The sequence below is a fragment of the Urocitellus parryii genome, chromosome 8 (genome assembly GCF_045843805.1).
Source record: "Urocitellus parryii isolate mUroPar1 chromosome 8, mUroPar1.hap1, whole genome shotgun sequence".
Lineage (NCBI taxonomy): Eukaryota > Metazoa > Chordata > Mammalia > Rodentia > Sciuridae > Urocitellus > Urocitellus parryii.
The window spans coordinates 31648568-31792746 of NC_135538.1; the positions used below are offsets into that span (position 1 = coordinate 31648568).

Below are 144179 nucleotides of genomic sequence, written 5' to 3' on the forward strand. Positions count from 1 at the left end.
TTAAATTAATCTAGCTCAGGTTTTCCAGAAGACAAAAGCCTGAATACCCACTGGTATACAGGCACAGGTGCACTGGGAAATTTTCTCCAGGAAAATTACACATATACAGACTTTTATAGAAACTCAGCAAAAGCTATTTCAGGTGCTAAAAAAAGATAGGAGCTTAACAGCTTGATCCTCAGGAAGAGTGACAAAGGAAAAGTGTCGTCATCATCTGTATTTGCCTATCTTTTCCTATCTCTGTGTCCACATGCCTGCCCCAGAGCATGCTTCAGAAACCTTTCTCCTTAGTGAATTGGTAGCAGTCTAAACACATTTCTGAATAGGCCTCAATAAAACAATATTATGGCTATCTTAAAGAAAGAAGAATTGGAACTGTTTTATGTGTAATTATGAATCCTAAAAATGTATTAGCTCTTTTATTTAATTTGAAAATAATGATAATAGTAACCACATCCTCATAATACACTGCTATTATTTGGATATGAGATGTTTCCCAAAAGCATCTGTTAATGTGAGACTATTAATAGGTGAAATGAATAGATTATGAAAGTCATGATCTAATCAGTTGGTCCTATTTTGAATGGACTAACTGGATGGTAACTATAGGCAGGGGGAGTATGGCTGGAGGAGGTGGGTCACTGTGAATGTGCCCTGGAAAGGTGCATCTTCCCAGCAGGCCCTTTCTTCTCCCTTTCTCTGTCTCTGGACCCCACCATGAGCTTAATTGCTTTTTTCCACTGGGGCCTTTGGTCATGATACACTGACTCATCCTGAGACCAGAACAATGGACTTGGCCATCTAAGGGCTGAGACCTCCAAAACCATGAAACCCACTTTCCTCCTCTAAGTTGTTCATGTCAGGTATTTTGGTCACAGCAATGAAAAAGGTAAGTAAAATATACACTAGGGGAAATCATTCCTTATTTTCTTCTCAAATTTTCATATGATCTTGATAAATCCCCTTGAGAACTAAAAATTTTGGTGACAGTGTTAAGTTTTTCTTCTTTTTTTTTTTAGTTCTCTGTTGCAGCACTCCAACACCCAACAGCTGAATTAAGCTCAAAACAATGAACACTTTCTGAGTAATTGACTTGATTCATTTGTCACGTGGAGATCTGACTTTAGTCCACCAAATGACAGTCTTGTGGCATATTTAAAACATCTGTATGCTCTAGGAACCAGAAATAACCTTCCCTTCCATCCTCTGCACAAGTAAATATTTCCTAGTAGTATTTCTAAGAACAATATTGCTTAATTGAAAACAACTATTTCTTTGTATTCCTTTTAATATAAAAAATGTCCATGCTTTGATCAGTGTTCTTCTGGTGCAACAATAAATCTCTAAGAGAACAAGAAATAGGTTTCATTAGGTCGCATTCTTATTATTTGGAAAGTATCATTCTTCTCCACTCCAATATTTATAACAACAAACAGATTTTTTTTTCTGAAGAACAACCAAATAAACATACTCTTTATTGTGGTGTTTAAACTAACATGAAACATCATTTTGGCTAGTATGCAGGGAAGAATGAAATTCTTAAAACCCTTCATTTTATTTTCCTTGTTGAAGTTTTTTTAATGTAACTTTATATAGATACCTTGTTTTTAAAGTGGAGTATTATGAAGAACAAAGTTCAAATTGTCTAATTTTAAAATTTTAGTAAGGTGATGGAAGAAATGCTAAATGTCCAGACAACTGGGTGCCTTTCAAAGATCTGAAAGGGTTTAGTTTCAATATGAACTGTTGTATCTAAATAAAATTTAGGGAAGAATAGAGTTGCTTTAGATTAGGTAGAAGGGAGAAGAAGGAGGAGAGGGGGAATGGGGAAAGGAATGATAGTAGAACAAATCAGGCATTCTTATGAATACACGATCTGTGTGATTCTACACCCTGTACAACCAGAAGAATGAGAAATTATACTCCCTTATGTATGATGTGTCAAATTACATTCTACTGTCATGTATAACTTTTAAGAACAAATTTAAAAAATAAGAAAAAAAAGAAATTGCAACAAATAGGGGTGAAAAGTAGAGAGGAGATATTGAACTTGAGCCAAAGCAAATCCTGTGTTGAAAAATGAAACATTTGGTGAATTTGAACAGTTAAATTTTTTCAACGATTATGAGCCAAATGACAGCTATAGATATTAATAAGAGTAGATATAAATGAGGGACAGAGCAGAATATACTCGCTTCCCCAATTTGGAGCCTGGGCCTCATACTTGAGTGAAAGTTTTGCAAGTAAAGCAGAGTATTGTAGGAGAGGACTTTATCATGATAATCCAGGAGAAACTCATGCCAAAATTTCACCTTTCCTTTACTCATTCTATACATATTTATTTGGCTGTTCCTGTGTCACAGGACATAGCAGTGAACTAATTAAACAAAAATACTTGCCCTTATAAGATGTATATCTTGATGTTCTATATATAATTTTTTAAAACTTTAGTATATTCAATAGTACTAAGTACTATCCTGAGGGAAAAAAGCAGGGAGGGAGACTAGGAAATGTGAGAGAATACTGAACTTTTAGTCAGGTAAACAGGGAAAGGGTTGTGTAAATGAAAAGCCCTGAGGCAGAAGGATCTGAGGTTTATTTCATGCCCTACATCTCTGTTTCTTATAATATGGTGGAGCAAAAACTTGTGAACGCTTCCTTGAGAAAAATCTTTGAATATTGGATGCAGTATAATAAATGGCACCCTGTACTGGATTTCTATAATTGTATAACAAATTTCTGCAAAATTAATATAACAATAAACACTCACATTCTCTCAAAATACTGGTGGATCAGGAATTCGGAAGCAGCATAGCTAGGATCGACTTCCAAGGTGGCTTCCTCATGATCAGACAGTTGGTGCTAGCTATTGGTGGAAGCCTCAATTTATCTCCACATGTCTTCTCCACAGCCTGCTTGAATGTGCATAAAGCATGAGGCTGGCTTTTCTTAAAGCAAGAGATCCATGAGGGATACCAAGATAGAAGCATTAAGATGACCTAACTCTAGAAGGCAAACTCCGCCATTTCCACACTATCCAAATAGTCAGGTGGGTCAGCCATCATTCAGTGTAGAAGGAACTACTGAGGTTTAAACCCAGAAAGATAGGAATTTGGAATAAAGACATAACAATATAATGGGATGCTTGAAAGTGCTGAATTCATAGTAAAGGAGAACTAGAAAAATGTGCACAAGAAAGGAGAATGGTAAGAAGTGCCATCCATCTATATTTCCCTGAGTTCTGGTGGGAGAAATATCCCCTAAGATTTTGTAGCTGTAGTCAGACCCTCATTTGGCTTCAGGTTTAGATATATACTTTCTGTAGGATCCAAGAACCCCCACTAAAAAATTCACAAAATGGGGTCCTGAGTATGGGATACCTGGAAAAATCACTGATAAGTCGTCTTTGAAAGAAGAGATCTTCAAGTCATGGCTTTCATGATTCCTATGTAGTATATACTTAGCAAACATGAGAATACCTGACAAAATCACAGAGCACACAAGGAAACAAGTCAAACGGAACAATAAGCACCAGAACTAAACACTCAAAATTCTGAATTAAAGAATTATTAAACAGAGCAGGGCATGGTGGCACACACCAGTAATCCCAGCAGCTTGGGAGGCTGAGGGAGGAGGATCATGAGTTCAAAGTCAATCTCAGCAAAAGTGAGGCACTAAGCCACCCATTGAGACCCTGTCTCTAAATAAAATACAAAATAGGGTTGGGGATGTGGCTTAATCGACAAGTGCCCCTGAGTTCAATCCCCAGTACCCTCCCCACCAAAAAAGAATTATTAAACGGAGATGAAAAAGAAGACAACTGATTTCACAGAAACTCAAAGAATCATTAGGGACATTTTAAAAAACTGTATGTTAAGAAGTGGAAAATCCAAAGGAAACATGGACAAATTTCTGGACACATGTTACCTGTCAAAAATGAACCAAGAGGCTATAAAGAAATCTAAATAGGCCAAATAACAATCAATGAGATTGACTTAATAATAAAATGCCTCCTTGGCTTCATTTCTGAATTTTGTGAAACTATTTTAAAGAAGAATTATTAATGTTCAAACTGTTCTAGGAAACTGCAACTGAGGTAATCTTTCCAAATTCATTTGTGAAGTCGGCATTATCTTGACACCAAAACTGGCAAGGACACAACAGAAGAAGAAAACTGTAGACCCAAATCCCTGATGAACATAGATGCAAAAGTGCTTAACAAAAAACTTATTAATTCATTTTTCATTTGAGCCGAGAGGATATGATGCATATCAGAAATATCATATTATATGATCAAGTTGATTTCATTGCAGGGATGGAAGAATGATTAATACATGTAAATCAATAAATCAGCACATAAATAGAATCAAGGACAAAAATAAGATGATTATCTCAAGAGAAGCAGAAAAAACTTTTGACAAAATTCAGCATAACTTCATGATAAAATACTTGAATAAGTTAGAAATAAAAGTATAAAATATCAACCTAATGAAAGCTACCTATGACAAACACAGAGCAAACACCACACAGAATGGGGGAAAACTGAAGGTATTTCCCCTAAGATCAGGAACAAGACAAAAGTGTTGACTCTCAGAATTTTTATTCAATATAGTAGTAGAAATTTTATCCAGAGCAGTTAGGCAAGACAAAGAAAGAAAAGGCACACAAATAGGAAAAGGGGAAATCCAATTATTCCCGTTTGCAGATGACATGATTCTACACTAAAAAATTCTAAAGAAAAATTCTAAAAACAATTGATAAATTTATAAAAGTAGCAGAATACAAAATGAATATACAACTCAGTAGCTTTTCTATACATCGATAATGTGATTACTGTCAAAGTCAACAAATTAATCTCATTTGCAATAGCTACCATACACACACACACACACACACACACACACACACTCACACACATGCACACACATACAATCAAAAGCAAAAAATAAATAAGCAAGAACTTGGAGTCAACCTATCTAAAGGATGTGAAAGACGTCTACAATGAACATTATAAAACACTGAAGGAAAGAAATTGAAGAAGACACTAAATTTTCCATATTTGTGTATTAGGAGACAATATTGTTAAATGGCCATACTACCCAACGCAATTTACAGATTCAATGCCGTTCCCATCTAAATACTAATGGCTTTCTTTGCAGAATTAGAAAAAAATATCCCTATCCAGTTCATATGGAGACAATAAAGACCCTGAAAAGCCAAGGAAATCCTGAGCAAAAAGAAAAATGCTGGGGGCATCACGATACCTGATTTTGAACCATATTATAGTCATAGTAACAAAAATCACAATATTGGCATGGAAACAGATATCTAGACCAATGGGATAGAATAAAGGACCCAGAAATAAATTCCCATGTCAGCTAATTCTCATCATAGATGCCCAAAACATCCATTTGGAGAAAGGACAGACTCTACAACAAATGGTGCTCAGAAAACAGAATACCCATACATAGAAGACTAAGACCCCTATCTCACACTCCACACATATCTTAATGTAGATCCTGAAACTCTGAAAATACTAAGAGAAAGACACGGGAAAAAATGCTGAAGGTATTGGTACAGGCAGTGATTTCCGGAAAAGGATTCTACAAGCACAAGAAACAAAAATAAGAATTGACAAATGGAAAATCATTAAATTAAATTTAAAAAGCTTCAGAACAACAAAGGAAACAAAACAACAGAATGCAGAGACAAGCTGCAGGATGGGAGAGAATCTTTGCCAGCTATTCATCTGACAGAGATTAACATCCAGAATACATGACAAATTCAAGAAAACTTAAGAACAAATAATTCAATCAAAAATAGACAAATGACCAAATGACGGAACAGACACCTTTCAAAAGAAGAGATAAAAATGGCCATCAAAGATACTAAAAATCATTGTCATAAATCATCAGGGATTTATTAAAACCACAATGGGATTTCATCTCACCCCAGTTAGAATGGCTATTATTTTTCAAAATAACAAATGCTGATGTGGAGGTAGAGAAAAAGGAAGTCTTACACACTGTTGGTTGGAATGTAAAGTACCACAGCCACTACAGGAAGAAGTGGAAGCCCCTCAAAAAAATTAGAAATAGGAACTACCATGTGATGCAGCTATACAACTCCTGAGTATAGATCTGAAGGAAATGAAATCAGTATATAAAAGATACACCTGCTTATCCACATTTATTGTGGGACTATTCACAAGAGCCAAGATATGAAATCAGTTTAGGTGCCTATCAACAGAGGAGTGTGCAAAAGGAAAACATGGGCTCCATTCAGCCATACATAAAAATAAAATGCTGTCATTTTCAGGAAATTGGACAGAACTGTAGGATATTGTGTTAAGCAAAATAAGTTAGATACAGAAAGACAGCTATGGTGTGTATATATGATTTTCATTTGTGGAAACTTTAAAAACTATTTTAAGTTTCAAATGAACTTTTTTATTTTAAAATAAATACTATTTATTTTTAATAAATTAATAAGTACTATTAGGGACGGGGAAAGGGACAAGGATAAGAGAGAGAGATGGGACACTAGAAGAAGGGTGGTTGGGTAGACATGATCAATGAATGATATATGCATGGGTGGCAATACCACTGTGAATCCCATTTATTTGTACAATTAATATGTGTTAATAATTATAATTTTAAAGGAATTTAAAATAAGGATACAAGGTAACATTTGTAAAATAGTAAAAGAAATGAAGATAAAATAAACACATAAACAAATATCAGGAAGATATAAAAAGAAAAATAATATTAAGAACCCAAAACTAAAGATCAATAATGTCATCAAAACCACAGTCTCATTGGGATGTCATATGTGATATGTAAGAGTGATGAAATAAACAAATACCTTCCTTAGGAAGCTGGGAAAGACAACAGCTCATCATTTCAGTAAGTGTAGAAAAAACATTTGACAAAACCAGCACCCACATATGATAAAAGTATCTCAATAAATTAGAAATAGAAAGAGTCTTCTTTGATTTGATAGAGAGCATCTATAAAAGGAAAATCTGTAGCTAACATCATACTTAAGAGTAAAAGACTAAATGTTTCTTCCCTAAGATCAAGAGCAAAACAAGGATACCCAGTTTCATTATTTCTCTACAACACTGTAAGGGAGGTTCTAGGAAAAAATAAAAGGCATACAGATTAGAAAGGAAAAAGTACAGTCATGTTTATTCACAGATGACAGGATCCTGTATTTAGAAATCTCCAAGGATCAGGCAGGGGAAGGAGCTCAGTTAGTATTTGCCTAGCATGTACAGGTCCCTGGGTACAATCCCTAGCACTGCCGCCAAACAACAACTAACCCCAAGGGTCTACAAACAAAATCCTTAAAACTAATAAACAAATTTGAAAAACTTGCTCACAAAATCAATAAATAAAAGTCACTTTTATTTCTAGTATGCTTGAAAAAAATCTGATAAACAAATTAAAAAAAATACTTCGGTTCATAATAGCATTAGAAATAATTAAATAGGAGAAGAATTAACAAAAGTTCATAGTAAATATACTGGAAAAAACATTGCTTATAGAATATATAATTAAACTAGAGAGACAGCTCATGTTCATGGATTGGAAGACTATTAAGATTGCAGTTCTCTTCAAATTGCAGAAATTGAAAAACTGACCCGAAGATATATATAGAAATACTAAGAAGAGAATAGTTATAACAATTTGAAAAATAAGAAAAATCCTGAGTTCATTTCCCAATATATGTGTGTGTGTGTGTGTGTGTGTGTGTGTGTGTCAGAGAGAGAGAGAGAGAGAGAGAAACAAAAGAAAAAAGTTGAGAAATTTGGAAATCCTGAATTCAAAAAGTAATATAAAACTACAGTAATCAAGACAGTATAGTATTGTAATGAGAATAGGCTTATAGATGAATGGAAGAAAATTTAAATTTCTAAAATAGGCCCTTACATTAATGATCAATTGATTTAAATCAAAAGTACCAAGGAAATACCTTGGAGAAAAAAAAGATAGTCCTTGCAAAAACATAATTCTTGGACAAATGATGTCTCCATGGAAAGAAAGAGGAATTTAGATCCTAAAGTCATACCACAAACAAGTTCAGATTTGTCATAGAACTATAAATGTAAGTGCTTAAAATCTTAATCTTTGCTCTGCATTTCCTTCATTTTCTATGTACTTGGCATGTATACCTACCCTTAAACCTTCCCAGATGTGTAAAGTATTGCAAACACTGTCAGTTACTCCGTCAGTTCTAGCATTTGGGAGGATGTTCTGCAGTTTTTTGCTGTGCCAATATGGATTGGCTTCTTTCTCTTACTGAGCTCTCATCTTTGGACCTCCCTCCATCAAATTCTTGGGGCCTCTACCTTCATCTTTCTCCTGTATGAACCCAGGAATTATGACTCTATAACTACCCTGTTTATTGCTCCAGCATATTCCTGAGAATGGATGCACAGGATATAAGTTCTTGAGATTTTGTAGGTCTGAAAATTATTTTACCTCCATCCTTAATTGGTAATTTAGCTGGGTATAATTTTTAGGCTGGAAATAATTTTCTTTAAGAAATGTAATGACTTATTCCAAATGACTTCAGACTTCCTGGGAGCTATTACAAAGTTCAAATCAATCTGAATCTCACTTTTTAATGTAACTATTTCTCTACTCTGGCAAATTTTCACATTATTTTCAACCATGTGCAGTGATTTTATGATAATACTACCTAGTGTAGTTTTATTTTAATCTTGGGCCCCGTGGACTCTATTCTATAGTTTTGGGTTACATTCTTAGTCATTTGATTCCTTAGAAAGTCATTTGATATTTGATAGTTATTTGATAACTCTTCCCTCTTTTCAGTCAAATTACTTCTCTTTCTCTTTCTAGAACTTCTTTTATTTAGTCAGGCACTACTTGACTGCTTTGGTATTATTAAAAATAGTCATTTTGCATTTTATTTGCATGTCTGATTTTTGTTTTATTTTCTTGTATTTTTTTCCATTAATGTCTTCCTAGGCTTCTTTTGAGTTTTGCACTAATAATATTCCATTTTTAAAAAAAATCTCCTGGACTCCCTTATTATTAGACCATTTTTCTTAAATATTCCTGCTCCCACATCACAGGTACTTTATTCTTTCTGAGCTCTCTGAGCACATTAATTATAGAATTTTGTTGTATTTTGTTTTTCCAGATAGTTTCTAGTTCTTCAAGTTGTGGGGGTTTTTTGTTTGGTTATTGTTTTGGATAATTTGTTTTCCTTTGTTTGTTGTTGTTGTTGTAGTCTCTGACTTTCATTTTAGAATAGAGAAGGATTTCCTCAAACACATTGTGATCTTTTGCAGTTCACTCATATGGAAAGCTAGGGAGTGACATGGGAAACTCTTCAGCATAGTGAGACTTGTTCACTGTGGTCTTCATGCTGGAGAGATCTGACTTAGTGCTTTTATTGAAGAGCCCCCAACACCATTATATTAGGGTGAATAGAATCTCCTGTGAATAATCTTCTACCTCCTGTCTGGAGGGTTTCATTCAGCTCTCAGCATTGTAGAAGCTAAGAAGAAGGAACTGTTTTTGTGCCATTACCATTCCATTTTGATTATGATAGTTCTGAAATATAATTTAAGGTCTAGTATTGTAATGCCTCCTGCATCACTCTTCTTGCTAAGTATTGCCTTCACCATTATGGGCCTCTTATTTTTCCAGAGGAATTTCATGACTTCTTTTTTTATTCCTATGAAGAACGTCATTGCAATTTTAATAGGAATTGCATTAAATCTGTACACTGCTTTTTTGGCCATTTTGACAATATTAATCCTGCCTATCCTAGAACATGGGTGATCTTTCCATCTTCTAATTTTTTTAAATTTCTTTTTTTAAAAAAAATTATCTTCTTTAATTTTTTTCTTTTCTGTAGTTTTCATTGCAGAGGTCTTTCACTTGTTTTGTTAAATTGATTCTCTTTTTTTTTTTTTTTGAGGCTATTGTGAATGGAATAGTTTATTTGACCATTATCCCACTCCTCAGTTTATACTCAAAGGACTTACAACATACTACAGTGATGCAGCAATTTCAGTGTTTATAGCAGCTTAATTCACAATAGTTAAGCCATGGAACCAACCTAAATGCCCTACAACAGATAAATGCATGAAGAAAATATGGTATATATACATATTGGAATATTATTACTTGGCCATTAAGAAGAATGAAATTATGGTATTTGCTTGTAAATGGATGAAACTGGAGAATATCATGCTAAATGAAATAAGACTATCCCAAAAATCCAAAGGCAGAATGTTCTCTCTGTTGTGGGGTGATAACCCACTACAAGGGAGGGGAAGGTTAGAAGTTCATTGAACTAGACAATGAAGAGAAGGGAACAGGGACTGTAACAGGAAAGACAGTAGAATGAATCAGACATATCTTTCCTATCCTCATATATAAGTACATACCAATATAACTCCATACCATGTACAACCACAATAACAAGAGACTAACTGGAACAAATTATACTTATTCTATGTATGTATAATCTTTCAAAATATACCCTACTGTCATGTTAAAAGTAATTTTAAAATGCTAAAAAATAATAAAAAAGAGAAGGAACTGTAATTTGACAGCTCTTCACTCTTCTCCCCTCTTCCATTATAGGACTCCTGCCCTTGGTCTTGCCTGGTCCCTTTTCTCCCAATTAGAGTTGCTGTGTTACTTTTCTGCAGAATAACCTCTCAGTTTAGGGTGGGAGTAGAAGAGGTTATTCGGAGCAGCTGAGTGGATTGAGGGGGATTTGGTTACCTAACTGCCTTCTACGTTTTCAAACACTTCCTATGTTCAATGTCCTCTCCACCACATCACCTTCTCTTGCAGGGGTGCCTGGGATCCCTAGTAGTGCTGCATCATTTGGCAATTCTGTGATTTAAATCATCTTTCTCCTGGACTTTCTGGATTTCCAGGTTGGTATTTGTTTGTTTGTTTCAAGTTTGGCAAGCTAGTTGCCATTGGTCCATTTGCATTATAGTTCCCTAAAGTTTGCTGCTCTTTCTGGCCTTCTCTTCTCTTTGTGGATTTAAGGTTCTGGAAATAGGGGTTCGTGGGGTTTGGGAGGGAGGTGAGGCAAATCAAATCTAAAGGTGGCTCAACCAACTACCTTTATTCAGAAGTATATGATAGTAGTTCTTATTTCTTTCTATGTGTCAAAAAGTTTTTATTATTTAAATTAATTCATTGGCAAATTTATGGACCTACATTCAAGGAAAGGCCAGAGGTAGTTTGTTCGTATGGGGAGTTACATATCTCAAGAGTGACACTGTATTGTCAACATCACCACATGGAACCACTTCCTGTACCCCAGAGAAATTACATTTTCTCCTCATCTCAGAGGAAATTATTATCCTTTTCCTGGAAAATGTAAATAAAAATACTTCTTTGTTTTTTTCTCTTGCTCTGCATTTTCACATTTGGTTACTCTTTTTTTTAAATTTACATATTGAATAATGATTTGCCAAATTTATCAATTTTAGAGCAATAAAAATAACAATTTTCACATTTTAAATTCCCGGAATGAATGACTAGTTCCAAATGATTCCTTAGTCCCACAGACTTGTGTGTTAACTTCCTTACAGATGAATAGCTATCTCAGAACTCTCTCAGGAACTAGATCTTTCCATTTGGTCAGAGGTCAACATGGTGCAGCCCTTAGCAGGCGAGTGCTTTGCGGGTGATGTCAAAACCCTTAGGGGGAATCTGCGACTCTGAGGGGCTTTATTCATCCAAGTCAAATTCAAGGGTCCCATGCAATCACCACTGAGGAAAGAAGGGACTAAAATGTCTGGTTCTATTTTTAGCAGGCTCCTTGGTCCTCAGGAGTGACCGCTTATAATGCCACTTGGAGGCTCATGTGGCAGTTTTGGAGAAATATTCACACTTAGTGCTGAAACTCCTGGTTTGGTTGGTGTGCTGGAAAATCAGGTTAAACCCAGCTCATGCAGGGGGACTGGGTGGGACGCCTTGGCCAGGTCACACTTTCCCTTTGCCTTTGATGTTATTTGCCCTGGAACTCTTCACCTCTGTATTTATGGCTAATGAGCAGACATTTCTCCTGTTCCAGGAGTCAGTCGAGGTGAAAGGACTCTTCAAATGCTTTTCATCTTTGGGTTTGCAAAGGTTTCCTTTTGCTTCCCTGCCTCTCGCTTATAGTTGTCTCTCTGTCCACTCTACTTCTTCACTGTCGAATATCAGAAGAAATCCTGCCTCTTGTTACTGGCCTATGCATGAATGGAAACAAGAGGCATCTTCTAGAATGTGAATTAGATGGACACAAAGGAATAATTTCAACTCATTGAAATAGAATATACTTGTTATATAAGAACAGAAATCATGTGGGGGGTAAGCAGAAAACTAGGTCCCTTTGATAATTTTGCATGTTTATTTCCCTTGGAGAAGTAAATTATTTCTAGGAGTGAAGAAGAGTTTTGCCTTTACACCATTTATTTTATTTATTGCACCCTTATATGGGTACTTTTTAGTGCCTGGCTCTAAGGACCTTGCAAATTATGATTTCACTTAATCCTAATAGTTTCATGAAACATTTATTAATTTTATCCATATTTTATAAATGATAAAAAAAATGAGGCACAGAGAAGTTAACCAACTTCTCCAAGGTTGTAGAACTGGCAAGTTGCAGGGATAAGATTCTAGGAAGACCAATATTACAAAGTTGATGTTCTTTCCTAAAAAAAAAAAAAAAAAAAAAAAAAAAAGATATTGAAGCCGTATCTTGTTATCTTTCAGCTTATAGAAACTAATTAGGGAAGGAACAGACAGGGAAATGAAGAAGGAATGAGAGAAAGAGGGAATAGGAGAAGGAGAGAGGGACTGAAGTGGGAGGGGGGAGAAACAGAGAGAGAGAAAGAAGAAGAAGGAGGAGGAGGAGGAAAAGGAGGGGGAAAAGGAGGAAAGATCATAGATGACAATAGTCAGTCACTTTTCATCACCATCATCACTAGCTGAGTTTATTTCAACAGCATACATTTAAATTCTATTCCATTTGAAAGTGCTTCTGAGGTTAGCTGCTACAGAGGAAAGTGTGCCTGTGCTTGAAAGCAGTGAAACGACTCATTAAAATCTGAATCAGCTTCAAATCAAACATTTTAATTTGTGGAGTGGACTATGATCATAAGAGAATAAAGAGCTCATTTCATCGTATTTTAAGAGATATTTGCAAACTTCTTCATAACTTACCAAGGAAAACTACGCATGTTAGACAAAAGGCCCCAGTTTCTGCTATGTTCCTAAAGTCACCTTCTGTTCTAACATGCAGACTCAGAGACTAAGTGGGTTAAATAGATATCATCTTTAATCTTTGCAAAATGGATTAAAGACATTAGTGGGATGCTCTATGTGCACATGTGTTTCCTAGGCAAATACAGCTATCCTGGAATGTGTGGTTTTGAATTACATTATAAAACATGGAGATGTGTCTTCAACTTCGTGTATGGGAGTTGGTCCATGGTTTCCAGAGTGCGGTCAACCTGTGCAAGAAATCATGCTGAGAAGTGAAGCTGGAACAGTGAGGCTCAAAGAATGACTGCAGATGTACCTCCAGTTAAGTAAATGCAAGAGAGGAGGCTGAGAATACACACATAATGGCTGGCAATTCAAAGTGTCCCAGACATACTCAACCATTTATTTGATTGACTGAATTTGCTTTCTAATAAATTAATTTGAGAAGTTTAAGCATCTGTGCTTTGGGTACCACATAACAAAATACACTGGCACTTCAGGCCATGGTGAAGCCTGACTTCCAGCCCTGTTCAGAAGGACACATCTCCCCTTGTTTCTTAAGTACTCGAATGCATGATTTCTTTACGCTGGTTTAAACTTTTTGTCTTGGATCCATGAAGGTGACTTGATTCAGTTCTTTCTTATATAAATACTCTTCCCCCAATTTTTGCTTTGTTTTAGTTACCATGTACCAATAATTCTTACCACATGGAGAAAACACGTCAACACTTTATTTATTTGAAAGAATGAGGCCTTCATTTTGTATTTTCTTTTGATGGAACTCAAAATGAGAAAATGGGTAATATTTCAAAAATGATTTCATATTAAAGAAAAATGTGTTCCATATCCAGTCCAAAAGGGGAAGAAAACCCTGATAGCTTTGTGACCACCTATATTTTGCCTCTTCCTCTAATGCTTAACCGAGTCTCTTACAATTCAGGATCCACCAGGGGAGAAAAACTACTTTTGCTCAGCACTAGAAACCCACAGGTACAAGGCAGGTTCTCAAAAGTATTTCTGAAAAGATGAATAAAGTAACATCCTGGAATGCAATCTAAAGGAAAAATTCATGAATTTCAAACAAACAAAAAAATATAAAAGGATTAATCCCATGAATTAAGAAAGTGTTCTTGTAAAGAGCTGTGAAAGCATCAGATTTTTAAGAAAGATTTTACGTTAGTATATACTTACTTCTTTATGTTTGCTTGTTCAGAAGTTTTCTAGTTCTATGAAAATCAGCTGCTCAGAAATATGGAGACTTGTAAATGCTATTAACTATTCGAAAAAGGGTGTATTGTGTGTGTGTTTTTAAAAAGACCACCTTCTTAATTATAGAATGAATATTGTGACTATATTCTTATGTATTTCTTATATATAATATTACTTAAATATTTGAGTAGTGTTCTTAAATTTCCTTTCCTCAAAAATCATGACTCCTTAGCCTTTCTAATTTTAAGATTCATATTTTCCCCAACCTGTATCCTCTAGATGAAAATCTTTTCTTGGAATCAAAACCATAGAGAAGACTCCCAACAAATCTGAGATCTCTTTTTCATATGTGATGAATATGTATTAATAATAATTACATTAGTATATAAGACATATATTTAATTTTTATTTCAATCTTCAACTTTCCTTTTCAGGTTGGCTATTTAGATAACTCCTCTCCTACTATCATCTTTGTAACATCTTGTTTTCCTGCTCCTCTGCGTCTGTTAGTTTTGCAGAGGTATCTTGCCTTACCTACTTAGGGCAAGTTCTATTTTCTGTTGAAGCCCCTCCTCTCCCTGTGCACAGCTCTGTGATGAAATGCCACAAACTAGCCAATAGTGTAGGTTTTCAGAGTGTTCAATCTGTTGCTTTATCTAGTTCTCTCTTTTCCTGTCAGCCACCAAAGAAACATACAGAACTATTTCCATTATTTGTTTCAGGTAATTTCTTCATATTAAAGGGGTCATTTTCTCCATTAAGTAGAATTGACAGTAAATATGCATTAAGAATGATCATCATATGGTTAATGAGTTTATCACATGTCATTTACTCTTCTTCATCGTGAATTAAAGAATTCATGCTAATGTTCTTTGTTCTAAGTTCCTTATTATTTCCTTAGGAACTGGATTGATCCAGGAATTTCAGCAAGATGGAATTAAGACCTCACTTTTTCTTGAAATACTTTTTAGGTGTAAAATAGTTATACATAATAGTGAGATTCATTTAGACATGATCATATATGCATGGAATTTAATTTGCTTCATTGCAGCAAGTTCTCACTTTTAAAGAGGAAGCAGGAATGGAGCCAGAGATGGTCTGTTTGCCTGGTCATTTGCTTCCTCTTTGTGAGGGGCAGATCAAAGCAATTCTCCTAGGTCAGGCCTTTGCCCCTTTCCTTGAATATTTAGTCTCCAAAATATTCTTTACATGGGTAAACCTACTTCATAAGACATTTTTAAAATCAAAACATTAGTTCTACTACTCAAAAAAGCTTTTTATCCTATTGGTGGTATAGAAATAATGTTTGGATTTCTCTGGTTTGTGTTCCAAATGATGATATTTTTTGACAGCTTTAAGTTTGACTTTTCTGACTTAATAGTCCTACAATATTCATATTAATAATAGACATTATTTTATCAGTTTTCAAAGAGCACAAGTTCTTCTTTTTATTAGGATTTGAAAATGTTTCATATCCACTGGCAGGTTAATGCTGTCAGACTAACCCATAAGTTTAAAAAAACGTGAACGTAGCAATTTCTCCATAACTTTTTGCTGCTGTGAATTCTAAGCACTGATTATATACTTGAAATAAAAAAGCTGGCTTACTTATTTTTTGAAGTTTTTCCTTATAAGTTATCCTCTCTTATACTGCACAAAGTTTAAATGTTCAACATGTCTAGTTTTCTTTTTCCTAACATCTGAAAATAGGAGGAAAAAAATTGGATTCAATAATTACCATTTCCCTGAAACATGAATAACTGAACCACTTACTACTTTAATGTGTGTGTGTGTGTGTGTGTGTGTGTTTTGGGAGTGTGGATAGAAGAGGTGGGGAAAAGAGAAATGACTAGCTTTTTTAAATTTAGCTCAACCTCATTTCCCCTTGGACATCATACATCCCCTCATGGCCTCTGTTATGTTAAAATTTTACATGCTCCGTGGCCATTAAACCAATTTCAGTGTATAGTAACTTATTTCAGTGTATAGAAAATTCAGTAACCATATAAAGTCTTAGAGACTTGTGTCAGAAAAAACTTCAAACATCTGTAGCAAATTGTCTCTCTGTTCTTTATTTGTATTCAACCAGAATCCACCCATAGAATTATTCAGTAAAATATATAGAAACTTTCTAAAACATGTAGTCATTTACAATATTGATAAGTATTTAATGTTATTACAAATTTCTTCACAATTGAAGGGTGATCCTCTAGTGTTTGCTCTTACAGAACTTAAAAAACAATTTTCTTCTCCAGTTTCCCTCAAATGAAAGAAGAACACTGACCTTAGGAAGTTGCTGTGTAACACACTCACAGCACACAGCATTATTATTATTATTATGGTTTTATACCTAATGCTGACAATTCTTTTCACATCTCCCTCTTAAAACTTATTCTTTACTCTTTTAGTATTTCAAGTTCACTGTTGGATTGGTGTTTATCAAGTATGAAGTTTTATAAATGGGTTAGGAAGAGAAAGAGCAGAGAGAGAAAGGGCCTTGTGAATACAGCAATTTTCTCCCAAGCCTAGGAATCTTAGCCCTGGCCTTGTAGGTCATGCCACTGTGTTATCCTCATCATTGATGGGTTTATCCTAAGGCCGATCTTGTCTGGAGTTTGGGTAGACCCTGTCTGGGCAAACACTGCTTTCAGTGAATGAAAACAATTATCTGGTCCATTATCATAGTGATATTCAATCTGGTGATTTGGTTTAAAATTTAAAGTGTTTAGTTATCTAAGTAATGGGAAAAATTCTTTTTAAAAACCAAATTGTATGTATGTGGAGCTAATTATCTAATTTGGATCTATAAGTGTGGAAATTTCCAAAGAATTGAGAATAGAGTTTAGATTTAGAAATGAGAAAAAAAAATAAAGTCTTGTAGCAGAGGAAATAAGCATGCACATTTTAGAAATCTTCAAAGCCATAACACCCATTCCTTATATTTGTCACTTTCCATATGAAAATAATCACTTAGAATGTCAATTGTTTCCGTCTTTCCTTTGAGGGAAATTCTACTTGTTGTCTATTATTCCTAATAATGATTGTAATGACTTCAATTAAGTTTTGGATTATTAAATTTTTAATTTTCTAATCATTACATTCCTTCATTATAGTACAAATTTCTTCAAGTTTTCCAAAACCACATGTGAGTTTTGGAGTCCATCAAATTGTACTGAATCCCCTTGCCATTCTCAATGTGGACTTACATATGTATTCAGCTTTGAATTGGTGCTAGTTGCTCATTTGGTTAGGCCTAGATATTTCTTTGAATTCATGGCCATGGGAAGGATGAATGTGCCAAAGTATGTAAGTGCCAACCCTACTGAATAATGAAAAGGGTGATTGCCAGGGGCTCCCAGGCTTGGGGAGAAAAGCACTATTTTCATGATGCCCTTTGCTTCTCCTAACATGTCTACTCAAAATTTGATAAAATACTGATGGTAGACTTGGGCCACATGAAAGGATTTCCTTTAAGGGAGGCATTGGGAACTGTTGGTAATTGTGTCAGGCAACCAACCTTCCCTCCTACATTCTTTTAACAACAACAACAAAAAAATTGCACCCTGGAAAAATCCACTTCTCTATGATTCGCTTCCTTATCAAGAAGATAAGAATATAGAAGTTTCTAAGATTTTCTGCAAGGCTGACAAATTCTTTTAACTCAGCACAGTTCATCACCCCTTTTTGCCCTCCTGTAGTCACTGACAGCTTTAATTTCTTGGTCCCTGAGAAGTGAGCTTTGCCAAAATTTGAGGAAATGAATGTTTTTCTTATACTAAAGATCACTCTGATAATCAGCACAATTCCAAGGCATCCTGCTCTCCTCAAGTTCCAGACAACTTTTTAAGGATGGCTTTACAGTAACACAATCTTAGTATTAATCCATGTCTTCCCTATCATATTATTGTATACATCATGCTTCCCTGTAAAGGGAATTCTGGTAAATGTCACTAATGATAGAATGAGGCTTGCTTTTTTTTTCCAGGCTTTTTTAGTTATTTCAGAACATGATAATACTAAAGTGTAGGTTTTGTGCAAAGTGGTTTGCTTGCTGTGATTTTCTAAAGGAATAGTCTAATTTTCTGTGCCAACTGGCACTAGATTTCAAAGTAACCTCAAGAACTCAGCTAAGCATGTTGCAGTTTCCTGATAATAAAAGCAAATGCACTATATGCTCACCTTCTTCATTCACACCACTGTTATCAACAATAACAACCATTATTAAAGTGAGGGGATTATAACATCCCCTAACAATAGATCACAGCATCTCATTCATGTGAAAAGTATCAGCTCTGCTGAAAGAATGCTTCATGGTGTTCACCTGGTGGCTTTAAAATTTGTTAGTTGTTATCAGAAATGAGGTAAAACAAGAGAAAGTATGTAGAAGAGAGAAGGGGGGAGGACCAAAGTTCTGTTTTTGCTTTTTCTGCTACTGACTCATAGTAAGAACTTGGGTCAGTCACATATTCACACAAATGGCTTAGTTTATAGACTAAAGTGAGAAAATGCTTCAGCTTCTCCATTTCAGTGTTAGAGAATTGCTAAGATCACTTATATAAATATTTTTCTTTGAGCTCCCTAGAAGACAGGAACTTTATAAATATTTAGTATTATTGTTGTACCTTAGGCACATGTAGACAGGAAAATTATGATACTTCCAAGAAGAAATAAACTATTTCAGACCATCCGGGTTTATACTAAGAGACTACATTGGCTCCTTCCCATCTGTCTGCTAGGTTTTCTTTTTTCTTCACCCCTCCCTGCCCCTTGCAGTTGACTAATGTAGAAATATAAATAAACCTTAGCAACAGAGCATTTGGAGATGAGGAAGCTCAGCTTGGGTACAGTCACACTGGCTGATCGCAAGCTGTGTATCAGAATGGATGTGGAATAAAAATAAATATTACATTTCAAATCTCTGATTGAAGAGTGTGAGAAAATGATTCATTTTAAGCATGAGTAATTGGGTTGAATGTCCTGAACTTAAATTCCCACTGAATCTCTAGTTTTGTTTGCTTTGTTTGTTTTATCTATTCATTTGTCCCAAGGATATGAGGGGAGAAAAGAAGCTAGAATGTTTAGAGTCACTCTGTTTACTTCAAGTGGAGTCTTACAAAATTAATTCACTAGTTTCTTTGTAAATTCTTGCTCAACAGGCTGTTCCTCCAACGCTTTAATGGAACTAGGTTCTGTCTGGAATGATGTTCTGGGAATGCATACAAGGGTTATTTTTGGAGAGTGGAATTCCAGGTGATTTTTTTTTTAGTTTACTTTCTTATTCATACTTTTTTGCATTTCCTATGTTCCTTTAAATTTTAGCAAGTTTCATTTTTATAAAAAACAATAGTTTTTCAAAATTAATTTGGAAACCCCTTAATATTGATTTCATTCTCTGACTAAACTCTACCACTGAGCTACATGTCCAATCCTTTTTACTTTATTTTGAGACAGGATCTTGCTAAATTGCCCAGGTTGTAATCCTGCTTTCTCCTTCCAAGTGTCTGGGCTTGCAGGCATGCACCATAGACCTGATTTCTTCTCTCTCTGCTTTCCCCTGTTTCTCTTTAATTGACAGTGCTGGGATCTACTCAATGCCTCAAAAGTACTAAGAACATGCTCTACCACTGAGCCATATTACAAGTTCCCTTCCTGCTTCTCAGGCAAATTTAAGACAAGCAGTAATACTGTAATTGTTTTCTAAATGGGGCAACTGAATCCCACATGCAACTAGGGTGTAGAGTTGGTTTTGATCCAGGGAGCTCAGCCTACAAAACAGACAAAATTTTCAATTTTATCTTAAGTTACTGGGTTAAGCCAAATCAATAAAGAGTGGGTCTTTAGAGCATGAATTATGGTAACAATATTTATTGATATAATCTCAAGATGAATACTCTAGTCTTATATCTCGAATACTCAAAGCTAGAAGCAATGTCAGTTACAACAAAAGACAATCCACACTCAGTGATCTTACTTGATAAAATAATTAAAACTATTTACACCTTTCTCTTTGGGTTAGTCATGGGCAGTCCGATCTATTTTGGCCTCAATACCAATGCAGAACAATTAATCATATCTGGGGCCTATGCTATCCCTCCATGATCCAATTTTGTTGAGACTTCCAGAAGGATCAGCACATGCATCTATTCACTCCTCCTACAAATATTTATTGCGTACTTCTTGTGTGCCTGTCTGTATTCTGGGGTTAAAACAAGGAACCAGATGTGGTCCCCGACCAGGAGGCTACTGGAGGAAAACAAGCATATAGACAAGAAGTACAGTAAGTGTCTGCACGCCATATGTCTCTGGGACAGAACATTCCTGACACCATCACACAACTGTGGAGTGTGGAAGAGGATGGAGGGGAGAAAATAAAAACATGGCAGAGCAGAAATCTGAAAAGGCACTGAGATGTGAAACAGTGTGGCTCTCCACTAAAATCCTAAAGGTGATTTTCATATGTCCAGAGGCCAATGGTTGAGGAGAATAATAGAAGGGAAAGCCAGAAAAGTAAATGGAAATCAAATTCTAGAAAGCCTGATATCATTTTGTTTTTATAAGGAGACAGAAAATATCCTGGTGGATGTGAATTTGAGGTTTACATAAGGAACCCCAAGAAGCAGATAAGAGTCATTTATTGGTTCCAGGCTCCTGCATGCTAGGAATAAGGAAAGCCCACAAAATAGGTGGTTTGCCAAGATCACCTTGTAGTATCATAAATGCCCTGAAATTCCTGCCTAGTATAGTGAATGGCTGCTCAATATGAATGTGCCTCCTCTGGAACCTCAACCCACACCTCTTGACCTCAGTGTCCCCCATTTTATTTCTTTCTCTCCACGTCCTTCCTTTGTGTCAAGGCTGAAGCCAGTGGCAGCAGTGGAGTTCCCAGTGTCTATGGAAACCAAGTTCCAGGGCTGCCACCCTTGGGTTGCTGGCAGATGTTGCTGCCCCTATTCCCAGTGGGTCCTGTTGGAGCAACAGCACCAACAGCTCCCCTTATCCTAAAGTTTCCGGATCACTCTTCTCTGGTATTGGTACTGTCAATGGATAAACCTGTGGACCTTGATCCCTTCTCTCCTTGGGACAAATCCTTTTCTAGACAAATTCCTGAAGCCCCAGGTGAGCAGATTCATGTAAAGGTTGCCTTTTAGACATGGTCACATGTGCTTAAATTCTTAGATTAACGGTTTAGATGCCTGCTGATACTTTTGGAAAAATTATGGGGAAAGAAATTGGAAGATAAATCAGGAGTCAGAAAAAACAGGCAGGAATATGATAACTTGAGGACAGAGAATAAGAAGTATAGTGGCTTGTGCGGAGCCTCAAAATCTGAAGTAAATAGTAGGTAGTTGTAGTATTCCTCTTATCCATGTTTTTATTTTGGTGTCCTCTCACTTGTTTTTTATATTTTGTTGTAAGCTACCTTATGACTATTTTTTTGAAAGATGGCAGAGTATACATAAATGAATAAAGAAGATCATTTATATCTGCCATATGGAGTATTCAGCATTCTGAAGACATGAGTGTTGTGTTCAAAGGTGGAAGCAAAAAACAGAGCAACATTTCGATAAACATGCCTAGGGCCAGAATTTGAAATATCAGAAAAAGAGGATTTCAAATGAAAATCAACCATGACCTACTCTGTGCATGACAAAGTAGATAAAATTTGTGCTATCACAACCAAACTGAACCAAATCAAAGCAAAACAAATCCAGCCAGAAGGCAAACATTCTGATGACTTGATGTGAAGAACAAAGATTTGGGACCCCAAGGGCTAAAGCCTGAAAGAAATGCACTAGGGGAGGTGCACAGCTTCATCCACGAGGACTTGGGCACTTCGGAATACAATGGTTCTGGAAAAATCCACCTCAAGGATAGAGGAAGGGGGCTTTCTCTCAACTTTCTCTCCACCACACTCCAGGGCAACCTCTTTGCTTATTCAACTCCTTCTTCCTCTGTTAAATGTGCTTTTCAATCCCAATTTCCCATTCTTTCCCCAGGAATCCCTACCTCCAACCCCCTTCACCAAGTGCCCAGGCTCTTCCCCAAGGAGGACTCTCTCCTCCCTCTTTTTCCCTCTGCTCCTGGCCCCTGGTCTCAGCTTTTGCCTCTTCCTCTCTTGTTTCAGGAAACCCCTCGCTTTCCTTACAACCCCACGGGGACCGGGTCCCGGGTAGGGGGCGGCAGGTGGATCCAGGGAAAGGCCAGACAGCACCAGGGTGGGTAGATAGGACTGGAGGGGACCCGGCGCGCGGGGCCCGCCACCCGGGGCGGGGAGAGCAGGTCCTGCCCTCCCGGGCGGGCTCGCACAGCCGGCCCCAGGGGCGGTCCCAGTCCTCCCGCTCGCTGCTGCTCCTCGTGCCTGCTCCTGCTGCCCAGTGGCTGGACCCCAGGTGCCCGCGGGCAGGAAGCGCCGGAGGATGCGCTGCTGGCCGCTGTTCTTGCTGTGGGGGCTGCTCCCCTGGACAGGCGCGGGGGACTCGGGCCGTTCCTACCCGCACCGCACAGTCCTCGACTCGGAGGGCAAGTACTGGCTGGGCTGGGGCCAGCAGGGCAGCCGGCTTGCCTTCCGCCTCGAGGTGCGCACCGCCGGCTATGTGGGCTTCGGCTTCTCGCCCACCGGGACCATGGCCGCGGCAGACATCGTCGTGGGCGGTGTGACCCACGGGCGACCCTACCTCCAGGTAAGAGAGTTCCCTCCCGCTCCCGCCCCGCCAGGGTGGTCCAGTCCCTATCCCGAGGAGAGCGCGGGTGCAGGCTACCCTGGGGCCACCGGGTCTCGCCTCGGGCGAGCTTGGAAACCCTGGGTCCCCGAAGCCCCGCGCACTCTCACCTTCGCAGTCAGGTTCTGCACCAGCGGAGCTGATGGTGCTCGCGCCTCCAGGGTTCGGAGTTTTTGCCCCGGGAAGCTGAGCACTGTGAGCTCAGGCAGTTTTCCTGCTCTGAACACTTTCCTGCCCCAGCGCCCACTTAATAAATCTCCCACGTACACACCTGCCACGCAGCATCCCCATTTATTCCGGATGGGAAAGGAGCGGGACCCCCAGTCCTAAGGGACGGCTCTGGGCGGGGATCCGGGGAGAAAGCTTGGTATTTTGCGGTCTTGCTGTCTAGGGTGGGGAATCTCAGAAGGTCCCTATTGCTGGCTATGTTGGAGCCTCCAGGCGCGGGGCTGTTGTTAGCTACTTCATCTGGAGAGATTAGTAAAAGAAAGGTCCTTAAGAATCGCTTAAGGAAGTTTGTTATTCCAAGTGTTGTTTAGGAAACTGCAGACACCTTCATTATCTAAGATCCTCAGACAAAGTCCCCTATTAAGTGGTACACAATTTCGTTTATTCTAAGAAGTAGCAAACTGAATTGATTTGCTTTGCTGTAGATTTGCTTGGGGTGTGAGGGGGGGCGTGCAGAAGCGACACTGCCTATTCGTAGGAGTCACTAAGCACAGGGGAAAGACAGATCAGAACGATTAGAATGACTGACTGGTTAGGTTTCCTGGACATCATTGTTTGATCCTGACCACCTTTGGATTGTGGTGAATGTACACTCTTTGTTACACAAAGGATCTCAAAACACTACCCTTTGCAGAAAGTCCATATGAAAATTTCAATTGTTCTGACACTGTCTTAAGGCTTTGATAGTATGAAAACCAATATTCCTGATGGATTTCTGAATATATTTCTCAGTAAATTTATCCCAACTTCTAAGTTCAATTTCCACTATGTGCTGAGGTGCCATCACATTTGAACCCCTGATCTTGACTTTGGCTAAAAATAAAGTGACAGCAATAAAAGCCCAAAACCATCCTATTATCTATTTTTTTTCATAAATTCACTGTTTCCTCCCCAAGGAGCTATTCTATGACGACTCCAATAAAAGAAAGTTTTATGACGACTGCACTCTGCTAAAGTCACTAATGTATAAATTTTCTTCTTATGCAGTATCTCAGGCATTAAATTTGTGAACCAAGGATTTGATCCCCAAACATGGTCCTCATGGGCTGAAAGACTCACTCTTCTGTGATATAGACAATACTTAAATACCCATTTTAGCCTATTGTAGGGTGAGGAGTATAAGGCCCAGCAACTACCCTTTTATGTTCCTAGAAGAGGGCATGAGAAATCTTACTTTGGTAATATTATACAAAAAGGCATAGTTTAAAAGTTAACTTGCTATTATTTTTGTCAAAGAGTAGCATTTCTAGAAAGTCTACCCAATTTGATATCAAACAATTAAGAGTAAGATCCTGACTCAGCTTGCCTTAATGGAACCACCACAAACAGACTTTACAAACTGAAGAATATTTTCACATTGATGATGGTTCTTTATAAAGATTGCATAAGACTTAATTAAGTGCTTTTTAGATTGATGTTGAGACATGAAACTTTTTTTAAAATAAATTGTGAATATATATAAATTGTGATTATATACCACCGTGATATAATCAAGAGCTGGGCACTTTCTCAATATACTTAATGAGCAAAGAAAAAAATGAATTTTCTTCTTTATTTTTTATTCCACATGATATAAAATCCTTATTTTCATATAGAAACGATTTTTCTCACTTGACCAACATCCTTTACCTTTCCATTTCCTTAAATATTCTAGTGATTTTAAAAATATTAAATTATGCTAATCAGGTAATTAAAGGGTTTGCTTAAAATATTTAAAAACTCTGGTTACATGAAAAATACTAAATAATGTAAAATACAAGAAATATATCAATTCTAGCAGGATCATCCAGGCTATGTGATTCCATTTCAATGCTTGAAATTGAGTTTTCTCCTTAGATACTATTTGAGATTCTTCGCACAATATGTGATAAGATCATCTTTAGCAACTATACCAAAAATAAATAGGATTCTTAAGTAAACCTATGTGATTTCATTCGATGACTTTGGATTTTGTATAATTTTTCTCCTAGTGAAAACAGACTTTTTGTGGAACAATGAAAAAGCCTTAGTTCCTGGGGCATCAATGTAAGTGCAGCAGCCACAGAAGGACAATGGCATCAAACTATATGATGTGACCCAAGTTGACATCCCAGTCATGCCATTTGTGCCTTTTCCACATATATTTTCTTTCATCCATTTTTACATAATTTTAAACTTCAATTTCAGATCTTTTAAATTGTTATTTTTCTTTTTCTAATGAGATGCACTAAACTTGAAAACTGTATTTAAGAGTAAATTCTAATTGATCCGGTAGGGAATGGTTGACTAAATAGCCTAAATGCTTATAGAGGTCAGCAGAGAAATGGGTGGCATGGAATTGAGTGGATCAGGCAGACTGCAACAGATAGTAGACAGCTTTGAGGGAAAGTTTTTGCAAGTGAGTTACTGTTATAGGGAATGCAAACTCAATATTGCCAGATCATTTGTTTTATTTTTGAAAAAAGACAGAAATTCATATTGTGTGTGTTTGTGTGTGTTTGTGTGTGTGTGTGTGAGAGAGAGAGAGAGAGAGAGAGAGAGAGAGAGAGAGAGAGAGACAGAGAGAGAGACAGAGAGAGAGAGAGAAGAGGGGAGGGAAGGGAGGATAGGAGAGGAAAAGAGAGGGCATACAAGATAGAGAGAATGTAAAAATACTCTGATTACTAAATACTGACAATAATTCCAGTTTGTACAAAGTGTGAACACACACATACAATTTCAGTTGTAATATATCCCATAGACAATCTATTTGGGGGCCAAGATGAAAAAAGTTAAGATTAACTTAAGTTAAGATTAACCAGTCTGTATTGACTCCAAAAGCAGTGGTTGAAAGTACCTGAAGGCTGCTCACCTGAATGTCTGACTGGCAGTTGATGTTTGCTATTGGTGGGTGCTCACCCAGATTTGGGTGGGATTGTGACCTCTCTATGTGGCTCTTTAACATCCTCAAAAGCACAGTGGCTGGTCCCGGGAGTGAACATTCCAAAAAAATCCCTGGCAGAAGCTGAATAGCAATTGATGACTTAGCCCTTGAGTCATACTTGTGTGTCTTCTGCTTTTGCCACAGGCTCACCAATTCAAGGAGCACAGACACCACCTTAACATCATGGGAATGGAATATGTTAGTGTGGCTGTCCTTGGAAAATACCTCCTATCACACCCATCCTTACCACTTGCCAGAGTCTCCTTCACACCGCCAATTTCTAGTGCTTGTGTACATGTATCCATTCTCTTTCTATTCTGCTTAAATGGAGAGGCAATGTTTACTTATTCACTGGTTCCCCCTCCCCCCCCACATATAAACCCCCCCACTCTCAAGAGTTAGTGAATATATGTATAACTAATTAGAACAAATAAAAATATATATTAAATAAAAGAGTTGGTGAACAGTTGGTAATTTTTCCACTGCCCTATTCCCTACTCCCTTGGCCTCCTCCCCTCATGCGGCCCTCCCTCCAGTAAGAGTTCTGAACTTTGGCAGCCCCATAGTTTTCAGTGGTGGCCAATCACTAGTTAAGGGTCAGGTCCAATGAGACTACCTGTAGAGGGCAGTGTGACATTTGCCTGTAAGCTTAAGGAGTTAACAAGTTTATTTTAAAAAAAGTTTTTGTAGTACTGGGGATTGAACTCAGGGCCTAGCTGTAGCCCCGTCCAGGCTTATGGAGGTAAAAAGTCAGATTTTGAATTTCCTTGCATCAAGGCAGCAAACTTGGCCTAGAAGCCTGAAACTAGAAGCCTGGCATAATTATGAAAATTTGCCCTGCCCATTTTATAACCTCTCTGACCCTGCCTGAGGATAGTACCTCTAAGGGTGGGTGACTAGGTGACATCAAAAGGCAGAGAAGAGAGAGAGAAAGAGAAAGATTCGGGTGTGAAGCCTGTCTTGGTGTAATCTACCCAATCCATTGTTCTGGAGCAGCATGGAAACTTCCCCTCTAGGATGCTTCGAAGGTCCACCTGGACAGGGGCCTGGATGCGGGAAGCAGTCTGTCTTTTTTGCCTTGTTTTTCCAGAACCTCACTCTTTTGTCACAGTGAATCAGCTCCACTCATTTTCCTGATGGATCCGTGTCCTTTCCTTGTTCTTTGCCCCTTTTTGACAGAGCAACTCCACCCCCACCCGAACCATTAAGCAACTGTGAGTACCCATTTGAGGCAAGTAATCTGGGCTATGAATGCCCAGCCTGTGTGAGGGAGAGAAGAGAGCAGCATTGTGGGATGTGCCTGTTGAATTTGCACAAAAATGGATTCACCCTTCCTATGGGGGTATAAAGCACTCATGAATGGAGGCTGAAACATATGTCATCATTTGTTATAGCCTTGCTTGTTGGCTGTCTCAAAACCGGAACCCTTTCTCTGCAGAGAAGTGTCTTCAGCAGCAGAGTAATTGCTGCCGGGGCTACTCTCGGAGGAAGTGCTGGGAACTGATTTGAAATCACAGAAAACAGTGAGCATTCTTTGTGGTTAACGATGTGCTTCTTTTAAGCACACCCCAGCCAACGGCAACAAAGAAATGTTTGCAAAGCAAATTGAAAGCTGTAAGGGAAAGATGAAGAAAGTGTGCAACCCTGACACAGCTCAGCTGCAGCTTTGTTAAGAGATATTTATAAGTCTTGGGATGATGCCCCCCAATTTCCAGATGAAGAAGGGACCTTTCCAGGCTTCATGCTTGGTGCATTAGTAATGGGGACACATGCTTCAGTGTTCAAATGCACGCTGATGCTGATGCTCTTCAGCTGTATGCTCCCCCCTGGCAGAGCAGAGGATTTCGTAATTAGCCTGAGGAAACAAGTGAACCTAACAGCCAAGGCAACAATGCACCTGAATTGACAAATGGAGTTGAAAGTTTCAGACCGCAGACAGCATATTTCTGGGGTCTTGGAAGGAGAAGCAAGAGTCCACTTCAAAGAAACTGAACCATAGTTTAGTGATTCATCGTCTGTAATGGGGCCCTATTAAAATAAAGTTGCTGGCAAAAGGGATGAATTCATTACACATCATGGTATTTCTGGAAATGTTTGATCCACATGTAATAAGAAAAAAAAAACAGTGTACATGAATGCCTCACAATACTTTTTATTGTAAGTTAAAACAAATACCTAATAAAGAATTTTTCAGCAAAAAAAAAAAAATTCCTTGGAAAGCTTCTTCCAAATCTATACCTTTTAAACTTCTTCAGTTCTAGAATAAACTAAACAACAAAATTTTCATATAAAGAGAACATATGGTATATAAGCAAATATTTCTGCAAAAAATGGATAATAAATGGATAATTTTTATTAACTGTAGAATCAGGATCATGCATCTGAGTGCTATACAAATAATGTACAGACCAAATATAATTTAATATATTTGGTAAATTTTTATTCATCATTCTTATTCATCAAATGTAGCCAAAATCACAATCTTTGTACCATTCTTGCTTTTATAGGTTAAGTGTAATGTTTTGTGATTTCCTTGCTGCCTCTTAAAAGCTCCAAATTTGGCAGCTTCCCCTCAAACCTTCTACCCAATTTTACAGGTGAGGAAACTAAGCCTTAGATAACTCTCAAAGCCTCGTTGGAGGCCACACACTGCAGTCTGGATTTATTTCCTCTGAACCCTGGCTTGATGCACTTTTTTCTATAAGAAGCTTCCATAGAAACATATTCTAACTTCTAAATAATGAAAAAAAAAAAAACCATGTGTTTCTGAGTATTTCTCTTACTACCTTTTTCCCACTGTAAATGTCATAGAAATACACTTATAGGATATGATTTTTATGCTGTTTCATTCACTGAGTTCTTCATTTACATCTCATATTGTAGTAAGTCCTTAAAGGGTGCTATCTTGTATAACTCTCGAAATACTTCTTTGAGGTCACTATCTTGTTTCTCTCCTTTTGAAGGTGTACAGACCCTCAGCTCCAGGTCACACAGCATGGAAATCACTTGTGGTTTTCACATGGCTGTGTTTGTGTAGCACCTACCGACAGATAATGGAATGTTCATTCATTTATTCAGCCAGTATTTATTGAATGTTCATTGACAGTTCTAGATGCCAGGGACATAGCATTGAGTGAGATGAAATCAGGAGTATACTTTGGAATGCAGGTACTTTGGTACTGGTAGCTGTAAGCAAATAAATAAACAAGAACCCAGGGATTATTAAGTGCTGTGCAAAGAATTACACTAGAGTGTTGCCAAGGAGCGACTCTGTGGCTATTTCAGATTAGTGTGCTAATAATCAAAATACAAAGAAAAACACATGTCCTACATAGTGAAGGTTGTCTTTGAAAGTTAACCATGGGCTTACAATTCAAAATATTACATACAATGACGAAGATAATCTGGCATGGGCATCAAAGGACCCAGAAGACCTTCAATATGGGAAACTGTCTACCTGAAGAAAATATAACTAATGGGTTTTCAAATGTGTCCAAATTTCATGAGCTCTTTTCTACTTGTGTGCATTGTTACAATGATATTTAGTAAGCTCAACCAGAGTGTTTCAAGCTCCAAAGCTGGTGATTTTGTAGAAGTTTAGTTTTTATTTTTTTAAATATTCCTTTTTAGTTGTAGATGGACACAATACCTTTATTTTTATTGATTTACTTTTATGGGGTGCTGAGGAGTGAACCCAGTGCCTCACATGTGCTAGTCAAGTACTCTACCTCTGAGCCATAACCCCAGCTCCCTAGAAGCTTATTTTTTAATACTAGGTATAAAGGTTTTTTCTCTATATCCTTTCTCATCTTTAATAATAATGGAGAGCTGAAGGTCTTTGAGGCAGCATCAACACAACAACACGTTTGGAGGAAGATTTCCATCTTTCATGCAATTTTTGAAAGAAAATTTTGAAATCTCTAGTTCTTAGTTCTTCCTACCTCTACAACCCCCAAACCAATGAAAGTGCAATCTCACTTAATTGGAAAAAATCATTGATATATTTCAAGTTTCTCAGGTGATTCGAATGCAGAGACAGGTTTGGTAATTGCTGACTTTATGTGGTCAGACTCTTTGATAGGGATCCTGTAACTCAACCTGCAGAAGCTTGAAAGATTACAGACCTAGGATGTGGGATACAAAGCAAGATTCTGTAAAGAATCATTCATACTGACCAGTTGATGTTTGGAGTTAGGGCTACCATATGCTTGCAGATTTAACATCAGTTTTTTAAAATAAGGTGGTTTTTTTTTTTTTTGGCATGGAACCCTTCTGAGATCAGTTTAATGAAAATGAAAGTATTTTCATTTAAGTATTTTCTCAAATTTACATGCTGAGACAAGAGCAGCAATTTTTAATCTGAGAGTAGAAGTATATTTCAAAATGTACTGAATTAGGAATCTCTCCTCCGCATAACCCTCTGCCATTCCTATCCACCTTTTGCCAGTTGGCACCAGCTGCTGTATTTCTAAGCAAATGAGTGGGTACCCACACATAGTCTGAATTTATCAGTTATGCATGATCAGAGGGTAGCAAAGTAACATAATTTCATTTCATTAATAAATGAGAGTACCAGGTAGTTCTTTTATTTAGTTCAGAAGTGTTCAGATCTAAGACCTTTGATTAGAATTAACAATAACAAAATGGACTCCCTTAGTATTTGGAAAAAATATCATATGTCATTCATTACATAAATATTCTTTCCTTTTCCTTCCCATTCTCCAAGATTGCTAATAAGCAGTGAAATGCCCTCAAGCTATAGTGGCAGCAGAAAGAAGAAGAGAAGCAATAGGAGTGGTGGATAATTAGTATCTTATTAGGGCCTGAATGGAACATTTGCAATCTGATGACTATGTCCTTGCTGCCAAACCTTCCTGAGGTACCAAGAACAATTCCCTGTGTTTGGCGGATGCACAAGAAATACCTGCTGAATAATTGCTAAGCGGTTAAGACCAGGAAATCTTCTAGACTGGGTATGAATCCCAGCACTGCTTGCAGTTTATTCCTTGTGTGCCCCTTGGCAAACTCCTTAAACCTCTCCTAGGAGTTTCCTGTTGTGCAGAAGGGAGCTCATCATCATGGGTTTTGTGAGGATTGAATGAAGGAGTCACGTAAAAGCTCTTCCAGAGTATGTGACATGTCAAAAGCACTCCATAAATAGGGGGTATTATCATTGGTAATTGAAGACAAAAAAATTGCCCCTTTTCAACTTGAGAAAAAAGTGTACATTAACTGTATAGGGGTGGGGGGATAGATAGCATCTGAGACAATTCCAGATTAAGCTTTAAGTAATTGATTTGTGAATGACTTGGCAGTCATTAATGAATAGAGGCCAGCATGGTTTCAATAGACATAGCTTAGAGCAAAACTGCATTTCCTTTTGCATTTGATTTGCTGCATCTGTAGACTGAGGTATGAAATATTGCATTGGAGTGATAGTAAGGGATTTTTCATAGTTTTGCATGATAATCTTGTTAATGATGGCTTAATGAAATTGTATTTATAAAAATATAACACCCAAAACCCAAATCTATTAGTAGACTGGCTACATTAGGTTACAAAATGAAGTTAAAATCCAGTGCTATACCAACATAACAAATGGAAAATAAAAGTTAAAAAATTCATCGTGAGTTGGGCTCACTTGTAATCCTAGCAACCCTGGTGGTGGGGTTGAGACAGGAGGATCACAAATTCTAGGCCACCAGCCTCAGCATTTTAGTGAGAACCTAAGCAGCTTGACAAGACCCTTTGAAAGAGAGAGAGAGAGAGAGAGAGAGAGAGAAAGGAGGAAGGAAGGAAGGAAGGAAGGAAGGAAGGAAGGAAGGAAGGAAGGAAGGAAGGAAGGAAGGAAGGAAGGAAGGAGGAAGGAAAGAAAGAAGGAAAGAAAGAGAAAAGAAGGGAGGAAGGGAGGGAGGGAGGGCACGTAGCTCAGACAGGTAAAGCACCACCCGGGATCAATCCGCAGTACAAAAAAAATTCATTGTGAACATAAGTGAAGTTCAATAAGTTGCTTCAAGTAAAATTAGCCATATATGTACAAAATGTGTGACACTGTATTAAATCAGAATTCGTATGAAAAAGATCTAAATATCAGTTCATTTTAAGTTCTCTATAATGTTGCTACTAAACACATGTTATATTACCTTATAATCTCTACTGTTCACATTAATGAATGTAGTGTTGACATAGCACCCTGTCCTAGGCTGATCAGAGGTTCCCTTCTAGGAACAGCATTATTAAAGGGCATGTGAGTAAGTGGGAGCATTCCAAGGAGAACTACAAGGAGGTTGAAACTGCTGGAAATCTGAGCATTAGGATGAGACTTAGCTGGCAGTGTTTTGCGTGGAGAAACAATAATTAGAAAAGAAATGATGATTGTCTTTGAAGTAAACAGTCTTCTTCAAAAAATAATGAATCGATACTATGTATTATTTTCCAGAAAGGGGGGGGTGCAATTAGTAGAACATAATTAATGTTGGAAGATTTTAACTTAGTATAAGAAATTCATTCCTGACAACCAGAGGTATTGAAATTGAATGGGTTGCCTGGTGAGGCTAGGAGCTTTATCACTCTAAGTGTAAATACTTTGTGATCGAAAAACTATTTTTGAGAGAAATCTTCCTTGGTCAAAGCCAGAGTTAGGCATTTTTCGGGTTCACTTGAGTGTGATGCTGGAAATAACTTCACTCCACATTCATACTTTTAGGTTATTCAAAAAGTGGACAGAAGGGAAGATAATTAGCCATCACAAAACTGTCTCTACTGCTTTTTAAACTTATCTCAAGAAATACAACTAGTCTTTGTGTGCAATGGACTGTTCCAACGACACAAGAGTATTTAGTCTCCTTCCCTGTTGTAAACTTTAGTATATTTAAATCACTTACAATCGCTATGTATTCATCTTGAAATCTGAAGAATAATAAAGAAGAAAAGAATATTTTACCAACTACATATGCTTGAAAGCAAGAATGTGGAGGGCCTCAAGAGCAAAGGCAAATGTAAACTTGGTGAGTTTCTAAACCCGTCTTATGCCTCCCATGGGTGCATTACTTTGCCTTCTCTAGGAACACAGTCTCACCTCCTGACCTGCCCACCCCAGTATTTAGGTAGACTTCTCAAACTTCATGTGATTTACTTTCAACATGGTTTGTTCCCAGCCTTCCCTATCTCAGTAAATGGCACTTCCCTATCTCAGTAAATGGCACTTCTTGTTAGCTCCAGTCAAAAAATGAGGGATTGGTTTTCTTCTCTTTCCTTAACCCTTTATCTAAAAACTCATCTTCATGAACAGATAAAAAAGATATGGTACAATACACAATGGAATATTACTCAGCCATTAAGAAGAATGAAATTATGATATTTTCCAGTAAATAAATGGAACTGGAGATTATAATGCTAATTGAAATAGGACAATCCCAAACAACCAAAGGCCAAATGTTCTCTCTGATATGCAGATGCTGATTCACAATGGAGAACAGGTGGGGAGGGAAGAGGAATGGAAGTTCACTGAGATGGGACAGGTGGAAGTGGGAGGAAAAGAGGGAGATGGGAATAGGAAAGACAGAAGAATTAATCCTACATATAACATTCCTATGTTCCGCAGTCCGGCTGCAGCAAAATAGCTGGGGGGTGACGAATAACTTGTGTACGTTGATACAGCAGGAATAGGAGCCGTTTATTGTAGTGCAACAGAGCTATTTATACATTTTGCACAGCTTATCTTAATTAGCATTAACTAGATACATCAGTCAACCAATAAGGAATCTCCATACTTAATGGCTCCCTTTTGTTACTTTTCAAACCACTCCCTCTGACATTTTGCCAGGCACCATCCAGACTTGTTTACGAACTCTAACATTCCCCTGGCAAAATACCAGGTGTTATTTTGACTTGTTTACAGACCTTAACACCTATGTTCATATGTGAGCACACAACCAGTGTAACTCCACATCATGTTCAACCACAAAAATAGGAAGCTATACTCCATGTATGTATGACATGTCAAAATACATTCTATGTCATGTATAACTAAAAAGAACAAATAAGAAATTAAAAACAAAATAAAAACCCATCTTCAGGTTCTATTGACTTTCCCTCCTACACAAATCTAAGATATGCCCACTTCTCTCCAGTTTTACCACTACTTCTCAAACTCAAGACTTTGAGACCACCACAGCACTCCCAAGGTATCTCAAGGCCACCATTTGTATTCCTCCTCTTCATTCCTCACAGATAGCCACAGTAGTACACCACACACACACACACACACACACACACACAGAGAGAGATATGGAGGGAATGAGCAAGGCAGGCAGGCAGGCAGGCAGAAGAATTGAGCTTTATTCCTTGCATAAAATGGTTATAGACAGTTAGGAGAAGTTTAAATTTAGATGATGGAATAGGGCAAAGAAAAAGAATATTCTTTGAATGGTGAAAACTGAATTTGTTTTTTTTTCTGCTGAATTATATTATTAGAGACAAACAATGAACCTTTTGATTTTATTATATATCTCTGCTAATTCTATAATTTAGTGAAAAGTTTTAAATTAATCAACATAAAAACTAAAATGAGATGTTTGGCTGTGGCAGAAAATCCAGGATGTGTGTTTCAGAAGGTGGCCTTTGACAAACACCCAGAGTGCTCAAATGGGCATCTTTCTTTTGGGAACATAGGCTGTGGGTTCATATTTTAGCATTTTGATAGGCATTTGAAAGATCCGTGATTAGACCTGGAGAGTTTCTGTTTTATCTGAAGTGGGTTCTAAAGTGCAATCCTCTTCTATTTTGACATTCCATATAGATTTCTAAGATTAACAAAGAAATGACTTTTTAAAGTTATTGAAACCTGAGGACTGTGTTTATAAAGGTTGTTTATACAGCCTCATGATATTTTTCTGCTCAAAGATTCTCTTTACCATGAAAATATTTATTATTATACTATCAATATTATTAAACCACCCTAACACTTATTATAGAAATAGATAGTACAAACAAATGTTTGAATTAACAAGGCTTTTGAGATTTAGAAACAGAAGAAAAACTGCAGGCACCTGTTGAAGAAAATGATGACAGATGGTAACATTTTTCTCAAGGATTGTCCCACAGCTGTGCTTACATTCAGTTCTTCAAGCTGAACCAAAGTCTATTCATATGTTTTATTACACCCATAAGAGTTTTCAATTCATCCTGTTTAACACAGTGCCAGTCAAAGCTCTATTCTGTAGCAAAGATTTTATTTAAGAGAGACAAGAAAAAAAAAGACTGACAATGAGAACCAATTTAACATCTGTGTAATCATGTTTTTGAACAAGAGGTCACAGCAATCTTGCTGATTATCAAAGCTGGCTTTTTTGGTATGTTATCTTAGTTTGAAAGTGACAGTAATTCTTGCTATGATGTTAAATGATAAATTTCAACTTCCTGCCAACTTCTGCTGTTGGTGACTTATTTTACAGTTGCCACACAGCATTTTGAAACCTCGATTATATATTTCATAATCTTTTCAAAGCATTAAAGATTCCAATGAAAGAAGGATTTTGTGAGAGCATGTTTCAGGAGAAATGTTTTTGTGACACAGCAGAAGATTAACTCTATTATATTAGGGTTTAGATACTCAAATTTTCAAGGGCTCCAGGTAGTGTTTTATCTAGAGAAATACATGATCAATATTTATTCCACAATGAAAGCAAAAAATAATACCCCAAGGACAATCCATATTGAAGCTGAGCTAAGTACTTCAGCTAAATGTGATTGAGATGCACATAAAGCAATTCATATGGGGTAACTATTTCACATTTCACTTTTCAAGGTGTTGAAGTGGTTTAAGTACAAACTAACATGATCTCTGCATACCAGCCTTTACATTTACATTATTAAAAATCAACATATTTGTCAAAGGCAGTGGCACATGCCTGAAATCCCAGTGGCTCAGGATGCTGAGGCAAGAGGAGGATGGCAAATTCAAAGTCAGCCTCTGCAACTTAGTGAGGTTCTAAGGAAATTATTGAGACCCTGTCTCAAAAATAAAAAAAAAATAAAAAAGACTGGGGATGTGGCTCAGTGTTCAGACACCCTTGGGCTAAATTCCCAGTTTAAAAAAAAGCCAAAAAACTGCATATTTTTATTCCTAAACTCTTTTGCACAGAATCATGATTCTTGGAATCCTTACCAATCTCTTATCTTCATGAAGTTCATTTTCTTAATGATTTTTTGGGGGAGGTACCAGTGATTAAACTCAGGGGCACTCAACCACTGAGCCACATCTCCAGCCCTATTTTGTATTTTATTTAGAGACAGGGTCTCACTGAGTTGCTTAGTACCTTGCTTTTGCTGAAACTGGCTTTGAACTCACAATCCTCCTGCCTCAGCCTCCAGAGCCACTGGAATTACAGGCATGTGCCACCACACCTGGCTTCTTAATGATTCTTGTGGGAACTTCTATTTATATATATATGTAACTTCTAATATATATATATATATATGTATATATATATAATATATATTTACAATATATAATCTGTATATATTTATATGATATATTTAATATATGGGATATAATTACATTTTTATAGTGATCGTGACATTAGACCATTACAATGAATGTGCACTGTGATCCACATTCCTACTTTTATTTGAAAATTCCTAGAATATTCGGTAGGAAGATGGCTGAGGCATGGAGTTCACATTGGATACTTATGGATATCCATTTACAGAGTGAAATGGGGTGGAGGTGATTTTAAAGGAGGAGATCAGATATACTAAAATGTACTGGAAAAGCTCTATATATTATTGTTTGTAAATATCCACTTGTAGGTGGCTTTATCTGTATTTGAACACTTATTTGGTCAATGTTGTACTATGTCCATTTCATTCTTCAGTTTTATTTTGTTTTGTTTTGTTTTTCTAGAGGACAATAATAACACAATAACTAGTCCAATGATTATTCCAATTGAATAACATTATCCCTTTGTCAAACTGTCAGGAAACTCCTCAACTCATCCAACTTATTTTTACCCAATCTGCATCTCAACATCTCATTTCAAGACAGAGCATGTTTTGGGTGGTTTGCTGTCATTTTTCCTTCCTTTTCTTCCTCCCAGGAAAAATAGTTGAATGGTATGAATTTTGGAGCCCAGAATTGTTTCTTGGCCTTTTTTCCCTTTTACTTAAGTAACTTGCTTTAATATTTGCCAATATATCATTTTGCTGTATAATTTTGGCATCATTAAAGTCGTGTTTGATTGATATCCATGTATTTTATTAGTACAAAAGAAGACAAAAGGTACCTCTGAGGAATATTTGTGTCTCATCAAGTTGAACTGTTCCTCCACCTTAAAGACATGAATGTCACATGACAGTTCTTGCATTCTTTTATTTTCAAAATAATCTCTTTATTAAGGAAAGGTAGATGCTCCTTTTTAAAGTACACAAATATTCAAAGAGCATCTTCAATATGCGTGTCAGTCTGGGGATATAAATTAGAACACATTCTTAAACATGGTTTCTCTCAGTTTTTTAATTATTTAAATAGATAGGCAATGCTCTCCATGTATAAAAGGGTTTCAGAATTGTTGCATGCATAAATCCTTTTTTCTAAATACTAATGTCAGTCTCCTAAGATTCATGTCCACATAGGGGCTCAAAGGTCATACAGCATTTCCGGATCTCAGTGCCAGATGTGTGTCCATGGCAAATCATGTGGCCCCAAACTCATTCTAGCATCTGGCTAAACACATTTCACACCAGGTCTTAACCATATGTAAATATATTTGAGAGCAAGTATGGAAATAATCTATCATATTGCTTTTGGGGGGTTCCATTTTACAGTGTGAACAACTGTTCTAATGGTGCATGTTTATAACTGGATTAATGAGATTTAGCTGTTTCTAGTCAGTTGCCACGTGGTTGAGAAGATAATCCAATGTTTACAATATATCACATGCGTACTACATGAAGATGTAAGTAAAGGAATAAGGATTCAGAAAAGAAATGATTACTTCCCATGGGAAGGATCAAGGAATACTTCACAGAGGAAATGGAATCCTTAGCCTTAAAGGAAAGGGATTCAATAGATGGAGTTCGTGGAGAGGTGCCTTGGTTGCATTAAAAGAGAAGGGCTGGGTTGTGGCTCAGAGGTAGAGCACGCTTACCTAGCACACATGAGGCACTGGGTTTGATCCTCAGCACCACGTAAAAATAAATAAATTAAATAAAAGCATTTTTCCATTACAGCTAAAAAAATTTAAAAATAGTAGGAGAGACAGAGAGGAAGAATGTGAACAAAAGCAAAAAGCTAGAAAATGGTCTAGCATTTGATGGGAATCATAAATGGAAAATAGGTATTATATGACAAAATCAAACAGTAGATAACCTGAAAGTCCAGGTGAGACTGAATTTTAGGGAACTGGGAAACTAGACTTTAGGATGTTATATTATATACTAGTGACAAAATTGCAGTGATGCATTGAGAATGATTTTACAAGGAAGATCTTGACGGAAGTATATAAATGGTAGAGTCTGAACTGAGATGGAAATTGAAATAAGGTAGAAGTACAAAGTGGGTTATTATTTCAAAGGAATTCTTCAGAGGAGCCTTTCTGTGGAGGTAGCAGTAATAGCAAAGAAGTTAAAGAAAACTGCAGTTTTGAATTTGGATAGTTGAGAGGATGGCAGTAAAATTTAAAAAAAAAATCTGGAAAACAAATCTTACAGGTAAAGGAGTAAGTACAATTTTGGACTTATTACATTTGAAACAACAGTAAGATTTACAAGTGAAACAAACTTTTGGACATGTGATACTGAGTTAAAAGTGATGATTTAAAACTTGGATTAGATGAGGTTACCAAAGGTAGAATATGAATACAGAAAATGACAATGGCAAGCCAAAATTTTGGGGGGAGGGGATTGGGAGGAGAAAATGGAACCGAGAACAGATGAACTGTCAGAGACAGACAATCAACAGTGGGGTTTTCTTTCTAAGTAGAAAGCAGGATACCTTGTTCCCAGGGCTTCTCCCTAAGTTTAGGAAGAATTTAGTGTTTCATTATTTAGTATGATGTTATCTATAGGCCTTTTATAGGTACTCTTTATAAGGTAGAGTAACAAACCTATTGCTACATTACTGAGAGATTTGTGCCACATGTCAATGAAATGTTTTTTTCTGCATTTATGGAGATTATCATATGATATTTCTTTTTTAGACTTTTGAAATGATGAATTTGTGTGATTGATTTTCTAATGTTTAAATAACTCTGCACTCATGATATATTACCCCTTTTTAATGTTGTTGGATTCTGTCTGCTAAGAGATACCTCTATTCCTGTGTTTAAGAAAATATGCATCTAGGTCCAATGAGAGATATCAATCTATAATTTCTTTTTTGTAACATCTTTGGCTTTGGTGTTAGGGTAATGCTGGAGTAAAAATAATGACTTGGGAAGTATTCCCTCTTGTTTTCTGGAAAAGTTTGTGAGGGATTGGTATTGTCTGTTGCTCAAATATTTGGTAAAATTCCAGGTGAATGATCTTGGCCTACAATTTCCTTGTAGTAAGGTCTTTACCTATTAGTAAGTTGTAGGGCTATTCACAGTATCTGTGTTTTATGAAAGAGTTTACTGGCTTGTGACTTTCAAGGCGTTTATTTCCCATCTGGATTATCCTTTTTTTTTTTTTTGGCACCAAGTTATAGATATCATTGACCTTTGAATTTCTTAAAATCTGTTGTGATGTTTCTCATTCATTTCATTTTGATTTGTTTTCTTTTTATTTCGTATGTTTTATTTATTTTCTTTTCCTGATTTCTTTTAGATTGAGTAGGTTTTATGATTAAAGATATCTCTAGGATAGAAAGAAGCCAGGGCAGAAGCTCTCATGTATCATAGCTAAAATTCTCTCACTAAGGTGAGATGTGAGATGTAAGCTCAGGGTGCACAAATGTTGGTATCTTGTATGGAGAAGGTTTAGACTATTCGTTTTGGGAAGTCTCTTGATAAAACAAGATTAGCCTGTGGCTTTCCAACTATTAATGAGGGCCCAAGCTGAAGTAAACCTGTGAATAAGTATACTATTTGGATAATGAGGATATAGTATGATCAAAACTGAAGATTATGTCTCCAGAATAGTCCCTAAAGTTTGAAAAATCAGAAGAAAATATGCTGCAATTACAGCAATGGTTAGGTTAATTCACATTTTTAGTTTTAATAAGATCCAACCATATTTCCCTCACTAAATTTGAAGTTATTGCTCCTTTTAGACAATCACATTTTCCTCAAGGTCTAGAACTTTGAAATAGTTGTCAACTGTCTTTCAATATCAGGTGCTATTTGGTTTGCACAGGATAGATGAGCTCAAGGGATCACAGCAAAGCTGAGTAAAGCTTCTCCCATTTCCCCATAGCTTAATTATGTGAAAAGCCATACAAAGGTGGAATAGCTGGAAGGAATTGATGGTGTTGAGTGGAAATAGAATGAATGGAAAATTGGCAAGCAAGCTAGAAATTTTGTGGAATTAATGGTTTTGGAAACAGACTAGGATAATTATTCTACTCTTTCAACTGATTACAATTTCTGTTGGATTCTTCTTTGTTTGCAAAAGCTGTGATTGCATGAATAATGTAATGAAATCTGAGTTTAGTGTAAAGCACAGTTGATCTAAGTCTTTGTTCGTAAGCTTTGTTATTTCATTTCCCGTTGACAATGTATGAAATGAAAATGGGCCCATCTCAGTAGCATATTACTACTTCATTTAAATTGCTTTAACAGTTGCAGCCTGGTTCTCAGAGTAAAATTTTTGTCAAACCCCAACTTTAGCTACATAAAGGTAACATTTTCTGTAAAACAAAATGAATGAAGCAAAAACAAAACAAAAAACCCTAATGTAGCTCTTTTCTCTAGACAGAAAAAATAAACAGGAATAAAGCACCTATTCTATCCCAACAGTGTTGGCTACAGTGTAGTGAAGAAGGATACAACCTCTGGTCAGACTGCTAGCATTTGAATACTGCCTTTTCATTGTCTCAGCTGTAGAATGCTGGACATGTTGCCTCTGGGTCCTTCTGCAAAATGGGAAAATAGTTTCATTTCATAGATTCCATATGGAAGTTAAATGAGTTAATACATGTAGTTTGCTTAAACAGGGCCAGGTATGTAGAACATAAGTTGTAGTTAATGTTACCAGGGTAAAGTAGTTTGGGGTTGACCATATTAAAGAATTTGTAGACCTTAGATGTTAAGTTTATCCACACTTGATAATTATCATAAAAAGGTTCTAGGAATAAAAGAGCCAAATGCCATCTATTTGAGAGTGACTTTCATAGACATTTAAAAACAAATTTTAGAGTAAAAAAATTTACTAATTTTTTAAGATTTTAATGAATGAACTTTAAGTTTTTTTGAATAAAGTATTTTCTCAGTCAAGAACATTAATCAAGTCTTAAAGTAAATTTTAATAAAATTTAATAAAACTACTTATATTCAGCATGTACATTCTAGAACATTTTCATTGTTTTTTTTCAAAAACAAGATATTTGGGGTACTAAGAAGTATAATTAAGGCAAGTTTTATGTGTTATATTGGTGAACGTTAATAGCAGGATTTCTCTCAGCATAGTAAGCCAGTGGCAAAGAGCATAGGGAAATTTTTGGGGGGGAAAATAAACTATGTTGCCAAAGAAGAAAGAAAATTAGTATGGAATGGGAGGCATCCCTACTATATTTCATTGTTTTATAGTCCAAAATCTAGAAACAAATATCTATCACACATCCCACACACACCCCACCCCCATTTTACTAATGTTAAAACCAAAGCTCTCAACGTTTGATTTCAATAATTCTGCAAGGTTGTATGGAGACATTAAGGGGTCAGATCCTAGTCATTGGATCTCAAAGCCCATGTTCTGACCATTGCCCTATCTGCCCCTGAAGAAGTGGCATGTACACTACTTGAGCAAGTTTAGTAAGGAAACTAAGGCTGATCCACAAAAACAAAACTTCCCTAGATTTCCCAATATCTTGTAATTTAACTACTTTCACTGTTTTGCATATTTTCTCATTATTTTTCATTATAATAAGCATGCACCATTAAAGTTCATTCTGAAACCTTCCCATGGGTCTCTTGGTTTTTATGGAAGGTGAAGGGATGCTTCACCAGGTGTGATATTGGAAAAAGTGTGGACCTTAGGGCTGCTTCTGGCTTTGATGCTAGCTCTTTTCGCTTCGGGGTAAGACATTAGTCCCCTTTTTCATTTGTACAACGAAGGGAAAATCCTCAGTGACCTGGAGTGTTCATTCTTTTTTAAAAAAAATCTTATCTATTTATGTATTTATTTATAGATAAATACATAAATAGATAAACCAAGGGGCACTTAATCACTGAGCCACACCCCCAGCCTGTTTTATTTATTTATTTATTTCATTTGAGACAGAGTTTCATTAGGCTGCTCAAAGCCTCACTAACTTGCTGAGGCTGGCTTTGAACTTGCAAACCTCCTGCCTCAGCCTCCAGAGACTATGGGATCACAGGCATGTGTCACTGTGCCCCACTCATTCTTTATTTTTTTAAAATATTTTATGATATTATAAATCTATACTGCCTTTTTCTGGAGGAAATTTCCAGGACTTATAAAATGGGTCTAGGTAAAAGACTTTGTACTAAGAAAACCCAGAATTGTGATTTTTCAGGTTCTGTAAATTCTCTGAAATTCTTTACACTCTATACTTAGACTATTCTCTTTTTTTTTTTAAAAAAAAAAAAAACATTTTCCACAGGATTATTTTACAAATGCAAATAAAGAGTTGAAAAAAGATACTCAGCAAGATTACCACCTGGAGTATGCCATGGAAAATGGTACACACACAATAATTGAATTTACCAGAGAACTGCATACATGTGACCTAAATGACAAGAGCATAACGGTAAGGACAGTATGAGTGAATGCATGTTTGAATAAATTGTATATTTATATTTGTGAGACACTTTAAAGAATAAAAGAAATAAGTACTGAAGAATTGACAACAAAGTCACATGGGTTTTGGGACTATTTTTGAAAATCTCTTCAAAAGCTAAAAAAACCCTCCAATACTATAGATTTCAGTAAAGGTAGCTTTGCGTGATTTTAACATTTTGAAGAGCCCTTTAAAGTTTGTATAAGCTTACTTATAAATTCAACTTCTTTGTAAAATGTAAAAATTGTCAATAAAGTTTTGAAAAAAATGTATTACTCAAGAAAGAATTATGAGTCCCAGTTCTAGAATATAATTCATCTGATTTGTAACTGATTCATCTTTGTAAATTTCTAAAATCAAGATGAATAGTCAGCTAATTATAATCACCTGCTGGCATATTATATGAGATTTCTTATTTTCAGCTTTCATGCAAAATTAATATCTTTATGCATACACAAATTAAATATTTGGAGGATGTGTAATTCATGTGGCGCTCTGGAAATTTCCATGAACTGCTTGCATTAATTTCATTTTGCATAGAACAATAAAATTTTATTTTTTATTCACTAAATTAGGACTTTAAAAAATGGGAATATAAAAAATCTGAAGTCATTCTGATTAACTTTCAGCAGAGGAGTAAAAGAGGAAGAAAGCACACATGTAAAGATGTGGATCACTTTTGTGTAATATACAGTGCAATTATACTTTAATTGGAAAAATAATTATAGTCATTTGACTTATTAAGAAAGACTATAGCAAAGAGAACATTTAAAATGAATAGCTTTTGCTTTATTGTCTGTTTTCAAAGTTTTATTAAGGTTTGGCAAAAGCACCTTTTTCTGTGGGAGGAAGGACTGAACAGTTTCTCTGTACCTGATCAAACCTTTCCCACCCCACATCCCCCTGGGCAATCTCTCTTGGTGGTTCAGAAACCAGTTGCACCTGATAGCATTTTCCCTAATTTGGTACTCCAGTCCCTTGGAAATTCCCAAGAGTCATAAAGTGACTATGGATTGCCTCTGTTATAAAAAAACAAGTCCAGAATCAGAAATGCCTTCTGCATTTGCCCTTTCTGTAAATACATATGTATGACTGGAAAAAACCTATTGTGAAAGGAAAAATCTTCTGGTCATTTTAATTTTCATTCAATTTGAATTCTACCCCCCACCCCTCCAAATGTTCCATCACATTAGGGCAGGTTTTAACTTTCCAAAGTTCCTGCTACACAGTGAGAACACTTGCTTTCTAACTACAAGCTGCTGATTTAGAATTTTGGCTTGACATTGATTCATGAAAAGTATAATCTGTTTGGGGACACATATCTTGTGTGCTGAGAATGATAATTCTTTCCCCAAAGTAATTCACCTATTTGGATCCTTAATGACTTAATCAAATTTATGAAATCAATGTTAAAGACCAGATTGACAACTGCAGCTGTCATTTTTCTCTTTATTTCTACATTTGGCTCTAAATGGAGCTCTTTAAACTCAAATCAGGTGAGGAAAGTGCTTTTCTGCAAGGTAACATGCCATGTCTGATCATCAGGATAGCACCGTGAGAGTGATCTGGGCCTACCACCAGGAAGATGTGGGAGAAGCCGGCCCCAAGTACCATGATTCCAATCGAGGCACCAAGAGTCTGCGATTATTGAATCCTGAAAAAACCAGCGTGCTGCCTACAGCCTTACCATACTTTGACCTAGTGAATCAAGACGTAAGTTTCTTTAGGTTTTATGACCCTAAGAATGGTCTTACTTAAAGGGTATGTGAGAGTTTTTGCTTACATCACTGTATTTAAAATGACATGACAAACAGAATGTGACTCTGTGTCCCCCTCCCTTTTTATTAAGACAGGTCCCCATCCCAAACAAAGGTACAACGTATTGGTGCCAAATGTTTAAGATTCCTGTGTTCCAAGAAAAGCATCATGTGATTAAGGTACGTGACTACTTCAAGCTAAATTTAATTGGCACAGATGGAGAAATTGCTGACCTTAAAATAGAAACAGTAAAACATATAGAAGCAATTTTCAATTATATGAAAGTTATTTAGAAAACAAAGAACTGACTTGGCTAACCCACACACTGTTTCCAGAGTCTGCAAACTTGTATTGTAACTAGTGTTTTGGTTATCTACTAATATTATGTGTCAAAACTGAAAATTGGGGGATGCACTTGAGTTATTTCTTTAGGAAATACTCCTATAAGTAAAATTGCTGGAATTGCCATTTAAAATAATATATTTACACACAGATAAATCAAATCCAGGAAGGTTATTTTCCCCATCAATGCAGTTTGAGACTCTGTTTCACTGAAAATACTAGATGGTATCATAAAAAAAAAATTGTTACAATATTTTTTTTTGAAAATAGGAAAGAAAGAAAATCTGTGAACTTCTATATAATTATAAAAATACAGAATTGGATAATACATAAGATCAATTTTCCTGTGCTGTGAAATTTCCTCCCAGCCTTGTACTGGGCCTCCCACAACTTTTGCCTCTAGTTAGTGAATGAACAAGTGTTTAAAAGAAATTTACAGATCCTTGGCTCTGTACTAGTAGTTGTTGGCAGTTCCACAGAGGCTGAAGATTATGATCTATTCTCTCAAAGAACTTATCAGGAGATTGTAGAAAATATGGCCAAAACACAAAAAAGAATGAGATAGAATTAGGCAAGGCACACAGGGTATTGTAAATTTGCAGAAAGTCAGACATTACTGCTTTTCTGGCAGCCCCAGACCATTTTACGAAGCGCTATGGCTGCAAGAAGTGAGCAAATGTTTACATTCTGGAAATTTGAGGGGAACACATGAATTTGAATTGCTGGTCCACTTTTTTATTAAACTGTGTGCTCTCAGGTAAATTATTCTGTAGAGTTGCTTTTAATATCTGTAAAAAGCAGGCAGTCATAATATTATCCTTACCAACCTCAAACCAATTTACAGAGATGAAAACATTGGAAACATTGAGCACATTCTACAAAGTGACTTGAATTTGTTAATATCTAATGTATTCATTCATTGGACAGATCTGCCTTTTGTTCCCAAGAAGATTTACTACTTCACAGAGAGGTAAAAGGGGTGAGTTGAAGGAAAGTTCAAGTTGATAGGTAGTCCTAAATACTTGTAGGATAATTTTGCCAAAGGAAGACTTGCCAACAGTGTGACTCTAGATTAATCATTTACCTCTGTGCAAAAAAATTATTTTGTATTTCATGCATGATCAAAGTGAATGCAAATTCTAATCTTTTGTATTTATGGTGCCTCAGTCCTTCCCTCATACACGTGAAATGTCTTTCTATGAAAGTGTATATATACACACACACACTGCGTGTTAGTAAATTTGTTACTTGGCTTAAGGGACAAATATAAAATTGTAGGTTCAGAAGTAAAACCCAGTGTTGTACAAAATAGATAATTTATTCATTAATAAGCAAACAGTAATTGAGGGGATGTAAAGACCTTAACCACTTCTTGTTGTTCTTACCACTATTAATATAAATACTTGAGTAGAATTAAAAAAAAAAAGACTCTATAGTTAAGAAACACCAATCTGTTTCTACCCTCTATGTCAAATATTTGCTTGGTTCTTCATCCAGGAATTCTTAGCTAGAGTTTTTATCACAAGCATATCAAAATACTACGGGCCTAAAATTAAATATTCTTGAAACCATATTGCATTTATATCAAGAGGGATTTTAGTGGCATGAAAGATATTGGAGCATTTTTTGGCAATGCTTGGAAGTCAACCAAATAACAAAAAGTCTTTTAATTTAGCAAGAGGGCATTGAGGGAGGGACAGCAGGTTGGAGAGGAGCATGCTTGCCAACTTCTGCCATTACAGGGGCCAAAGCTTTTGTGGCCAGAATTTAAAATTTTGGAATTACTTAGGAATATCACTTACAGGATAAATTTCTGATTTTATTGTTAAGCTCTAAAACATCTTAAGATTCATTGAGTATTGTGAAATGTTTTCCTCAAAAATGTATTTAAGTAAGATGACATACAAAAAGAAGTTCTACTGGGAAAATAAATTTAAAATATTTAGGTTATATAGGTTGTTGTGAGATAGCTTTTCCAAAACCATTTTAATTTACAGTTTATGCCAGGTTACAATTAAATTTCAATAAAAATTTGAAGTGAAATTCATAGGTCCAGATATTCCCTTAAGACATCATCTAATACCCATTCTTTTTTACCTACCTAGTAGAGATGATTTGTAATAATTTAGCAAAAGTATATTATTTCATAGAATCAAAGATTTGTACATTTTTAAAAGCCATCCAGGGTGGTACTTCTCCTTATTCCTTATTTAATGCTCCACAAATCCCTATATCAAAAAGCCTCAGTCCATCTCTGATTCAAAAAGTACTTTTACAGAACATTGCTTTTGTATTGTTTTCTTGGTATGTCATTTGCAGTGAGCTTTAAGAATATTGATTAAAGTAATATTGTGAGAAATCAGTTTCACTGTCTGGACTCTAATTCAAAAGAAGAAATAGTTCATATTTGCAGCTTCAGTGTTGATACTATACATTTTGTTGCTGTTATAACTATAGAACTGAATAGATAAAATATATAAGTAATTCAGCTATGAATGTGTTTAATGGGAATTACTAAATCTAAAAACATTATTTACATTTTTTAATTTAAAATGTAAAAATTATTTTTTTACTGCTAAAATTATGGAATAATAAGATCAAAATTTTGTTTTTTAGGTCATTTTTATTGGTAGATCATGATTGTACATAATAGTGGGATTTATTATACATGTGTATAAAATAATTTGGTCAATTTCATTCCTCAGTACTTCCTCAAGTCAAACATTACTGAAGTTATTTAAAAAATTATTTGTGGGAAAAATGGGTTATAGTAAAATGGTGTTTCCAATTCATTTGTGATTCTGGTTTATTATTTTGTATTTTTATTTAGTTATTGTGGATTTTTGTGTGTGTACGTATAGTCCTAGAAATTGGAAATGGGACACTCTACCACTGAACAACATCCCTATCCTTTGTTAATTTTTATTTTTAGACAGGATCTTGCTAAGTTGACCAGGCTAGCCAGGAAATTGGAATCCTCCTGCCTTAACCTCCCAAGTTGCTGGGTTTACAAGTGTGTGCCACTGTGCCTGACTGTATTTTTGATTCTTGAAAATAATCTTTAAAATTATGACTTGAAGATGTGTGTATTGTTAGACGACAGCATGTTACACTTGCAAGTGGATATGGAAATTGTAGAAAAGAATTTTTTTTGGTAATTTATATTAAAACCACTCTTCTCATCTGAGACAATCTCTGTGTCATGCTTGAGACTTACTGCTCAGCCCGTCTCTCCCCGTGGCAGCAGGACTCTACCTTTCACAGACAGTGACCTGACCCTGAACCTAAAGTTTTAATGGAAGGTGATTCTCAGTAATGTTAGTATTAAGACTAACAATAATGCTTGGATATGTTCAGCTAGAAGGTGCGGGTATTTGGTTTAAAACCTTTTCTTTTAGGGACTTTTATTGACAGGGGATTCTCCTCATGGATAAACCACAACTCTGATTTATCTATTTAAAAATCATGTGTCTTTTTCAATTTAGTAAGTACTGGTTGACAGCCTACTATGTTAAAGAGAAAAACAGTCTGGCAAAATCACCATTTCTGAGTCCTTTAAGGAGAAAGGTTGACCATTGCTGAGTTCTAAGGTAGGATTACTTTTACTAGTTATATTTTTACTAGTTATATGGCCTCTGACAAAATTATTTATCACTGTTTCAGTTTCCTCATATGGAATTTGGGTAATAATGGTTTATACCTAATAGGGTTTTTAATGACTGCTAAGTAGATCAAATGATTTTAATGTTTGTGAAGCATTTAGAACAGAGGTTGGCACATAGCATCTATTAAAGAAAATTATGCAGATCATTTGCGATACACAATTGCTAATCTGTTGATTATCTTGGTAAGTTTCTGGGTTGCCTAGGGATCCCCAATCAGTCCTTTCTAGACAGAGTTAAGAAACAAACAAAGACTAGATTGTAAATAATTTTATATAGGGAGATCACCTTGAAAACATCCTCCTACGGAGAATATAAAATTGATAAAAACAAAACACTGTCCTAACTCTTTTCACCATCAATAGATGCAGAAAGGGAAATGCTATACTTTCTAGCTTGCTACTGAATAGAATATCTTTCATGACATGAAATTAGACACACTGCCTTTCTCTTCTGTTGGTGGCATTCATAAATCTCAATGATTCACTTCAGGGAATGTTTCCTAGGACAAGAAAATCTAAGAATAATTAATAGTAAGTAGCCATGGAATGTTCTTGAAGCCCGAGTATTGTATAGCTGTGAAATAGTTACTCAAAATTGATTTCCTATACTAGGCATGTAACATGAACATTTGGCTTTATGTACTACACTAAATGGATTCTGCTGCCATTTCCCTTTGTGTTGACTCGGTTTTAAGAATAAAGGACACTGTCAATTGGAGATTTTCATCATTTATGCATTTCAGAAATGTCAAGTGTGGTAGAGAGTTTCTATTTTTGAAAATGTGTGAGCTTTCTGAGTTAATTTTAAGTTGTGAGAATTTGAGCATTCTCAGTGTCAAACTACATAATTTTACAACTCTCAGAATTAGCTCTTCTCCGACAGTGTATCTTGTTCTTTTCCCCCCTCTGAAATGGTATTTCAAAAATATATGTTAATTGGTATAGGGTTTTGTTACCTGATGGAAATAGTGTTTTGGTTTGTTCTCAGGATGCATTTCCACAGATTCTGTACTTTTGTTATCATCTTTTGTTAAAAGATGGACACAACATCTTTACTTTATTTATCTTATTTATTTTTATGTGGTGCTGAGGATTGAACTCAGTGCCTCACGTGTGGGAGGCAAGTGCTCTACTACTGAGCTATAACCCCAGCCATTTGTTCTTGCTTTTTTTTTTTTTTTAATGTGCTCATTTCTGTTTCATTTTATCATGTGGGAGACTAGTAGGTGTTTGCTGTTATCTGTTGACTGAATGTTTGGCTGTTTTTACCTCAATTCCATTCCAACCTTGTAGAAGTTGTTTTGCTCACTTATGTTTGCCTTTTATCTTTTGCTAATTTAACCCTCTTTCCCAAAGGCAAATCTCTGGATCTTTAGATGGATCTATTTAAAAGCAAGTTGAAACAAATTGACTTTTATCATAGGCTTCATGTGAAAATACTTTTTTTAAAAAAAATAAACACTTGCCTTTTATTTAGGCTTCACCTACAGCTAGGAAATATATTGCTTTTTATTTTTTATTTGTTCTTTTTAGATGCACATGAAAGTAAAGTGTATTTTCACATTATATATACATGGAGTAAAACTTACTCTAATTAGGACCCATTATTGTGGTTGTACGTGATGTGGAGTTTCACTGCTCGTGTATTCATATATGAACATAGTAAAGTTTATGTCCAATTCATTCTACTGTCTTTCCTATTCCCATACTCCCTTCCTTCCCTTTGTTTAATCCATTAAACTTCTATCCACCCCTGCCACCCGGTTATGTGTTAGCGTCCACATATCAGAGAGAACATTCAGCCTTTGGTTTTGGGGGATTGGGTTATTTGTGAAAATACTTTTAAATATTTTGCAACACTGTATGTTAAATTCTTAATGCCAGTGGATTACATTATATCCTTTGAATTTTTTCACCAATTGAAAAATGGATGATTCTTGACCTAGATTCTAGAAAAGGATTTATGAAATCAAAACAATCGTGATTCAGAAATTTGTTACAAAGTTTGGAAATGTCAAATAATTTTATTCCTTATATGCAAGTATATCTGAAGTTTTATATATCTTTTATCCATTAAATAATAGATGAAAATACTTGGACATTTCCTGTGGCCAAAACTATAACTTTGGACAGAAAAAGGTTGTAAGGAACACCAAATGGAAATAATTTAACTCAAAGTGTATAATTTAAAGATTGCTGACTTAGGATGCTCAGTGTTGAAAAGTTCATTCTAGATCCTCTTGGGTTGCATTGACTTCACAGAAACATCAGAGATTGCCTGGCTACGTGGGTGTTCTTAACAGTCACTTAGGAGTACGAGGTAATTGAATGCGCTTTGAAAGCAAGTCTGTTCGTAGAAGTGACTTATTGCTAACTCTGGCACTAATTAGCTTTCTGACCCTAGAGAAAGTACTTAACCTTGCCTGGTCTTCAGATTCCTTCCCTGTAAGATAAAGGGATTGAAGCAGTTGATCTCAATTGGCTCTTTTTATTTCTAAATACGTGTGAGTTGATGAAAACAAAAAATGAAGTCTGTGCTGGGTTTGGATGCTCCATGGTTTGGTGTGCTTGGTTCTCATAGTCCCTTGGCAGATCAGGGTGAAGTGCCTCCTTTGGAGCTAAAAGGCCATCTTCAGCTCCTCAGGCATGGGTTTCTTAGCATTTATTTTGACACATCCCAAACCTTTCTGGAGCATGATAAATGTCCCAGAACCCCAAGAGAATTAAATGTCTCAAGACATTGACGGCTGCTTGGTCCACTGACAGAAATACCAGGTATTTAGAAAGAGGCTCAGAGACTTATTTCTGGGCTAGAAACCATTCACTATATATATATATACACCTGTGATTAAACCCACCCAGGGGTGATTAACCACAGAGTCAAATCTCCAGCCCTTTTTTGTATTTATTTAAAGATAGGGTCTTACTGAGTTGTTCAGGGCCTCGCTAAGTTGCTGAGGTTGGCTTTGAACTCATGATCCCCCTGCCTCAGCCTCCCAAGTCACTGTAATTACAGGTATATACCACCATGCCCGGCACTATTCACTTTTTAATCTTTACCCATGTACTTAACTGAGCTTATTACTGATATTTAATGACTATTATGTTTCTATAATAGCTGCTTATAATATGTAAAGGTAACAAAATTTTAAGAATTCAAATCAAATCCAACTATGAAACCACAAATCTTGACAGTTTCCCTATTATCCAGCTGCTGTGGCATAACTTATGGGGTCAGACAATGTATTTCAAATCTTGGCTTCACAACCTACCAGTGTGATCCAGGGCAAGCAGTGTAACTCCCCAGAGTTTTAGGTTTCCATCTGTGAAAGGGGCCAGTAGTTGTACTTATCTCAAATGTCAGTGAGTGGTCATAGTCCAGGGAGACATTGCAGAGTGCTTATGTTGGACATATACTAGATATCTCAATAAGTAATAGCTATATTACCAATGTACTTTGTTTTCCAATCTGTTAAATCTTAAAAAATAAGGATAAAAATGAAGAGTGCCACGGGGTTCGGAAGGCTTTATTGAAATAGGTAAAGTGCATGATGATGTGTTTTAATGCTGCTTTTCATTAGCTTCATGCCCTGGGGCAAACAGATCTCCCAGAGCTTGTATCTTCACTTACAAAATAGGAAAAATAATTTTCAGTGAAGAGTAAATGAATACAAGTGAAAACACCTGTTGCACAATAGGCTTATAATTGCTTGTTTTCTTCCCTTGAAGGGGATTATAGAGATGGATGACTAAAACTTCATCTCGTGTTTTCTCATACTTAGAGTCAGGGCTGCTCTGAAACCAAGGCAGGCAGTAAGTCTCCGTTTTATTTTGAAGAAAAGATTCCTTGGGAATTAGATTTCATAGCTTCCTTCCATTACTCTAAACCAAATGAAATTTAAGCTAATTTCCTCCTGTTCTTGTCTAAGTAAGGATAAACACCAACTGGCGACTATCCTCTGGGAAATATTCTTTCCCATTCTTGGGTCACCCATTAAGCCTTCCATTCTGTGGCCTTACGGTAATGCCATTTTCAACTGACATAAAAATATATTTATTTTCCTTAGTCCTTTTTCTACCACCCAACTCTACCACCAAACCCATATATCTTTTTCAAGTAGTCCAAAAGGTTGACGACAGAATTGAAAAGCACTTCCTCATTAATACTACTTATTAGCTATGAAAGTGGCTACATAATTTAATTAGCAGCACTTTTATTGATAGAATACTGATGTTTATGTTGAATTCTAGATCTTCATGGTGCAAAAGAATGAAGAGGTAACAATAAGATATGAGTGGCTTTTACACAAGAGAAGTATATAGATAAATATTTGCCTCTTACTGCAACTTGAAATAATCGTCTTATTAAATGTCCACAGACTGTCAGCTGGTGATTTCCCACCACTTTGCAGATAAACATGCTGAAGCAGAGAAAGTTTAAGTAACTTATTCAACACAGTATAAATTACATGAAGCAGAGTCAACATGTGAACACAGGAGTTTCCTAGGAAAACTAGTGCAACTTTGTACAGTTTACCAGCTAGGCCTTAAGATCTTTTTAATATGTATATGTTACAATGAAAAATAATCTGTATGGGAAATCTTTGATAGTTTATATCCAGCCTGAGATTTCTCCATAAGCTTCTCAGGTCCCAGGCTACTTTTAATTTTTTTTTTGACAGCTTTATTGAGATCTAATTATATCCAGAGAACTGCATGTATTTAATGTATACAGTTTAATGAATTTGGACACATGCAAGCATCCATGATGCCATCACCAAAACCAAGGTAATAGTCCTATTTATCACTTCCCAAGTTTCCCTGTGCACATTATACCATATAGTATTGGGCTACTTTTGAGTCTTATAGGATCTGTGTATTTTCCCAGAGCTATATGAACAGATTCTGCTAGAACCAGTCCAGAGACATCAGTTCAAAGTTCTGGGTAACTAGCAGATGAGTACACACGGGTTTGGTGTTTTTACCTTGAGGGGTTGAAAACTGATCAGTAATAACAGAAAATGCATTAAAATTTCATTTGTGATTTAGGAAGTCATTATAATAAGATTAGAGTTAAGATGATTATGCTAAAGATTATGCTTATGGGTACAAAAAGGAGCAGAATGTTAGAGATGATGTTAAAGAGAAAGGTGTTGGTTGACAGTAATTTCAGTGGATTGAAGGTAATGAGCCTGTTAATCTTGTTGAACACATGCTGTAGCATAAGGATGGTTGGACACAAGCCAACAGCCTCTGAGTGAACTGAGTCAAAATCCTCCATAGAAATGAAAATAATGGTCATGGGCTGTTTTAGTCCCCTTCCCAGAAACAGTCTGTAAAAAATGAGTAGTCATGAGAGGAAATGCTCATAATTTTATTTAGTGCTTACATTTATTACAAAATGCTTAAAGTACCCCGAAACAAGAAGACTCACGCTGTTGGGGAGAAAACTGAAGTGTTGGCATCTTAGAGTGGCCTAAAAACAGGACAATGGGTGTCCAGGTTCCAAGCTGACTTTAGCCATTGGTCACCAGCCATTGATTAATGTGATTGTACCATGGTGCCTCTCAAGGGATTGAATTTATGTTAATAACATGACTTAAAGATTGTAAATCTGTGTAACTGAGAGGTCTTTCTAAGTGACTGTTAACCCTTAAACTTCTGTGACTTTTTTCACTAAATAATGGAATTGACAAAGCTGGAAATTGATAAAACCAGTGTATAAATATTTACTTATTTACGACATTGACACTTCTATAAAATATGATTTAGTAAAAGGCCAAGGTCATCTTAAAAAAAGAATGCAAATAATTTTTGTGTGTTCCCATAGGACATAATATGCCAATTTTATTTCAATGCCTCTTTTCTATTTTTTAAAACCTCGAACCCAGTGCCTTGCATGTGCTAGGCAAGCGCTCTACCAATGAGCCACAACTCCAGCCCCTCAGTGTCTCTTTTCAATGTAAAAATTTGGGTACCTATCAAAATAGGATGGCATTCATTACCCTTTTGATGCACCATGATTTTTTAATAATTTTTTTTTATGGATAGAGCTTTAGTAATTAGAATTTAAAAAATTACATATGTAATAGGAACTCATTTTAAATAAATAAGATATTTGAAATTCAAACTTATAAAGCTCATAAATCCGGAGTATAGTTTTTCACACTTTTGGTCAAGTTATAAAAGGCTGCACAGTGGTATTTAAAATATCAAGGTTCTCTTGATATATTTACTTTGAAGGTATTTCTATATCAAAAATTCAGGTTATAGATAAGACATTTAATACAACATATATTTTATTAAAAAAATTACACTAACATATCAAAAATGTTACAGTTGAGTCTTGCTTCATTGAGTTGTTATTGATTTATATTGTAGGGTGTGCATAGAATGACCCCAATCAGATCTTTGGCAGTGACGTTCAGGCCTTTGTGATGGATCTGGTTGTTGCTATTGTTTGGAGACATCCTCCAAGTGGCCTTGTACCAAGTCCCCTGTTTGAGAACACTATTTTCTATTTATTAGAATTTTCTGGAAACTGCCTTTGTTGAACTATACTTTTTAGCACCCAGTAAAATGCCCTTCATATTAAGTAGCATTAATTACCGTATTTTGTAGCCTTAAACTGTTTTAGTCAACAAATGCAAGGAAGCATGAACACACATTGCACATCTACTATCACAATGCACTATTTTAGTTGCCCGCACATGAAGAAGAATTAAACAGTTTATGGCTCTGACATAGTTTATTCCTTGGCACATTGCACATTTCTTTGTGGAAGTGGAGATGCAAAAACACCAGCTGTTTCCTGAAACCACAGCTGGCTTTCATTACAAAATTTGAACTAATTCAGATATAAGGGATACTTTCTTCAATGAAGGAAAAAAAAAGATTTATGTTTTAATGAAGTAAATGCATTGAAGTTAACTCTACACATGATTCTACTGTAATGGATGCATTTTAGAAACGGTATTCTGGAAGTTACCTTGCTTACTTTAACATGCTTTTCATTATCAGTAAAGAGAAATCTTTTTTATCACCGGAATCTCACTGAACGGCTGAATCTGGAATTTTAATATTAAGGAAAGAAAGGACCGTGTAAATAACTGCTAATATGTGTGTCTATACTAACTATAGCCTCTCAGCTTTTAGGCTGGCCTGAGGAAGTCCTGAAAGTATAGAACTGGCACTTTGGTCTGTGGAGTCATTTAGAATCAGATATGTACTCAATATGCCCATTATATATGTTAAAAAGCTAGAAACATTCTTTTACCCTATACCTCTGAATTGCAAAGAAGACTCACAGAAGGTCTACTGAGTGTCTGCTTCAGACAGCAGTCAGTGTAATGTGTTTTGTCAAATAAAGGATAAAATGAAAAAAGCCTTTATGACAATTTAAAAAATAGGACTCACAGAGTAGAAGAGGAGAAAAGATACATTCAAATAATAGAGAATCCCCAAAGCTAGAAGATAAACACTGTCAAATTGCACGACAAAGGCAAGAAAAAATGAGAGACCAATAAGATTTGGGGCACAGTCCCAAGCCATTTGGAAACAATAATTTGGGGAAAGTACAAAGAAATTAGATTTTGGAGTAAGTAGAGTAAGTGGTGGGATGAGTAGCAGGCAACCTCTCTGTTTACGTACTTGAGGCACCAAAATAAAATTAAATGGTCAGAACCAACACTGATAGAGAGCACTGTCCATTTTGTAGTTCATCTATCCTCATAAAATAAAAGCCTCTGAAGAAGGCAACATTGCTATCCTTGTTTTACAAATGGGGAAACTGAGGCCCAGAGAGGTTAAGCAACTTGTCTGTTACGGACAATCCTCTTTTGGTATTCTTTTCCCCGAGGATGACAGTATATTCTTAAAAATGCACATGTATTAGCACTTTTGATGTTTGGACTCAGGACGTGACTTTCAGATCTGTGGAAGAGAGCCATCATTGGCTAAAAGTAGGACTCTTGTTTCATCATTAACATTCTGAAGTTTTACATATTGATCTGGGAGGAAGCTCCATTTGGTTCTGCATGTGGCAGAGAATAGTTGATGCTATAACCAACATCTGCTTGTACTAGAGCCAACGAGCAGCTGTTGGCTCCACTTTCAACCCATAGTCTAATATGTCGAGTTAGAATGCAGAATCTCACAGTTCCTTGTTGTCAGGGCAACTGCATTTTTTTTCATCAGAGACGCCTTAACCATCCCAAAGCCCCTAGTGTGAAATATTGAAAGGGACTTCAGACTGTGGCCTTTAATACCTAAATGGGGTCACTGACTTTATCTTGAATGATACCATTGTGTGGCTTTAACAAGTTTTGCTTAGTGTTAAAACTCGCAAATTGCATCATACTCTTTCAAATAGAACTCAAGGCTACCTCTTAATTGCATGCATATGCATGGAACCATTTAAAGTCTTTAAAGTCAGGCTGCAGGCAGTTTCTAAAAAAGAGGGGATGGGCTTTCACTTCGGTTGGAAACAAGGGATCATCCTTAGCTCGGGTGACTTAAGTGAAGATTGTTGAAAAGGTGTCCTTTCTCATTCTTGATGTCCATCAAGTTTTTTAGAGTTTAATTGTGCCATGTATCTGGCTTCCTTTTAGGAGAGCTTATAGCTTGTCATTTTCTTGACTCATTAACCTAAAATGTTCTTGAGAATCATTGCCCAACATTTGAAAAAGCACTACCTTAAAGCTATCCCCACTAAATGTATGTTTGTTTCTCTTAATTATTAAAATCATTCATAGGTTTTCTAAAATCATTCTAATTAATGAGATCAAATATTTTATTCATCAGAGTTGATTTTAATATGACCTCGAGGTAAAATTAATCCTTTTGGATGAAAACTGACTGCAAGTTTCTCAATCAATATCTTGGTCTGTTAGTAAATCTGCTGCCTTTCATTTCCCTTAGCTTTTATGATGATCTTGGTATTAATAGATACTCATGTGAAAAATGAAATAACTCCTATCTTAATATCATCCTGAAGGTGCTTTGAAAAATGTTGAACTTTCAAAGCTGAGTGTGGTGGTGCATTCCTGTAATCCCAGTGACTTGGGAGGCTGAGGCAGGAGGATCGAAAGTTCAAAGACAGCCTCAGCAAAAATGGCGAGGAGCTAAGTAACTCAGTGAGACCCTGTTTCAAAATAAAATACAAAATGGGGCTGCAGATGTGGCTCAGTGGTTGAGAACCCCTGAGTTCAATCCCTGGTACCAAAAAATTTAAAAACATATGTTGAACTTTTAACTTAGTGAGGCCCTAAGCAACTTAGTGTGACCCTGTCTCAAAATAAAATGTATAAGAAGGGTTGGGTATGTCAGCTCGGTGGTTAAATGCCCCTGGGTTCAATTTCTGGTACCAAAAATACAACAACAACAAAAATAACCAGTTGAATTTTAGAAAACAAATATATATTGACTGTTCATTATATACCAGACACTATGCTTTACTCACTACTTATGTCATTTTTCAGATGAGGAAACTGAGGCTTAGAAAAATGTGATGTCTTCTCTAATGTTAAAGAGCTAGAGAATGGCAAATGTCGGGTAGGGAACCCAGCCTTACCAGACTCTAATGTCTGAGCCCTAAGTTTGCTACACATACATGTGTTAGCAGTACTATGAACCTGAACCATTGACTGAATTTATATATGCTTATGTTTGAAGGGCTTTATCTTTTTGGTTACATAGGCTTGATTTCAAATACTTGTTGTGCCATTTATCACTTATATGACCTTAAGTAACTTTCAGAACTTCTCTGAATCTTATAGTTTCCTCATTGGCAAAACAAATACTATCTATGAATCAGATTACTGTCAAAATTATTTGGAAACCTGAGGCATAAAAGAAATAATATACCATCATTTTACCGTAACCTTTATTCCCTTGAACAGTCTGAACCATCTGTTTGCTTTTTCAACATTGTACATCATGGTGGCAGAAAATGAAGTCCAGTGAAGAACACTGCTTTTCTCATCCAGTTTAATTGAAACTGGTTTTCAAATTTAGGTCTTAAATTGCTATTATCTGTCTCTCTCTTTTAACATATGAAATATAGAACAACTTCAAGGTAAAATAATGTACCTAAAATTTACATCCCTTTCTACTGTATCATCTTTTAATAATCTATAATTAAGAAGTTTTAGAGCTCTTGAAAGAGCTCTAAATTACTTGGATGTAATTATCCAATAATTTAGAACAGTTGGATTTTCACTTTGATTTCATTGAGTTGCCTGAGACATTTAAGAGGGAGAAAATTGAGATGTATTTGTTTATATTGAACTGAATTTAATATGATACATAAGTCCTTTTACAACTTGAAATTTATTACTACTACTATCTTTGCTTTTTATTTCTGTGTTCACTTTTAGGATAAAGCCTAATGCACTTATTCGTATGTAAGTCAAACTCTCATTATAAGGGTTTGTAAAATTCACAAATTAAATTTACAAGAGAACTAAGTTCTTTTTTTTAGTGAAAAACAGGAAATGTCAGTACTGTGAGTAATATTTTCCACTCTTATAGCTCTTATAAATTACCACCGGGATTATTGGTTAATTCACATTATTTCAAACTATATTTATTGAAAGTAGTAAGGGTTATTTTATGGAATAATTTATTTTTTCTTCACTTTAAATTAATAATCATATAGAATTCATAAGCAAAAGGTTATGTTCCTTGACTGACCCTTAACAGTCTTGAAAAGAGACACAACTGTTGGATTTTTATCTATCATTGTCTGGAAGACGAAGAGTTTGTCCTATACTCTGTTTCTCAAGAGAACACTTTATTTTAACAAGAGAATGCTTCCTGTGTGGACTAGCTTTATTTCCAGCACAACAAATACTCCTTAAAACAAGTAAAAAAGTGAACAACATATAAAGAAAAACTAGTGATGTTCCCCTTCTTCCAAATTCTACTTCCCTGAGGTAACCAATGGGAACAGATTCATTTGTATCTTTCTATAACTTGATAATGCAGAAAATATTTACAACATTAATATGTTTATATTAGGTTAATCTCCCTTTTAAAAAAACCAAGCTTGTAATTACTATACATATATTAATTTATTTTTTCTAATCACCATGCTTACCATTGCAAGTCAAAATATAAAAACACATTTATTTTAATATTAACGTAACTTAATCTTCCATTAAGTATAAAACATAATTTTGCAGCCATCTACTATTGGTGTACATTTAAGGTGACTTAAGTTTTTTCTATCATGAATAATACTTCAATAAATGTTCTTTTATGTATATCTTCACGTATCAGAAGTTACTTTTCTTTAGGATGCATTGCTAAATGCATTGAGTCAACTTATGTGTATTTTGAATATTAATATATTTGTCAGACTTGCATTCTAAAATTCATGCACTGATAAGGTGCGAATATTTTCTCATTCTCTTTTAAGCACTGGATAATCTTGATCTTTTAAATTTATGCATGGGAGGCTCAGTACTCTGTAGAGGACTTGAGGAGGAACTTCTGAAGATGCCTGGAGTTCCCTCCCTGGGCATTACTCTCTTCTCCCATCTCTTACTGTGTGAACTGTAAACTATGAGGCCTCCCTGGACTCCCAACTCTGTGTGCCTGACTCAGGGAAAATGCAGATTCTTCCTGGATTCCTCCCTCTTGTGCAAGCCTGTAAACTCCAGCAGTAAACTGAAGAAAGAGCAGGACTGACCTTGTTTGTTTCTCATTTCTCATAACTCACTCTCCTTCTTTCCCTGGTATCCATTGTCTTGAGACACTGATCAATATCATAACTCATTGAAGAAGTCCAAATTAAAGCCACACTGGGATACTACTACAACCTATAAGAATAACTAAAATTCAGCCATTGGTTAAAAAGAGAAGTAATAAGACTCTAATACATTGCTGGTGGAATTACAAAATGGTACAATCACTTTGAGAAACTACTTGGAACTTTGGTAAAAAATTTAAAATATACCTACCATATATTCCAGCTATTCTACTCCTGGATTTTTTTTTCCAAGAGTAATGAAGCATACGTCCACACAAAGACTTCTACCTGACTTTTTATAACAGCTTTATTTATGATCGTCAAGAAGTGGAAACAATCCAAATCTCTATAACTGTGTAAATGAAGTTGGAATATCAGCTTCACTTGGAATAATAATATAATGGAATATTTCTTGGCAATTTAAAACACTATTCATACACAGCCGATATGGATTAATCTGCAAATCAGTATGCTGAATGAAGTAAAACAAAGCAGAGCTCATATAAGACATTTTTCATCCAGCTCTCTTATTGAGGTGGGATACGACTGTTTCCAAGGCTTGTCTGGAACTCAGGGCCCAAGTAATCCTTCTGTTTCAGCTCTTGGAGGAGTCAGGACTACGATCATGCACCATTGTATGGGGCTTGATTTCCAGTTTTCCTTTTTTTTAATAAATAAAATTCTAGAAAATATCTGTTATCTATAGTGACAAGAAGCCATTCAGCAGTTTCCTGGGGTTGAGGATGGAACAGGAAGGGAAGACAAAGAGGGACTGTCCAGGGGCTTGAGGAAACTTTTCCGGATAATGAGTGTATTTGTTATCTTGATTGTGATGATGGTTTACAAGGGTTGCACATCAGAATTTATCACATTTTGCACTTGAATTTAAATAGGTGCAGTTTAGTGCATGTCAGTTATACATTAATACAAGTGCTCTCTGGAGTCTTTGCTTTTGGTTTTGTTCATCATTTTGATTTAAGTTTTATAATGTTCTTTCTTTTACCTTTGGGAAATCTCTCTTAATTTCTTGCTAAGTTTGGCAATATGTTTTAAGGCCTGTTTGTTGTTGGCTTTCAGACATGCAGGTGTTTTCCAAGCCAGGATTGTCCAGAACAATCTAGTTATCCTTCCACTAGGGACTCAAGTTTTGACAGGTGCAACTTTATTTTGCCAGATTCAGGATTTAGAAGGCTGACATGCCATGACCTAAGTCACAGAGAAAAGATGATCCAGGTGATGCTTGGGGTCTTGTGAAGGATCCCAGAGAACATGAGTGGTGGGCCAAGAAGTGAATGCTTCTTGAACTAATAAGGCAAAGTGGAATTATTGAGTTTGGCTGGAGGGTGGAGTGGTGTGTTGTAGAGATGTTAGTGACAGGTAAGAAGAGCCTGGATTTCAGTCTCACATATCAGGATAGGGTAAGTGAGAGTAGATGCAGGGGTTGTTGTGGAGGTAGAAATTGAAAGACTTCTCCACTCACTTGATGTTGGAGGTTAAGTCTTTAATAAAAACCCTAAGGAAGTGATGGTTCCCACGGGGAAGGAGATGATGGTTTCCTTGTTTGGAACTATGATCATAACTTGGTTTATCAGATCTTGTTTAGATCTCTTCTTTCATCTGCCAAGAAAAGAGTTTGGCCACATTTCTGAAGCTGGAAACTTTCCCTTTGCAGATTGGGAATTATGAAGATAGACTGAGTGTGACTTTCATCTGATTTAAAAAAAATATATAGAATAAATCACTTATGCTTTTATGTTTCCTTCCTGAGTACAGCCATTTTTAATATCATTTCTGTGGCTACAGACCTCAGAATATTCAAACTCTGACAAAAAATATTGCAAGTTATTTTAGACTTAATTTTAAGGAGATGGTTGACATGTTTAGGACTAAAAACAAAACCAAACAAAAACTTGAGTTTGTCCTTGAGACTCACCTTGATCCCTGAGTTTTGTGATTTACTTTACCATTTGAGGACCTGGCAGAAACACAGAAATGTCCAGATCAAATAGAGACAAAGACAAATAGCAAAGTAAACATGACAAAATATTACTTAATTCTGGGTGGTGCTTACATGAAGAATGTTGTATTATTTTCTCTATGTATGAATTCATCACATCAAATGCAAACAAACAACCCCAAAGATTAATAAGACATTTGTCTTGCATTCAAGAAACCTATACGCATGGGAGAAGCTTTATTTATTGAAATAGCTGGAAGGCATTGGAGCCTTAAGGGCTTTCAAAAGGTAAACTGTGGACCTGTTTTCTAAGAAAAACAAAGATCTGATAGAGTGGGAGTCAGCCACCATCAGTGGAAATTCACCCACAGATTTGAAGACTGGTGTTGAACTCAGCTATGGTTTGAGACACATTTCTTTTGTTACTTTCTCATTTTTATGGAATCATCCTATATATGAGTAGATTTTTTTCTTTAAAGGAGTCCTCATGTTTAAACACAAAGAATAAGAGAAAACAAAAGAGCCACACAAAAAAATCAACCACTGCTATACATTTATTTGTCTAACTTTTTTGAAGTATATTTCTTAGTGGCAGTAATGGTAAAGCACAAATTTATAGAACAGGTCAAACAGTCTCTTCCTGCCTTCTTTCCTCCTCCTCCATTTTCTCCCCCTCCCCTTTTCTCTTTTCTTTCTGTTCTTACAATTATTCCTTTTGCAATCAGAGAGTTACACTCCATAAAATAAACCAAGTGATTTCTTTTAACTGTACTATAATACTAAAGTATTTTAATGTTAAATTATTTTAAGCCCTATTCTAATTCCTCTTCTGACCACAGCTCCTTCCCCTGCATCTCCACTGTAGCCTATATAAATAAGAAAGGTAGGCAAAGAAAAGACACTCTGAGACTGGGATTAGGCCAGTGAACTCTGGGTGCAAACTCAAGCCTGCTACCTGCTTAACTGTGCCTCAATTTTTTTTGTTTATAATATTAATACCCGTCTCAGACGTGTATGAGGATTAAGTGAAATTTAATGAGATGCTGTGTTAAATTTTTAATGTCCTTGGTACCTATAGATCCAGACAACAGCTATTTTTGATTTTTTGATATCATAGCACCTATATTTGGGGGGGGGGCTCATATTTTTAACCTAACTCTAGAACTTAAGTCCCTGGACTATTGCACCATGCCCATCTTTGGATCTTCAACCCCTGGCATAGTTTCTGAGAGTTCGTAGTAAATGTTTGTCAAATAAATGACTTAAATTTAGACTTGAATCAGGATGGTGAGTTGTAACAATGTTCAAAAGATCTATTTTATCCCTAGGATAAATGAACTTCAAATGAGTGACACTGTATTATATACCTAATTAACTTAAGGGCTGAACAGAGCAATTCTGCTATGCTACTTACAGACATACCATAAAAGAGGCCAAAATTCAATGAAGCAAATTATAATTCAAAGACCTGGATAACTACCAGTTTTAAAGCAACTTTACTTAATATCTTAGAGGAAAACACTTAGCATCAGTTTCTCCTACTTTCATTACTGAATAAAGTAAAATTTATTTTGCAGGCATTTAAAAGAGCAATAAATTCTGGGCCTTTGGATAAAAGCCAACATAAAATTCTTCATGAGGCAATATTATTAATTTGTGTTGTCTACCAGTAGATCTAATCTTTAGGCAATGCCTGAAGGAATAAAAAAAGTCTTTGCTGTTATTTCCCTCCTCCTAGAAGAAAAAAAAAAGATGCCTTATTTATTAAATTTCTCCAGGAAATAAAATCCTTAAATTATGATGAATATGTGCTAAAATGATATACTTTATTTTAAACTGCCAAAATTATTATGATAAATTATATATAAACACAGGTACTAGGAGTTTCAGGATGTGAAAACAGTTTTTGTAAAGAAAGTTATTTTTAAAACATGCAGAATTAAATTGTCATGTTTTAAATTTTTTAAAAAAATAGTAGGTTTATTGGGCTAAATGAAAAACTAAGTTTTTTTGCTTTTCTTTTTTTTTCCTAATTTGGGGCTGTGGTATTTTATCCTTAAAATCATCTGTTGGTAATTAAGTTCTATCCTTTCATGGATAGAATTATTAGGCCTTGAAGTCATAAAAATAAAATAAAATAAATATACCCTCCCCCCAACAACAACAACACAACAAGAAACATGCCAATAACTATAACTTCAAAGGAGACCAGAAAGCAGGAAGCAATCCAGGGAATTGGAAAATGTTTGATGCAGAACCAAAGCAAGATCTTGGTGCCTGCTGGGATCGTCCCATCAAGAGCTGTGACTGGTCAGGGGGAAGCCACAGGAGCTGGCCTCTATCATTTGGGCTGGGAAGCCTTGACAGTGGACTTGGGCAAGAAAACTCTTAGTTATTTTAAGGACCTAAAACCACAGCAATTATACTTGGGTTTCAGAGAAAATATATGTTCCAGAAACCTAACTTCAAATCCATCATAATTAATTAATACTCTAAATACTTATTATAATTTAGAAAATTATAAGAGAAGTTTTGTTTCATTGACTCAATATTAGGGGAATTTAAAATTTTCAATTTTTAACTGATTTATAAAAATGTAAACATTATACATGTGATGATTCAAAACATGTAAACCAGTTGGACCTATCTCCTAAAAAAATTTATGTTTCTTTTGTAGTGGGAACATTCCAAGTCCTTTCTTCTAGCTTTCTGAAATATGCAGAGCATTATCATTGTCTGTGGTCACTTTACTATGCAATAGCACACCAGAACTTCTTACTGCTATCTGACTATAACTTAGTATGGGAAGAGGTTGATCAATGGGAATAAAGGTATTTGGAGAATTGAATGTAATTACATATGTTATTGCCTAAAGGAACTAACAAAAAAGATATAAATAGGAAATAATAGAATGAACATTTTGTGAATGCTTTGTGTACACCCTGGATGGGATATTCCAATATCTGAGACAATTCTCATGATCACCTGTGAGGTAGGGAATGAAGACCCATATGGTTAAGACTACACTTCATTTAGTAAGTGATGGCACCAGAATTTTTAAAAATATAATGTATAATTATTATTTTTTACTGTAAAATATTCAAATGCAGAAGGTTGTAAAGCAGAAAGCAAAATGCCCCAACTTCTCCCACTCAAATTTGACTTCTAATAAAACACTATTAATGTTTTCTTAATGAGATTTTCTCTATCTGTGACATCACATACCTTTAGGTCTGTTTTGATTCAGACTTCTTGCTCAGTATATATATATATATATATGTGTGTGTGTGTGTATGTGTAAATATATATATATATAATAAAAACAAAAATGTATGTATATATAATAATAAAAACAAAAGAAAACATTGTTAGAAAAAATATATATATACATATATATATATATATATAATTTTTGTTTTTATTTTTAGACCCTGTAGGATATATAGATACTAGATATTTTGACACATTTTAAAGTTAACAGTGCCTGTTGAAAAATATCCCACCTCAGTATGTATAGAGGTATTTTATTTCTATGACTGTGTAGTAGCCCACTATCTGAATTTAATATAATTTTATCAACAACATTAAATCATTTCCAGCTGTCTGCCATTACATTCTCCCTGGCCAGCATTGCTTACTAACAGACTTAAAATGTTGCCTACCTGACAGGTGAGTATGTCACTGCTGTTTCCTCTCTTTTGTGAACTTTTTGTTCATGTAGTTTGCTCATTTTGACTAATGTGTTTTTTGATTTATAATTTTTTTTATATTAAGGGAATGGGCCCTGCATTTGACATAAACATTGCAAATACTTCTCCATTGTTTTGGCAATGCAATGGTGGTTTATCTTTGCTTAGCTGAGTGCTATTTCTGATCTTTCTTATGTTACCTTTAGTTCGTTTCTCCAGTGTAGGAGGATGAGTCACATAAAAATTGGCATGCACATACGTTTCATTGCATAGTTCTGTCCCTGTCATACTGTGATGGAGTTGATGTTCCTCATTTTGGCAGTCCTCATCCTCCATAACACATGTTGGTCCATGTGTATATGTCCTATGTAGGACTGGCAAAAATCCAATATACCTTTGACATATTGCTGTATTGAAGAGAGTGTATTAATCAAAATAATAAAAACAAAAGACAACATTGTTAGAAAAGCTTTCAGAATCATTCTGCAGTATGAAGCAGCAAAATTATGTCATTATATATGAACTATATGCACATTTGACTCTATGAATTGCCAGAATTAAATTCAGGCTAACCTAAAAACCAATTCAGTGTATTATTTCAAAACCCCTCACACATTTATAAAGATGTAAACAACAGCAGGTCAAAGAATAACTAGCAAGATCTTGTCTTCATGTCATATTAATTTATACACACACAAATAAATAATAAAAGCCTTGAAAAAGTATTTTCCATGTAATGGTTTGGTATCAAATGGTAAAACAACGAGTTGATTTTCTATGGAAAAAAATTCATGTATGGAATAATTGTATTCAATAAAAACATATTATAGATGTGCTGAGTTGTCCATAACTCAGAACAGTTTTCAACTAATGATTACTAAAATCTCTATGCTATTTTTTTCCTGTAATTTTTATAACAGATTAAAAGCTGACTTGTATTTCCATATTATAAATAAGAAAACTGGGTTTCAGTAAGGTTAAGTAATTTGCCTTGGGTCACAGCTATTAAGTGACAGACTTTGGATTCTAAACCAAGTCTTTGATGTCAGGGTACCACATAGTGATGCCTCCTGAAAGAAACTCAGAGATAACAAGACCCAGGTGAGCCAGAGGAATCAGAGAATGCATCCAGGGAAAGAAAAATCTGGGATTTCAAAAATGGATAGGATTTAAATAAGTGAAGCTGAACAAGGATGTCTTACAGGATGGGGAAAACAGGAAGAGTGAAATCACGGTGGTAAAAACGGACACAGGTAAAAAGGGAAGGACTATGGGGCAAAGCACAGCCAGTGAGAGTGGGCCCTGAGTGTCAGAAGGAGTGGACTTGATCAGCCACATGAGGGCTGGTGTGGAGCCTCTGAATAATATAGTCAGATTAACAAACAAGGTGAAAAGTGCAGATTTAGGAACAGGATCCAGCTGGGATCCTGCTCTCCAGAAGGCAAGTAGCTCCTGAACACCTGTCTTAGTCCATTTGTGCTGCCATAAAACACACACACACACACACACACACACACACACACACACTCACACACAACTTTATCCTAGGTAATTTATAAAGAACAGAAGTTTATTTCATGTAAGGGAAGCCCAAGGTGAAGTCACTGGCATTATGAGGATCTGGAAGATTGCAGCTCAAAGCCTTCAAACATAAAGGAATGATAAGGAGAGGGAAAGGCTAACTTCTCTGATTTGATGAGGTCTTGCTATCCACATGTGTTGAAATATCACACTGAATCTCATAGTATGTATGATTAATATATAATAATAGAATTAAAAATCAAATTTTTAATATTTTTATTTATATATGACAGCAGAATGCATTACAATTCTTATTACACATTAGAGCACATCTTTTCATATGCGAAGTATATTTACACTAATTTGTGTCTTCATACATTTACTTTGGATAATATGTCCATCACATTCCACCATTGTTTCTAACCCCATGTGCCCTCCCTTCCCTTCCCACCCCTCTGCCCTATCTAGAGTTCGTCTATTCCTCCCATGCTACCCTTCCTTACCCCACTATGAATCAGCCTCCTTATATCAGAGAAAACTTTTGGCATTTGGATATTTGGGATTGACTAACTTCACTCACCATTATCTTCTCTAACTCTATCCATTTACCTACAAATGCCATGATTTTATTCTCTTTTATTGCTGAGTAATATTCCATTGTGTATATATGCCACATTTTTTTTTATCCATTAATCTATTGAAGAGCATCTAGGTTGGTTCCACTGTTTAGCTATTGTAAATTGTGCTGCTAGAAACATTGAGGTGGCTATTTCCCTGTAGTGTGCTGTTTTTAAGTCCTTTGGGTATAGACCGAGGAGAGGGGTAACTGGGTCAAATGGTGGTTCCATTCCCAATTTTCCAAGAAATCTCCATACTGCTTTCCATACTGGCTGCACCAACTTGCAATTTTATTAAAATATAAAAAGGCATCAGCATTGGTGACTGGTAAGGGCTGCTGTCTGCTTTCAAGGTAATATGGATCCTTAGCTGGGTGAAGTGGTGCCTGCTTATAGTCCCAGCTACTCAGAGGCTGAAACAGAAGCATCACAAGTTCAAGGCCAGCCTGGGCAACAAAGTGAGACTATATCTTAAAATTAAAAACAAAATAAATACAAAGGGATGGAACTCAGTGGGAGAGCACCTCTGAGTACAACTCCCAGCTTAAGAAAACAATGATGGACACTTATTTCTGTGTTCTTATGGCAGAAGGGAGAAGAGCGAAGGGAAAGAGAATGAACCCATTCCCTCAAGCCCTTGTGTGAGGGCTGAAATTCTACCCATGAGGACTTTGTCCTCAGGGTTTAACACTCTTCAAAGGCCCCACTCTTTAATACTATCACGTTGGCAATTAAGTTTGAACATATGAGTTTCAGGGGACACATTCAGACCATAGCAACATCCAAGAAGGTTAGTAGGTGGCAATTGGTTTAATTCAGGTAGGATGGATAAGAGGTGTGGGCAGGTATGATTGTTGTGACTAGAAATTAACTTGAAGGAAGCTTGAAGACGAGCAGTAGGAGTTAGAATGAGTCATGTTCTTCTAGTATTCCAAATATTCAATGTTTTTGGTTTTTCAAACATACTATAGAACCAGGCTCAGCCATTAGTAATTGTGGGAAGCCTCTTTTGTACTTTTCCCCCACAAGTATGAATGAACAAATTTTCAACTTAATTCAGACCTGGGTGGTCACCTCAGTTTCCATTGCTTATCTAGAAAGGGGAAGCAACACATAAAGGGTGATTGGAAAAATGGCTGCCATTGACTGTTATGGTTTGGATGTGAGGTGTCCCCCAAAAGCTCATGTGTGAGACAACCCAAGAAGGTTTGGAGGAGAAATGATAGGGCTACAGACTTAACCTAATAGGTGAATTAATCCCTGATGGGATTAACTGAGTAATAACTGGAGGCAGGTGGGGTATGGCTGGAGGAAGTGGTTCATTGGGGCTGTGGCTATGGGGTACGTATTTGTATTGGGCCACTAGAGTTTCTCTCTGTTTTTTGATCATCATATGAGGTGCGTCCCTCTGCCACATTCTTCCTCCAGGATGTTCTGTCTCACTTCAAGCCCCAACGAATGGAGCCTGCCTTGTATGGTCTAAGACCTCTGAAACTATGAACCCTCTAATAAACCTTTCCTCCTCTGCAATTGTTCTGGTTGGGTTTTTTAGTCACAGCAGTGAAAAGGCTATCTGAAACACTACAACTACACCAACCTGGAGACCATTTTTATTTCAAATGAGTGTTGCTTGGATTTGCTTGAAGGGAATCCCTTAGTCCAGGGATTCTGATATTTTAAGAGCTACTTAGCTTCACTTTGAGCTTGTGTTACTTTCCCATGTGGTAGAGAAGTAGTGGCACAAACTCCTGAGGTGGCACATTCCCTCTTTCCCATCCAAGAGAAAGGAGAGGATAGCTATCAGCTACCATAATGCAAAGTCCTGTAATTCCCTATAAATTGGTCAGTTTCAATTTATGTTGAAGATGGGATTGCACAAATGGGTTTAGGCTGCTCAAGAGAGATGGGGATCTTTCTTAGACAAATGGTGTGCTTAAGAAATTCAGGAACCTGGTAAAGGTCTCATGGAGGAATTGATGCTGGCGGGAAGCCGAAGGCATCATTCTCTGACCTCATCTTCTCCACTGTTTTAGAATATAGACCATAGGACTGGCAGATTCATGTTTCTGCATTCATGTTTCTACCCTCAGAATCTAATAAAAAACACATGGCAGATAGATATGGGGAGAGAATTAGGGGAGGGGCCAGGTAACAATATTTGTCAGTTGAGTGCATGCATGAATGAATGAGGAAAGAGAGACAGCTCTTCAGAGAAAATACTTTTATATCAGAGGGACAAGAAGAATTTATACTTAAAACTTTATAAACTCACTTGGAAAGTTTCTTTTGGGAAAAGGAGGCCATATTTAAGAAAAAGATCTGCAGAGAAATATAGCTCTGTTTTATACATGTGAATTAGAAGTTTAAATCCTTAACAAATTGAAATGGCACACACACATATTAATCTGATGATTGTATATGATACAACAATGCATTTGACTAAGGCAATATGTTTTTGTCTAAACGCTAGTGACATACAAGCCTTAAAATTAGATCTTGAAATACTGGAACTTGTTAATTGGTTTACTTATGTAGATTTACTTGTCTATGAGGGCACAATGTTTAGAGTTTTATTTAAATATCAGCATAGAATTTGTGATAATGATACTAGTGTTACTGTTGGAGCAACTACAAGGTGCCTACTGCTCTTCATATACCAGCCATCAAATCCTCAAGTAATCTCATGAATAAGTCCTGTTATCACTGACTTATGGTTAAGGAGATGAGTGGAATTTAAGCAGCTAGAAGCAGAGTTCAAGACTAATAAAGACTCAAACTCAAGAAAATGTGGTCCAAAATTGCTTTTCCATTATGTTACTTAGGTTCAGTTCCTAGAGGCAGTCTCTTGAGTCATGGATTAATGTGCAAATGATTTATTAAGGAAGTTCCAGGAGAACACACTTGCATGGAGGAGAGTTACACCAGGGAACAAGCAAGACCCAGAACAATGGCAAGATCCAGTTGTAGTTCCAACCTTAACTTCATCCCAGGGAGAACACAGATCATGTTCCAAGTTGTCCCATCTGAGGCAAGACTTCTGGGCATCATGCCCTGTGCCTTTCACCTGCCCCAGAGGCCTGTGTATGTTGTGGAACTACTTGCTGTCTGCAAAGTGAGCCCAAGAGCATATCTCTGATGAAAGTAATTAAAAATAAGGTCTACAGAACTAATGTGGGTGGCGGGTGCACAGGAAAGGTAAAGGCACCTAATGTGATTTGGTGAAGCACTGGCACTGTCTTTTCTACTGCCCTGCCATTAAAGGCCAGTATATCAGCATGGAGGTTGGGAGCCTGATCCAATCCAGATCCCCAGAGTCAAATCTGGGTTTTTCCATTGGGCAAGTCCCTTAACTTATATGCACTTTGTTTTTCATTTCTGTGAAATGTGGAGTAATTCCATAAGGTTTGTTTGGAGGATTAAAATGAATATCTATAGACTCTGTATATAGAAGTGTATATAGTCTAGGGTTAGATGGAACATAAGAGCTGTGTGCTGTTACCTGCACACAATCATGTCACACAGCTGGTTGGTGGCACAGTCTCCTGATTGATAGGATATTACTACTTGTTTCTTGAACTACTTGTGTGTTCATCTAATTTCTTAGATATAGTGATCTTTGGTTTATTGAATATCTAATTGACTGAAAATTAATTTCCGTGTTAATATAGAGCCAAAAGGTCCTTCATAGTTCATGAGTAACCTGTTAAAATTCAAATATATATATATATATATATATATATATATATATATATATATATGTTAGAAAGTTTCTTTAAAGTCATTTTCTATTTTGTTTGTTATATTCCTGAGGTGTTTGGCCAAAGAACCTAATTAGTTCACATTCAGATATAGATGACTGTAAATGGTAATATTTCACCTTTCTCAAGGAAATTTCCATATTCATTATGTAAAACAGCTTTAATGCCGAGAGCCTGTATGGAAATTCAAGAATCAGTAAGTAGAAGAGAAAGACATCTGTGTATAAAAGAGGGGGTGATTTTTTTCTCTCACCTAGCTCTTCCAGGGAATTTACTAAAGTATTGTTGTTATTAACTTACCCATATCCAGTTAAGAATGGTAAATAAAAAGGAGGAGTGAAATACAAGCATTTTATATGACAGTGATCCTAAGAGAAGAGAAAAGACAATTTCAGGTAACCTGTGAATAGTGCACATATGTGTCAATGAATTCATGATATATATTTGATTTTGTTCATTAGGCCTTTTGGCAATAAGTAACAGAAACCCAAGTTGAAGTACCTTAAGAAAAAGAATTGATTTAGTAATTAACAGGAAGGTTGAATAAGTAAACCACGAAAGGCAGAGATATAGCTGGTTTCAAAACCAACTTAAAGTAGGTGTTCAAACTTTGGCTAAGACTGTCCTGACTGCCTCTAGTACTTCTCTGTGTGCTGACCCTCTCTCATCTCCCTGCACGCTTCCATGTGCTTGGAACATCAGGGACTTTGGACTTGCTGGAACTTGAGACTTGCTGAACCTCACAATATCCAGCTTCTAGAAGATTCCTTTTTATAGTTTGAGAAATAAAAAGATTTCTTTTTATAGTCTGAAAAATTCCCAAGGCAAGACTAGGAGGTTGATATCTATCCCTAAACTGGTCAACTGTGCCTGGCGGCAAGGTCAGGTATGAAGATGGCAGTTCCCCTGAGAATTCCGATTGCAGTAAGCGGTGAACTATTCCCGGAGTTCCCTCTTCCTCAGTTCTTCCTCTTTCTTCATCCATTTCCTTCATCTGTATTTGACATGACCTCTTCTTGCAGTCACCTCCTGGGATTTAGCTGCCAGTCTGTTCATGCTCCAGAGCTGTGAGAGGATGAATTTCTGAGACACCTTGACACCACATCAGCAAATTGGGCTTTGCTTTGATCCTTGATTTTTCTCAGAGTGGAGTATCTTTGGGTGAAGATCCCATCCCCTTGTTCAGTTTAGTTACCTTTCATTACTGAGAAGTACTGTTAGATTGAAGAGCCCCCCACCCAGTGGGCATGAGGGTAAGGCATGCATCACCACAGCCACATGCGGGATCACAAGGGCATCTGCCTAGGCTGCTCGCTCTGGCTGGAATGTTATCATAGGCAGAACCACTTCATGAGCCAGCTAACCTTTGGATGCCCTTTGTCAGAGATAATTTATGGGCTTTTATGTGGACAGCAACCTGGGCCTCAGGTGGGTATGTAAAGCAGAGTGCCAGGAACAAGAACAGGCAAGAAGAGTGATAGGGATTTACAGAATTTGCAGCTCATTACAGATTCCACCCATTACCTCTTCCCTTTGTTTTAATTTTTAATTTATTGAGCTCAGCTGAAAGTTGTCTTTGCAGAACTGTTTCATTCTTCCATGCATGTTTCAACAAGCAAGAAGCCACATCTTACATTGATAGACTTGGAAGAATGAGCTTAGTTAGGAAAATTGCTCAAAAGAGCCGCAGTTACCTCCCTGTGTCTCTCTAATAGAGCTCAGTGTTCTTGGACAGGACAAGGAACGCATTTCTCTCTCTTTTTACTCCCAAATTAAAAACTGAAGCAGGACACACATATGTTTAACTACAGAGAAAGACATTATTTAACCTCAATCATGAAAGGAAACGTATATCTGTGACAATATGTGTCACAATAATCACAGGAACAATCCTAAGCTAGGTATAAATGTACAAATCGGCAAGTCCTTAGTTCATGATTTAAAATTGGGGATGGGGGCCAGATCAGTTTCCTGAGACAGCCATGATGAATGGACAGCTTCAAACAGCAGAACTTGATCCTCTTAATGGAGGTCTGAAATCAAGGGATGGGCAGAGCAAGTGTCCCTTCCACAACTGTGAGGAGAACTTTTCCTTCATTGGCCTTTCGCTGTCTTCTTTCTGTGTGTGTCGAATCTCCCTTTCCTTTCCCTTGTAAAGACATGAGTCCTTGGGCGTAGAGTCCATTCTTATCCAGTATGACCTCATATGAATCAATTACATCTGCAGAGACCCTATCTCCAAATAAGATCATATTCTCAGGTTCCAAGTGAACATAACTTTTTAAAATTTTTTAATTTGTTCTTTTTAATTATACATGACAATAGAATCTATTTGGACATATTATACATACACAGAGTTCAACTTCCCATTGTTGTGGTTGTATATGATGTGAAGTTACACTGGTTGTCTGTCTATATATGAACATAGGAAAGTTGTGTCCAGTTCATTCTACTATCTTTCCTATTCCCATCACCCCTCCCTTTTCTTCATTTCCCTTTGTCTAATCCAATGAAATTCTGTTCTGACCTCCCTCCCCTGCTTATTGTGTGTTAACATCCACATATCAGAGAGAACAATTGGCCTTTGATTTGGGGGGACTGTTTATTTCACTTAGCAAGATAGTCTCCAGTTCCATCTATTTACCAGAAAATGGCATAATTTTATTCTTCTTTATGGTTGAGCAATATTTCATTGTGCATATATACCACCTTTTCTTTATCCATTCATCTGTTGGAAGGCATCTAGGTTGGTTGCATAGCTCAGCTATTGTAAATTGAGCTCCTATAAACATTGATGTGGCTGCCTCACTGTAGCTTATGCTGATTTTATGTCCTTTGTTTTAATGCTGAGGAATGGGATAACTGGGTCAAATGGTGTTTCATTCTAAGTTTTCTGAGAAATCTCCATACTGCTTTCCAGAGTGGTTGCACCAATTTACAATCCTACCAGAAATGTATGAGTGTAGACTTTTTCCCACATCCTTGCCAACATTTATTGGTACTTGTATTCATGATTGCCATTATGACTGGAGTGAAATGAAATCTCAGAGTAGTTTTAATTTTCATTTCTCTAATTGCTAGAGATTTTAAACATCTTTTCATACATTTGTTAACTGATCATATTTCTTCTTCTGTGAAGTGTCTGTTCATATCCTTTATCCATTTATTTTTTGGGTTATTTGGTTTTTTGGTGTTAAATTTTTTGACCAAGTGAACACAAATTTTGAGGAGATGCTGTTCATCAATAAGTAGAATTAGGTAAAAAAAAAATGTGTTTCTTTCAGCAGGTGCTAATGTTTAGGTAAGTGGCTGTTGGAGGACTGCATATGGATTTGTAAGTTTGTTGATTCTCAGCTACTTTCAAAAATAAGCCCTTTCAGAACCAAATCTGTTTTCTCCATCAGTGCTGGTGGTAGTGGACAAGCAAAGAGGCACAGTTTTGTCAAGGACACCCTTCCTTCAAAGAGAGAAGGATGATGTTTCCCCTAAGATTTTCCTACCTCCTCTTCTGAAATGGTTTGTTGGCTTTAAGTACTAGGGAATTTTGCAACACTTAATTTTTTTTTTGTCTTAACCCACTTCTCAGTCACTTGATTCTTATTTTTCCATGTCTCAACCCACTCTGTGAGGCTCCACCAAGTACAGATTCTTGAATCATTTTGTTCCTTCATTCATTTAAAGATGAATATATAGAATGGGTTGATGGGGACTGGGATGGGGATGCTCATTGGCATGCATGCCTGCCACTTACAACACCTTGAGTTCAATCTCCAATACATACACACACAAATTCTAGAATGAATTGCTGCACTTAAGATTTTGCAATTATATTGTGTCCTTGGTACCAAGTTGCATCCACATCTGCCCTCATGCAACTACATAGCTACAGAATGGGAAGAAATTCCCTCTGTCTCATCCAAATAGTTAATTAATTTATGAAGTGCAGAGTAGGAAGTGTGCATAGGTTGGGAAACGTTCAGAATAGCCACTTCAGGGGAAGGGACAGAATTCAGAACAAATTAAGATTGATGTACCAAGGCAAAAGTATGAGTTATAAAATTTGAGGTCTCATAATAATGGTTATAAAAGTGTACCTTCACCTTTTGACTTTCTGAGTCTGGCTTATTTCTTCAGCATAATGTTCTCTGGTTCCATTTAATTTCCTGTAAATGACATAATGCCATTTTTCATGACAGAGTAAAACATCATGGTGTATATATACACCACATTTTCTTTATCCACTCATCTGCTGATGGACACGTGGGAAGAATGTAAATGCTCATGTTTTCTCTCATACATGGAAGACAGACAGGAAAAGTGGAGAAAATGTATCATGAAAATAGAGGGGAGACCAGTAATAATAGAGAGTGGGGACTAGCGGGAGAGAGGAAGAGAAAGGAAAAAGGAGACATAGGGAAATGAACTAGACCAAATTATGCTATGGTATAAATATATCACAATGAAGCCTATTATTGTAATTCACGGAGGAAAACCTTTTGAATAAGTATTGAGAACAAAGCATTTATTGACTCTGGGTAATCAGGCAGCCAAAGTATTTTTAAAATGCTGTTCCCTGGTTGAACATATATCTATATGTTCATATATATGAACTAAGTGTGTATATTTTTACTAAGTGTGTGTGTGTATATATATATACACACACACACATACATACACACACACTCACTTAGTAAAGAGGATCATAGACATAATTATCCAATTAATTAAAATTAAAAGGTTTTTTGTTTGATGCAAAAAAAAAAAAAAGGAAAGAAAAGAAAGTGTATCCTCAGCGTTCTAAGTAGAGACTCAGAAGGTCAGATTGCAGGATTGAGCCACAGCTGGGAGTGTGCCAATGAGACGTAAGAGATCTATGGGTGAGGCACACAGGTGTCCTCCCTGGAGAAGATGGTGGGTTGAGTGACTGGAAAGATGTGAACAAGCTGAAAGATCAGGAACAAGGATTGGAAAGAATTTAAGGGGAGGGAAAACATGGCCGGTTCAAGGGTGTGAGGGTTAGATTTAGTCGCTCACATGAGATGCCAGGAAAGTACCGGAGTTGAGATAATCAGGAAACTGAAAGGAAACTTAGGGACCCTACCTCACTGATACTGGCTTCATGTTCAGTTCAGTGAATAGTTACTACAGATGCCCTGTGCTGCAGGGGCTGTCTTGTGCCTATTCGACCTGCACAGAGACGGTAAGAGATAATGGGGTCAGGAAAATCAGTATAATAGGAGCTCTTGCCTCTCCAGGTTCAGTTTTACGGTCAGTGTTAATTTCCTCCTTGATCTTTCCCTGTTTTGGCAGCTTTATGATATTGTTTCTTTCTTTTCTATTTTATTGCTAAGACCTCACAAGTGTATCCCAAAGCTCTGTGCTGAATTGACAAAGTCTTTTAAAAAGTCCTTCAGGTTGAAGTCCTCCCCTCTCTTTCTCCTCTGTGTTTTGGTTCCAAGGCTGTTCTTCTGCCATGCAACTTGGCTAACAGATCACCCAGAGGAGTCAGGCCATCCTTGCCTATCAACACAGCCTTTCTTTTTCTTTGTCTCAGCTCTCAAACCCTCTCAACGTTGCCAAGGACTTGTTTCTTCCAAGCCTTTTTATCTTCTTCTACAATCAGCACTCAGGTTCACAGAAAGTTTCCTTGTTCTTTTATAAGTAGTTCTTTTCTCAAGAAATCCTCATTTTTTAAGGTGGTACCCTCAGTTTGTCATCCAGAAGTCAGATTAGACTTGAATTCTCCTTGAAGATCTCACCAGGTTCAAACAGAGGCCTTGGTGTCTGTCCTCTTTAGGGAAGAGCACAATGACAGGCTATGGGAAGGGGTGGCAGAGAGACCAGCAGACGCTCAGCATCCTGCTATTACACTGGTGATGGTTCTTTGATGGAAGGGTTGTGTGGTGATTCTTGCTAGTGGTTCGAAGGGGAACCTCTTGGCCTTAACTAGTAGTAGCATCACTTCCACTGATGATAGATGTTGCCTGTTAGCCTGCTTTATTGAAGGCGTTTATCCTCCCTCCCACTGGCAGCAACTTCTGGGGTTCTTGGTGCCCCTCCAACACATCTTATGCAATTATGCATTGCATTAGAAGAGATTGTGCTATCAGAGCAGCCTAGTTTCAAATCACAGTCTGTGTGGTACTGTGGTTTGCTGCTTGATCTCTCTGGGTCTCAGTGTTCACATCAGTAAGAAAAGAAAGCTAATAAAATTTTAGCTTATAGATATGTTATGAATATTAAGTGAAATATATGGAAGAACTACTGTGGTATCTGGTGAAATAGTAGGTATGAAATAAAAGAATGTATTGGTAGCCTGGGAACTTGGTGTTAGTTTCAATTGTTCTTATAACAACAGCAACAACAAAAACACTTTCTCTTAAAATATTTTTCAACAGTTTATTTGAAGTTCCATACCCGCCAGCATCATCACCCACACTCTTAGCTCCTGTCACCATGCCTCAACAAAGGCTTCTAGTTCCCTGAGGCTGACTTGACAGCAGCCAACTCTCTAGTACCTGATTGGCTCCTTTGCAGGACCTGCCTTGTAGAGATCAGTACAACCTTCAAGTTCTCCTAAACTTATAAGGCATTTAGCAAAAATCTTACATGTCTGAATATTTTGCTGTTGATGTATTATCAGTGCCCTGTCTCCTTTGGAGTACTGAGGTACCCAAATAAGTCCAGTCTCACAAAACAATTCAAGCTAGATATGGAAGCTATATTCTAATAGAAATTCTGGGTTACACTTCTGTGCAATCATTGTTTATTTTGCAACTGTGCTTGCACAATAACTGTCATTTTCAAGCAAAATAGAAAATCATTTCTGGCTTCAGGGCTCATGATCTTTTACAAACAAGACAAGTACAAACAAAACCATGTGAAATGTTATTTCCACGAATATGATGTAAAAAAAAAAAAGTATGGGTGAGTTTATGGGTGATTCATCATGTCACACAAAACAAAACAGAATTTAGAAACCTGAATTTTTTGCTGCTTGTTTCAGACTTCTACCCACTATATACCATTTCCCTTTTGGCTGCTCAGATTTTCTTACAGAAAAGAGAAAAGCTATGGAAAACAATTTTTAAAAATGCAAAACTCTCAGAGAAAATGGTTAAAAACACTTCATCTAAATATGCAAGTCTAAAATAGAGATCAGGCAAATGTTTGAAAATTCAATGTCTGCACTTGACTGATTAGAGCAAATGACACAAATGTTGATGAGCTCTAAGACAGCCAAACTGTTGGAAATCTAGGAGCACACCAGGGCTTCTTGATTGACAGAACCCTATAGCTAATGGCCACACCTCCAGCCTGGCAAGGCAAAAAACCAAGGCAACTTCCTTGCCCATTTTATTTTAACCGGTTTCCAGTTTCCCCCTCTCAAGTCACGCATTGTCCCAGGCGCACATTGTTAACAACATGGTTTTGAAGTTTTTTTTTTCTCTCCAAACATCTAATAATAAAATTGTTATTAGAATGTTTTATTTATCATTAAAATGAAAATATCCATTATTGAGCCCTACTTTGTGCCCAGTCCCATGTATTTATAAAGATGAATGAGACACCATCTGTAATCTCTAGTAGGGATGGGTCAAATAACTTTTTGAGGTGGAGGAGAGTATGATGTGTTTACTACTACTTCTTTTTTTTTTCCCTTCTATTTGCGGGGGGGGGGGGGGGAAAGGGGGAAGAGGGAGGAGGAGCAATGTTCAGTGAAGCCTAGAAGAGAGAGTGAGCAAGTTTTGAAACAGCAGCTCTGCAGAATGGGTAAATGGAAACAAAAGTGAATTTAAAACAAAGAGAGCAGATTAGCAAAGTCCTGTCATTCTCAGAGTGAATGGCAACTAATCTTTGTTGTTGCTGTTGTCATCACGATTATCACCATCATCATCATCATCTCCAGAAGAGATTATACTTGAACCACATAATCTTCACCTGACTTGAGAATATCCCTTTGAAGAACAGATAATCATCCATGCTAGTTTTGTGCTTGTGGTGGGATATCGCAGGGTGTTTTCATCGATCGAATCCCCATCTCCTTTGTGCTTGTGTAGGTGGAGCCAGTGATACAGCGGGGCCATGAGAACCTGGTCCACCACATCCTGCTCTATCAGTGCAGCAGCAGCTTCAATGACAGTGTCCTGGACTATGGCCATGAATGCTATCACCCCAACATGCCCGACGCCTTCCTCACCTGCGAGACCGTGATTTTTGCCTGGGCCATTGGTGGAGAGGTGGGGCTGATAATTACTGAGATGTAACACAATCATCGTGTTTCCCTCTCACATAATACAGTGATAATAGTTATAAGTAAAGCTTTACATACTATTTTTTTGATACGAGAGTGGAGTAATTTTATTTTCAAAGGAAAGGATTCTTTCCTTAAATCTTGTTCCAAAAGGCTGAAATATCTTTGAGAATGTTTGGTTTATGAATGGAGAATAGCTCTCAGGGACTTTCAAAGGACATTGACTCATGGATTTTTCCATGTTTAGGGTTTTTCCTATCCACCTCATGTTGGATTATCCCTTGGCACTCCATTAGATCCTCACTATGTGCTTCTAGAAGTCCATTATGATAACCCGACACATAAGAAAGGTGAGTTCATTCTTCATATATTTTGCCTATGAGTTTAAGAAAGTTTTATAACTTGTCTTTAACAGAAGTGAAGCAAAATAGCAAGCAATATTATAAAGAGTGAACCTAAACGTTTTTCATCCAAACTAGGATCATTTTTGGAGTGAAAGAGGGTACTATCCATAATTACCCTGGGACAATAGTCATTAACCAGCACAAACCAGGCAAATGGGTATGTGTGGTCATTCCAATAGGTTTCCAATACCTATTAGGAAGTTCAGTAAATAGCCTTTTTTTCCCCCTCTGTGATAAATTAGTTCCAAATATATGATGCTCATAAAACATTTTCTGTTTAACTATCCATATGGAAAAGCTACTGTCCATCACTTTAAAAATATTAAGCATTTTGTTATGTGGCAGGCAAGTCAAATATATTCAAGAACTAGGTAATGCAACTGTGTCATGTGGTAGAGAGATAAGTGTAAAGACATGCATTTGATTTCTGATTTACTTATGTAATATTCCAAAACTAAAAAAATGATAAGTTCAATGTGAAATTTGTCAACAGAAGCAACCTCTAGTAATTATTTTACCTTGATTTATGTCATTATTCCAAATACTGAGTACCAATATGCTATGAATTTGAGTTGAAAGATATCATATGAGTGAAAAACTCAGTGTCCCCACCTACATAGAAATTAGAGTTCAGTTGGAAAGAGCAATAATCAGATACTCATAGAAATTAATGTAAAATTAAACATGTCATTTGATCCAAAAGGGTGGTACCTGGCACTCCGAGAGATTTAACATGATGGCCTGATCTAGCCAGGAGTATGTGGTGGGTGGTCTACAAAGTCTTCCTGGAATAAGAAACTTCTTAAGGCTGTAGGTACAAACTCAGTATTGTGAAGGAAGTCAATTAATTTCAAAGTTAGTGGAACAGATTTATACATTCTCCCTACTCATAATAACAAAGGAGTGTGCCTTATTTATTTTTTAATCTTCACACTGCCTAATGTAGTACTCACTATTCACAGTAGTAAATGTAATAGATGTAATACCAGTGTGTTGATTGAATGACTTAAAAACATAAGAGAATGGGGGCAAACTATAAGAAAGTTAATCTTTAGTAGTTTATTAGCAGATGGATTCTAGCCTGAGGGATTTCTACCCCTAAGTAAATGATATTGAATTTTATCTCTAAATAATATGAAATAAAACTTTTGGAGGGTTATTCTATGTTCTAATGAATGGCTATAGAGTTTCTACTCTCTACATTAGATAACTGTGAAATAAATCAGCTCAGTAACTCAAACATCTCTCCCTAGTTTGCCTGTGAGTTTATCAAGGTTGCAAACAATATGGCGACCCATGCTTTAATTTCTGTTGATGAAGCTGATTGCTGGGGTCCATTAATCTCTTCTTGTATTCCTTAACCTTGTGAGATTTTACAGAAAATGAGTGAATCCATTTCAACTGAATATAGAAACTTTCTTTTTAAGAATCCCAACTCACTTTTAATTATGTGCTTTTGTTCCAGGCTTAATAGATAGTTCTGGGCTAAGGTTATTTTATACGATGGATATAAGGAAATATGATGCTGGGGTGATCGAAGCTGGCCTCTGGGTGAGCCTTTTCCATACCATCCCTCCAGGGATGCCTGAGTTCCGGTCTGAGGGTCACTGTACTCTGGAATGCCTACAAGAGGTACACAGTGTCCATGTCTGTGAGCTACTGTCTACATATTAAACAATGCTCTTAGCAACTATGGTGTGAAGAATTCCTTGCTTGTTTATTATGGATCCTTTTCTTGTTTGCACCTTGTAAAGCCATGATTGTCATTTCAGCATGACTTTCAACTGCCTTTTTAAATCTTGAAGGCTACAGGAGGAGAATTCAGGAGCAAGAATAACTGCATGGTGCTTTCCTTCCTACTCTGACCTCTTTGTTTCATGTCAGACACTATGTCATTGTCACAATTTCTACCTTTGTTTTCAAAGTCTCTTTTTCCTTTCTCTGCCTTTTGTTCACACTTAATTTTCCATAATTCATTTTCATTTTTTCTGCTTTCCAGTTTCCTTCCCTCTTTCACCAAAGAGCAAGAATAACTATTATAGAAATACATATTGTATAAGAAAAAATGTGAATATAATAATGACTATTTTTACTTATAATTCTTTTTCTTGAAGTGTTTGAATATGGATCATAGTCATTGTGAACTCTAAGATACTGCAGTTGTGGGTAGTATGGGAAATTGGTGAAGTGAAGAAATTATGCTCTTCTGAGCTATCTAGACCAAGATATCTAGATATGTAGATATCTTGATCAAAAGACTTGAACTGCCATGGCAACATTTACTAGCTGTAGAACCAAGGAAATGTCATTCATTCCACTGATCATGCTCATCTTATCTGGTAAAGTCAGGGGGCATAGAATCCTCTTTTCTAGAGTTCCCATTTTCAGGTTACTGACTTGCTGGAATCTTTTTGCCAGGAGTGTTGACTGCCTCTTTGCTTCCTAAAAGAAGGTAAAGGAAGGATACTTTTAGGTGTGGTATGGTAGGTTCCCTTTCTTGTCTCCTGGCAAATTTGCTTTACAAAGAGAACATTGAACAATCCAGATTCACAATGCTTGGCAGCTCAACCATTCATTTGAATTGCCTTAGCTTTTCTTCTCAGTTGTCCCTCCAACTATGTTTCAGGTGTACTGTCTGAACATGCACTTGTTTGGGCTCATCAGTTCTTCCTTGCTGTCCCTCCCAGGCTCTGGAAGCTGAAAAGCCAAGTGGAATCCACGTGTTTGCTGTTCTTCTCCATGCTCACCTGGCTGGCAGAGGCATCAGGCTGCGTCATTTTCGCAAAGGGGAGGAAATGAAATTACTTGCTTATGATGATGACTTTGACTTCAATTTCCAGGAGTTTCAGTATCTAAAGGAAGAACAAACAATCTTACCAGTATGCATGTTTTTGTTCTTTTTTACTGACTCTTTAAAAGTCATAAGAACATTTACCAGCTGAGATGTAGCAAAGTTTCTACCAGTGAAATGAATTGCTCACCATACCCATAGCCTGAAAGCCACCCACTGTGGATATTGCATAACTCAAAGGGAATGTGTTTGATCTGCTTTCCAAAATCGCAACTCATTTTTATTACTATTCTCATGAGAAATTCAAGTTCTTGATTTAAAAATAAAGAAAAACAGAAAATAACAATCAAATAATAATAACAACAACAACAGACCCTCAACAATCAGCAAAATCTGATTACTAAGCATGAATCCTTTTTTCTTGATTCCCTAGTTAGTGATTCTTTGGGTTGCAATTCTCATAATGATGAAATTGGATGTTTCTTTATACTATCTTGAAGAATAGGATTTTTTTGGAAGTTTCATTTCAGTAAAAAAATTAAAAATGTAAGGTATTTCTTTCCTTTTACAAAGGTATTCAGATGGTTAATTACACTCTGTTGTGCACCCCTGCTTGCAACAACAAATGAGGTTATGGTGGAAGGATAGAAGAAAATCTCACATCTTACAACCGTGACACCTTTTTATTCCTTTAATTTTATGATGCTTCATGTTCTCAAATGTATTATTCCATGGCCCTCAAGCTCAGTAGTTGCACAATTTTCTACCCTTGATGCATTCTTAAAAGTCAGATTCTTATACAATTTTTATTAAGTGACTGTAACATTAACATCTTCTCTACATAATGCTGGATACAGGGTTTTTAGATGGGGTGAACTGCCGGGTGAAGTCACAGCACAAGAGATTGTGTAGGAAAAAAGGTGAAGAGCAGAAAAACTACGAAGAGGAAGAGGGACCTCACTATTTTATGGATTATTCCTTACATCCAACCAGTTTTATGGTGGTATCTCAGACCTTCCTTAATGGTTGCATGAGTAGGATATTGACCTCTCAGTCCTCTGAGTAGCAGAGCAGGTAAAGCAAATCTAGGGGCCACTGCCCATAGATGGCAGCCTCTGCTTCAATGAACGGTTGTTCTGTGTTCCGTCCACTTTCCTGAATGAGGAGCCATAAATACATTCTGCATGGGTGTTGTAAGTTCAAAGGTTGGAAATCATGAAAACAATAAATCATTACAAGTTCTGTTGTATGATAAAGACATGACTACATAAAATAATGTAAATGAATAAGTAATCACAATACTTAGGATCTATGACTAACATTTCATTAAATATTTAATCTCTACTAAGGACTAAACATGTATATATCACTTAATAGTTTCTCAGTAGCTGTGCAAAATAACTCTTTAGTTGTCATATAAATTATCCAATTAGAATACTGTGGATTCTGGCCTGATCTTCTCTTGAATCAAACTTCTAGAAGCATCCATTCATACAGCATGTATTGATTGTTGGTCTACAAATGAAACAGCATAAAGCTTCAGCCTGAAAGCTTTTCCTTTTATGTTTTAGGGAGATAACCTAATTACTGAATGTCGATACAACACCAAGGATAGAGTCGTGATGACTTGGGTAAGAAGGGTTTTATGATAATTAAAGTTCACTTATGAAGCTGAAGAATAACCTTTGGTCTTTAAAGAACAAATTCAGAAACCATTTTTATTTGAAAAGAAAAGTCTGGAAAGTCTTGAGCATGAAACATCCTAAAGGTGAAATCAGAGGTGATTTAGTTACTAAATAATTACTGATATTATGGTAATAACTGCAGTATAATTTATGGACGCTTTCATGAAAAGCTGTCCTTAGTCTTTTAGCTTTTCCTCACCGAATATGATAAGACATGGGTCATTAACTGATGACTCCAGTTGGGCTTAGATAAATCTAGACTTCAAAGGGAAGAAGGAACCACATGATCTCAGAGCCTGACCCCAAGAGAGATGGAGTCCCAACGGAGTTAGTGAGTAGTTCTGCTAAGCCTTCAAAAAGAGATAATTCATGCCTTGCTCAGTCTCATCCACAAAACACAAAAAGACAGAATGCCTCCCACCAGCTGACTTTATGAAATCAGATTTGATATAATTCCAGTAAAAGATAATTTAGAATGTTTTCATGGTTTACAGCTTTTGGTATCCTAATTACAAAAATCTTCACCTAGCCACCTTCTTCTTCATCTTCTCCTATTTTTTTTTTAATTTTTAAAGACTGTTTTCATTTTTAGCTTGAATATGGAAATAGTTGATTCTAAAATCTACTTAAAAGAGCAAAGGATTTGCAATAAGCAAGACTGATAAAAAGAACAAGATGAGAAATAAACTAATTAGTTATGAAGGTTATTTTAAAGCTGTAGTAGTTAGTACAATGTGGTTTAGATTCAGAGTTAACAGTGGAAAATAATTGGGTTTCCCAAAATAGACGCACAGACAGAGCATTCAGATCAATGGGAAAGGGTGGAATTTTCATTAAAGGATGCTGGCACTATTGAGTATCCATATGACGAAAATAAAATTGAGTCTTCATTTCAAAAAAATATACAAAAATCAATTCCAGATACATTAAATATTTAAATGCAAAGAGCAAAATTTTAAACCATCAGAAGGCTGAACACAGTGGTGCATGCCTGTAATCTCAGCAACCCAGGAGGCTGAAGCAGGAGGATCACAAGTTCAAGGGCAGCTTCAGCAACTTAGCAAGGCCTCAAGAAACTTGGCAAGGGCTGGGGATGTGGCTCAGGCGGTAGCGTGCTCCCTGGCATGCATGCAGCCCGGGTTCGATCATCAGCACCACATAAAACAAAGATGATCATCAGCACCACATAAAACAAAGATGTTGTGTCTGCCGAAAACTAAAAAAATAAAAATAAATATTAAAAAATTCTCTCTCTCTCTTAAAAAAAAAAAAAGAAGAAGAAGAAGAAGAAACTCGGCAAGACCCTGTCTCAACATAAAAATGTAAAAAGACTGGTGATAGCTCAGCAGTAAAGTGCTCCTGAGTACAATTGCCAGTAGCAACCAACAAACCAACCAACAAAAATTGAAAGAAACATGTTTGAATATATCTAAATTACCTTTGAGTAGTAAAGAATTTCTTAAACAATGAAACTAAAAACATAGAACTGATGAATTTAGCTGCCTTGAAGCATTTTGTTACCAAAAGATACTCTTAGGAAAATGAAAAGACAATTTTTATTTTGAAAATAAATATTTTAATACATAGATTTAACAAAGTATTAATATATAGCATATAAAAGAAATTCCATAAATCACTAACAGAAGACAAGCATATAATAGAACAGAGAGAAAGACAAAAAATTCACAGAAATTAAAACATGAGTAAATAATTCACATAGGAAAATATGTTAAATTTTCTTTGAACATAGGGTTATGCCTATGTAAACAGGAATGGGGTACTTTAAACCCACCATATTGGCAACATTTAAAGTTGTATTTCTAGTGTGTCAAAACTGCAATACTCATTCACAGTTACTGGGAGTGTAAGTTTGTAAAATAACTGAGGAGAAACATAACATAAAAATATATATATAACCTAGTAAAGTTGGAGTTTTACATATGCTCTCCCTAGTTCTGTTTCTATGCAGATTTACCCTTGGGGTAACATTGGCAGAATGTATTCCAAGAAAGAAATATGTACAATATTCATAGTAACATTTAATAACACAGGAACAAAAAAGAGGAACATCTCAAATACCCATCAAAAGCAGAATAAATAAATACATTATATATTTCATATAACAAAATAGCATATTGTTATGAAAATCAATTAAATAAAACTACACATGTTAACATGAATCTATCTGAAGAACACAGTATTGATTGAAAGAGCAGGTTTGCACAGGATACATGTAATGTGAAATGTATGTAAAGTTCAAGAACATACAACATTGAACCATAGATTGTGTGGGGATACACACTTTAATAAATTGAATATTATGTGTAATGAAAAGATGTAGAAACATAATATGTTTTGGAATTGGAAGATACTTTTCCACGATATTGGAGTCTTTTGTGTTATGTGTCTCAAACTTGGTGGAATGTATATTTTGCTAATTAAAATATCTCCATTTCAGGGAGGTCTGAGCACTAGGAGTGAAATGTGTCTCTCATACCTTCTTTATTACCCAAGAATTAATCTTACCCGATGTGCAAGTATTCCAGACATCATGGAACAACTTCAGTTCATCGGTGTTAAGGAGATCTATAGACCAGTCACGTAAGTGGTAGATGGATGTCATGTGGGTCATGTACTTCAGAGAAGGGTGGTCTTTATTCTTACATTGCAATCATTACCTGTTATGGAAATGAATTATTTCATGTACTGTTCTATTTGATTTCTTGTAAGTGGGGAGATCAGATGAACTTCTTGATTGCTGCATCAAGGATTCCCTGAACCATCCTCAGGTTCAGTGACTTTCTAGGAGGACCTAAAGGACTCAGCATATAGTTGTACTCATGGACAGTGTTCATTACAGTGGAAGGATACAAAGAAAAATGAACAAAGTGGCGGGTACATGGGGCAAAGTTCAGAGCAAACCAGGTGCAAACTTCCAAGAGGACTCTCCAGTAGAATTGCAAAAATGTACTGATTGCATCATAGAGAAATAGTGAAAGGAAGAAAGGAGAGAAGCTCAATGAATGTTTTTAGGGGAGGCAGATATGGAGAATGCTGCTTAGGATATATTAAAGTTGATGTTAAAAAAGCATTCTGTCTGTTCTTGGAATATCAGTAAGAAGAATTGGAATAGTGGTGGAAATTTTGGCATGATATGTTTTTATATAAGAAAGAATTTTCTAATAATTAGGACTTTTCAAAATAAAAGAAACTGATCTAATTAGACAAAAGTATACACAAAGATTTTCAGAGAGTGTATTTAAGATCAATAAAAAACATGTAAAATGAGGATATGGTAAAATGCAGATGGTTAAGGGAAATATAAATAGGGTATCATTTTCCCCAAAGTGTTACAGGGATATAAATTATCAATTGAAGGCATTCTTTTTTAAAAATTAATCATTAATATACATGTTTTACTGTTTCTATCCAAACAACCCCATGACCACCAGAACAGAAGAGTTTGTCTACATTATAAGTACATACTTACGTAAATTGCTTTGTAATTTTCTAAGTGTTTTCACATGCATTGTTTCATTTAATTTATTTTTACACAATTCTAGTAGGTAGAAAGGGCATGCAATATGAGTTTTATAGAGGAAGAAATAAAACTAACAGGGTGTGGAACTGTTCAACATCATATAATACTGTAAGAAATGGGAAAGTTAAGGTTCATACTCTGGTCACTTCTTCATATCTATATCCATATATATGATAATTTTTGTAATCAGGACATTTCAAAATGAGAATAATGTATTTAGTCAAAATCATACACATAATAACTTAAATATGAATACAGATCGAAGTAGCACATGGAGTGCAATTCTAAAAATAATAGGTTATAATCTTGTTTTTAAAATATTTGGGTTTTTGTTTGTTTTATGGTGCCAGGGATCAAATCCAGGGCTAGAGTATGGTAGGAAAATGATTTATCCAGTGGTAAATCACAACCCCAGGCCCCAAATATTGATATCATATTGTCCTTTACTTAAAGGATTTTTTTTTCTTTTTTAATTTTTTTTTAATTGTCAATGGACCTTTATTTTCTTTATTTATATGCAGTGCTGAGAATCGAACCCAGGGCCTCACACATGCTAGGCAAGCATTCTATACCATTAAGCCACAATCCCAGCCCCAAGAATTTTCTTTGTTTAGAATGCTTTTTTGCATATTAAATAGGAGCTTTTCCTAATCATGGGTTTATTGGAGAGAAAGTTGAAAAGGATTGGATCTGCAAAGCTATGTGTTTACAAGATGAATGAAATGCACTCTGTGGCCCATTTTTTATGTTGGACTTGTGTGAAGCCTCTAAAAATACTTGGCTCCCATTTCCTGAAGAGCGTTGCCAGTGTCCATGACTTTGATCATCTCCAGGAAAGGCTGAAGTTGGGTTTCCATCACTTGGAAAGACAGGGAGGATTGTACCACAAAACACGGCCAGTTTTGAAACTGTCATTGCCGAGAAAAAACATTTAACTTTGTGGTTAAATTTATTCTTTGAAAATATGAATCAAAAAAGAACCTCTATTTTAAATAGCATGTTTAGATTTTTTAAGTAATGAATTTTATTTTATGGAGCAATTTTAGGTTGACAGCAGAATTCATAAATCATGGAGTTCCAATAAACCCCAACCCTGACACTCATAATTGCATCAACTATCAACATCACCAATGTGTTTGAATGAGACTTTCAAATATAGTTCATCATCATAGTGACATAAATGATCATGAAGGCCAAGCCAACCTGGTACTGGCTAAATGACCAAAAGAGAGAAATGAGTTAGGTGTTTTTTTTCTATTTTGCTGAGAGTAATATTACTGAAAATTAATATTACTGGGCCTTCAGGATACAGTGTTAAAAAAGGAATGTCATGTAACACAAGACCCTACATCTACTGTTAGTGCTTTAAATATCACAACTAATTAATTGCTTTCATTATCACAACTAACTAATTAGGTACTGCATTTTCTTTTCAACATTTTATAGCAATCTTAGAATTTAGAGGGTGAATTGATAAAAACTAAAGAATAACATCTTGTCTTATTTTTATTGTCTGTTCTGGGAATCCAATTTTTCTCTGTCTCCTAACAGACCTGGCAAGGCATAAGGAAAAAAAATCACAGATCAAATAAAAGAACAAGTAATGAATTCAAGTAAATTTTGTGTTCTCTGTTATACCAAATATTAACAGAGTATGAAGCTCCAGTGAGGTTTATGTGATGGAAAGTGTTATTGGTTCTAGTTCTAAAAGACAATTGAAAGACCTTTTTCTTTGTATTTGCAGGAGAATTACTTTGCATTTTTACAGTTTAAAAATCACACTGGCTTATTATAAAGGGCTCAAGTAATACAGAGGAAGTCTTTTAAAAGAAGGCAAAGGCCATCGCCTCAAATTCCATTAGAAATAAACATTGCTAACATTAAATTGAATGTTATTGCAGAAACTTTATATTGATATAACAATGTATACATAAATATTACCAAGGTTATTTTGTGCATTGTTATAAACAAAATATTGAATTTTTAATTTTGTCTTATGTACCCTCAGAAAGAGAAACTAAAGTAAAACTGAACATTTGTTGAATTTGAAATCAAAGTTGTTGCTCTTACTGTTTTAAGCATAAGAGATAATGTTTTATAATGGTGGTCTCAAATATTGAGGAAATAGATCATAAGAGACATTAAGAGATATTGGACTTCCCGTTTTTGAAATACAAGTTTCAGTTTTAGGTCATGAAAGTTGAGGACATTAATACCTTCACATTTTCTCCCACCTCTCTGTTTATACCACCAAATACTTATTATTTATAAATTTTATATTTTCAAGATTTTGAGTTTTTACACTTAATTCTGAGGCAATAATTCCTACAATATTTAATTTAATATGTAAATATTTAGATAGAGTCCATGAGAACCCCTGAACTCTGTATTATTTCTGTGTTCTGAGTTCTTTGAGTCCTCAAGCTTTAATCTTCTGGTTCTGTAATCAGAAAGAGTTTTGGATGCTTTGAAACCCAAGTTCTTTCATGTTTGAGAATTTCTGCACTTTTATGTGAACAACATTTTGTCTGGATATAGTATTTGGAGGACATATTTTGTATCTCTGGGGAAATCACCCTGATGAAGGGGAGAATTCTTCTTTTACCGATAGGACTCATAAGTTAAATTGAATATGCTTAAGTGCTACGCATCTGAATCAGATTTTCCTGAGACACAAAGTGCTCTTGCACTAGTGTATATTCACTTTTTTTTTTCATTTCAGAGAATTTGCCTTGTATTATATCTACATATATTTTTTCTAGCCTATTTGAGATTTTTCTCAAGCATTTTCTTTTTTAAAATTCCAGAATCCTCTTCTGCTTCTTATTTTTTCTAATTTATCTGATGTAAAATTTATTATGTCTTAAATTTATTTCACTTGCTTTGCAGTCTTTCTCTTGATTTCACTGTTATTTTGTCATCTTGTATTTGAGCTTTTAATTTAATGTATTAATTTTATGAGATAAATTTAAATCATGAAATACTTGTCATAGTTCTCTCTAGTAAAATTCAGTGGAATAAAATTTGTATTTTATTCTAGACTAACTTTCTTTATATTTTCTTTTTGTTCTTTTTTTTTCCCATGGTTGTCTCTTTTTTTAAATTGTGCTGAGGCACTTCTGTCCAAAACTACTTCTAAAAATATCTGCTTAGTTATCTTGCTTTCCATACCACAGTTTGAGGTTTGGGTGATTTATTTATGTACACATATTTTTATATTTTGAGAATAAAGGTTGTGTGTATGGGTGGGACTCCATATTAGAATGTATGAGTTGTCTCTCTCAGATTTTATTAAAAATCTATTTAAAGAAGCTTGTAATCTGGTTGGGACTGAACCACCTTCCATGGGGGAATGGTTGTCAAGTCGGCTGCAGCCCTCAGCTCAGCCCTTCCCTCTCCTAGGAAGACTCATTGCTCTGTTTGTCCAACAGTCATCTATACAGAGGGTGTGAGGAGGATTGGGAATTGCACCTTGTTGAGTCAGATCTCCAAGTTCCCTTCTTTACCAGAGATTGTAAAGTTCATGCATTGTATTGTGCCTCCTCCTCCTCCTTCTTCTTGTCTGCTTACTGATTATATGTTTTTATCTGTTTTGTATTTATCTTTCATAGCCATATTGCATGAGGTATAACTTACATACAATGAAGTCTACCTATTTTAAATAAACTGTTAGAAAGTTTTTTTTTGTCATATGTGGAACAACTATATGACCACATCACAAGTAAGACAGCATTTTCAGTACTGTCAAAGGTCTCACATTCCCATGTAGAGACAATCCCACCTTCTACAAGAAGCTCCAGGAAGCTGCAAATCTGTTTTATTTTTTTAAATATTTATTTTTTTTGTAGTTGTACACAATAACTTTTATTTATTTATTTGTTTGTTTGTTTATTTATTTATTTATTTATGGTGCTGAGGCTGGAACCCAGGGCCTTGCACATGCAAGGCAAGCATACAGCTGAGCCATAACCCCAGCTCCTGCAAATCTGTTTTATGTCACTATATATTAATTTGTTCTTTTATAAATTTTATATAAATAGGATTTTATCATATGCATTCTTTTGTGTCTGGCTCTTTTTACTCAGACTGTTTGTGAGATTTATGTATGCTTGTACCGTATATCAACAATCCATTATTTTTTATTTCTGTGTAATATTTCCTTGTGTGGATATACCACAATTAATTTATTGATTCTCCAGTTGAAAGACATTTGGATTGTTTCTAGTTTCTGGATATAATGAAGAAAGCTGCTATGAACATTATTATTTTAGTCTTTGGACACATGTTTTCAATTTGGTGTTACTATTTAGCATGGACTTATCAGATTATGTAGTAAGATTCTGTTTACATCATAAGACTCTCAAAAGTGTCCTCCAAAATTTTTGTAACTTTTTAAATTCAGAATTACTATTTTTGTTGATATATTAGTTTCTTTTTTAATTTAAGTTCCAATTCTATGGGGTTTTATTGCTTTTTTATTTGTTCCTTTTAGTTATACATGACAGTAGAGCATATTTTGATGTATTTATACAAACATGGTGTACATCTTTTTTTTTAAATAGCTTTGCTTTATTTATGTATGTATGTATTTATTTATTTATTTATTTATATGTGGTGCTGAGAATTGAACCCAGGGCCTCATACATGCGAGGCAGGTGCTCCACCACTGAGCCACAACCCCAGACCCTGGTATACATCTTATTCTACTTAGGATCCCAGTCTTGTGGTTGTACATGATGTGAGATTCACTGTGGTGTATTTATTTATGTACATAGGAAAGTCAAGTCAAATTCAGTCTTTTAAAGTTTACCCACTTTAATGTGTTTGCCACTGCATCTTATTATAGTTTTATTTCCATTTCCCTTATGACTAATGGTTTAGAGCTTCTTTATGCTTGCTTACCAGTTGTTATGAAGCAGGTTTACTGGGTACTAGTTATTAACTGGTAAGACACAACAAACTCATATACAACAAATTACATGAAACAAATTTTCTACAGATAAAGAGAAAGGTTAACAGAAGTCTAAAATTCATCACACACCAGAACAGAAAGCTGTTCTTGATGGATGCAGCGTGATTGTATATGCTTTACTTAAGCTGTGGTTGAGTCCCTGAAATGCAGCCAATCCTGGGTTTTATACCCACGGATGTTGTGATTTGCTGAGCTAAAGCATTGAAGGAAATCCCATTACTAAGAGAGCATATATGTCCCTCTACAATACTACAACAAATTATCTTAGTTTGAGTAATTTGTGAACAAATTTATTATCATAGTGGAGGTTGGAAAGTTCAAAATCAAGGTGCCAGCAGATTTAGTTTTTGAGGAGGGCTTGTTTTCTATTTTCAAGATGGCACCCTCTTGCTATGTTTTCCTCTTTTGAAAGGGATGCAAGTTTGCCTCATGTATCTTTTATAAGGGAACTAGTCCCATTTATGAGGGTGGAGCCCTCATGACCTGAGAAGCTTCTAAAGGCCCCACCTATTAATACCACCACAGTGGGGATTAGATTGCAGCATGAATTTTAGAGAGGCATAAACTTTCAGACCATAGCAGAAGGTTACTTGGACAAAGCTTATACTTTTCCAGCTAGTCTCTTCCTATTTCAGGATATAGCATCCCCATCATATTCTACAATTATTCTTTAAAACTACAGCAAGAAAGAGGGGAGACCTCAGTTGACTCAAAACTACCTGGAGAATTTTTCTGCAGTTATATAGATGTATTTGTATGTCCTTTTACTTTTTAATTAAATTTTTCTGTATTATTTAATTGGATTACTTGTTTCCTTATTGTTGAATTGAAATAATTCTTTGTAAAGAGTTTTCTGTATTTTGGTTATTACCCTTTTGTCAGACATATGTTTATAAATAGTTATAAGTCTGTAACTTGATTTTCATTTTTAAATTATATTTTAAAGTTCATTTTATCATTTTTTGTTTGTTTTGTGATTTTGACATTCTTTCTAAGAAATATTTGCTTATCCAAGGTTTTCTTCTGTTCTACCCCCAGCTTTTACATTTATGTTGATGATTCATTTTGAATAAATTTTTATGTACTGTGTTTTTCTGAGCTAAAGCATTGAAAGACATCCTGTTACTAAGAGAACATCTAAGTCCCTCTGCAATGCTACAACAAGTTAACTTAGTTTGTGTAATTTATGAACAAATTTATTACCATAGTGGAGGTTGGGAAGTTCAAAATTGAGATGCCAGCAGATTTAGTCTCTGAGTAGGGCTTGTTTTCTATTTTCAAGATGGGAGTTTTTTGTTGTATGTATATGAAGTTGTTCAAGAGCCATTTAATATACTTTTTTAACTATTGTATTGCTTTGAAATACTTGTTGAAAAAGCATTTGATCAAATGTTGATTATTTTCTTTTTTTGACATCAGCAGTGCTTAATCATTGAGCAACCTCCCCATCCCTTTTTATTTTGCATTTTGAAACAGGGACTCAATAGGTTGTTTAGGGCCTCACCAAGTTGCTGAGGCTGACTTTGAACTTGTGATCCTGCTGTATCATCTTCCTAAGTCACTGGGATTACAGGCATGTGCCATCCCATGCCTGGCTACTCTTTTTCAACTTTATTATATTTCATGGATGTGCATGTGGAGCCTTACTTTAATACTAGACTTGATTATTGTAGTTTTATAGGAAGTCTTCAGTAAGAGAATGTGAGTCTCTGAAAAACTTTCCCCAATATTATTTTGATAGTCTTGGTTCATTTCATTTTCACATATATATTTAAATTAACTTACCCATTTCTTTTAAAAAGTCTCTCAATATTTGAATGGGATTATATTGAATTTCTAGATCACTTTGAGAAAACTGACACTTTACCAACTTTGAGTCTTCTTCTCTATGAACATGGTATGTTTCTTCGCTTATTTATTGCCCTTTTATTTTTCTCACTGTCTTATAGTTCTCAGTGTAGAAATTTTACATGTTTTGATAACAATATTTCTTTTTTGTTTTCAATATACTTATTTCCTAATTCTGAAATCTCAGTCATTTCTAAGTCTTAGAGGATTCACTGATTTTTCTCCACATTATGTATTTATTCATATAGTTTGTAATTTTTGACTAAATATAGACACTGGATATTATTAATTTTATGTTGATTTGTGCTAGATTGTTTTTCTTCCTCCAGAGAACCTTGTCATTGTGAACCTAGAATTAGATAATTAGGGCTTGTTTACCTTAACTGCTGTGGCCTGACCCATTCTCAGGTGTCTCCTGAATGCCAGTGTAGTCAGCAAAGATACTCTTTTCTGGAGCTTGATTGTCTTCCAGCTCCCTGTGAACTCTGGGAAATGTTTGACTTATGATCTCTTGTTTTTTCTTTCTCAGCCTTGTGAAATTTTATCCTAAATATAGTTGGCTCATTATTCAGTCACATATATTTAGGGGATCCTTGCACAGATTTTTAGAGACTTATCTAAGGAGACTTTTTCCTCTGTAGTACTTTACTTTGAATATTCAAGTGATTCAGACTTCCTGGACTCTGATTTTTATCTCCTTATTGAAATTGTCTTTTTCTTTCCCTTTTGAAAATGCCCCATTCTGCATCTTGGCTCAGAAAGTGCTTTTAGGAAGAAAGCTGGGATGAACATAATGTTTAATCCTTTCATTTTTTCCCCTTTCTTTTTGGGAACCATAGTTTTCTGCTGTTTGTTTTCCAGTGTCTAAAGTCATCTATTTCATGTAGTTTTTCCAGTTTTGAGGGTTTTTTTTTGTTATTGGTGGTGGCGGTGGGGGTGGGGTTTTTTATGGTAAATTGGTACCGTTTACTCCAGCATGGCCAGAAGTGAAAGTCTGTTAATGAATTTTTGTTTGTTTACTAATTTTTTTGTCATATGTTTACTTGTTTGATGAAGGGAGAGTCTGGGATGTTATTCATTCAGCTGTATATACCTGGGCATTGCTCCTTGGTAGGATCTTCCATCCACATTTCTCTTCCCCCATCATTCTTGAGAAAAACTACAGCAGTAACACTTTTAAAACAAGGGTGGGATTTCCAGGGAGCCTCAGATATGAAATGTAGCTACAAAATAACCTTTATCTCTCTGCTTTCCAATTTATACAGAATAGGAGGCCAAGTATAAAAATCATTAAACTTTAAATTTTTCATTAATTGGTATAAATTTACAGATATAAATTGATTTTCTGCTGGAAAATGAAAACTTACTTTGCACTATGATGTATTGCAGTAAATTTTTCTATGTTTTAAGAAAAACACCTCAGAATTTAGATCAGATTTATAAAGGAAAATTACCCATGGATATTAAGTTGCAATATTAACACAATTTGTTTCTATCAACTACAGTAATATATAAATAGTATTCTTTTCTTTGCTTGTATATCTGAGTAGACACTTACACAATGCTCAGATGTGCAATAATGTAGCTATTTTCATTTCTGTTGTATTCTTAATATTTCTAGCTAGCCCTTAGTCCCAGTAATAGCAGTAATACTTGTTACTTTAAGGCTACCTCCTTTAGGTTTAAAGCTTAGTCTTTTTGAGAAAAATATTTAGGATATTTGTAGATTCCTCATCTTTCTGTCTTCGCCTTCTCTAATTTCCAGATGTTGCTCTGGAAATGTGGTGTTAGAGCAGCTGGGTAGGTTAGAGAGGACAAAGAATTTATTGATACAATGTTATCATAGAATGGACTGCAATTGAGTTAGTAGGAATCAAAGAGATAAAAATATGAGTCGCAGATATCATCTCAGAGAGGTCAGTGGCCACATTCCAGGTCCTCCAGCCTAGGGCATTGTCTTCATATATGAGCCATTGAGTTTGCCCTGTCCCATCTGTACTATAAGTTAACAAATGTGATTACATCTCTTCTGTCACTTTATGCTATGCAATATCAATAAATAATAGTTTAATGATTTATTATAGCAGCAGAGTTTTTAGATTTTATCTATACACAATGCTTACAGTGATTAGTCTAACCAGCAAGGCTGCAAGAAATTCAGATTTATTCCACCTAAGCAACCATAGTAAAAATTCAAGTACAAGTGCCCTCTTGTGGTGTTCTATGTGGTTGCAAACTGATAATTTCCCCCCTTCTCCAGCATTTCTCTGGGTATAAAAGTTGCTTTTCTCTTCTCAAAATAAGTACCTTTTTAAAATTAATTTTCATTTCTTGGAAGTATATGGTATTTTTCCCAGGGACACTCTACTATTGAAGTACTTCCCTAGGTTCCTTTAACAACTATTTTATTTTGAGACAGGGTCTCATTAAATTCCCTAGGCTGACCTCAAACTCACAATCCTCTTCCCTTAGCCTCCCAAGAAGCTGGGATTATAGGTGTGTTCCTCTGTGCCCAGTAACTTGTCTTTGTGAGAAGTAAATTTTATTCTAATATTTGATTTTAAACTGTTATATTTAATAAAACCTATCTGTAGCTTTTAGTGGATTTAAAGCAACATTGTCTGAAAGTTAACAAGTTTCTTTCAAGTTTTTGTTTTTATATTAACTTCAGATTATATGTCACCACCATTAGGAAATGCTCTAGATTGGGGTCACTGCTAGATGTTTCAGGTGGTGTGATTGCTTTTAATTTATGGTACTTAACTTTAAGATCTCCAGGTGAAATAATGCATTTAAAATTCAACAAACATGCTGACTCTTAATTAAAGTAAAAAGGAGATTAGGGACTGAAGAATATAAATATCTTTATATGTTACCATTTTTATGTTTCCATTTGTTACAGAATAGGAGGAATAATTTTCAAATTTGACATTAAAATTTATCTTCATAATTTCAAGAAATTAATAAAGATTGTCTAATTTACTTAACAAGATAATTTTAGTGCACCTACTCAGCTATGCATGTAAGAGAAAGTGATGACAGAAATGAAGAGATTGAGACAATCAAATATTTAAAATGTGGCTTCCTCAGTGGGGGGCTAATTATTTGGTAATTACTGGAAATCACTGGACCATCTTCTTGTGGTGTTATGTAGTCAAATACCTACTGGTCACCCATAATAATCTTCTGTAGTATCCATGGATTAATGTACATTTTTTTGATGTGCTAACAATTACACTTGTTCTCTCTCCAGAAATTAATAGCATAAAATATTTAATGAAAGATTGCACCTGAAAAGTATCTTTTCTAGCTTTTTAGGTCATATTTCTGTGATGTCTTCTTTCTTTCTTGGACAGTTAGCATTTTTTTTAAAGCAACAAGTGAAAGCCAAGTATATTGATTATTGAATATTCATTCTCAGTAAAATTTTAAAATGTTTTTATTGGTGCATTATAGTTGTACATAACAGTGGGGTTCATTTTGACATAACCTAACATGCGGAGACTATGATTTGCTCTATTTCGGTCCTCAGTACTTTCTCTTTCTCCCTCCTCCTCCCTCTCCCAGTTCCCCTTCTTCAACTAATCTTCCATTTATTTATTGTTTTTCAATTAGTGCTTTTATAAATATATAAAGGTGGAATTCACTGAGGTATATTCATATACATATATAGGATAATTGGGTCAATTTCATTCTGCAATCTCACTAATATTTTTAAACCACTGGTTAAAATTCAAATCTTAGGTGAGCAGAAACAGGACACTCAGCAGGGGTCAGGCTTCTCCACTGTGTGGATTTGAATTTTACATCTGTAAACAGTATCTCCATGTTCCTTTGTTACATTATGAGTGTCACACTCTTCAGAAATGAATACTTATGGGTTATTTTGTTATGAAAAATTGTGAGACTCTGGGGAAGTTTTCTGAGGCCATGTTATTTTGTCCAAAAATAATACCTGCAGCATCGTGGCATATGCCTGTAATCCCAGTGGCTTGGGAGACTGAGGCAGGAGGATTGCTAGTTGAAAGCCAGGCTAAGAAACTTAGTGAGGCCCTAGTAAGATCTTTATTTTGAGGTCCTGTCTCAAAATAAAAAGGTCGGGGGACATGTTTCACCAATTAAGCACCCTGGGTTCAATCCCAAAGATAGATTAGATAGATAGGTGGATAGATAGAGAGAGAGAGAGAGAGAGAGAGAGTGAGAGAGAGAGAGAGAGAGAGAAATGCAATACCTATCTGCTACTCAATGAAGAAATATAGTTCTTTAAAAAGACTTATCACTTGGTATGTATTTCTTCTAATAACCACTAATGAGTTTATAAATATTTGACATTGAGATATCCATATGTGTAAAAATGAGCAAAAATGACATCTATGTCAGAATGTTGAAAAGTGAAAAGAAATATGCAATGCTTTTGTTCTGAATGTAATTGTGGGTATTTGATGTAATTTCAGGACATGGCCTTTCATTATCAAAAGCCCCAAGCAGTATAAAAACCTTTCTTTCATGGATGCCATGAATAAGTTTAAATGGACTAAGAAGGAAGGCCTCTCCTTCAACAAGCTTGTCCTTGGCCTGCCAGTGAACGTGAGATGTTCTAAGACAGACAACGCGGAGTGGTCGGTGAGCCCAAACTCAACTAACTTCTGAGAGCCCAGGTGGCATGTTTTGCCTGGATCCACAACAGGAGAATCTCAGGATCAAATACCACACTTATAAATCCACTTGTCCTTTGAGGTGTCTGATAATATTTTTATTCTATGATTAGTTGGGTTGACTGAAAACGGAAGCTCCTCTTGAAGAGGGAAATTCATTCTAAAATTGAAGTTGTTTTAAAGTGGGAACAGGCTGGACGAGAGCTTCAGAAAGCATTGGAGCCTGCCCTGTAGTTCTTTCAGAGGAGCATCTGGCCCTCTGTTCAATCTCCCTCCCAAGCCCTGGGTTTCTGACTCCCTGGTGTTTGGTTCTGCCACCATCACCTGCCCCTCATCCCCTGCAGAAATGTAGGTGGCCAGCAAGTGTGGCCCAGTCCTGCTCTTAAATCACATGTCTTCTGCGTTGTCTGCTCTTTGCTTTCCAGATTCAAGGAATGACCGCCTTACCTCCGGATGTAGTCAGACCATACAAAGCAGAACCTCTGGTGTGTGAAAGGTCTTCTACCTCTTTTCTGCACAGAAATTTCTCTCTGAAGTTGCTCATGTGTTTTACGTTACTCAGCAGCATGCTGGGCACCGAATGCTTGTGATCATGACGCCCGATATACTTGATGATCCAGTGACCAGAAAATATTCTGTGATTTGAACCTGTCATTAAACATAAGGTTAAAGACTGTGTCCACTTACCTGGGCATGAAAACTATGGAGACTTTGGTTTCATATACGCCCTTCATTCCCTCCCATGTTCTTCCCAGTCTACCTGAAGATGTCAATGGAGGTCTCTGCTTTTCCTCAGAAGTGTTCTGTATAGATGGCCAATAAAATAAAACTGGCCTGACTGAGCATGACCATTTAAAAAGATTGGACAGTCAAATGGAAAGAAATGAAAAATTTTTAAATTCCTTCCACCTCCATTTTATTTAAATGTTCATTGTTTCACTTGACATTCATGTTTTGTTTCTTTTTTTTTTTTTAATGCTTTCATCATAACAGTATGAAAAGAAACTTTTTGATGATGCCTGCTCTGGTCTCCCCACTTATCTGCTGGTACCTCCAAACCATCCCACACCATCTCAAAGTACTTTTACCTCTTCTCTGCTCAGAAGTGGCCAGTTAAGGGTTTCCTTAAGCTCTGTCACTTCTAAAGAAGGATGTTATAAGAACTATAAAAATGGTGGTAGGTGACTGAGGCAGAGAAATGGCTGCAATCCCCATGAGCCATGAGGGGTCCTTTATGAAGTCCCACATCAAGGTAGAGCTCCACCAGGAGGTGGGAGGACTGCGTAGCTCCTCACCAGGCCCTGGGCACCTCACCCGTGCTGAACACTGGCTCGGTGTGAGTCATGGTTGCTCTTGCAGATTTATTTTTATTGCAGTTGATAAACTAACTTTTAGTTGCCACCAGTTGAAAATCTTGTCGTTTTCTTGGTTCAGCCATATCTGATTTTTATGTCCCATTCTTATTTCTTAAGCTAAATATGTTTGGGTCCTATTAATAATATAAAAGAAATTCAATTTTTGTAGAGTACCTCATGCACTCCTAGAGAGAAGCAGGTGACTCCATCTGATGTTGTCGCTTAATTCAATGGAGAATGTTGCATTTTTCCACCCTACTCTTCATCCCTTTCTGACCCACATAAAATGTCAACATAAATGGTATTGTATTTTCAATAAATATGTTTTGGAGTGTTTTCTTCTTGATTCTTAAACTTTGTGCATTTGATGAAATGCTTGAAATATGTTTATGAGATATATTTTGTAGTTACCTTTACTTTTTTATTGTATAAAATTGTATCATTTGGGTTTTCCATCCAAATAGTTGTATGAGAAATATGACCATCCCAGATGCCCTGTATTTGAAACTTTATGTTTATTTTAGAATTTCTGAATTTGTGGTGCCAAAGTCAAAGGATTTTCATTGGGAATTAAATAATATTGTGTTTGTTTTCATTGTTCTTGGTACAGAAGGTGAATATTCCAACAATAAAAGGGTAAAGAGCTTTGGAAGTTTGCATTTGTGGAGCCAGCCAAAGTCTGTTTTCCACTGATGTAACTAAGAAGAAAGTTGGCTTTTTTTTTTTTCCCCTGGGGATACTCATGAATATCTATGGTTTTGAGCAACTGACTCATTATTTGAAATGAGGATAGGTCATTTGTTAGAATTCTGTGGAGCTTCCATTATATGCTAAGCTGTTGGCTCTTACACTGAGCAGACCTTCCTGACAATCCCAGGCTTCTTATAGAGACTTTGTGTTGCTGTCTTGGATTCAGTCAGATCACCTGCTTCCTAAGAGTATCCGTCAGGAGTGCCTGAATGGACTCTCCACGCATCCTGGTACCTGGTTTGATCCTGAGATGCAGGAAGGCGAGGGAGACATTTTTGAAGTCAGCATCCATCAAGGTGGAGGATGCCTTGGGTGATCACTTTTATAAAGGTGATTGAAGCAATTTCAAAGGAATCCTAGCAGCTACAGGAGTGACTCAGTCAACAGAGGCGGACATGTTAAGAGCTTTGACATTTATCCTAATGAACATTTGAACGCAGTGTGTAATTTCACTGGACAATTTACTCAACCAAATTCTTATTGGACATGAAGACCTTTTACAATTTTTCAAAATGATAAGTATTGCTAACATTCTTATAATAAAAATGTTCTGGTATCTCCAAGTATTTCCTTGCAACTAAGTCACTATAATCGTAATTACAGAAATAATCATTCATATTTTCAAGAATTTGGATGTATATTGCTAGTTGTCCTCATTTTGCCCTCAAGTGGTTCAAGTAGGGGGAAAAAATCTATCATCCATTAATCTATATTTTATCTACACAGAGAATGATACTTTATTTAAATATAGTAAAATGATAATTGGGAATTTTGGAAGAAGGCTATAGGAGTTCATTGTACCATTCTTGCAATTTTTTAAAAAAATTTGAAATTATTTCAGAATTAAAAAGTTGCACATGCAGACCACATAATAAAGGATCCTGCTACAGTAAAGTGACAGAGGTGAGTCTTTTTTCAAAAACATTACCCCTCCATTTGTGGGTGATTACTCCCTAGATGCCCTTGGGAGTAGGGAGGGATGACTGGCAGTTTACATGTTGTGACTAAGATACATGTGTTACCAGTTTTGAGGTGTGAAACAAAGGGCTTGAAGAATCCAAAAAACAAAAGAAAGAGGGCTTATAGCTGTGAATCATTAAATATATATATGTGTGTGTGTGTGTGTATACATATACATATATAGCGTTTATTTTGTTTTCCTCTTGATTATAATCCTAATGTATGGTAATAATGTATAGTAATCTCTGTTCACTTAAGAAAAGTTAGAAAATATGGTAATTTGGAAAAGTAATAAAATCTAGCAATCCTATTACCTGGAAGATACCACTATTGACTTTCTGGTGCAAGTGCTTCTAGTATATGTCTATGAAGGTATAGTTTTGTGTATATCTATATAGAGAGGTGGATAGAGATGTTGGGAAACACCACTTTCTGAAACAAATTTCAATATAACAGTGGTTGAATTGCAAAAAGTTCATTTTGTATTTGATAAATAGATGAATATGTGTGATTCATTTGGTGATTTGTGTTTGCCTTTCTTTTTTGTGGTGAGTCAAGGACCAAGACATCTGTGGTCCCATCATTCTCAGAAATTAAGGATACTCTGTATCTAGGACTCTTCTTGTTTTCCATGGAACACAGCTCTCACCAGTGCACTGCTGCTACTATGAGTTTAGTTAATTGACCCTTTCTCATAAAATGCCAGTTTGATAGTTAGATTTGGAGACAATTGCCAATTGAGGTCTCATAGGGCTAATATTATAAAAAAAAATATTAAGTAGGTTTATGGTCCAATCATCTGGAAAAATTAGGGTCCTGGATGATGAGTAAGCATCTTGTATAAGTAACCTTTTCATAAAACTGTATTTATTCAATTGAAAGGGCTGACATTTGTTCTGAATCCTTCCATTTTAAAAAATATGTAATCTTAGAGATAGCTTTTGCTTTACTCATTTGATCTTTATCATGAGACTCTGTAGTCTCCATCATGGCAGGGACAATCCAATTTGCTCACAATTGTAAGCCCAACATTGTAGTTTGGAGGCGGGATCTAAAATTCATTAACTAACTAAATAATAATTACTTCATTTGTGTCTTACTTTGCAACTTAGGGAGGCCTTAAGCAATTTAGTGAGACCCTGTCTCAAAAATTAAAAATAAATAAATAAAAAGGGCTGTTGATGCAGCTCAGTGGTAAAACCCCTGAGTTTAATCCCCAATACCCCCAAACAAATCAAAATAACAAAAAATGAGACATAGGAAAACAGGAAGTCCTAGAAAATTGTTACAAAGTTAAGCAGGCTGACTGCAGTTGGATTTCTGAGAATCACTAACATGTGAGTGTGCTTTTGAAAGTCCAAGAGAAATTGCATACTGTAAAATATTCCCCAGATTCATCGACACTGCACCAGGAAACAACTCCAGGCACACAACTCAGCAGAACATATCTACATTTGTGTAACAAGTATTTTGAAGCTCCCAAACAACATGTTCACAGGTAACTACAATATCACAACCCAACAGACAAGCCTTCCACTTGGGCTCATTGGTTCATTACTTACTGTTCTAATTTGCCAACAAATAAGCAGCCTATTTTATTAATCTATAGTAATACAACAAATAGGGAGAGGGGGAAAAAGAAAATTTACCCTTCCTAAGAAGATGTGTGAAAATGAATTATATGACATGAATAAGGTATTTCAGAAATGTTAATAATAAGACTAAATATCTTTGGGAAGTTTCTGTCCTATAGTATGGCTTATGTTTATTCAATAATTTTAGTCCACAAGAAAAGACAATTTTAAAATCATGCCTTATTTCCTAACAATAGGAGGGAAAAAAAAGAATAAGAAATAAAATTCCTGAGCTATGTCCAAGTGACTCACCAATCACAACTTTTCACCTTCTGTTTTCTACCACTAAGAAGAAAATATTTCTATGATTTGTTTTGTCATCATTATGAGACTCAATCATTTCCCACAAAGGAGCCCTTAGACTAAATGACATTTATTCCTGAGCATCATTTTGTTAGAGTTCCATTCATTGTCCTCAGACTAATGAAAGCATGAGGACTTTGAGGCCCCAATTTAAGGTTTGTTTAGTGAAAACATTTGTTTCCCAGTTTCTTTAATACTTGAAACAGAATTGATGCCATGTGGAAAAATATTGAATAGTGGAGAGTATAATCTACAAATGTAGGATGGAAGCCTGGATTGAACCAATTTCCCTAATAACCTATTAAATATTGTCAGACAAAATATTATTATATACAGTGCTTTGGAATTTGCAAAGTGAGTTCACAATATTTCTCATTAAATGCTTAACACTTCTTTTGCAACTGAATGATTACATTTAAAAAGCTAAATGAAATGTGTGGCTTATTGTACTGCACTAATCATGGGAGACCTAAGTTCCAATCAAACTATATATATACCAGATTGAAATTGCTGTGTGAGTGACACCTAATCAAATGAATATTAGGTCTGAGCAAATTTGGCAATCACTCTCAAAAAATAAAAATAAAAAAGAATTCTTTGATGACTCGCTGAGTACTTTTTAGGTCTCTTGTTCTCTTGTTTCTGGGAAAAAAATACATTTTGCCCTTCTTTTTCCTCTTGGAAATAGTCTGCTCTTGTTAAAATGAATAAAACTTCAGAGTTAAATTGAATCAATGTGCCTTTTGTCTTTAATACGATAAAATTTTTCTAAGGATAGCTTTAAATTTCTGCTGCAGTTTTTATTGCTTCATGAGACTTTCTTTTTTTTTGATTAATGTCTTTTCACCTCACCTTGACTACTCTGTAAGCTGCCTTAATAGGATATGTCTAGAAAAACACACTTTTCCAAATAATCCTTCTGAACAAAATGATATCAACTAAAATAAGGAAAGACCTGGAAAACAAAGGAGGGGAGGGAAGGCGTTTCTCTCCTATGGTCACTAGAGGGCACTTGTGTGTCTGGTACAAACCCTGCCAATCAATGCTGGAGCAGTGCCTGGAGTTTTGGGGCTGCTCTGAGACCTGCTCTGACTATTTACAGTTCTGACTCTGCCTACTTCCTTTTACCTATTACCTTTACTTTTGCTAAATTCTAATTTAAATTACCTAAGGGTTAAGCTTCCTTTTTGAAGGTTTAGTTCCAAGACCAACCTTAAGTCTTTTAGACCTCTTGTACAATGATTCTAAGCCTCTTTTTAAAATTTCCAAATAATTTTTTCACCATAGCTTACATTTTATACTTTACTTGGTACTAATTGAGGGCACATTTATATCTGTAACTTCCTGTTTTCCCATGTCTCATTTTTTGTTGTTTTGTTTTGTTTGGGGGTATTGGGGATTAAACCCAGGGGTTTTACCACTGAGCTGCATCAACAGCCCTTTTTATTTATTTATTTTTAATTTTTGAGACAGGGTCTCACTAAATTGCTTAAGGCCTCCCTAAGTTGCTGAGGCTGGCCTCAAACTTTCAATCCTTTTGCTTCAGCTCACATGTTGCTAGAATCACAAACACATTCCACCACCCCCAGCTTTGTTTTTTAATTTCCAGTCCTAGTTATGATCTAATCATCTTGACCACTTTTTAATCGAACCCTTTATCATTTAATCCATTAGTTATCTATTTTAAGAAGATATGCTTCTTCAGTGAAAGTTGGAGGAAGTACTCTGAACATTGGTGAGAATATGCTTTTTAAACAAGGAAAAGTGGACACATTTTTTTTTTCTTGTCAATTATCACTGTAAATGAATTCCCAAGCAAGATGAGAGACTGTAATTCTCCAGTGAACCTGCTGGAAGTCCCTGGCTAGTCCTTGCTGGGCTCATAACCATAGTCAGTCAGAAGGCATACAGGATTTTCAAGAATAGCCATGTTTTCCACAGACCATTTAGTCCTTATTTGAAGGACTTTGTTCTTTAGAACTCCACAATTGACAAATTATTAGGCCATAGGACCTGGGGTAAACTAGTACAATTCCATTCTCCAAGTCAGGAGTCCTTTATATCAATGCAGATAAGGAATAGAGCAAGTATGGCTTATTAACCCTGCTCCACAGGTAGCTAGTTTTCTTTTATCACTTGGGTGATTTTTGCTAATTAGCTATAGAAAATTTCCCTTTCCATCTTTTAAAATCCTCCATTGTATGCTAACAGAGCTTTCCTGTGGCCCGTCCTCTTCTGAACCAGTGTGTAGACTCTGCGGGAAGTCCAGAACAGCCTTCATATAACCTTAACTGTCCATCAGTCATTCACCTTTGAGCCACTCTGCTGCTTACTTAATACATGGGTGAACATGAAAACTGAAGCTAAAATCTACTGGAGAAAATGAAATTGCAGGTATTTTATTTAAAAGAACCTTGTTCTTGAGTCTGCATTGCTTAGCAAATATAGCATTAATTCTGAGGGCCATAGTACATAATTTCTTTCCACCTATAGAATATATTTTTCTGTGTCATAATATTTGGCATATGAAAAATATGTACAACTAAGTGTTGTTTTTACCATCAATGTCATTGGTGTTTTGGGAACTATCATATTTTATACATTATCTACAGGAGAGACTTTATTTAAATTCAATAATGTAAAAGATCTTCATTTTAGATATGTCTGCCTCTCCAATAATAATAATATTTTATGTGATTTAGTTCCACTTGACTCTAATTTATAAATTATTTTTTGGAACCTCCTGCCTACAGGTGTGAAGAGGGAGGGAGGTAGGATGAGGGAGTGGAACCCCAGCAGAAATGAGTCATGTTATGTATTGGATCTGATTTTGATTTTGTGTATCTATAGGAAAACACATGTACTTGGAACTCTCACACAAAATGCTTATTCTTTGAAGAACGATACACTTTAGTACCTATTTTGATGAAAAGAATTGGCATAGAATCTTTGTCTGCCTTCATTACAGAGAACAGAAGGTTGATTCAAAGTTGACCTAAGTTTAGTCCCACGGTGCACAACAGTGATCGGCCAACTACAGTGGTCCCCAAGTTGGTCCTATAAAAGCAATTCACCTAGTGATATCCAGCCATCTTGGTTTGTGTAGGTATACTCTGTGATGCTTGCAGCTTATTTTAAAGCTGATGATTTTTTTCTTTCGTCTTCTCCCTGTCCCCCTCCCAACTGTGCAGGAAGCAGATGAACATTCTTCCTGCCCTCTGCCAAGTCATCTGCTCTTCCACTCCCTGTCCATAAGAGCAAGAAAATGCTAGACCTGAAACTGGATCCACAGCTCTTTCAAGGATGTGCTAAACATTAATTAGATCTACCTAGATGATGCTAATTAGATCTAATTAGATGATACTTGACAAACAGTCTTGTATCCCCCTTTTTGAAGCCTTCTGCTCCCCTGGCAGTTAGTACCTCAGCCTCTGGGACATTTTCCTTTGCTAGCAAAGCAATAAAACTTCTCTTTCCTTTTTCTCAAAACTTTGACCTTGTAATTAGACTGACTTCAGGAACGAGGACCGAGCTTTCAGTACATTGTGACTACAGTGAAGCCAGCCAGAATAAAACGTTAAAATTTTATTTAAATATTTATTTAAAAATCCATGTCTATTAGACTGTCTTGAGTAACTTAGGAAAAGTTTTTCTTTTTATCACTGTTTTTCAAAACCCCTATAAAGTTTAGCACAGTGAATTTATATAGTAATTTGGCAATAAATATTAGTTGTATCACTCTGAAGTTAAAATTTTAGATTATCTCCAATGATGCTTTTAAAATTTTTTAAAGTAAGCCATCAAAAGCACAATGGAATAAACAGGCTCAGCATAAATATGCTTTTTAAAACTCCTAAAAATTCGAACTTAGAGTGTTTCCTCTCAATGTGGTATAGAGCATGTACTGTCAGACTAAATAGATCAAGACTGTCTGTGGAAAGTTTTTTCACGGGCTATCTTAATGTTGGTAGAAAAGCTCAGTAAATAGAACTATAATCCTGGCTTAAGGCTATGTCTTATAAGCAAGGCTTGCTTTGTTAAAACTGATCCCCATTCCCATGATTTTTTTTTTTTCAGGAACACAGAAGCCTCTGGGATGGAGGGTAAACCACACCACTTGGTGGCTGTCTCCCCTGATTACAAAAGTGGCATATCATTATTTGGTAATGGAAAAAAGTGATACCTTAAGTCTTATTGTAACTCCTTCCTGAGAAAGAAGAAATAGAATGGGAATGTGGTAAGGGTAGAGGGCTGGAGGAGGTGAACTAGTTGGTGTATTTTTTTAAAAAAAATATTTATTTTTTAGTTGGTCACAATACCTTTATTTCACTTATTTATTGTTATGTGGTGCTGAGGATGGAACCCAGGGTCTTGCGCATGCGAGGCGAACGCTCTACCGCTGAGCCACAACCCCAGCCCTAGATGGTGTATTCAGGTGAAGAATGAACAAGAGTGCCCAGAGGAGATAATGGGCACTAGTGAAGCTTAAGACGATCCTCTCTCCTGTTTCCTTAGTTAGCACTACAGATGTGAACGGACTACACTCTCAATATTTTTCCAGAAAATTGTTATTTCATGCATTCTCTGCTGCCACCCACAAAAGCAACATAATATTCACCCCAGGGTAAAACAGAAGCCTGTGGTTTAACAAGAGGGAAAGTCTAATTCAGAATTTAAAATGCCCTTGCCCCTGTGTACACCAGAAATTTTCTTTCAATCTTCTGCAACTAGAAATGGACTCAATTAATCAAGAACAAAATCATGGGCTAGGAGATCAAGGGGCTTTTCCTCCCCTTTGGTGGCATACGAGCCCTTCAAAGACAGTCTCAGCAACTTAGTTAGGCCCTAAGCAAGTCAGTGAGATCCTGTCTCTAAATAAAAAAGAATCGTGAGTTTAAAGCCAGCCTCAGCAATGGCGAAGCAATAAGCAACTCAGTGAAAAACTATCTCTAAATAAAATACAAAATAGGGCTGGGGATCTGGCTCAGTGGTCGAGTGCCCCTGAGTTCAATCCTCAGTACCAAAAAAACACGACATGAGTGGCCCTGTGAGAGCTGAGGGCCAGGCACATTCCTGGAGAGTCCAGCAGTCTTCTCTTGCCAACAGGACTATGGCCTGGACTTGAGCAAACTGTGGCCCCACAGACTCCCTTCTTTGTCCTCTCCCCTCCCTCTCTCTGTGCTCCATTTCTCCCTTTAAATTTATCGGTTCTTTCTAGCCTACTCTCAGGCAGATAACACAGATTGATTGGGCACCTAACTTTGCCAAGCCATAAAAAAGACCCACTGCCTGAACTTCTGGAACTGATGGTCTGGAAAGAAATATGCTGACCAATAACCACACAAATAACGTAATACACATATTCAAATGGCTAGGCATTTTTAAAGAATACTTAACACCTGGTGATTAGAATGTGAAGCAATGATGCACATATTTCTTACACATTGCTGGTGAGAATAGAAAGCAATATAATCACTTTGAGAAAAGTTTTGCAATTTCTTTCTCCCTCCCTCTCCCCTTCCTTCCTTCCTTCCTTCCTTCCTTCCTTCCTTCCTTCCTTCCTTCCTTCCTTTTCTTTCTATCTCCTTCCTTCCTCTCTCTCTCCCTCCCTCCCTCCCTTCTTTCCTTCCTTCCTTTCTTTGTTTCTTTCTACTGGGGGTCGAGCCCAGGGGCACTTTACCACTGAGCACATCTCCAGCCCTTTTTATTTTGAGATAGGGCCTCTCTAGGTTGCATAGGGCATCTCTAAGTTGCTGAGGTTGGCCTCAAACTTGCGACCCTCCTGCCTCAGACTTTGAAGCCACTGGGATTACAGGTATGTGCCACCATGCCCAGCCAGTTATAAAGTTAAGCATACATTTAGCACACAACTCAGTTATCACACATCTGGGTATATGTACTGGAGAAAAGAAACTTTATGTTCATGTAAAAAACCTACATTAATACCCACAATAGCTTCTTACATAAAAGCTAAGAAACTACAATAGCTCAAATGTCCTCCATCCGATGAACAAAGTGGATTAGGTGTAACCAATAAAATATTACTCAGCAATAGAAATGAATGAATGACAGACACACAACTCCAGTCTCAAAAAGTTACATAAATGATTCCATTTTTACCACATTATCACAATTACATGAATGTAGTGATGGATAATATTATCAGTGATTGCCAGGAATTAGGGTTGAGCTAAAGTCTGACTTTAAAGTCAGACTTAAAATGATGAAGTTTCTTTGTGGTGGAAGATTTCTGTATGCTGACTGTGATGCTAACTACATGAATGTCTACATATATACATGTGTAATTGTATGCAAGTGTGTACATGTGTGTATGTGATAAAGAGAATATATATATATATATACACACACACGCATATATATTATGTGTATATATGTGTATATATACTTATATATGTACATACGTGTATATATATATACACATACATACACATATATAATAAAAAATGCATGGGACTATATACTACTCCCCCAAATACATGAGAATTCTGACGAAACAAAAATATTTTCTGTGGTTTATTAATTGTATTTCATTAATGTCAATTCATGGTTTTTTGACAATGTGCTATGATTATATAAGGTGTTATCATTGGGGCAAGCTGAGTGAAGAGTACTAAAAGATGTGATGAAAACAATTCACTACGTATTTGCTGCGGAAAAAAATCACACAGATCAATAACTTATTCAATCATGATCTGTGCTCAGTGAAAACGTATAGTGTTAGGAAGATGCTTAAATTCAAGGTAGGAGTTAAAATCTGGAACATTGGTGATCATACTTACATAATAAAGCTCTCCTCTCATCTATCCTGCCATATTAGGTACAGGTGGCATTTTATGTAGCAAACACATTTTTATGTACTGAGTTAATATTGGCTAGTGGTATTAGTTAAAAAAATGAAAAGTTGGTATTTTTCAACCTTTTATTTTTTAACTAATGTCTATTTTTATATTTGTTTGGGGCAGCATGTACATTAAGCAGAACCTCTGCTCAGGGACTGGTGAGAAATGACAAGAATGCAGTGAAAATAGCTCTCTATTTCTTTGTTCTAACATTTGGTTATCTCTAACGGGAAAATATCCATACATACCCCTCACAGCCCACTTTCTCTCTCTCTCTCTCTCTCTCTCTCTCTCTCTCTCTCTCTCTCTCTCAATTTTGCAGCAAATGTTTATAAGTAGATGAGAAAAAGGAAACTAACAATTACAATGTTTCTTAATAAAGCCTCTATTTTTTTAGCCCATTTTCAAAATGAAAACTTTCTGGCAACACAAAGTTCTAAAAAAATTGACAACTGGCTCATGCTGGCAAAACAACTATAACTGAGGAAGACGCGCCATCGTGCGGCATGAATGAAAATGACTTTAAGATTTGACCAAGAGTTGTCACATTAGGTCTCTTGCTTTTGGAACTATTGAGCTCACCATGGCTTCTCTGTTCCATCTCTATCCACATCAATGAACACGTGCAATCGTTCCTGTTGCAACACCAAAACTTTTCTGGATGAGCCCGGGCAGAGTTATTGTTTCTGCAAATGTTTGGTTTTTTGAATGAACTGGGAGCACAGTGCCCTCTTGTGGTAGATCTTTCACTTTGCAAAGAGTGGTGCGTTTCTCGGAGAAAGCAATTCAGACTTTGAGATTGTAATTTATAGTTAAATAGGAGCAAGAAGATGACAGTAATGTTCTGTACATTTAAAAAATATATCATCTAGAATACAGTATTTTAAATAGTTTCACCCATAAATAAATGCTAAGTATTTATGGAAATAGAGAACGTTTAATTTGATTTAAACATTTCACATTTATTGAATCAGCACATGGTAACTCCTAATATTTACAGCTTTTTATATTTTCATGGTCAAATAATATATAACAACATTAAATTCTGCAACATTAGGAAGGCTTTTTATGTTTTGTTTTGTTTTTGAATTGCAGGAATTCTAAACATAGTTAAATATTTGTATTAGTAGAAATTGCAATACTACTACTTTTTAGTATTTAGTACATATGATATACCAGGTATTTTGCTAAATGTTTAAAATATGACACCAAATTTAGTGCACACAAAAATAATTGGAGAGATAAGCTATCATTAGTCCCATTTTTGTGGATAAGAAGATGAAAATGGAGCAGTTAAATAACTTATCTGGAGGAAGAACTGCCCCTGAACATTATAAATCTCTATGCAACCCAGGTAAGCTTCAGTTCATTGCATTTCCCAAGCATACTTGAAGCGGGACCCTGTTTGTACAGCAAATCATGAGGTTAGTGTCTTCAGAATTTACTCTAATTAATGCCACTGTAAAATAGAAAAAAAAAGCATATTGCTGGCTCAATACTAAATGTTTTGCAAAGAATATATAATTATTCCTTGGGAATCAGTCCAATATTTTATAGGGTGAACAAACAAGGTCTTGAAATAGGCAAAGGACTTGAGTAATACTAGGAAGCAACTGAGGAATAGGGGTCCCAGGGTGTCACTTATCTTTCCTGCCACATTGTCCACCACTAGGCACCTGTCTTTGGTACGCTGACCCAACTTCCTGCTTTCTAGAAAACAGAATCTTGTTTTGAAGGGTTTCAGGAAGACCCTAAAGGCTGGAGAGTGCAGATCAGAAGGCACAGGCACATGTTATCAGTGGGAAGGCAAGACCTCAGGTCTGCATGGGTCGTAGAAGAGAGTCCAGTAATGGTGTGGTGAGGGCAGCAGGACCAGATTCGAGCAGGTGGGAAATCACTTCAGACAAAACAGAGAACTAGAGGGGTATGGTGGGTGATCAGATCCACATTTTATGGTTTTGTGGGCTTGGAGGCAGCTTGGGGTACATGACAGGAATACACCTGCAGTCTTCTGTGGCCCTGGAACCTCTCTCAGATCAGGGGACGTTTGTGGGGAGCTAGCAGCCATGACTGGCATCATATGAGGGGTGTGTCCTGTCTGCTTGGCTCCACTGAATGAGACTGGGTAGTGGTTGGGGCACCTCTAAACTTGTCTTAGAGGGTCACCCTTTCTTTCCAGTAAACAGCCTGTGGGCAAGGATGTGAAAGAGGCTGACAAAAACTGCTGTGGTCAAAAGCATTTTCCTCTTCAGAACTTCAGAAGAAGAGTGGATAATCATGTTGCTGCGGTTCAGATGTTTAATGTCTCTCAAACCCCAAATCTTGGTCCCCAAGGAGGTGCCATTTTAGAGGTGGCGGAATCTTTAAGAGGCAAGACTTAGGAAGTATTTTGGCCACTGGGAGTGTGTTCTTGAAGGGCATAGGGGGAATCCAGCCTTTTCTTCTTTTGCTTTTGTTCCCTGGCCATCAGGTGAGTGGTTCTTCTCTGCAGCACAGCCCTGCCATGATCAGTTGCCTCATCACAATCCTAAAAGTCATGAGTCTAGCATAGAAAACACTGGAATTGCTAAAATCATGAGTCTAAATACACCTTTCCTCTTTATAAATTGATTGTGTCAGGCATTTTGTTATACTGATGGAAAGCTGACTAATACAGGAAATTTGCATTAAGAAGTGTGGCTATTGACTATAACTATATATCTGACAATGTGGAGGAGACTTTGGGATTAGTTTATGGAAGAAATTGGAAGATTGGAGAAGCAGGCTAGAAAAACCCATAATTTTGTTTGTGCAGCTTAATGTGTGATTCTTGAAGGGGCTCAGAAGATCAGAATGCTGAAAGGAATATTGACAGTAAAGACTGTGCTGAGGAAGCTTCAGATGGAAAGAAGACTCTATTGGGAAGGGAACGTTAGGCCCCCATGGCAAAGAATTTGGCTGATTTTGTTCATTCACTGAGATTTTGTAGGAGGCTTAACTAAAAGTTGACAGAGTAGTTTATTCAGTGGAGGGAATTTCTAGGCAGCATAGCATTCAGGTGGCAGCATTTGCTTTTAATCAAATTTACAAATGAGAATAGGAAGCAAAGAAGAGCAGAGTAGAAAATTTTGAACAATTTGTAAACTGGAAGAGAGGAAACTTGATTATAATGGTGTAGTCAAGGAGTATGTAGTTGCTAGTGCCATAAAAAGAAGCTATGTGCCTTTGGGACAATAGGAAGGATAACTGGAGCACATGTCAGGAATTTGCGGGGGCACCACATTTCATCACAGACTTTAAAGGTGTAGAAACAAAAATTTGTTTCTAAAACATTCTGGAGATTAATCATTTGGGAAAAGAGCTTCCAGGTGCTCTGCTGGCCAAGACCATAAAGAGGATAATTTTCTTGTGTCTAGCTGGTAAGGCCCCACAGCTGTTGCAGCCACGGTTCACGTGGCCCAGATATGCCGGAGTACGGCTGCAGCAAAATAACCGGGGGGTGACGAGCAACTTGTGTACATTGATACAGCAGGAGTGGGAGCCATTTAATGTAGGACCGGAGGGGTATATATACATTCCACACAGCTTATCTTAATTAACATAAACTAAGAACAGCAGTCAACCAATAAGGAATCTCCACACTTAATGGCTCTCTGGCTTTACTTCACAAACCACTCCCTCTGGTAAAATGCTAGGCGCCATCTTGACTTGTTTACAGACTCTAACACAGATAAGCATTCATGAGAAGCTTTTTTTTTTTTTTGAAGCATGCAAAATGCAATGATTATTGTGTTATAGAGTCTCCCACCAATATTTCAAAGGAAAGCCTAGAAGGCCAGTTGGTATGTTGTAGGATTAGGGTACCTGCAAGTGGTCCCTGATACAAGTGATGTATGAAGCTGAAGGAGTGAAGCCAAAGCTGCCATGGAGACCCCACAGAGGCAGAGATGCCAGCAATATGCAATGACTTCCAAAGGAACCTGTAGGCAATGGGCAAAACTTGCCTGAGACAGACCACGTGTTATGCAATGTCTGTAACGACAGGCTGTCCATGCCCTTAGGAGTTCATAGTCCTCCATAGTGTGCCTCAGGTACCAGACATGGAGATTTAGAATTTAATGTTTGCCCTTCTAGGATTCAGTCTTGCCTTGAACTGATGCCTCTTTTCTATTTCCCTATTTCTACCTTTTAGCATAAGAGTGTTTGTCCCGTCTTTCCCACTATGGTATCTTGGAAGTATATAACTCTTGTTTTGATGTTTTATAGGGATTCACAGTTGAGTTTGCCTTGTCTAAGGAGAGATTTTGGACTTTGATTTTTAAGCAGCGCTGTAACAGTTTAGACTTCAGAGACTCTTGGGGACTTGCTAAATGCATTTTGCATGGCTAGATGGGTGTGATCCTTTTGGAGCCAGTGGCAGAATGATATGGATTAGGTCCTGAAATTCTCCCAAAGCCTACCGGGAGAATTTAAAGTCTTGATTCCTGGAATGGAATTATTGGGAAGTGGTGCAACCTTCAAGAGGTGAGGCCTATTGGGAGGACTTTAAGTCATTGGGGCATGTCCTTGAAGGGGATAGGGGGATCCTAACCTCTTCCTTCTTCTTCTTTTTATTTCCTTCTTGGTCATGAGGGGAGGGGTTTTGCTCTAACACAGCTCTTGCCATCATGTACTGCTTGTCATAGGACTGAAAGCAATGGGTACTCCTTATTGTGAACTAGCTCTAAAATAGTAAGCCAAAATGAACCTTTCCCCTTATAAGTTGACTGTCTCAAGGGTTTTGTAGCAGTGACAAAAAGCTGATTAACACACACATAATGCCATGTTTGTTATACTGGGCATTGCATAATCTGGAGTGATCATGATAGAGACCACAAGTATAAGACACTGAGAGTAACTAAAGAGATGTATTTTGCTCCTGGTTTTGGAGGTGAAAGTTCAAGTTTGAGGCCCCTTGCTTAGGTCTCTGGAAAAAGGCTCCTGGATTGTGTCACCTCATGGTGAACAGAATCATAGTGGGAAAGTGGGCAAGAGGGAAAGATCATATGGTGAGACAGAAATCCAGAGAGCAGGGAGGCGTCAGTCTTGCTCTTTCATAACAATCCGCTCTCAGGAGAAACAACTCACACTGTGAGATCCGCATTAATCACTTCCATACACCAATGACATAGCTGCCCTTGCAGGAAGCCACCACCTCCTGACATCTCTGCACTGAGGATAAAGCGTCCAACAGATGAGCCCTTGGGGTACCCATTTAAATTACATACAAACCGTAACAAATATTAACAAGAAAGGACAGAGAGTAGGAGATTTTACAATTTTTTCTGTGTATGGTGTTTTAAAAAGAAAATACCAATACAATTGTTTAGAAAGTGAGACTTTGCAAATTTTATTCAAAAGCATTTACATAAAAAATTGTTTTTGGGGGGAGCGGGATATATAATGGCTATTATATGCATTGTAGTTTACAGATTTATTCAAAATGGAAAAAAATATTTTTATCAGTGGTATTTCATCTACAAATTTATATTTACTATTGAATATTGTCTAAATTTCTTCAGGGAAATAGTTACTTATTATCAGTAATTACTTATCATCAACCCAAAGTTGATTATTCTGCTGTAACATTCAGCAGAAAATACCTTAACTTCATTTCTGACTGACCTTTTTTATTTGTACTAGACATTTAATCTTTCAGGAAAAAATAAACTATAACCAATATTTTTATACAATATAACATTTGAAAGTTAATACACCATATTTCTTTTGGCCTTAAACCAATATATGTATACCATAAAACAAAGCAACTTCCTCTCCCCACCTACTCCTTCCTATTCCCTAAACAAACAAACAAACAAAAAACATGTTTTTTGTAGAAAGGGGTGTGTGTGTGTGTGTGTGTGTGTGTGTCTGAATGTGTAGGTGTTTGTGTTCATTAGAAGAATAATAGGAGCTGTCAAATTACATTAATTATTCAGAAGAAACACATTGATAAATTTTTCATGTAGGAACTTTGAGAAGTGCCAAAGGAGTAACACTGTTTTAGAAAACACATCTTCTATTTGATTTTAAAGATCTCAGCAGGTGATGAATTTGCTGCCTGACTCCCAACTCTACAAAATGAGCCATTAGGGTAATCAGTGGGGCTCCAAACTTGGAATGGGAATGGAAGGGCTGAGTAAGGATGGAAGGCTGGTGACTACTGATCAGCTGTGTTTATCCACACTGACCTAATAAATGTGATCCAGGCAGTAATTCAGGACTTTGGTGCATTGCCAAGTGCACTTGGATAAAGAGATAACTCAGGGACACGGGAAGAAGAAAGGCCAATGTTTGCTCTCAACGTCTGGCTGTTAAAACAACTTACGTAAATCACACTGGGTTGAATAAGAAGAGGCCAATGGGCTGAGCAGACACACAGGAAAGGAAGCATCTCAAGACATGGAGGGGATTTTCACATCCTGTTAAACTTGAGGCTAGTGTTATTTTCTGCAGTAGAGCTATGGAAAATACTGGAAGGTCCAGGCAGGCAGTTTGAAAACAAAAATTGTGCTGCCTGTAATTGTACATCTGCCTCTTTGCCAGCATTTGTAGGAGAGAAACAGCCCAGCTGAAGATCATTTCCTCTTGCTCCAATGCCCATTTGCAAGATTGATTTTTAAAGGTCACTGGGATTGCCTGCCAGCACATTTTTATACGAGGAGACAGGCACTCTGTTTTGATGTGAGTCAGATGCGTATGTGGCACCCGAGGAACCAGGAGGAGACGGGGAAGAATCAGATTCTCTTGACTCAACTGCTGTCAAACTGGAGATTCTTACACATCTGAGTACCTGATTTGGCCTGGACACACCCCACCAAAAATAAAAACAAAACAACAAAACAACCCCCCCCCCCAACTCTTTGGCGATATTTCTATACCACAGTTTTTACCCTTTGATTTTTTTTTTCACTCTGGTAAGGTCTTCCCTTTCTTCCCTTCCCATTTCCAATTCCTTTCTCACACTTTCTCTGTACCCTTACTATGTGTGTTGGAGACCACCCAGCTGAGCGTGCGTACCAAAATACTAGAATCACTCCACCTTATTCCTTTGTAAACTCCTGTTTTAGTCAGCTTTTTCATCCCTGTTACCAAAACACCTAAAAGAACAACTTGGAGGAGAAAAAGTTAATTTAGGACTCACAATTTCAGAGGTCTCAGTCCACAGACAGCTGACTCTGTTTCTCTGGGCCTGAGGTCAGGCAACACAACATGGGGAAAGGGCCAGCAGAAGAAAGCTGCTCAGCTCATGGTGGGGTCAGGAAGAAGAGAGAGGAGACAAAGACAGACAGACAGAGAACAAGGAGGAAGGGGCCACAGGAAGAATAACCCTCCCAGAGCACCCCACACACCCACGCTGTAGTGATCCACCTCCAGTCACACTCCACCTGTCTACAATTGGTTACCAACCAGTCAGGCCATTCTAACTAGGATGGACAGATGAGGTCACAGCTCTTATCATCTAATCATTTCACCTCAGAATATCCGTGCATTCACAGAAGCTTCCAGGGGTATTTTAATCAGCTTTTTTTTTTCTTTCTTTCTTAAATTGCTGCAACCAAAAGACCCATCAAGAATAAAGCAAAAGAGGAAAAGTTTATTTGGTGTTTATGGTTTCAGAGGTCTCAGTCTATACATGGTCAATTCCATGCTCTGTGCCCAAAGTGAAGTAGAACATCATGGTGGAAGGATGCAATGGAGGAAAGCAGTTTAGGACATGGCAATGGGAAGCAGAGACAGCAATTCTATTCACCAGAGACAAAACACAACCCCCCCCCAAGCCATCCCCCCAGGGACCACCCTCCTCCAGTCACACCCTACCTGCCTATAGCTACCATCCATTTAATCCCTATTAGGGGATTCAGGCACTGATTAGGATTAGGTTTTCCTAACACCAGCATTTCACCTCTGAACTTTCTTGCATTGTCTCACACATGAGCTTTTGGAGGAGACCTCACATCTATACCACAACAGCTCCTCATGTCACATCCTCATAAATAGGACATAAATGCAACTACTACTACACAAATCCCTCCAGTTCATTGCATGCTGGTCCCTCTTAGTAGAGATACTGCTCAGCTAGGGTTCCACTGGTGAGCTCCGTTTTCATAAACAGAAAGCCCAAAAGGTGTAATTGAGCCTTTTGGGTGAATGTTTTCTAGACTATCAAACCAAATCCTGACTACAAGAGATGCTGACAACAGAGGACCAGGTACAGATGGGGTTCAGCTATTTCCTAACAGGGACATAAGTGGCTGATGGTCTATGCTTGATAGTTGTAATGGTAAAGGTAAGTAGTTACGGCCATGAGTGTTGCTGCTGCTTTTGTTCTTAGGAGTCAGTTTTTGTTGTTGTTGTTGTTGTTGTTTGTTGTTTGTTTTTAGTTCTTAGAAGAAGAAAGCCAAGTCCACTTTTAGGGAGTCTGCATTTTCTGAGCTTTTCTCAATTTTTCTCCTTGAAGGTGGAGAAAATATTGCTTTCTGAGAAAAGGTATGTTCTCGCAACAACTGCATGAAGCTAAAAATAGTGGCAGTGGAACATATGAATGCCTGGAGGCAGGAGAGCCAAGCTGTAGATTCTGTCAGTACATTCGACTAAAAATACCTACCTCCAGGGAGGAAGAAAACAAAATCCTAATAGGTTATATTAAAAACATGACCAGTGTAACTCCACATCATGTCCAACCACAAGAATTGAGAACTTATACTCCATGTATGTATGATATGTCAAAATGCATTCTACTGTCATGTATGACTAAAAAGAACAAACAACAAAATTTAAAAATACAATTGGTGCATTTTTGAAAAGCAGTTGTCTTTTGGTGGCAAGATTTACTTATCTTAAAAAATTGTTTTGTTTTATTGATTAAAATAAGTCAGAATGGATTCAATTGGCTTAGAGTTTGAACTATTAATTGATTAGATAGCTAAACAGTTTTGTAATCATGAAGTAAAAATCATAACATCCTACTATAAAGGGTAGAACTGCTATCTTCATGATTTTTAGGAATACTGGATTTCCCTTCAGTCATTTTTTACGTGGAGCAGTGGAGCTTTCAAAGAGCAAGTAGAAGAGCCAGCTGAAGGTGTTACTGAACCACCATTTCCAGCCTGGTGCTCCTTTGGAAAGTACTCTTTGGATACTAATGACAATAACACATTTTTATACATCTCCTGGTTAACATGAGTGGCCGTTATTCTAATGATGAACCCAGAGATATATATTTTTTAATCCTTCATCTAAACTCATAGCCTTTCATTTTGAAGGTAAGTGACACTGATAACACTCTGTCTCCCAAGGTCCAAGTTTAACGGCAGGCTAATCCACTATATGACATTTACAGATGTCTTAAAGCTTTTACAAAGAATGAGTAAGGCTCCCTCTTAACATCTTCACAATTGCTTTCTTTCCAGTGGTTTCCTTGGAAAACTCTCCCTGGTAATGCCTGCAAAATCATCAACTTCCCTTTATGGTCCCATATTCTATTTTTTTATCATAATATTGCATTTGATCTTCTCCATGAGTTATCAATAACTGAAAAGATCATACTAATTTTTCTGATATAGTTTTTCTTGGCCATATTGCCAATCTTCAAACAGAATAAGAAGAACTGCTTGAAGAAATTCTTTCTTAGTTACATTTTATACCACTGCCTAATACCTTGTAGGCTACCAATAATTATTTATACATAGCTTAATTTTGTAATCAAACATGGTAAATATTGTCATAAACATACAGGAAAGGTGTACAAATAAGAAATAGTTGTAAGCACTAAGAAAGGAACAATACTTTAATCTATTTAGCTATTTTTTTAGGGGGGGGGAGGTGTACCAGGGATTTAACCCCTATTGCTTAACCACTGAGCCATATCCTCAGCACCCCTCCTTTTTAAAAAAAATTTGAGACAGGATCTCCCTAAGTTGCTGAGGCTGGTTTTTGAACTTGCAATCCTCCTGCCTCAGCATTCCAAGCTGCTGGGATTCCAGGCATATTCCACCATGCCTGGCAATTTCTTTGTCTTGATGCAGTAGAAAAAGCAATAGATTTAGAGTATGTACAGCTGATTAATCCATCCATCCACCCATCCATTTTCTCTTTCATTTACTAATTTTATGGCCTTATACAAATCACAAAATAACTTAACATTTTTCCTTTTCTTTCAATTAAGTAATGGCAATGATCCCCATCTGCTTCTAAACAAAATATTTTCTGTGAAAGTGCTTTGAATATGACGATGTGCTCTACATTAGTAAGATATTCTCATTGGGACTAACAAAGCTGTCACTAAGAATGACCCCATTCATACAAATAAAGACCAAGAAAGTAAGAATATTCATTACTGTAGTTTTCACATTTCATGTGTGCTTGAGATAACGGAAGCTAAAGATATACGTCTATTTTATTTTTGAGCCTTTTTGTTTTTTCACAGTACTAGGGATTAAAGCCAGGAGTGCTCTGAGTTATATCCCCAGACCTTTCTACTTTTTGAGAGCAGGTCTTACTAAGTTGCCCAGGCTGGCTTCTAACTTGTTATCCTTCAGCTTCAGTCTTCTAAGTTGTGGGATTGTAGGTACGTTCCAAGATGCCCAGTTTGCATAAATTTGAAAGAACTAATCATATGATGTATGATGAAGAGAATTGCATTGTTCATTTATCATCTTACAAATATTGCAGTACCAAGTTATATGCAAAGCACAGTGTGTGAAAGAAAATGTTTAGAGGGCTGGAGATGTGGCTCAGCGGTAGCGCGCTCGCCTGGCATGCGTGCGGCCCGGGTTCGATCCTCAGCACCACATACCAACAAAGATGTTGTGTCCGCCGAGAACTAAAAAATAAATATTAAAAAAAAAAATTCTCTCTCTCTCTCTCTCTCCCTCTCTCACTCTCTCTTAAAAAAAAAAAAAGAAAAAAAAAAAGAAAATGTTTAGAGAAGGCAACTCAAAGATAAGTCTGTGTTCTCTCAAATTAAAAAAAGTCAGTCAAATTAAAAAAATATATATTTTTCTATCCTTAATCATTTAAATAAAATCTGGATTATTATCATGTTTCCACTTTCAAAACATGATATATATATATATATATATATATATATATATATATATATATATATAATGGTTTATTCAAGCCATTAAGGCAGGGAAACCACTCTTTCAGGCACTCCTGGGTGGAATACCCTGTTCGAGAATGCCCCTATCATACTGGCCTCTATCTTGCTCACAGCCTTAGGATGAAACAGCCTCCCCAAGATGGGCATAGCCTGCCAAAGGCCAGTTAACCTGTTTACTGCAAGACACTTGCCACAATGAGAAGCAAGCATGGAGACAAGACTCCTCCCACACCCAAACCCTGTACCTACTGATCCCTTTGATCTGTACCTCTATAAATAAAGGGGAGGGGTTTTTTTGTTAGAAGCCAGACCCTTCTTCTGGTCTGCTCAACTGATCAGGCCCCTGCTTTAAAAATATTCTTGCTTTTTGTCTTTATTTTCTGATATGTTACTTTCACAGCCTGTATTTCGCAGCCAGCCCATCCTTCCAACAGGTACCCACTTCCTCACCCATGCAGGATGTGAGGGAGAGATCCAAAGCACTGACATCATGTAATGCTGTCAGCAACATTTTTAGAAGACTTCATCTGTGTCAGTAATGAGTAGTCATCCATTTGTATTATGTAATTTAATATCTGCAGCAAACCTAAAGGATAGATATTCCCATTAGACATACTAAACAACTAAGGTGACATTACTCAGACCAAAACTATTAGCGACTGTTTTGTACTCTGTCCAGCTTTTGCTGTCCAAATGTGTAGACCCACCATATAGTATAAAGATGAGTATGTCAGTAATACATAATATTGATATGTAATATGTTAAAGGCAGTTGTTCTCCTGATCAGACTCTGGTCCTAACTTGTACATATCAATCATAGAAACAAATAAGAACTAGAATCCTGTAGGCATAGGAACTTTTCACATTGTCTCTCCCTTAGATCACATTTTAGCAGCTTAAAAATAATGGCTCCATTGTACATGGAAAATATAGTCATGCTTCCAAAAAGCTGGGAAATATTTCAAAGCGTATCATGCCTAAGCCTGCAGCAAACCCTTCTTTGACATCACCCAGTTGCAGAATGTCCCAACCTGTCTGCCTCTGTTGTGCTCAACAGAGTGATGTGGCCCAGAGAATACCACCTGCTGGGGAAGCATGTTGAGTTCCAAATGACACCAGGACTTTATCCTCACTTACCCTTCAAGTGCACATGCAATAGTTGCATAAAAATGGTGAGAATTCAAATGAGAATTTTAATTTATACCATGACAAGAGGGAAGTTCTCCTTAGCTCCATAGGAAAAAATGCAGATGTGATGTTTTTATATTTACATAAATTAAGTTTCCATTGACATTTTTATGATAGAGAGAGATTTACACAGACAATAGTCATGGAGAAGACCAACTTTGTTGGAACTGAGATTTGCCAAGACTGTACATAGAGTGTCTCATTCTGAGCCTGCTCCAGAGGTTTCTTGTGCAGACTAGAGGATCGAGTCTACAGTTGCCACAAGCCTGAGAGTAAGAACAAGTTCAGAATTCACTTATAACTGAGGTTTAGTCTCACATTCCGCCATGCTCCCTTCTGCACAAAACTCTACATAGTACAACCTAGAATAATGCATCCAGGTGAGTCTAGGTTTAGAAGGGACCATTACTGTCACTATCCTGTTTCACTTCACTAGCATTATGTCAACAGGCCAAAATCTCTCCCTTTGTGAAGGAAAATCTAATGAACAGGAAATCAGAGATTTTTAATTTATGTCCAACACGGCTTCTCCTAAGCCATGGGAGACCTTGATTATGTCTCTTCATTTCCTCCTTTAATGAATGAGGCTTTGGAAGCTTTCTTCCAAATCTAGAAATCTCTTTTTCACTTCCTTTGAAGTTGACATGTCCATTTACCCATGAGCACCTTCATTCCTTTAGTATTTATCCATATCCCTTCTGTTTTCACCTAATCCAAATAAGTAATAAGTCTTCAAATTCACTCATTCTCTACAGAGACTTTATGTTTCAATTAGGACACAACATATGTTTTTCCAGTTACTAAATATACTGGAACAAAGCCAAGTCTGGGATATATCAATTATTCATAGTGTTTATATTGGAAGGGAGGGATAACCATAATTGTTATAGCCTATTTGAGGAGGAGGAAAGCAGAAGTACAAATCATTGCCTTGAGCTTCCTAGACCACATTTGAGAATAACATTCTGAGATCCTAAGCAGAGCTTAACACGCCCAGTACAGTAGCCCCCTCTATCTGCAGAGGATATGTTCCAAGTCTTCTAGTGGATGCTGAAATCAAGGATAGTAGCATACCTTAGATATACTAATCTTTTTTCTATATATACATACTGACGATGAAGTTTAAAATATAAATTAGGCAAAATAAGAGAGTAACAATAAATGATAACAAAATAAAATAATTACAATGATACACTGTCATAAAAGTTATGTGAATGTGGTCTCTCTCTTCTTCTCTCAAGATGTCCTATTGTACTGTCCTGTATTTTCAGACCATGGTTGACCACGGGCAACTAATACGGTAGAAAGCAGGACTGTAGATAGTGAGGACTACAATTTTGATTCTTTCTCCATATCTTTTCTGACATTAAATTTTTTATTTCATTATCATTTCTTATATTTCTTATTATCATTGATTCAATGATAGTTCAAAGTTTCTTGATTGAAAAGATTAGTATATAAAATTTCATTGTTAATGATTAATAAAAAGATAAGAATGCACAAATATTATAAGGTATCATTTGGAGGTCTGAGGCAGAGGAGCCTGGAAGTAGCGCCCTGGTGGCAGAGCTGCAGGTACCAGTTGACGGTCTGGTCTTGCAGGGTCCAGGTGGCGGAAAAGGGTCCTGTTCTTCAGGACTTGAGTGTGAGTCAGCCCTTTCCTTCTTTCCCAGGAAGAAACAACAAGAATGTTCTCAGAAGTTGGCCTTGATCTTGGTCTTCCGATCTCCCTAGCTTGAGAAATAACATCTGTGATATATATAGAGGAGGAGGTCATCAAATTTACCAAGAAGCCATTTTGTGAAGCACCTGTTGACTCAAGGCTTTTGATGATGAATTCATGTATGGAGACTGCAATTCTTCATAGATCTTTGCATTTGGGATACGGTGCCGTCAAACACTTCTGTGCAGCTGGGAAGGCAGGCCTCTGCTTCACTTTGAAGGAAACATTAATGATTCATTTCAAGAAGACATGAAAGAACTGAGCCTCTAGTATCATGCAGATTCCTTGCATTGTCCATGGGTTAGAAGAGAGAAGAGTTGCTTCATGAGACTTGATCATTTTTTTTTTCCTGAAAAGTTCCACACAGAGCTGTCTCCCCACTGAGGCTTCCTTGCACCTCTTGTCCTAGTTCCTTCATGGCAGTTTCCCTCCTGATGGCTGAGAGGACCGAGTGACCCCTGGGTTCACACACTCTCTGGAATCACCAACACTGTGCAGTATTCTCCATGGGACTGCGGTGTTTTGCATTTGAACCCACCCTCTGACCTCTAAATGTGGTCTAGACAATTGGATTGACTCCTTCCCTCCTGAAAGACCAGTGCTTGTTTGACACCCTTTGAAGTAAGTTATTATTTTGGATTCCTTCCACAGTAGGCAAGTCCTTGGATCCCCTGCAAGAAAGTCTTCTGGTCTGAAGGTCAGACGTCCAGATGTTGACTTGGAGGATATCAGCTCCTATAAGCAAGAAAGTGCAGTTGGCCCTGCACCCTTTCTTCTTCATCCATGGTCGCCACCAGCTGGAAATCAAAACTATAAGGAAATAAGTTATATCTCTATGGATAGATACTTCTCTCGTCATTGTTTCCTAGATCTTACAGCATTACTGAGGGTGACACTGCCCTTTCATTGTATTATGAGTCAGAAGTCATCTAGAGATAATGGAAGTAATATAGGAAGAAGATATGCAGTGTTTAGATGCAAATACTCTGCCCTCTGTGTAAGAGACTTTAGCATGTGTGGACTGTTATGTTTTTGGTGGTCTTTGAACTAATCTCCCTTGGATTTCCTGTGACATTTCTGATTTCTGGACTTGAGAGTCTTCAGGACTTGAGTGTGAGTCAGCCCCTTGTGGATGTGGTAGGTGGGCAGTTGGAGCTGGTGTGCAGAACCTCAATAATGGCTTGTAAGGCCACATCCAACACTGCAAGCAGGAGCAGAGAAGGGAGCCCTCTCTCCATGTCTTAAGCTTAACTCTTGTCTTATCCAAAGTCATGACTTGTGAAATCTTGCAGAAATTGAGTTATACCAAGAAGTTTGGATGTGCTGGGAAGCATGCGATATCATTCTATTTTGTCTCTACAATTTGATGTGTTACCAGGTGGGAATTTGAAGATGTGCTTAGGCCATGGACTCTCCTTCCCTGGGAAGGGGCTTCTCAAAGCAGCCCTTTCCCCTGTTTTACCTTCTTCCCCAGGAGGACACAACAAGAACATTCTCAGAAGTTGGCCCCTGATCTTGGTCTTCCAGTCTCCCTAGCTTAAGAAATAAAATCTGTTATATATATATATATATATATATATATATATATATATATATATATATATATATATATATATATATATGAAATATAAGTTACTGATACCTTTATATATATCAGTAACTTATGTTACTGCACTATAAAACAAATCATGTTATACTACCTCATGGGTTAAAACAGATTTTGAATTATCTTAAATGGTTAAAAACAGCTTGTTAAATTAGAAAAGGAAAAGCTACACAAACATTTCTGTGGACACTTGTGAGAAAAAGAAAAAAAAAAACACTCTTTTAAAACGTTTTCAGATTTTGCCACTAGGTGGCGTGAAGAGTCCAGTTTAGCTTGGTTGTTTTGTAGCTTGGAGGAACCCAGGGAGCTTAAGGGGAGAAGAGGAAAAGCAGGGCTGGGGCAGGGGAGTGCTGGATCTGGTGCTGAAAAGTCAAGAAACTTGGGACATTTCTGTAGTGAGTACTTTCTTCAGAAACCAAGTTCTTCCTCTGTTCAAGACAACAGGGGTTCTCCCGACCTGACATCTCCTCCTCTTTAACTGGCAGGAATCCTCTTTTTCATTCCAAACTATCTTCAAAGATAAGTTTGTCTTGAGAAGTAACCACAACACCAAAGAGGAAAAGTTGCCTCTTCAGCTATAAAACATATATAAGATAAGAGTTGACGGATATTTTACAACATGAACTAAGTACTGAAATCTATGACCCATACATTTAATCTATGTCTCTCCTTTCTTAACTTGAGAGATTCGTAGGAGTATAGAAAAAAGTGGAGTAATAATAAAAGGCTATTCCACAGGCTTAGCTTTCTGGACCAGCACCCTTGTAAGTGTTTCAACATTTTCCATCTGGGCTGTCAACACACATCGCCAGAGCAGAGCAACATTGGCGGGAACCAATCTGGAAAATCCCCTACAGGGTATTGATTTGACTTTTCCCAGAGAAAGGTCTGGGCATGAAAGGAAAGGTCGGCTGTTCTTACTGAGAGTCAAATTCTTTGGAGTGGTTGGTTTTTCTACTGGTTTGCGGATCTGAGATTTAGCAGTCCAAAAAGGCACTTAGAAAACTTTATTTTCCTGGTAAACATTATTTACTCTCAGGACAAGTTCTGCTCTGTAGGACTATCATTAATCAGAGACATTCTTCAAGAAGTAATTTATTTATAAAATTTGAGTGAAAGAGCTGCCTAAAATATAAATATATGTGTGTTTCTTCTCAATTCACAACTAGTTCTTGATGGTATTAAGTGCTGGTTTTTAAAGTCCTAGTGATTGATACAACAGTTTTCACCTTCTACAGAGTTGTTTTTCTGCCGTGAAGATGAGTCAATATTCCCGCGACAGCAGTTGTAGGTACAACCACATAAGCATCAGAAGAAAAGCAGATCAAAGTTGCTCTAGTATTTTAAAGGAGGGTCATTAATATCTGGAAAAGGTCTTTGTAGGATGCTGAATTGTGGAGGAATCATAGATACTGAGCACGTGTAGTGACTCAATTGAACACAGAGGATCCACAATCCCAGGTTTGTTATAATAGCAAGGATAATGAAAGCAAAGATTCATTTAGCCTTTAGTATGTGCTTTTATAGACTCTACATGTTTAATCTTCACAATAGCCTCTTGAGTTAGATCTTATATATTACACAAACATATAATATATGTTTATATTATATATTGTATTATATATTATATATTTTTTCAAGTACTGAGGATTGAACCCAGGGTCTCACACATGCTAGGCAAGAACTCTACTGATGAGTTACATCTCCAGCCCACATTAGATCATATTATTACCTCTATTTTATAGATAAGAAAACCATGGCACAGAAAGGCTAAGCAACTTACCAAGTCACAGCTATTAAATTAGCTGTGCCAGGATTTAAAAACAGCCAGATTGAATTAAAGAACCAATATCTTAATTACTACATGATGTAAGTTCAAATTGGAAGGCTGAAGATGAGCATAATTGTCCTGCTAGAAAATAAACAAACTCATCGTTTTAGCACCTAATTTGTTAAAGACCTCCTTTATTTGTCAATCATATATACTCAGAATACACTTGCAAACCAGGAATCAGGGGAAAAAGTGGCTTGAGGGCAGCTAAAATGTACATATCACAAAGTCAAGACATCATTCCACAGGTGCCAAGTTCTTGGGCAGCCATACCTGGCCCTCAGTGCAACTGTATTTCCTGCTCCTGAATGTACATCACTCATCCATTATTACTGTACCACACAACTTATCTATTATCAATGTAGACAAAAATGTTTTCCAAATCTAGGGCAATTCAGATTTGGTCATTGATATTGACATCTATATTCACAGCAGAAACTGAACTCATGTAGGGTCATTTAGTGCAAGGACCCAGATCCTTACTGGTTTTAACAAACCCTAGAACCATCAACAGATGACTCCCGGCAACAGAGCTCATTAGGAAATGTTCATGCTGGTGACACTGAATTAATATAATGTCCCCCGTTCAGATGAACAAATGCTCCAATTAAAAAATATATATCAAGCTGTATTTGACTATTGTTTCAAGAAGAAAGGATAAATACTATTTGGACAGGTGAATGAATTTCTGTTCAAATTAGTTAATAATTTTTGAAAATGAAAAGTAGTAATTTAGAGAGAAAATACCCCACTAGAACCCAAACTCGTCTAACCACAAATAATATTCCCTGAAGGGCCCAAAAGGCTGAGGTTGAACCCATTCTTTATTTTTGTAAGTCAGCATGACTTCTGAGTGCTGAGCCGTTAACTGGGGAGAGCTGGTCACTACTGGGCAGACAGGCCCATCTCATAGGCTGCCATGGTGAAGAACAGCCTAGCCTTTCATGGTAAGTCCAATTCACAAGTCTTAGCCGGGAGGCAGAGCTGATGGGGACTGGCTTTTCTTTCTACAGTATTTCAACATAGCTAATTTTACATAACAGATGTTTTAAAAAATGAATGATTCACATATTAGAGATCAATGGTGTATAATTTGTTTTTGTTGTTGTTGTTAAGTATTCAGAGTCCAGATCTGTCTTGGTGCCACCTGATGAAATGATGAAATTTCAATCATGATTGTTTTAATAATGGACCAGAGGTTCCTACCTGAGAAACAAAAAATATACAAGTACCTTTCCCTCTATTACTTTAAAAACCAGCTTCCTACTGAACACATGATGATTTTAGTAGTTTATCTGCTGTAGGAGATGTAGCAAAAATGTGAAAAGCATCCCATCAACATTCTGTTTTATTTCACATCCTTACTGTGATCTCTCAGTTTTGGAAAATGAGCACTTCTTCACTAATAGCATCAATTACATCAGAATATCAGTTAAAATCTGTTTTATGTTTATTTTTTTCCATCATAACTCTCTCCAGCTTTTAAAACAACAACAGTAAAATGAAGTCACCCCTGGAAAGTTTAGCTGGGAAAACTAGAATTAGAAGGAAAACTTCTTATTAATGTGTCTTTATGACATGAGAAGACCTTGCTATCAAACTGAAAATCAAGCCATACATACATAGACTTTTTGCTCTGGGGAAGACATCCACATCACATCAACAAACACCAAGGATCTAGGATCCATACTTTCCTATGTCATTGCCAGACAAGGACACTGTTGAGGAAAAGAGAAAAGGTGGGGGATCTCAAGGAACTCGGAATCTAACAGGAAGACACAGAGACTTCCAACTAACCATCAATGCAGGAAAAGCTGTGCAAGGGCAATAGTACCAGGCAGGAAGGAGGGGAGGGAACGGAGGGAGCCATGATCAGGGTCTTTTTTTCTGGATCAGGCAACAGGCCTAGACTGCCAACCTAGCCTTACTACTTAATAGTAGTGGGCCTTGGGGCCAGTTGATCTTCTCTGTGCCTTTTCTGCCAAGTGGAAATAATCACAGCTGCTTCCTTCTTGCAATGTTTTGAGAATTAGAGGAGATCATGTTTAGAAAATGGAAGCCCAGTGCCAGTGTATAGTTGTCCTTAATAAATGTTAGCCAAAAGTAAAGAAAAAAAGGGATATTTTTGCAGAGGAAGAGACTCTTGAGTTTGGTGGAACAGCAACTAGCATATTATTTCTTGGGAATATAAAACAATGATACCAACAATAAAACAGTAAGAATATGTTACATTCACTAGAATGTAACATACTCCTTGAGGAGCCCAGCAATTGCAATAAATTATCTCCCAGTCTCACAAGAATGCTGAAAGATTTTATTTGTAAGTTTAGTTTTCAAAACAAAGTTTTTAAAATGGGTCAAAAAATAAGTAAATGTGGGACAGAAGCTTGAACATGTGTCTTCTCACTTCAAAACATAAGCCTTTTGAACTAAAGTATATCACACATTCCCTTACTAGTTTTCCTCTGGATACCTGAGGACTTTTCTTATGTCTGTGTCAATAAAGCACTACTTTTATCCATCTTGATTGTGTATCTAAAAATAGTATCCTGCTTTACCTGTCAAATTTACTTTCTTATTGCCAAACTGCCCTATGGGAAAATTTTAGATCTTGGGTCTTTAGATGTAAGTCAATGGTGGTATACAAAGCCACGGATTGTTCTCCAAGCAACACTAAAATCACTTTATAATGCTGTAATGGTTTTAGTGACATAAGCCTTGGAGCTCAGACAAACTATAGCAACTGCAAAACATTAACAGATGTAAATAGATTGTATCTTCAAAAGTGTTAACAGCAAGACAAATGCTAATTGGACAGTTAAAATTCATCGCAACTAAAATTTTATACTTGATTTGAAGATTAATACAGTGATATCACTATTTTCTTTACAAAGCAACCTATTATTCCATCAAAGTAGCTAAAGTCATTAAAAATAAACATATGGATTAGGGTGAATCAATATTTTGGATTAGTGATGGGAGAATTTTGGCACACAAGGAAGATTTTCTATATCTTGCTTGCAGAAATGGCTTGAGCCCATCACAACCTGTCTCACTGTGCAGAAGTCCAAGTCACTAATTTAGTGCAAAGGCAGTTCTGTTTTCTTGTTTCTTAAAAACAAAACAAAACAACAACAAAAAAGGAATTCTACTACCCTGTTCCTTTTCTCTAAAAAAAAAAAAAAAAAGAGAGAGAAACAGCCCCAAGGTGTCTGCAAGTCTGTCGGTCGGTGGTCTGTCCTGGACAAAAGCATCCTGTAAACATACAAGGTATGACGCTCTAGACCTGTGGTGTGTGAACACACATCGCGGACTCTCCTGCAGGACTCAGAACTTCTGCTGAAACCTTGGGGTCAAGGAACATTTCACTGGGTTTTTTTGCCCCACCACCTCCCTTCCTCAGCTCATCGGACGTGTGGCCTTTCTTAATTCTTCTGCCACACCTTTGACTCACCGGGGTGCACGGTTCACACTCTAACAAGAGCAAACAGAAGGATTTTCTTCTTTGGTGGGATATGCAGAACTCGGATGTGTGTATATATAAATATATAATATATATAAATATATATAATACTGACTTTAAAAATATCAAAATTCCCCGACATACATTTTTTTTTAATCTGTGCCCAAAATGTGTTTTCAGAGAAAATCTTATTTTCATACTCAGACTTTGTATCGTCACTCATTTGTATAAGTGCGCTTCAGTACAGCACAGGCCCCGCTCCCGCGATGTGGAAGTGTCACACAGCACCTGTACAAAGACTGGCCAGTCCCCTCCTCCTGTGACCCGGGCCTCTCCCCAACTTCCTAACATTTATTAATTTATGAAACTGTTTTTCTCAGCGCAGTTTTGTTTTGTGTGTCCATTGGATTACAAACTGTATTAAAAAATACAAAAAAAAAAAAAAAAAAGAAATGGCTTGAGCCCTTCTAATTAATTCCTGAAATTTGGATTTATTGAATAGTTTCCAAGATATATGCCATGAAAGACAAAAGAATTTTAAAATGCAAAAGTTAAATTTACTTCTCATTTTTTATTCATATAACACAATCATGTGAGGATGAGTGGTAAGAAAAAATACAAGGATTAGTTAGATACTGCCGCAGTCCAGCTGCAGCAAAATAAGGGGGGGGGGGGGGTGACGAACAACTTGTGTAGATTGATACAGCAGGAGTGGGAGCTGTTTATTGTAGGACCAGAGGGATATTTATACATTCCACACAGCTTATCTAATTAACATAAACTAGATACAGCAGTCAACCAATAAGGAATCTCCACACTTAATGGTTCGCTGGCATTACTTTAAAAACCACTCCCTCTGGCAAAATGCCAGGTGCCATCCTGACTTGTTTACAGACTCTAACAAGATACTCCCTAGCTTCAATAGAAGTCTGACTTACATGGGGAGATGAATGGTTGTAAGCAAAGAGATAAAACAGAGAAATCAGCGCCTTAGCAGGATTGAGAATGAGGGTAGCAGGTCTCCCAAACCATAGTCCAGTCCATAAGAAACTCAATGTTCTTTCCTTTAGCATGAAAGAAGCCAGGTGGTTATTAACAATCTTTAGAGTAGTAAGGGTTTCTCTTCTTCGTCTGGGAAAGTTTAAGTAGGACCTACAGTTCACAGACTGAGTTATGCATTCCTGATAATGCTGGGCCTGCAGTGACTTCTCAGTTTCACTGATTCTTCTTAGAAGGCCAGAAGTGAAGCTAGGGGCAAAAGGGCAGTCAGTGTAGGTCATCAATGATTGAGTCAGATTGAGGAAGAGAGGGGCTAGTTCAAAAGGAAAGAAAATAAAATGCTGATGCCTCCATAGTCCTTCCCCGTCCTCTACTTGTTGTCAAGGATACCAGTCTCCAGGGAATTTTTCCTCTCTACAAAGAGCTGTTAATGAATGAATGCCCCCTGAGTGGTTCCCTTCCTGCCTGTACCCCTGGGTGGCTTTGTTCCTGCCCCTGGATCACTCCACCTTTTGACCCACCTTGTGGTCACTAGTCACACTAGTTGCAGGGGAAATATAAGGTAGGACACCAAACAGGAAACAGGAAGCAGGTTTTTTTGTGTATAGCCAGGTTCAGAGGACAAAACTTTTGCTGTAATCAACCAATCCCGCTGAACCCCAAGTTCAGGTTGTTTTAGAACTTTATACTCAGAGCATAAGTGGAAGGGCTCAGAAGTTTACAGTCTGCAGAAGTTCACACAAAAGTAGCTTTTTCTTTCACTGTTCTGGGCAAGTTAATCTTTCAAGGACAGCGCCTGAGAAGAAGAGGGCTTCTTCTCCCCTTTCTTCCCTCCTGCTGCCAGCTGTTACCAAGGAACTCAATTAGTAACATCTTTTCTTATCTTTGAAATGTAAAACTCTCTGTGATGCTCTGGACCAAGGCCAGAGGCCTAGTTAAAATAATCTGTTTTCCTTATCACACTCTGCATTTGTGAACACACTTCCCTTGAAAACCTTTACAAATTGTTATATAAAATAGTACATAAATGTTTGTGAAAAAACTAGTGAAGAGGGGTTCAGCACCTGGAGTACTGATCTCTTTCAGGCCCGTGGCCAAATTGAAAGACTGTAAGGTAGAGCAACAGGAAATAGGAAGCTTCACTACACTGGACTCTTTTGTAGAGATTCTTTTGCTGATAGTCCTAAGATCAGTTATGGTAAAGATTTCTGGAGAAGCTTAATGAAGATTTTCTGTCAAGGAGGGAGTGCCACTATAGTCACATAGGCAGGATGGGGGAGGAGAACAGAGGAAATGTCATGAGAACAAAGGAAATCCAAAATGTAAGGGGCAGGACATCCCTACTCCCTGGGACATCCAGCTCTGGGGCCCCTTCTCTTGAGAGAAGTCTATCTCTATTGGATCCTTTAAATAAAACTTGTTTTCTACACTGGCTGTGGCATTTCTCAGGTGTTCAATCTTCACATCAGGGAAATGGCACTCAGCCCTGATTCTCATCACTGGCATCAGAAGGATGTCTGGGACATCAGGATATTTGAGTTGGCCATTGTTTCAACCTTGACAACAGTTCTGGATTTCTTTCAGAAAAAAAGACTATACCGGTCAAGGAGAAGACATTTCTAAACTCTATGAACTTAGAGGTTGACATGGGTCATATATGATTCAATATTTCTATCTTGTGGTACAGAAGATTTATTTGTATCATGTTCTTTACCATTTTAACTTTGATACTGTATTAGTCAGATATGCATTGCTGTGACAAAATACCGGAGATACACAACTTTAAAGGAGGAAGGATTTATTTAGCTCAAGGTTTCAGAAATCTTAGTCCATGATTGGTTGGTTCTGTTGCCCTGGGGCCTGTGGCAAGGCAGAACATTATGGCAGAGAACACATGGTAGAGCAAATCTGCCCACCACTTAGTAGCTTAGAAGCAAAACGAGAGAAGAGACAAGGGTCCTAGTATCCTCTTCAAGGGCATGCCCCTGATGACCTAACTTCCCTCTCACCTCTTAACATCACATACCAACAGTACCATTAACTGGGGAAATTTTTCAACACAGGGCCTCTGGGGATTATTGAAAATCCAATCCATAACAGATAACATACATGAAACCAAACCCTTTCCTCCTATTTCTACTACAGTAACTCAGTTGCTCATTCTACAGAACTAGGAGTCATTCTATTGCTTCCTTTCCCTTATTTGTTTTCAGTTGGGAAATAGTTCTCATTGTAGCTCCTATTCTTGCAAGTTTTGCAAGCAAGGCATTGAGTGTCCATTGTTCATTACAAGGAAGACTGTGGAGACACTTGGTAAAGACAGTTCCTATTCCTCTGCAACAAAGCACAGACTTGCTTACAGTCTTGTAAGATAGAGATAATGTCTCTCACAGAAAAGAGCAGACATGCTTAATGTCCACGAAAATTTGGGCCTCCTAAACTCAGAGTTCTTTTCTTGTAATTCAATCAATTGTGTGTGAAAGTGTCATCTGGACTTTTCTTTGTGTCATCCTGTGGTCACAGAGATTCGTGGAACTAGCACAAAACTGCAGACACTCTGGGTACTGCTATCTCTTTGAGTAATGAACTGTCTTTTGTCTCTGGCCCGGGAGATTTGTGTCTACCATCAGCATCCATGAAATGGTGGCAGGCTAAATTGCTAACTTGCAGATAGGATATAGAGCTGCTATTGTTCTTGACATTTCTTTCACTCAAGTACTTAACCCTCACCCAAAGTAGGCTCAGATCTTTAGAGTATTTCCCCTTCAGAGCTCTAGAATTCTTATTTTCCTTATCAATTTAACAACTTCTCTGAGGCTCCCTCCCTCATCTTGCTCCTCTCTTCTTAATAGTCCTTCATGGTGCTGCCAAAGTGTTATTTCTAAAGTAAAATCCATGAACCATTCTCCTGGAGCTTCCTCCAAGAAGTGATAGTGTCAGGATAAGTTACAATTCCATGGAGTGGCATCAAAGTTTTCATAAATAGTGATTTAACTAATTCATCCAGCGTAACTCCCAGAATCCCCAAAGTGCATATTTTACTTCAATAATAGCAAACCAAGTATTCTTTAAACTTTCAATACTCTTCCACATGCATGCCTTTGTCTATGAGGAATGACCCACCACACTGCCCATCCCATCCCAGGCCTGCAAGAACATACCCATCAGTCAGAACTCAACAAGTGTTCTCTTCTATAAGGAAATCTTTCTGGACACCCCACTTCCCAGACTGACTATCAATTATTCTTATTTCCCTTGAAGCATACTTCCAAATCGTATTAGTAGCATTGTATTGTAATTATTGTTTTGCTCATCTGTATTATCTGCTAAAAAAGAAAGTCATGTCTACTTGCATTCTATCCTCACAGATCACACAGTGCCCCAGAAAAATGTAGGTGCTAATTCATCCTTTCTTAGACAAGTGATTGTGTATATAACTGACAAGCGAATCAGAATGTAAATTTGTTCTGAAAGGAGATGTAAACTTAAGTTAGAAATATAAAGGAGGTTCTTGATGAAATCGCCTTTGGTATATACAGAATGTAGATCAACTTTTCATTACCTATTGTTTATTATAATTACTGACCCATCATTATACATGAGTTATAAAATATCAATGAATTAGCCATTCAATAAATCCTCGGGCTCTGTTGACACAGCTGGCCTTGGTCGATGTTATTAACTTTATGCCAGTCGGTTTGAAAATAGTCAAAACAGCAATTGCAACAACTCTCTACATGAATGGGCCCAAGTTTAATAGTAAAAACAGGATCTTCCTGAGTTGCGCTTGCGGGAAACCTGAGAACTGCATCTGGGAAATGTACGATAAAAACACCCAAATTCTGCTCCTGTTTCGCCTCAGAGGAATGTCACCCAGCAGAAAGAAGGAGCACTCTGTGGCTGCTTCCTAGTGGATTTAAACACATCCCTTTGCTTCCTCCCCAAAGTTTACCCTGCATTCCCAGTAGGGGCAAGTCAAAGGAAGCAGGAGTATGCCTTATTTGGGGCAGGCATGCCAAGGGAGGAAAGGCAAAGACAAGAAATCAGAGAAAGTTATGACTTTGGATCCCAGGGGAGCAATACAAACCCTTCCTCCACCTCTCTCTCCTGTGTATATTTTCATAGCCTCTCCGTCTCAGTTCACCGGCAGCCCCAGGAATGAACGCCAAGTGGGAAGATGTGAGTGAGTGAAGACCTGGGAACAGCCGTGTGCCTGGCCTCCTGGGTTTAAGCTAGAGACAGCCTCCTTCACCTCCAAAGTCCAGAGCATCCCAGATATCAGCCCACAGGCACACCCTTCATGACAACCTCCAACCCTGAGCCCCAGAGGGAACTGTGATTAGTCAGTGCTGCCTCATCAAAGGGCAAGAAGAGGGGCTGGCAACAGCTCCTCAAAGGAGGGAAATCTAACCAAGATTCCTACCTGAAACTGAAGGCCCCTTCTCTGGAGCAGAGGTGGACATGGGGACAGAGACTTCCTCTATGAGACAGCTTTGAAGTTGCCCCTTAGTAAACATGCCTCTTCTCCAAGCAGTGCACACACACTGAGCTGCCACCCACAATTCTACCTCTGCCACCCAGGAGGAACCCCCGATGGGATGACTTTCCCTCACACTGAGGATGAAGAGGAGGACCAAGGGGATGCCCATGACCTCCCGGTGTTGGGCACTGGGGATTGCGGTGCTGGTTTGCCACTGCAGAGAGCTGTGCTGGAAGGGTCTGCAAGGAGTTTGAACTGGCATATTTTTAAAGCCTTTTTTTTTTAAGAAAAAAAATGAAATATTTATAACAGGAAATCAGGTTAGACATTCTTGAAGCTAACAAGAGTTTATGAACACACTGTCCTATCCTCCCAGTACATCTAAATGCAGTTAATATTTTGAAGAAAATCCCAAGTACCTCATTCCTTTACATTTAACCTGAACCATTGAAGGAATGCAAACATTGATTTGGAGCCAGGCCTCTGGTAAAGGATTACCATATGTGGCCCTGCAGGGAAATTACTCCTTGGAGCCAGAATTCATACTGCAGAGTGAGCTATGAATAGAAAGTTTGTGCATGGTTATGAATATGGATCAAATACATCACTCATGGCCAGGGAATGGCAAGAAAACTTGAAAACACATATTTTGGATCACAGAATATTTTCAAAAATATATTTGAAAGAAAATAAACACAGATTGTGTGTATTCATTTACTGCTTAAGGTACATTTGGGGGAGAGACATCAACAACGTTTCTTTCCAAATCATTTACTCTTGCTCGTGCTTTTTAGCATAGTTGGACCCTCTGGGAAGGAACAGAGGTCTTGCAGAGTGCATGGTAAGTGGTTTTACTGGCAGGTATCACACCTCCTTCTGTAGAAGACAAGGAGTTGAGTGTCTGAATATGTTCAGAAAGGACATTGTGGCTTGGGCAGATGTGTTCAATTCTTTCCTATGAGGACTTGTTTACTCCTCCTTTGAATGGGAAGGATTCTGCCCGCTTCTGCATATTTTGCTTTCACCTTTATTTTTTCTTTTGTTAGATTATGCACAAGCTTGCATCTATACTGTTAATCATCCAGAAGAAAAGTGTAAATTTGCTATTTTGTGTCACACAAACATGACTGGCCTCTAGTAAAATTAAGAGAGGGGAGAATATGGCTTTTGTATTTCCCCCACTTGAATGAGTACATGATAGCAACCTCTCCCTACTCCTTCAGGGCCTCCCATCTCCTTATCTTTAAGTTCCTGAAAAATAACTCACTCACCACACCCTACATATGTCTTCTCCAGATTGGACAGATCACTCTATATCTTCAACCTTTCACTCTCCTTCACCTCAATTAAACTTAGCTCTTTCCCATTGCATGGGGACCCTGAGGGCTCATTCATTTGATAGTCTAGTCATTGGCCTGTGGTGGGGTCCAGGTGATTTTTTCCAGTTACTACCACGCTCACGTTTTCCACTGGCTCTCCAACTCACATCCTTATCCTGAGAAACATCTCACCTGGAGCGGTTAGCTGAAGTAACACAAGCCATAGATGCTCTGCTCTGTCTGACTGAATTAGGAATTAATGCCTGGCCTAAGGAAGAGCAATTTGCAATCTGACCAATACCCTACAGCATCATCTGATACAGGCTCTGTCTAAATAGAGAGGCCTGGTGTCAATATTATTATTTCTCAGGAAGTTTAAAGAAGAAGGCCACCAATTGTTATGATCTGAACTGAGAAGTGATGATGTAGTTGACTGGGGGCTGTGAGAAGGAAAATTTAATTTCCAATTCTCTGGTTCAGTGCCCAGATGACCTACCTATTCATTCTTTTTGACTTTTTTTTTTTTTTTTAATCTTAATAGGCTGTCTCTGGGCTGGAGCTTTCCTTCTGAGTAAGATGATATTGATTAGAATAGGAATCCCAGGAAAGAATCTGTCTTGCTTGTGCCAACCTTCTGCTCTACTGCACAAAGTGTCAAGGGTTACCTAAGAGTTCTCAGAATAGTTGAATAAAGGAAAAACATCTGTGGCAACTCTGAGTTTAGTGAGAGTTTGTTCCTATGTTGGTGGCAATGAAGTCAGTTTGTGACCCATGGAATGAGACAAGCAATCAACATTTTAACTTCTTGTCTCTTCTATAATTATAACAGCACATAACTATAATACTAATTGTTTATTACAAATGGACTCATATAGCATTTTATGTGTATTATACTTATGTATTACTTTATAAATGCTATGTACATGTATTATTTTATAACATGAAATATAAATATTTTCATAAATAGTAAGTATTCCTTTGCATAAAATTAGATGTACCTTTGTTAATATGTGCAAATTTCATCTGCATCAGGTAGACTCCAGAGTACAGAACTAATGTCTTTATACTTATTTTGTGTATTATCTGGCCTGGTGGTTATTCCAATGAGTGTTGAATATAAGTCATCTGAAGATGGTCATGCCAATGCTATCACTGGGTGTGATGATGATTGTTGATAAACTCTAAGATGTGTTCCCTGTTAATTGTAGCCTATCAATCTGTTTATTTTCTGTCTCCCCTGGTAGAAGGCAAAACCTGTGTGAACAAAGACTGGTTTGTTACTGCTACATCCTGAATGCCCAAAACAGTGTCTTTAATGGAGGAGAAACTTGATAAATATTTGTGAATGAATGAACCCTTAAAGATTATTTAAAAAATCCTTGAAGAGGAAGTAATTTCCTCCTTTATATCCAAACTTCAGTGTTTGGTCTGCTGCAGACAAACTGCTTTTCTCTGTGCTGTGCCAGACCTAATTTTTCTTGACATTAGGCTGTGACTGCTGTTACCTGGCCTTTAATGAATGATTGACCCACTTGGTACAATATTATTTTTTTGATAATGTGGTATTTTTGGAAGTCACACATACCTGATAATATTTCTTATCCCTGACACTGATGCGGTAACTAAAAAAATACATTTTAAATGTGTGCTCTTGTTGCTAAGTAATTTGCCAGTGTTTGAATAGGCAGCAAAGGAGGATGTTTGGTAGTATTTAGAGAGAGAGCAAAATAAACTCTCCTTTCCTCTCTCAGATCTGCCTTGTTCTTTTACAGATAAATATTATATACAGATGTACACACATGCATGCAGCATACATAAACAGGTAACTAGAAAGGAAAAACTGTGGCATGTACCTTAGTCTATCATTTCCACAAAACTCTTAGAAAAGTTAATTAAGGGAGAAATATTTTCCACATAGCTTCAAGATTCCATGAAAAGTTAGCTGTATGGGAGACATGACCTAAATACCGAATTCAGATCATTTCTCTATGAACTTTATAGGAAAGAAAAAAATGTCAAATTGTGGTTTATAGAGGAGGTTTCATTCTGTCTTACTATTGTTTCACCTGAGAGAACATTTCTTAAGGTCCACTCAAATTTCCAAAACCTAGTAGGTTTTATTTATTTTGTAGCAATCACAGAAAGGAAACGGATGGATGCATTGAAGGATAAAAATAGCAAATGGGTATTATTGAGTATCACTGTTTCCCTCTATTGTTTGGGAAAGCATTTAGAATTAAGAGAAGGAACATTATTTTAGTCTAGGAAAGAAAGACTCACAAGCAAGTTGAAAATATTTCAACTATTTTACTTGATGTTGTTATGGAGGCAAACTTGATGCTGTGTCTCTGGCAAAGGGATGTAGTCACGCATGCCTCTTGGTGGTGAAAAGCTGTAGTCATCCTATGATCATCTTACTGGTGCCTTTTGGCATCTGAAGGTATTAATATTTTATCAAGTGTGACAAATTCTTTTTAAATATTATGTTTATTCATATTGGAAGGAAATAAGGTTTTCTCAAAAATAAACCAAAACATCCAGTCTGAAATGTATATCATACAGGATACACAAGGTACCTGGCTGACAAATGACCTCTCAGTTGTTTTATGAACTGCAATCTTTGCCACAGAGGAATTGGTTCCCTAACAGATAACCCATGATCACCTAGACCCATTCATTAAATTCATCATGCTATTTTTTATTTTATTCTTTCTATTTTCCTTTCAATTAAACTCTATTCAATTTAACTAAGGATCAAATAGTCAAACTATCTTAAATTTAAAAAGGAGTAGTAAAGAGAATCCACACTTTAATAAGTTTTCAAGATAATAATAAAATGATAATTGGGTGGGTTTAATACAACCAAACCAAGACCTCATACATAATCACTAGACTATAAATGTCCCATTGGCAGGAACAATGGAAATCTTGTTTGACCCAGAATGCCAAGGGCTTAGCACAGTACCAGGCATGCAAGATTACACAACAAATACTTGTTGACATACTGGAACATAAGGACTATTTTCTGAATGAATGTATGAATACATAAATAAATGAATAAACAAACAAACAAATAAATAAATAAATGCAAGTCAGGTCTGGGATGTATCCCCAGCCAACAGGCAGGGCAAGCACTAGTGGTGCTAACTAGCAGCAATGTCCTCAAGGAAATGATGAAAAGCACATACATAATTCAGAGAAGTTAACACCTTCAAGAATTTTAGAAAAGCCTTCTATGTCCACATCACTTGAAGAATTATACAAATTAGAAATCAGTGGTTTGAACAAAGCCAGAGCCTCACCAGCTATTTCCAGCTTTTCAAATGTGAAACACATTTTCCCTTCTCAGCATCTAGAAGAAACCTGATGAATCAACTTCATCACAGGGGTTGTCTTCAGGGCCTCACTCCTGAGAAAAACACGGGGTACCAGGAAGAACAACAACTAAAAAGCCAATATACAAATGTAGGATGCAGACTTATGTCAATTTGTCCAACTGGAGTAGTTTAGTGTCCTTGTTCTCTAATTATAACTGGTATGGGCCTACTTTTTTTAACAATTAAAAAAAAACACCATATAATAAAAATAAATGTGAGATCCACAGTGAAAGACAGTTGAGCTAGGTGTGTGGGGGGGCGGAGCTAGAGTACAGTTATTCTGTTTTGATATGCTTAAGAACATTACATTTTAATTTTAGATCAATGATGGTTCCTTGGGGGCAGGGCGTTTAAGTAAGCCTGGTCTATGACCATGGAGGGTTTGAGAAGAGATGCAGGCAGAACAATCACAAGATGCCCCCTGCCCCAGCTTAAAACTAGAACCTTAGCCACTGCCTGAGAAGACCTCCAAGAGCCTACCTAGCATTCCCTTTCCTTTCCTCCTCTTCAGAAGTAACCCTGAGCTGCCCATTTGTGAATTGTTTCATGATTTGGGCCAAGGGCATGTGTTGGCCCCATCAACACAGTTTGTGGAAATGATGTTCTGTACCTGATGAGGCCAATTCATAAAAAAAGATGCCATTTCTGCCTGGCTTTTTCCTCTCAGGACACTAGTCCTGGGAACCCAGTCTCCATTTGTGAAAAAGCCGCAAAAGCAGAGAGGCTGGGCATTGACATTCT

The 144179-nt window shown here is 36.8% G+C and overlaps 1 protein-coding gene across 1 annotated transcript; it reads left to right on the forward strand.

Annotated features, from left to right (window-relative positions):
• Positions 1-22885: 22885 nt before the first annotated feature.
• Positions 22886-101055, forward strand: Moxd1 (monooxygenase DBH like 1). The gene is made up of 12 exons (XM_026381440.2): positions 22886-23149; positions 43081-43227; positions 44803-44970; positions 45111-45194; positions 80376-80555; positions 80817-80919; positions 82439-82605; positions 83661-83852; positions 85336-85395; positions 87908-88050; positions 100265-100433; positions 100891-101055. The coding sequence occupies exons 1-12, from the start codon at positions 22886-22888 to the stop codon at positions 101053-101055; spliced, it is 1842 nt and encodes a 613-aa protein (XP_026237225.2).
• Positions 101056-144179: the final 43124 nt, after the last annotated feature.

Bases quoted from the DNA above. Each gene is read 5' to 3' on its own strand.
- Moxd1 (XM_026381440.2), top strand. From the start codon at position 22,886: ATGCGCTGCTGGCCGCTGTTCTTGCTGTGGGGGCTGCTCCCCTGGACA. The intron at 82,606-83,660 runs GTACACAGTGTC...TGTCCCTCCCAG, and splicing joins CTCTGGAATGCCTACAAGAG to GCTCTGGAAGCTGAAAAGCC. The intron at 88,051-100,264 runs GTAAGTGGTAGA...ATGTAATTTCAG, and splicing joins GAGATCTATAGACCAGTCAC to GACATGGCCTTTCATTATCA.